This window comes from Miscanthus floridulus, chromosome 1 (genome assembly GCF_019320115.1).
Source record: "Miscanthus floridulus cultivar M001 chromosome 1, ASM1932011v1, whole genome shotgun sequence".
NCBI classification, from domain to species: Eukaryota; Viridiplantae; Streptophyta; class Magnoliopsida; order Poales; family Poaceae; genus Miscanthus; species Miscanthus floridulus.
The window spans coordinates 173,403,565-173,531,706 of NC_089580.1; the positions used below are offsets into that span (position 1 = coordinate 173,403,565).

Below are 128,142 nucleotides of genomic sequence, written 5' to 3' on the forward strand. Positions count from 1 at the left end.
CCAGATTGAGCCCCTAGACCACGAATGACCACATGATGGGGATCATTTAGAGCGCTTGGGCCGGTAGGTGGGTCTACCGAGCATAGTATTGACACCCTTCATAGGTGCACACAATCTATTCAGCGTCAGCTACTACGGTCGGCCAGTAGAAGCCTTGTCAGAACACGTTTCTGACTAGGGTCCTAGGCGTGGCATGGTGCCCGTAGACCCCACCATGGATATCACTCAGCAACTGCTTCCCTTGTTCGATGGGGATGCAATGCTATAGGTTCCTGGTATGGCTTTGCCTGTAGAGCTTGCCCTCAATAAGGACAAAGAACTTGGCGTGATGCGCGAGCCGCCGAGCCTCCATTTTGTCTGTTGGCTATGCCTCATGGAGGTGGTAGTCGAGGTAGGGCATCCTCTAGTCGGCCAGAGGGTTAGGCTCTATCGCTGGATTCTCATCAAGCTCCATGACTTTGGGGTTGGATGGAGGCACCGGCTGGTTAGCCCCCGAGCCCAGGGCAGGCGGTGAAAGTGCATCTAGCCCTTTAGTGGGTTTTGGATGATTGAATGACAACATGATTAAAGGTCTAACCCGTTTGCTAAGTGTGGACAGGCAATAGGTTATCTCACAGGTACTTAATGAAAGCCAAAATGATGTGTTGTTGTATAAACAATCTAGTTTAAGCACAAGATAACAATGCAAATGGAATTCATGCAAAGGCTTATTTATTGTGGGATTTCCATGTACTGTGTGAAAGCAAGTTCATAAGAATTAATTAATGAGACATGAGGGATTGCATATGGAATGATCTCATATTTGAAGCTTGCTTAATTGAAATGAAAAAGATAACAATACAAATGAATGGATGATTCAACACAAGATGTGACTTGATGGCTTGAGATGGTGAAGATAGCAAGGAAAGGCTTTGATGTACTAAGCAAGGGTGAAGGGCAAGCGATGGCTTGGTGGCTGAAGAACCTAGCTAGGGTGAAGAAGGAAGTACTTGCATTTAGTTGAGGTACTAATCAAGCTATGATGGTCATGTTAATGTGAAGGATCAAATCACTATTGGAGTGTTTGATGGAAGTGACTTGATACATTTGGGATTATTCAAGAATTTGATGAATGGAATCAAGTCACGTGCTCAAGATGGCTATGCTCAAGTGAAAAAGATCAAAGTTGACATGTTGGCACCCTCACTTGATGAAGATTGGAATACATGGCTTCGGTTGAAAGAGATCAATTCAAAAGGTTTAAATTTGTTATACTTTTAAATTTGAGTTAATAGGAATGCCGTACTGTTAAGAGGGATGCATCATGTTGATAGATAATGTTTCATAAGTGCTCAAGCCAACCCATGTGAGTTTTGAGTGTTTGAGAGACAAATGAGCTAACCCGTGTTTTGCTGATCTGGCAATACCCTCCGGTATTGATACCGGACGTGTCCAGTATGTGCCTAGCAATGATAAAATTCTTGTTGTTCTCGAGTTGGTTTGTCGGGAGTTCTGACGTGTCACGCTTAACTGATTTAGATGGTTCACTGTCCTGATCATACCAGACGTGTTTGGTATGAACGACCAGAGGCCAACGGGTAGTTTTCAAATTCTTTGAGGGTCAGGAGTCCCGACGTGAGTCAGGAGTTCCGACAGTTGGAAGTTCCGGCATGCGTCGGGAGTTCCGACACATCACAAACTTCAACTCAGTTACTTAGTTTTCAAATATGCTGAGGGTTGGGAGTTCCAACGTGAGTTAGGAGTTTCGACGGTCGGGAGTTTCGACATTCATCGGGAGTTCCAACGCCTCACATTGACAATATAACTTAGTTATCGTTGGCGCAGTGTAAGTCATACCGAACGTGTTCGGTATGGCAACGACTATAAAATGGCTAGTTTTTCAAGGGGGCTATAAATACCTCCAAGCCTCCACCTTTGTAGGCTGCTGATTCTACTGATCCTATAGCACGTTTTTGAGCTTTGCCAACTCTCCCAACCCTCTCTTAGTGAGTGATTGATCAAATTTGCCAAATCAAATTATGGGTTAAGTGAAATTCAAAAGGAGAGCAATCCAACCACTTGAGCACTTGTGCATATTATCAATCTTGTGATTTGCATTTGTTATTCTTGGACTCTTCGGTCCTAGACGGCTAGGCATCGTCGGAGAGCACCCGAGAGATTGTGGTGTGCCTCGGAAAGTTTGTAACGGTCGATTCTGCCGCCTCGAAATCAACTAGTGGAAGGAGGAAAAAGAGTTGGAAAAGACTCCGGCTAGAGTGACCTTCGTGGTACCCTCTAGGGCTAACCTTCGCTAGGTCGCCCGTAGCCCCCCTCAATGGAGAGTAGGACTTCAACGAGTCTAAACTTCGGTAAAACAAATATCATGTCTCAATTCGCATTTCATTTGATATTTGTGTTGCTCCAGCTCTTGTGTAGGTTCTCTGTGTATATTGTCATCTCTAGTAGGTGCCTACAGTTTGGTTTAAAGATAGAAATCGAAAGGAGCAAGTTTGGGGCTGATCTGCAGAAATCATATATACCGGACACGTCCCGTATTCATACCAGACACGTCCGATATTAGAGCTTAAGGCTGAATATTATTTGATTTCTGTTCTAACTTTTTGTTGCAGGGTTGTAGCTTCTAGATATATTCTTTATACCTTGTTTACTCTGTGGCTAACTTGTGAGGGGTGTTATTACTCTTAATTTGGAGTTTTCATTTTGGAAACTCCTTTTCTAATTGTTTCTGCATTTAAAGGTGTTAATTTTTAGAAATGCCTATTCACCCCCCCTGTAGGTGGCATCCTAGGTCCTTTCAATTGGTATCAGAGCGAGGTTCTCACCTAAAGCTTCACCGCCGTGAGAAATGGATGTCGACGCCTATCGAGTTGGAGCCGGTGCTTCTTCAAAATGATGGTTCAAACGTTCTACCTTAGTCAATTCATGTACTCAATACTTTTAGAGATATTAGCCCTCTTATTGAGCATATTGTGGATGGAAGCATACCTCTTCCTATAGTTGATTGGAGCAACTATAAAAATTTGTCAAAAGAGGAAGAGATATGCGTGTAATTCAATGCTCAAGCTATTAATGTCATTTTGAGTACATTAAGTGTAGAGGTTCAAGATGAGGTAATCTTCAATGGACAACCACCTCTGGAGAGTGCACATCTCATTTGGACTAGACTTTTTGATTTATATGGAAAATCCAAATGTGACGATGCACTTGAGATCGAGTTAATAGAAAGTATGTCCATTGTGTCTTCACACAACGAAGAAGCCTCACAAGACCTCAAGAGCGCCGAGCCGAAGCAAGAAGTGCAAGCAGCGCATGACCTGCTATCTGCCTACACATACCAGACGTGTCCAGTATGCCTATCGGACGTGTCCGGTATGGCCAAGGCCGCTAAACAGCAAGTAGCTGTTTGCAACGATGCTCAAGCCCGGTGGTGACCAAGTGATGAGTCAACCTCAGTATCTCATGATACTCATCACTTGTGTCTCATGGCCAAGAAAAGCAAGAAGAAGAGTAACAAGAAAGATCAAGAAAAGGAGAAAGCACAAGTAGATGATCAAGATGAGAGTGATGTTGAAGTTGAAGACAACTACAACCTTGACCATCTCAACTGCAAAGACAAGTTCATCATCATGAAGATAGTTAAAAAGAATGATGAGCTTAAAGAAGAGATTGACAAGCAAGAGCAATCACTTCAAAAGCAAGAATTGTTTCTCGTCTCCAAGATGGAAGAACTAAAGGCTCTAAGTGAAAGGTATGAAAAATTGTCAATTGAGCATGCTTTAGTTACTAACTCCTCTTCTAGTGTTTCACAACTAGAGAAGGAAAACTTTGAGCTCAAGGCAAGACTAGATGAACTATCAAGCAAGTATAATGTGCTACAAGCAAACTATGTTCATCTAAAGTGCTCTCATGATGAAGTAGTAGAATCAAGCTTCATGCTTGAGGTACCTCATGAGGTTGTGATCACATCGGTAAAATTTTCTCAACCTCTTACACATTCACTCACTAGTACACCATCTCAATTAAATATTTCTTGTATTAATGAGTGTGCTCCTCAAGCAAGCCAATCTTCGATTGATCTAAATCTTGTAGAAAACATAAAGCTGAAAGAAGAGGTGAAAAGTTTAAAGAAGGATGTGATTCAGTTGAAGGGTAAGGAGAAAACACAACCTTCTCAAGATAACCGTGATAACTTGGTGAAGAAGCTTGAGAAGGGTTCAAACCTTGCTTCCTCCAAAACCCAACAAAAGAATCACATTTCAAGTAAGGCCAACACAACCAAGAGCAAGAAACATGGAAAAAGGTTATGCTATAGTTGTGGATTATATGGACATGAGTGGGCCATGTGTCCACATAAGAGTTGGGTCAACAAGTGTGAAGTGGCCAAACAAAAGGCCTCAAACAAGTTGGCTAACCAAAAGAAAAGTGATGAACAAAGCGCTTGTCTCATGAGCAAGAAATTGGGGCATCCTACCAAGAAATGCCCAATGTACAAAGAGGCAAGAAAGGAAGCCCAAGTTACAACAAGAAGATGCTATGGATGCAATGAGATGGGCCACAAGGTTGATAGATGTCCATACAAGAAAAACAAGCATAGAGCAAACAAAGGTCGCATATGCTATGCTTGTAGAAGAAAGGGGCATTTAAGCTATGAATGCCCAAACGGTAACACACCTAAGCCGAACACATTTGTTTATAATGATATGCTTAGGAAGACCACAAATGGAGTTAGCACTAGCAAGGTGATGTGTTCACCACAAACTAGTGCTAAAGCCATTTGGGTGCCTAAGCACTTGTTGACTAACCCAAAAGGACCCAACAAGAGTTGGGTACCAAAGTGTGCTTAGGTTAATGATGTAGGTACTTGATGATGAGATGAAGGCTTCGAGGTGGTTGAGCAAGCAAATTGATAATATCCACTCAATCTATCAACCAATTCTTATCATAATCTCTTATATGGTTGACCCGAAGATAATTTAATGAATATATCATTTACTTCATCTTCACCATTGGTAACAAGTACCTAAATCTTATAGGATAGCCACTTTATTTGTTTTGTGCTCAATGACTCACAAATAGGTATATTTGTGAAAAATTAAAAGTGGCTAATTAGTTTTACTTGATAATTATCATGTTTGCCATATGGTGCTTTTAATAATTCTCTAGTAGAGCAATTCATTTGTTGAGATGTAGGTATACAATAAATAATAAAGCTAAATGAAGAATCACAAGCAGCGAATTATTTGTTTCCGTCCTATACCTATCGGACATGTCCAGTATTACTATCGGACGTGTCCGGTATGGCCAGGGACAGAGAGAAAATGTTTCTATTATGCGTATTCTGGACGTGTTCGGTATACCTACCGGGCGTGTTCGGTATTGCAGCAACCAGAACACTAATAGAATTGCAACGGAGTCTTTGATCCATATATTTTCATATATCCTCAATTTACTCAGAAGCTTGTGGTTTACCAAATCTAAGTGAATTGTGAGCATCTCTTGAACTCAAATTTAAATATGACAAATTATTTGGTTGTGGTTCAAAATAGAAAATTGACTCCCAAATTTTTAATAGAATAAAGTGCTAGATAAAAGTCATTCAAATTACTTAAAGCACTTATTTAGGGGGAGCTCAATTTCTATTTTGTACCTTTGTGGACTAACAAATTTGTCTAGCATTCTTTATAGTCCTTTAGATGAAAATGTATCTAGCATGATTATTTGGCAATTAAGGTCAACATAAAGATTATCATGCTATGTATCTTCTTAGTGGTATTCTTGTGGGCTCAAGGCAAAGGTATGTATTTACATACATGCATTGTAAGTGTATCTAAGGCCCTTTATATGTTAGAATGTGCATTTGTGTGACATAGGAGAGATGTTTTTTAAAACCCATAACTAGCATGTGTAGGTGGTGTGAATTTGAAAAACTATTTGAATCTTGGTCTTTGTGACCTAACCTTGTCATGTGATAATTATAGCTCCCCTTGATTGTTTGACTGGCTAATTACACATGACATGGCTTTCTTAAGTCCACAATCTACTATGTCTCACAATCTCTCTCTTAAGTAATCAAAATCTATATATGCCAAATATTTGGAAAAGAGAAGTGATACTCATGGCATTTGGATAAGAAAAGTAATTACACCTTATTTGGATCAAGGACATACATGTTTTTGGATCAAGAAATGATAGAGAAGGGGATTGGAATTAAGTGAATAAAATTTGGAACAAGAACAGCTAGCCCACAAATACCGGACATGTCCGGTATGCGTCCGGTATGAGCGGGGTTATAAAACGGCCGGTACCCCTTCGGCCAAGTTAGGTTTTTCTTCTTCCTGCCAACCCAGCCGCCTCTCCTCGACCTTCCTTGGTGATTTCAAGTTTCCACCATGAAAAGGAAGAGAGGGAGATTGGATCGAAGGAGATTTGCATCAAGATCGAAGGCTTTGGGACTTGGATTTCCAATCGTATCTTCATTCACTCTCTCAAGGTACCCTAATCCTGGACCTCATCCAATCTAAGTGGTTAGGGCATGATTTTGAAATCCCTTCAGTAGAGATGCTACATTATCTGTCTAGAAGTAATGCCTAGAGTTTGGATTGGATTGGTTGAAGATTGGGCGAAGGACCCTAGTTAGGGTTGCTGTCCGCTCATACCGGACGTGTCTGATATGGGACAGCAGAGCAGGTTTTGCCCCCTCGTTTCAATCTTCTTAGTGGTTGATTTATAGGACTAAGTTTGATTGTCTATTGTGTTTTGTGAACCTTGTGACCTAGTTTGGTTGAGGTGATTGCAAAGCATAGGATAATTATTCTTATTTCTATATTTCAACCAAAATAAGCTATCGTTTGGGCTTGTATCTAAAATTCCTTGCATATCTTTGGATACAGGACAACAATCATGAGCGGAAGATAGGAGCCTAGGTCCAAGCATAGGCATGATCCGCTTTGGAGAAACACAAGAAGGTAAGGCAGGACATGCATCCCAGATTCAGTCAGCAGGAGTAGGGCAGTAGCAGGAGACCCTCTAGAGCCACTAGGGGCGCTCCATAGTACAGAGAGGGTGGTGATGGTGATAGCAGCCCCTCTTCTGGTGATGAAACTAAGGATTACAGACTTGAGCACAGGAAAAGGAAGAGCGCTGATAGAGACTCAGACAGAGAGTCAGATGATGGTGATAGCTCTAAGGAGATAGAGGAGGAGCAGCAGGCACCTCCAGTGCACCACCTAGGTCAGGCATGGACTATGGCCTTCTTGAAGTACATGCTCCCGTTTTACCCAACTATGTTGTTAGAGTCAACTACAAAAGAAATGGTATGACTATGAGAGCAAGAGACCAGAGGAGGATTGATCCCAGAGGTTTGCCTAGGATTCAATATGATCATCGCTTTTACACTATGTTCCATCTAGATTATTATACTAGTGTGATACTTGCTAGGAATCCTATGGTAGCCAAGTCTCAGTGGATAGATTGGAAACATGTCAGAGAGCTACGGAAGTCCTCCATTGACTATGCTATTGCCACTTGTCAGTGCGCATGTGTATACACGCTCATGGAGTTTGTGCATGATTGGAACTCTGAAGTTATTGCATAGTTTTATGCCACTCTATTTGTGGAAGATGAGCCGAGGCGTATGCATTGGATGCTTGAAGGCTAGTGGTACAGTGTTGACTATGATGCCTTTGCAGCTTTTCTTGGCTTCTTAGAGGAGGACCTTCAGAGAGACAGGATCCACACAGAGCAGGTGTTACCTCCTGAGCAGCTCGCCTACATGTACCCACCAGGAGGTGAGAGAGGAGCAGTGGGGAAGGTTCTAGGTATTCACCCTACCTATAGATACCTGGATAGGATGTTCAAAAAGACCATTGACTGCAAGGGAGGAGACAAGGGTAATATTGCATATTATTCTAGGAACCTGCTCCACAGGATGGCACTTGATGCACAACCATTCAGTGTGTTTGACTTTATTTGGTCAGAGATCAGGAGTGTGGGAGAGAGGCCCCTCAAGGGCTGTGGATTTGCACCTTACATCATGTTTATGATTGAGAAGGTCATAGGACACACATTTGAGTATGACAAGAAACATAAAGTCCTGAAGACTGTAGATGACTTGATAGAGATTGGGGTACCTCCAGTAGGACCAGGAGGAGGAGGAGCAGCACCAGAGGCAGATTCACCTGTAGGTGGTGCAGTAGCTAGACGAGCTTCTCCTCTACCACATGCTCCTTCACATTCTTCTTCACATCGCCGTAGTCCTCCTTCTCCTATTGCAAGATGTTCAGTGCTATCTTTGGGATGTGCAAGGACATACGGACCTATCAGCAGAAGGAGAGGGAGGCTAGGAGGAAGGATACTCGAACTTTGAAGCAGATTGCTTCTAGTCTTGAGCTTGATCCTCCTAGGTCTCCATTATCAGATGAGGTAGTTAGTGAGCCTGAGGCCGAGGAGCAACAACAGGGCAGGTATGACATAGAGTTTGCTGAGTTCCTTCAGCAACAGTAGCAGTAGCAGCAGACACCAGAGCACCCTGACACTTTACCACTATAAGCTCGTGTGCCTACTCACTCTCAGCCACGTCCCAATGCAGCAGATGAGTATGCCTTAGACTGGTGGAGTGACCTCACAGGTAGTTTCAGCTACTATGGGTCTGGTGGCTATGACCCATCGGGTGCGGGTGGTTCTCGTCCAGCTGGTGCTACATGCTCAGATAATGAGGATGTTGATAGAGATGAAGATGATGATGAGTGATCTTAGCTTTTAGAGACAGCTTACAACCCCTTTGTTCTTAGTATGTCATTGTTGGACCTTTATGGTGATAGATGACAAAGGGGGAGAGAGACTGATTAAAGCTTCAGGATAGTTTTATTTGCTTATCTTTGTACCTAAAGATATGTACTGCAGGCTGTAGTTTCTTGAGCTTCATTAATGTAATCTTTTGAGCTAGATTGTATCATGTGAGAGATAAGACTCACTTATGCTTTATCTATGTATCTCTTAGGACATGATCTTTATTTATATTATAGGCTTGTGGACTTTAGAAAATGTGTAATGAGTCCTATGTGTGACATACATGTGTTATATTTATTTTCATAAGGACTATGCATGCTAGAATGAAAATACTTGATGTGATGCCTTTATATTTATTCTTGTGTGATATATCTTGTCATATGCATCACGGTTTTACTTTGTCACACACACATGCACCCCACGGATGCAATGATTTAGGGGGAGTCTCCTATATATTTTAGTATGTGCAATTGACATTTGAGGTCATTTTGTGAATTCTAATCATAAGCACATATTAAGGGGGAGCCTCTCATAAATCATTGAACCCAAAAGTTTAAATATTTATATTCTTTTGTAAGCTTTAATCAAGTTGTCATAAATCACCAAAAAAGGAGAGATTGAAAGTGCATCTAGCCCTTTAGTGAGTTTTGGATGATTGAATGACAATGTGATTAAAGGTCTAACCCGTTTGCTAAGTGTGGATAGGTAATAGGTTATCTCACAGGTACTTAATGAAAGCCAAAATGATGTGTTGTTGTATAAACAATCTAGTTCAAGCACAAGACAACAATGCAAATAGAATTCATGCAAAGGCTTATTTATTGTGGGATTTCCATGTACTGTGTGAAAGCAAGCTCATAAGAATTAATTAATGAGACATGAGGGATTGCATATGGAATGGTCTCATATTTGAAGCTTGCTTAATTGAAATGAAAAAGATAACAATACAAATGAATGGATGATTCAACACAAGATGTGACTTGATGGCTTGAGATGGTAAAGATAGCAAGGAAAATGCTTCGAGGTACTAAGCAAGGGTGAAGGGCAAGCGACGGCTTGGCGGCTAAAGAACCTAGCTAGGGTGAAAAAGAAAGTACTTGCATTTAGTTGAGGTACTAATCAAGCTATGATGGTCATGTTAATGTGAAGGATCAAATCACTATTGGAGTGTTTGATGGAAGTGACTTGATACATTTGGGATTATTCAAGAATTTGATGAATGGAATCAAGTCACGTGCTCAAAATGGTTATGCTCAAGTGAAAAAGATCAAAGTTGACATGTTGGCACCCTCACTTGATGAAGATTGGAATACACGGCTTCGGTTGAAAGAGATCAACTCAAAAGGTTTAAATCTGTTATACTTTTAAATTTGAGTTAATAAGAATGTCGTACTATTAAGAGGGATGCATCAAGTTGATAGATAATGTTTCATAAGTGCTCAAGCCAACCCATGTGAGTTTTGAGTGTTTGAGAGATAAATGAGCTAACCTGTGTTTTGCTGATCTGGCGTATTGATACTGGACGTGTCCGGTATGTGCCCAACAACGATAAAATTCTTGTTGTTCTCGGGTTGGTTCGTCGAAAGTTTCGACGCGAGTCAGAAGTTCCGACGGTTGGGAGTTCCGACATGTCGCGCTTAACTGATTTAGATGGTTCACTGTCCTGGTCATACCGGACAACCAGAGGCCAACGACTAGTTTTCAAATGCCTTGAGGGTCAGGATTTCCGGCATGCGTCGGGAGTTCCGACACATCACAAACTTCAACTCAGTTACTTAGTTTTCAAATATGCTGAGGGTCAGGAGTTTTGGCATTCATCGAGAGTTCCGACGCCTCACATTAACACTGTAACTTAGTTACCGTTGACGCAGTGTAAGTCATACCGGACGTGTCCGGTCTGGCAACGGCTATAAAACGACTAGTTTTTCCAAGGGGGCTATAAATACCCCCAAGCCTCCACCTTTGGAGGCTGCTGATTCTGCTGATCCTATAGCATGTTTTTGAGCTTTGCCAACTCTCCCAACCCTCTCTTAGTGAGTGATTGATCAAATTTGCCAAATCAAATTGTGGGTTGAGTGGAATTCAAAAGGAGAGCAATCCAACCACTTGAGCACTTGTGTATATTGTCAATCTCATGATTTGCATTTGCTACTCTGGGACTCTTTGGTCCTAGACGGCTAGACATCACCGGAGAGCATCCGAGAGATTGTGGTGTGCCTTGGAAAGTTTATGACGGTCGATTCCGCCACCTCGGAATCAACTAGTGGAAGGAGGAAAAGGAGTTAGAAAAGACTCTAGCTAGAGTGACCTTCGTGGTACCCTCTAGGGCTGACCTTCGCTGGGTCGCCCACAGCCCCCTCAACAGAGAGTAGGACTAGAATGGGTCCAAACTTTGGTAAAACAAATATCGTGTCTCAATTCGCATTTCATTTGATATTTGTGTTGTTCTAGCTCTTGTGCAGGTTCTCTATATATATTGTCATCTCTAGTAGGAGCCTGCAGTTTGGTTTGAAGATAGAAATCGAAAGGAGCAAGTTTGGGACTGATCTGCAAAAATTGTGTATACCGGACATGTCCGGTATTAGAGCTCAGGGCTGATTATTATTTGATTTCTGTTCTAACTTTATGTTGCAGGGTTGTAGCTTCTAGATATGTTCTTTATACCTTGTTAACTCTGTGGCTAACTTGTGAGGGGTGGTATTACTCTTAATTTGGAGTTTCCATTTTGGAAACTCCCTTTTCTAATTGTTTCCGCATTTAAAGGTGTTAATTTTCAGAAACGCCTATTCACCCCCCTCTAGGTAGCATCCTAGGTCCTTTTAGGTGGCCTGTCACCGGTTTGTTCTAGCTCCTCGTAGTGGACTGAGGGCTTATACTAATCGCTGGGGAAGACGTCCATCGGCACCGGCTCTCGGCCGGACGCCATTTTTGCCATAGCATCGGCCGCCTCAGGATGTGACTGAGCTCGAGACCATCAAACTTGTCTTCCAGCTGGCGGACTTCTCGGTAATATACAACTATCTTTGCGTTGTGGCAGCTTGACTCCTTCATGACTTGGTCGATGACCAGTTAGGAGTCGCCTCGGACGTCGAGCCATCGGATACCCAACTCAATGGCAATGCATAGGCCGTTGATGAGTGCCTCATACTTGGCCATATTGTTGGAGGAAGGGAAATGGATGTGAACCATGTACCTCATGTGTACCCCGAGGGGCGAAACGAAGACCAGCCCCACACCGGCGCCTTTCTTCATCAATGATCCATCGAAGTACATTGTCTAGTACTCTTGGTCGATGACTGCTGGCGGCATTTGGACCTCGGTCCACTCTACAACAAAATCGACCAACACTTAGGACTTGATGGCCGTCCGAGGGGCATATGAAATGCCTTGACCCATCAGCTCGAGTGCCCACTTCGTGATTCACCCTGTGGCATCCCGGTTTTGGATGACCTCGCCGAGAGGGTAGGACATCATGACTGTCACCGGATGCGACTCGAAGTAGTGACACAATTTCCTCTTGGCGACAAGGACGGCGTACAGGGGCTTCTAGATTTGGGGGTAGCGAGTCTTAGAATCGAACAAGACATCACTGATGAAGTACATGGGACGCTACACTCTGAGGGCGTGTCCCTCTTCTTCTCGCTCTACCACCAGGGTGGCGCTAACCACTTGCGTGGTGGCCGCAATGTAGAGCAGAAGCGGTTCCCCGTCGGTCGGAGGGACTAGGATTGGGGCCTTTGTCAGAAGCTGCTTGACCATGTCAAGTGCCTCCTGGTCCTCGGGCGTCCATTTGAAACGGTCAGCCTTCTTTAGAAGCCTATAGAGGGAGATACCTCATTTGCCGAGGCGCGAGATAAAGCGGCTGAGCATGGCGAGGCACCCTGTAACTCATTGTACCCCCTTTATGTTCTGAATCAGGCCCATCCTCGTGATGGCCGAGATCTTCTCCGGGGGGTTGGCCTCGATGCCACGCTCGGAGATGATAAAACCTAGCAGCATACCCCTTGGGACTCTGAAAACGCACTTCTCGGGGTTGAGCTTAATGCCATCTGCTCGGAGTTTCACGAAGGCCAGCTCTAGGTCGGCTATGACCTGGTCAGCCCGTTTGGATTTGACCATCATGTCATCCACGTAGGCCTCAACGGTCCACCCGATGAGATCCTTGAAACACTTGAGCATGCAGCGTTGGTACGTAGCTCCCGCATTCTTCAGGCCAAATGGCATTGTGACGTAGCAGAATGATCCGAACGGGGGTGATGAAAGACGTCGCGAGCAGGTCAGACTCTTTCATCGTGATTTGATGGTACCTGGAGTACACATCAAGGAAGCAAAGGGTTTCACACCCTGAGGTCGAGTCGACTACTTGGTCTATGCATGGCAAAGGAAACGGATCCTTTGGACACGCTTTGTTGAGACCCGTATAGTCAACACACATTCTCCATTTCCCACTCTTTTTTTATATAAGAACGGGATTGGCTAACCACTTGGGGTGGTATACTTCCTTGATGAACCCGGCCGCCAAAAGCTTCGCAATCTCCTCGTCGATGGCCCTGTATTTCTCCTCGTTGAAGCGACGCAGGCGCTGCTTCATTGGCTTGGAGCCTGGCCTGATCTTCAAGGCGTGCTCAGCGACTTCTCTCGGAATGCCTAGCATGTCCGAGGGTCTCTACGCAAAGATGTCTTTGTTGGCGCGGAAGAAGTCGACGAGCGCGCTTTCCTATTCAGAGGAAAGCGTGGTGCCAATGCGCACCACTTTGCCTTTGGAGCCGCTGGGGTCTATGAGGACCTCCTTGGCACCCTCTATAGGCTCGAAAGACCCGGTAGACCGCTTGGGGTCGGGTGCTTCTTTGACGACCTCCTCCCTGATGGCCGCAAGCCCTCTGGAGGCAACAATTATCATGGTGTGTTCGCAGTACTCGACCTCGCACTCGTAGGCACGCTAGAAGGAGGTGCCGACGGTGATGACCCCGCACGGACCCGGCATCTTCAACTTCAGATAGGTGTAGTTGGGGATGGCCATGAACTTCGCGTAGCATGGACGTCCTAGGATGGAGTGGTAGGTTCCGTGGAACCCGTCCACCTCGAAGATAAGGGTCTTTGTCCAGTAATTGGTCAGATCTCTGAAGGTGACGGGCAGATCGATCTGCCCAAGTGGCACGACCTGCTTTCCTAGCACGATGTCGTGGAAAGGCGCCCCGGTCGGTCGGATACGTGATCGGTCGATGGCCATGGCGTCGAGCGTTTCAGCGTACATGATATTGAGGTTGTTGCCTCCATCCATCAGCACCTTGGTGAGCCGCTTCGTGCCGATGATCGGGTCGACCATGAGCGGATATCTTCCTGGCTATGGGGTGCTTTTCGGCTGGTCGGTCAATCAAAGGTTATGGCGGACTCCGACCATCGGAGAAAAGTAGGCACGGCTAGCTCGGCCGTATAGAGCTCGCGGCATGCAAGCTTCTGGCGGCGCTTGGAGTCATAGGCCGCTGACCCTTCGAAGATCATGAGGCAGCCATCCAGCGTCGAAAAGTCGCCGTCCTTCCCCTCGGCATCGTCCGCGGTCGGCTTGGGCTCCTTCCTATGCTCCCCCTTGTTGGAGCCTCTGAACAAGAACCACTTCATGAGGACGTAGTCCTTATATAGGTGCTTGATGGGGAAGACATGGTTCAGGCATGGCCCTTCGAGCAGCTTCTCGAAGTGGTCCGGGGTACCCTCGGCAGGCTTCCGACCCCCTTTGCGGTCGGTGATGGCCACGAGCGAGCCCTCGCGCCGCTGCTTGTTCTTCTTTTTGTTGGGAAGGTTGGAGGCGCCTTCACCGGCGTCCTTGTCCCGCTTTGCCTTGCCTTTGAGGCGGTCGAAAATCGCCTCGACCGCCTCCTCGCCTAAGGCGTAGCTGGTGGCGATGTCGAGGAGCTCCTTGGTGGTTTGCGGGCCCTTACATCCCAGCTTGTGAATCAGGGACTCATGGGTGGTCCCAGAAAGGAAAGCCCCTATGACGTCGGCGTCGGCGACGTTTGGCAGCTCATTGCACTACCGGGAGAAGTGCCAAATGTACCCACGAAGAGTTTCCCTGGACTTTTGTCGGTAGTTTTTGAGATCCCATAGGTTCCCAGGACGCGTGTATGTGCCCTAAAAGTTTCCCACGAAGATCTCTTTTAGGTCCGCCCAACTTTGAATTTGGTTAGGCGGAAGGTGTTCCAACCACGTTCGTGCCAAATCGACCAGGAACAATGGAAGGTTGTGGATAATGAAATCGTCATTATCCGCTCCACCGGCTTGGCAAGTAATCCGATAATCCTCGAGCCACAGTCCGGGGTTCGTTTCGCCAGAGTATTTCGGGATGTTGGTCGACGGTCGGTACGCGGTGGGAAGACGGCGTTGAGGATGTGTCGACCAAAGGCCTGAGGTCCCGACAAGTCGGGGCTCGGGCTTCGGTCTTCGCCGCTGTCGTAGCGTTCGCCATGATGAGGGTGGTAGCCGCGGTTAGCCTCCTCCCTTACATCACCACGGGTACGCCTGCGGGCATCGAGGGTGTCGCGCGCGTCACGGTGGAGGCCGAGACATTCATGCACCGGGACCGCGGCGCGTGGCCTGCCGCCTTGCTGCGCCTGATGGACTGACACGTCCCTGTTGGGTCGCTCTGAGGGCGCGCGCTGGCCGGCGTCGAGCTCGCGTCATCGGGACAGCGAGCTCTTGACCTGTTGCGCCGCCGCACACTCGAGTAGAAGCCCGATGTGGGACAGCTACTAGCAGTCCAGTGGCAGAGCGTGGATAGAAAACAAGGAGGGGCTAAAAAAATTTCAATGACAATGTCTCGTTCGCTTGACTAATAAGCCATGACTGAAAATACTGTTGGCTGATTTGTTATGAGAGAAAAATACTATCCGTTGACTGAAAAAATACGGCTTATAAGTCCAGCGAACATGGCACAGGTAGCAGCAATATGATGTACTAGGCTCTTCTATCATTTTTTATTTATTTCCTACAGCATAGCTTCACAGCTTGATAGAGCAGCTTTTACATTGCAATTGGAAGAAAGCAGTACTACATGCAGTGACAAAACATGAAAAAACCAAGGGGGGGCAAGAGCCCAGGTTCGCCTCCATGAGGCTCCGCCAGTGACTAGCACTCAGCCACCTCGATCGTGCTCTCCACCGTGTATGGCCAGACTATCATCCCTAACCTCCTGTAAAATGAAGCTTCATACTCTTCAAATGCAGGCTTACCAATGCTGCACCGTCTCTATCTCCATGTAGGCAGAGCAGCTCATAGAGGAGGACAACATGCTGGAGGCATTCAACATAATAGAGCTATACTGCAATCGCCTCATCAAGCACGCAAATCAGTTAGACAAGCCCCAGTATGCATCTTCTCTACACCCTAACAACTGACCTTATCTTGTTCTCATATTTGGCACTATTGTTTCACACCACTTTTATGTTTACATGACTATTTTGTTCAAAATTAATCTGGTGTGTAGTGCATGTGGCGAGGATATTCGGGAGGCAGCCGCCGGGATCATGTTTGCAGCCGGGAGGTGCAGCGATCTGCCGGAGCTGCTGTTTGCACGCACTATACTGGCAAATAAATTTGGAGGTGACTTCACACTGATGACAAAGGAGGGCACTGGCGTTGTCGACCCCATGGTAACTAGAACAACATCACAACATCCTGGCCCTGTTCGGCTTATTCCATATTCGGCTTGTTTGGCTTTTTTTTTCCAGCCGAAACAGTGTTTTTCTATCACAACAATTCAGCCGGAACAGTGTTTTTCAGCCAGTTTCATTCATGGTCCCACACATTCATTCGGAACTGGAAACAACGATAACTGGAATTTACACGGTTGGTTTGTGCTACCCTTTCAGTTGGTCTGGAAGCTATCTGGCAACAAAAGAAACATGGAGATCAAGAAAAAGGTGGTGAAAGAGATTGCTGCTAAGAACAATGTGCTACTGGACTTTTCTGAGTTCCAAGAAGTGGTTGAGCAGGATGGCAGCAGCAACGTTCCGCACCATCATGAACTCAACCACGAAGCTATATACCAAACTGACATGGATGAAAGTTCAGAGTCACACTTTTATCATTCTCCCTCGCGCAACAAGGATCCATGCGATATGTCCAACTCTGATGGAACAAACAATGGGCAGCCGAAACAAAAGAACATGAAAACTTCGGTGCGCACAAGAAGATGAACTTTCAGAGCATCCAGCTCAGATGCAACAATCCAGAATGAGGAAATGCGATGTTTAGCTTCCAAACTTACCAAGTTATGGGTGTGCACATGTTAAATCTGTAACTGTAAAGCAACTAACAATGTCCAATTAATTGAGTCAGCAAAACCTTCCATTTCTTCATAAACAGCCACAGCAGTAGCCAACAGTTATATAATCTACATAATACTGCCGTTTCTTCTCCAATCCATCAGGCCATAGAACCTGTTAAAATATGTGAAAGATCTCCACTTGATGTGGTGTTTGTATTTTGAAAATTCTTTGTGGATATATATTTGTGAAATCTACTTTTTTATGTTGTACATGTACTTGATGGGTTAATATGAGATCGCTACAAATGATATTGAGAGGTCTCTTATGCACTGAGAAAATCACATGCTACTAAAACATGTGGTTTTAAACTTACTGTGTTTTAAAATGAATGGCCTAAATATCTAAGGTGTTTTAAAATCAAAGTTAGCAAGAGGAAAAGAAAAATATGAAAGCACCAGCTAGCAGAGAGGGGCGGAGGACAGGCCACCACACCATGCTTGTGTGCTATGCAAGTCAGAATAAGGCACAACAGCCTGACACCAGATCTTCTCAGACTGAGAGACACGAATGATGGAATAACATAGGGCCTCTACCACAATAGCTTTCCTCTATCCCCCCTATCTAAGACTCCTAATTGTTGCACTCTCAAGAAACTAAGGAATCATGATTCGCCAACAACCAAGAGGAATCTACTGGGTAACTTGACACGAAACATGTATGTCAGCAGGTATCGCTTCATTCATTAAGTCACCACATTGCCTAATGCCAGTAGTTGTTGCCTAGCTGCCTAGGGCTCCAAAATAAGGTACTACATAGATAATCAGTAAACTAGTCTGAAGAAAGCCATAAGCTACCTAGTCTGGTTTTGGTTTTGTACCCTCCGTCAAAAAAAAGGATGCAATTCTGGTTTTGGACTAAGTAAAACTATCTTAAGTTTAACTAAGTTTATATAAAATATTAGTAACATTTGGGACTTCAAATAGGTATACTATGAAAATATATTTGATGGTGAATCTAACAATAATTATTTGGTATCATAAACAATATTATTATTTTTATATATTTGGTCAAAGTTGGGATAGATTGACTTGGTAGAAAGCTAGAATTGCATCCTTTTTGGGACAGAGGGAGTAACTGAGATCAGTGTGTCAGTGGGGAAATTTCATCAAATAGCTGATGAGCACTACAATTGGCCCCAACGCCCCACTGCAACCGTGCCAATTCGGTACTGTGCTAACATACTCGCATCCAAAGTGCAAGCAAACAACCACAGCCAAAAACCAGCGACGCGGAAGAGTACTAGCACAAGGCAATAACCGCAATCACGCAAGCAGATTGCTTTGCAGACAATAGCAAGAGATAATCACAGTAGAACTTAGTGATTTATTGCACAGAAAGAAGCTATAAAATGACAATCATTAACACATCAGTTTATAGTTTCATCACCACACAAAAGGAACGAATCCGGAAAGGGAAACGATGAGGAAGAAAAGGGCGCAGCACCTCGCCCATCACTGCACCTTCAATTCCATCACGCTCTTGGCCTTGGGGGCGTAGAGCGAGTAAACCAACGCTTGCCGCTTCGCAACCTCTAGCTGCTTCTTCCCCTCCGCGAACGCCACCGCGGCGGCCGGCGCGTCGGCGAGGGCGCGGTTTTCGCGGAAGGCGTCCGCGGCGCGTCGGCGCGTGTACTCGCGGATGTTGTAGTCGGAGAACTCCTTCGCCGTGCGGAGTAAGGACCGGAAGAGCGCCAGCACCTCTGCCCTCGTCGGGGCCGCCGCCGCCATCCTACCGTGCCGCGGTGCGCCGGTGCCGAAAGCGCTCGAGGAGGGGAGAGTCGGAGGCGGAGAGGCCTGTTGCGACTGCGAGTTGGTCTCTGCTCGCGAAGTTTTTTCTGGGTAGTGCGCCGTCCGATCCGAGGGCCTAATGGGCCAGATAGGGGTGTGTTTGTAACGGTGGCCCAAAATATGTAGAAAGGCTGAAAGGGTCTTCCAAATTGTCCCTTCTACACACTGTCGAGGAGGGCAGCGGCCAGCGGGAAGGGACGAGCTGACGCCGGTGGGCGGTGCCGGCGGTCGCGCAGCAGCGTTTCCCTTCAGCTTCGATCACGTTGGTGGCGGCGCCGGCCACAAAAGGCTCGCCCACCGAGGATTTGAGGGCTGTCGAGCCCTGGGACGAGGTGAGTGCATTTTTCTCCCTCCCCACGTCGTACCCATTTCTCGGGCTTTGGTTAACAACAGCTGAAGCGGTGGTGCGTAGTTGGTTCATCGATTTGGTAAATATCCTATCCATGTGGTGTTTTGAGCTTGTTTATTATATATCTATCATAGGGCATGCCAAGGTGACAGGAAACTTGTTTATAGTGGTTTTCGCTGCCGTAGGGGGAGCAATGGGTTGGGTCTCGGACTGCCAGGCGAATGGCAACCACCAGCCGCCGCCTCCACCGCCGCCGGCAGGGGCGGAGCAGGTCGTCGAGGAGGGCGATGCCGGCGGCACGATCAATGGCAACCACCAGCCGCCGGAGCTGGTGGCTGAGGCGGGGCAGGTCGTCGAGGAGGGCGATGCCGGCGTGACGATGGAAGGCGTCAGTCGTCACTTCCATCGCCTTGCTGCCTACTGGTGCCATCTCCGGCCATTTCATTCGGCTCCCGGGTTCCATCTGCTATTGGAGAGAAAGAAGGCTAACTGGGTGGATCATCTACTACTGGTGCTTGCAGGCAGGAAGAAGGAAGAGCTACAGGTTGCTGGCTTGCTGCTAAGGTCTTGGTGGAGAGAAGAACACAGGAGGAGGTGTGCTGGCTGCTCGATTTGACTTGCTGCTTGCCAATTTGGAGGAAGAAAAAGAAAGAAGATAGCCATTGGGGATTGCTTGCTCGGTGGAGAGAAATCGATGCGCGAAGCTCTGGTTCTTTTATTATTATTATTGTTGATTGATGCTTAGTCAGTATGGAATTTTGGGGATTTGAATGGGGATTTTATCTGGTAGAATTTGGGGGAAGTCTTAGCTCTGGGTTAAGAGTTTGGCATAAATTCAGCTTTGTCAGTATCGACTTCATTTACAAGGAAAAAGCGTAGCAAGAACTTCGATTTTGTAATCAGTTCAGTGTATCTTTCCTCAACAAGCATCTGAACTGAGCGTGTTGATGATTCCAATGGCTCTGTGGAAGATGGATCCGGTTATTGACATCACACAAATCTTTAATTCATGATGCTTACAAGAATATCTTGCGCATCACATGTAAACCGTGGTAGAGTTGATAGTCATTGTGAACACGTACAATTATTATGGTCCAAACTTATTTGATTTGATTTCAAAGAAAAATTAGAATTATGTGCTGTAAAAGTGATGATTGGCTACAAACGGCACGGTAGGAAGATCAAATTCAAAATATTGTATTTTGTCATTGTCATGGTGTAACAAACGTGCAAAATTAAATGACATGTTCTTGATTTTGGCTTGGCTTTTTTGTTGCTCCCATTGCAATGCACGGGCAATCATCTAGTGACTCAAAATGGCCGTTCTCTAATTTAGAGTGATGGCGATCCAGATAAGAAAATCTACCTTCTTGGGAGAAAATATTGAGTGGAAATATCTTTCTTGGTTGAATTCTGAAATCAACCCCTCCCTTCCCTTTTCAAAAGATTATTTTAAGTTTTATTAAAGTCCTATAAAATGAAGACAAGGTGGTGATATAGATGGGCACTACAAATTAAAGTTTTTAAATATCCCTAAAAAAATTCTGTCAATGTAGATGAAATGATCATATTGATGCAGACCATAAAATTTCAAGAAACTCAATTTCATTTATTAGATATGAGATTGACAAATCATAGATACAAAGTGAAGAAAATGGAAGAAATAATACATGTGTTCTCTTCCGTCGGTTGCATTTAGTCTTGAAATTTTACATGCTTCTATATATCACATTTCCTCTACATGTATGTTTTTTTTTACGATTTTTCATACTTATAAGTATTTTTTTTAAGATTGCAACCGATAAGGGCGTTTGCGCTCAATAAAATTCCTTCGTGTAGATCTCCATATATGCACCATCAGTCCTAGGTACAACTTACAAGTTACTGTACCAATCTACTCAGGAGGTCCATATAACCATACTAGCAGGGACCCCCGCGCAACTGCACGGGCTAGGAAGCATAATAATGTAGCATGAGAAGGCACAAACAATGCATAGCACACAATGAAGAACAAGCACCGAGTAGCAAATGGGGCAGATAAATGTCGGGTTTAGTAAGATAATATGAACTTATTTACAAAGCATACATATTTAGACTGCATTTTGTACTGTGAACAAATCTGAACTTGACTATGCAACTGTTTTTTCATGTCAGGATATACAACAAAGTTCTGAGTAGATATTAGATGGTATGAACCATGTCAAAGGGGAAACTAATGGAACAGGAAAGATGTCCGTGCCTTCAAATATTCACATTGACAAAGCATGATAAGGTTGTAGAACAATCTTCTCGTATTCTTAAGGTGGTGAAAGAACCTTATCACCTGGAATGACATATTAAAAAAATTAAGGATGCAATCCGCATACTAAAAGTATGCAGCAGGGCCATCTGGATGCAGACAGAACAAAACTATGAATTAACAAATCCAAAAATACATGATTTGAGGATAACAGTACTTACTTCCGCAGCATATTCTATGGATATGTATGTTTTCCAGATTGCTCTTGAATTTCTCGTAAGTAATATTAATCACCTGGGATAGCTGCTGCTTTCCTGTCGTAAACTGTAGATGTGTCCACCTCGATTCTTTTTGGTGCAGAAAGATGAGCATGGTTATTTGGTTAGTAACAAAAATCATTTTAGAGGGAAATCGTGCAGCACGTGGTGTGCATCATCCATGAGTAAGCCATTCGTGGGTAGAAGATGGAATTGGACTAACACATATGGCGAGCTTCAAAAACTGAACTAACGTTTGAGCAAGGGTACCTTGTGATGCAGCACACTATTTTGGAGGATCAACTCCAAGGTGCTGATATATAGAAACAGCACAAAGTGTTAAAGGAACAGCTTCAATGTGCTAGTAGATAACACCCTAAGGGCAGTCCGAATCCACGGACAACAATCCGAATCCACGGATAATACGAGCTCAATCCAAAGCTCAAGAACAAGATCTAGTCCAAGATCTTAAGATAGAAACCTGGAGTTCTATTCACATGGTGGAAAATACAAGACAAAAGTTATAAAACTTGAGGACATTGCCTCTATTTATAGACTATGAGCCCTTACACAACTCATACACCTAATATGACAACTAATAGCCTACTGATGACAACTAACATGACAACTAATATATTACTCAATAACACCTAAGAAACAACTCATAGGACACCTTAGTATCTTCAAGTATCATGTATATGACATATGCTATGACATCACATTACTTCTAGACTAAGCAACTCTCCATGAAACATAGAGGTAAAACTCAGTTTGAATTCATGATCCTAGTAGTAAAATCAGATTTCTCCTCTAACTCTTAGTATCAAAATCTAGTTTGAATTCATATGCTTGAATACACTTGAATGTTCATGATCCATCTATATGATGTCCCTCATCATTCTCCTCTACTTGATTGAAACTCGACCTCGAGTTATCTTCATAAAGATGTTATTGTGGATGATAAAGCGATAGATCAACCACAATAAAAGTGTTGGAAATGTTCATCTTTCTTGGTAGATCAACAACATAAGCATTGTCATTTATCTTCTTCAAAATAGAGAACGGGCCATATTTCTTTTGCCTTAGCTTTCCATGAACTCCTGCTGGCAATCTCTCTTTTCTAAGATATACCATCACTTGGTCACCAACTGCAAATGACATTGGTCTTCTTCTTTTGTCGGCCAGTTGTTTGTATTTCTGATTTGACGCTTCTAGGGCATCATGGACTTCTTTGAACAAATTAGAATAGTTGTTAGCAAAGCTTGTTGCTGACCTTGAATTCTCCCTTGAAGGTAGTTTTATTAAATCAACCACATGCTTTAGAACTTTTGTGTAGACAATGGAGGATGGGCTCCTGCCTATAGATCTATACTCTGAATTGTTATAAGCAAATTCAACAAGTGATAAGACTAAATCCCATTGTCCTTTCTTGTTTCCACATATACATTGAATTAAGTTACCCAAGAACTTGTTCACTACTTCTGTTTGGCCATTTGTTTGGGGATGTGCTGTGCTTGAAAATTCCAGTTCAGTGTTGAATTGCTTCCATAATGTAAGCCAAATGAAGCAAGGAATTTGCTATCACGGTCTGAAACAATTGATCTCGAACACCATACAACCTAACTATTTCTCTAAAGAAAAGATTAGCCACATGATGAGCATCTGTTGTCTTCCGACATGGAATGAAATGAGCCATCTTAGAGAATATGCCTTTATAGGTTTGGTATACAGGACACCTTTGCACAAACTTTCCAGCATTTTGTTTTGAGTTGTGGCCAATAATAACGTTCTTGCAAGTTGGCTATGGTCTTGTCATGCCCAACGTGGCCACTAAGATCACTTGAATGCAGTTCTCTAATTAGTTTGTCACGTAGAGAACTTCTTGGAATGCATAGTTGATCATTCTTAAAGAGAACCATCTTGCACCACATAATCTTTATCTAATGGCTTCCCTTGTAGATGCTTCAACCAGACTTGACCAAAGTCATCATCATGCTCATATAATTCCTTCATTTGGTCCATACCTGGAAGTTCAGCCTCAAAACATGTTAGAAGACAAGCACGCCGACTCAAAGCATCGACCACTTTGTTTGTTGCTCCTGACTTATGAACAATGAGATAGTTAAATTTTTCTAAGTATGCTGCCATCTTGCTAACATGCGATCCACATGCTTTTGATTTCTGAAATGCTACAAAGATTGATGGTCAGTGTAGACAATGAACTCCTTAGGTAACAAATAAACTTCCCAAGTTTTTAAAGCTCTGAAAACTGCATATAGCTCTTGTTGATAGGCACTCCATTTCTACCTTGCTTCACTTAGTTTCTCACTAAAGAAAGCAATGGGTTTTCTATCTTAAGATAGAATAGCTCTAATGCCTACTCCACTTGCATCACATTCTAGCTCAAAAGCCTTGTTGAAATCAGAAAAGACCAAGACTGGAGCTTGTGACAGCTTCTTTTTAATTTCTTGGAAACTTGCTTTGGCAAATTCATTCCATTGAAATTTCCCTTTCTTTAAACATTCAGTAATTGGTGCCATAATAGTGCTGAAGTTCTTGACAAATCTTCTATAGAAAGTTGCAAGACCATGGAAACTCCTCCCTTCTGTAATAGTCTTTGGAGTTGGCCAATCTCTTATTGCAGCAACTTTGGAATCATCAACATGAATACCTTCGCTTGTTATGACAAAGCCCAAGAAAAGTAGTCGCTTCTGTAGGAAAACATATTTCTTCAAATTGACATAAAGCTCATTTTCCTTTAGAACTTTTAATACTTGCCGAACGTAATCAAAATGCTCATATTCATTCTTGCTATAGATTAAGATGTCATAAAAAATAAACCACAACAAATCGAGATAAGAAGGGTCGAAGGACTTGGTTCATCAAATGCATAAAAGTACTTGGTGCATTTGAAAATCCAAATGGCATAGCAAGCCATTCATATAGCCCTTCCTTGGTTTTGAATGCTGTTTTCCATTCATCACTAGGTCTAATGCGAATTTGATGATATCCACTTCTTAAATTAAGCTTAGTGAATACATTTGCCCCACTTAATTAATCCAACATATCGTCCAAATGAGGAATAGGAAACTTGTATCTTATTGTGATCTTGTTGATTGCTCTACTGTCCACACATACGCCAAGAACCATCCTTCTTTGTTGTGAGCAAGGCTGGTACAACACATGGACTAATGCTCTCTTGGATATGTCCTTTTTGTAGTAACTCTTCCACCTTATCCTTCAATATAGCATGCTCTTTTAGGCTCATTCGGTAGTGTGGCAGATTAGGAAGAGTTGCACCAGGAACAAAGTCAATTCGGTGTTGAATTTCTCTCATTGGTGGCAAGTGTTGTGGCTCCCCAAGTATACTCTCAAATTCAGATAATAGACCTTGTATCTCTGTTGGAATTTCAACAGGTTGCTCTTCTCCCTTAACGATCAAGGCAACACATAAATTTGCTTCTTTCACGTCTTCTACAAAGTCTCTTGATGTTTGGGAAATAGCTAATTGTTGACGCAAAAATGTGACGATGCGCTTGACACATAGCAAGTCGGAACGATCTAAGTGAGGTCAACCTGTATATCTTGCTTGGCTTCACAACAAGACTAGTCGATCCTAAAAATCCTGAAAGGCGTGCCGGTCAATTTGACCTGCAATTGACAAGGAGATGAAGTTTTATTAGTAGTTTAGGGAGAAATATGCCAGTTTTGTCCAGACAGTTCCAAGTGTGCTGCTTCGAGAGCAGCCAAACAGAAGAATCGACTAAATAGCCAATACGAGGAGAAATCGACTGTTAAGGACTGTGATGTTCGTGGGTCATGATTGATTTATGATAACAAGTACAATGTATCTAGATATAAGTAACATCATCGGCTAGATAGATATAATCAGTGTAAAGCATTGAGCCGATAAGTTTAACGAGGAAAGATATAACATGAAAACAAATCGACTGTCTAGTAAAAACAAATCTACAAACGCTCCGAATCTAATCTGTTACCATCAACAGTGAGGTCCAACCAGATCAATACAACTATGATAATGATAACAAACTAAAGCTAAAGAATTCATAAAACCATCTATATATTGATAGGTTCATGAAAAAACATGCTATATGTGTGAAGGCACAGGCGAATCGGCTAAAATAGTCGATGCATGCATAGCAAACAAACATAGTACATATCTCGATCACGAATAAAACCACTAATCGATAATCTCTAATCTAAAGTCTTACCAGTGAGGTTCGACCGAATCGATGCAACTATGGTGGTGTCATTAGATTAGATCTCATTAACTAGTGAGTCCATCTAAGATCGAAAACATATCTTTGAATGCATACTATGCTTGATTGGAATAGAGATAAAACAGCCGATCTAGCAGAATTAAGCCATCAATTATAAGATTCAAAGTGTGACCAGACTAGAATACGACCAATTATAATGATATGATGCCGATCTATCTCTATCTCAATCAGATGATTTGTTATGATTAATGGAACATTAATTATAACAAGATCGATAACTAGTGAATCAACCAAAAACAACTAGGAAAATCTTACTAATCTTAGAAGATTCGATAACTGGTGATATTGTATTAAACAAGTTATTTAACATAAGATCGATAACTTTGATCAATATTATGATTCGTAAGAGATCAATCAGCTGATGCAGCCTTACGAATAATGATATAGATCGATAACTAACTTATACTATACTCGTAAAAGATTAATCAGCTGATGCAGCTTTACAAGCATAATATAAGTCGTGACGGTACTCACAGACTAGCCGAAGGTTGATCAGTCGATGCAGCCCTGCTTGTTGAAGAACTCGTCAAGATCTACAGTACTCCTACTCCTAAGGGTTAGCGTGAAGCCAAAAAAATAATTGTATTGATTGGTTGTTCGTGTCTTTACAATAACTGGGGTCCAATATTTATACCGGAACCTAAACATGAATTCTACTCAAATACGACTCATTACAATTCTTGGAATAAAAGAAAACATTCCTAACTTAAAAATAACTAGGACTCTAATCTTTTTCTTTTTGTAGAGTCCGACATATTTTTCCCCGACGTCATCCATACGTAGTCTATTGATGTCGTCTGTTGACGTCATCTATAAAATAGCCGATTCGACACTGCATCAAAACAAACCAATATCAAATCACATCTGATCGATTCCTTGATGATACAATCTTAGAAGCTTCGAGTTTTCGCTTTCTTCTTTTCAGATTTTGGTGTAAACACATGCCCCCCAATTTAGGGATAAAAATGGTTTTATTCCAAAATTTCTATTTACCTGCTGACCGTGTCACAACCGTTTATTCCGAAATATACGCGCAACTCCTGATTTCTCAGTCCGAATTTTATATAATACCCCAATAGTATCATTTTCAACTCATTCAGCATATTCGTTTTCCCCTTCTTTCTCGAGCAAGCCTCAACAACCAAAGCCGCTATCGCCAAGGCCTTAACCCTAGCAAATCCTCTGCTTTATCAAGCTGTTATTCAAGTAATCTTCCTCAGATTCAGATCCATTTTGGCTGCCATGGCAACCAGCGACCACGTCCCTGAGGTATGCTTTCAAGGTCCTGTCTACCAAATATTAGCCATTACCCTGTATTTCCTTTCTTCTCAAATTTATTCTATCTGGTTCCTAGGAAATAAGGAGCGAAATATTGATTCCATTGGCTGTTGTTCCTAATGTCTATTATCTTGGGCCTATGGGTGACCCTGATCCATATGACTTTATCAGACAAGAAGCCAACTGAATCCCCTTCAAACAATCTATAGTAGATTTGTCCTCCTAGAATACCAAAACTCCCTTTAGAAACTAGTCCAAAATGCCTAAGAGATGGAGAGATTGGTTTCATAGAGTATCGGAGGAAAAAGCTAGAGATTGGGAGATTTATGACTTGAATCAATGCTTGACACTCTCACTATCTAGAATAGAGAGGAATGATTCACTTCTGATTTCTGCATCTTACTTCTGGTCCAACACCTTAAATGCTTTTGTTTTTTGTCACGGCCCAATGACCATCACTTTGGCCGATGTTCATATGTTGACCGGCCATAGAATAATAGGATCAATGCAACCTTATGACTTCTTAAATGCTGGATCCAAGAAATTAGCCAAAATATCAGACTGCACAGGATGAACAAGCTACATTCTGAATCATATTAGAGATGGATCAACTATGGCCGAAAAGGAACATGTAGCTTTCTTGAACCTATGGCTGGAAAGATTCATCTTTTGTGGATCATCTTGTGGCCCAACTTTTAATCACAAATACCTGGCAGAGCGTCTAGCAGCTAGCAATCAAATCCATCTTGAAAAATACCTGCTAGGATCTACTTATCATCTAATGCACCAGGTAACTGTCTAATTACTGAAGAATAAACCAGTGCATACCATTAGTGGCCCTTAGTGGTTGATACAACTACGGCTGAACCTATATATGCACAAGATTGTAAGACCCGATCTCAGAAAATTAGGCTTTCCTTCTTCAAACTTTACTGAAGATTACAAAGGAAAAGAAGGTAGAGCTCGACAGTGCATGAATTATGGTGAGTCTGCATTAGCCATAATAATTGCTATAGATGTAGGCCATCTTTTTAAGAAATTCTACAGAGGATTTGATGCAAACATCTTGACTTGGTTGCCTTATGATGAAGATGAAGACAATAAATTAGTTTTGCTAGTCAAATTTTGGTTTGAATCAGGCTGCTCAGATAAAACAGCTGCAACAATTTTTAGTTGCATCATCAAACCCTGTGTATTGCTAGCTGAATTTCACCATGGCCATGGTATAATGGCTACCGGTTCTTTTCTTCCAAAAAATCTTCAAACTTACAAATTCTACAATCCTTGTTTCGTGGCCCGTCAATTCGGCCTTGGTCAGCTGCCTCCTCAATTGTTTTTCAAGAACACACTGAAGCCAAGATAAGGTATCAGTGAAGTAATGGAAGCCTCCAGAGTCTTTCAACTAGGATTAGATCTTCCTTCCTTTTGCTTGCATGACTGGACAAGAGTCACCTTCTCTTCTAACCTTTTTGACTCCTGATGACAAGAATGTCACTCCCATCTCTTCTGTGGGTTAGTCCATCCTAGCTGTAACAGAACCGACCAATTTATAAGAGCACAAGTATAAAAGCAATCACCGGAGTGATCAAACCGTCATACTTGAACCCATATAAACCCGGTAGTCAACTGAAACCACGAAGGATTTCAAACCAACTTGCATACAACCAAGATCACAGTAATTCAACATAACAAGCCACATGTTACATCCATTTCACAAGTAGTTCATAAGTACCACATATATCAGAGTACACATAGTTATTACAAAACGAGTTCACAAATAGCGGAAGCAAAGTAGTTTAACACCATCACACACACTTAGTTCAAATACAAGCCAGTACCATAGTCATATCCAGCAAAAGCAGTAAGATGAGATAACATAGATGATCATGCCCATGATCTAGTCTTCATCCCCCGCAGGGTGGAGACAATACTTGCAGTAACCGTTATATAGCACGTCATCTGCAACAAGGGGGAAATAAACCCTGAGTACGAGAAGGTACTCAGCTAGACTTACCCGTCGTAAACCAGAAATAAATGACACCAAGGATTATGCAAGGCTTTATCGGTGGATCTAGCTTGACAATCATTTTGCAAAAACGCTTAAGTGATACGAGAGCATAATTAGGTTTATGAGTAAGCAGCAATTTAACAATATTAACCTATCAACTAGATTAGCACCTGTACTAGAGCAAGCAATTGATTAACTCCAAACATTAGTAACCATATCCGGTATAATGTTGTATCATCATCATTGATTTAACCATCAAGTTCAATTAAGTGCATCTACGTTGCCGCTGCTCAGTCAAGTTCTCACTATCCGGGAGAGACGGCGATTCGAATCGATTCCTATCCAGCTGGAGGGGTATTCCTAACACAAACCCAGACATACCTCGCGAAGGCAGCCTTAGGTCACCTTTGGTACATCTCAGGAATCGTGACTCCGAGTAGCGCCGCACCCTCAGGGAGTCCACTCTGCCAGGTGGTCAATCTCACCTCGGACTTACGCCAATAGCTCCCCACACATCCTTACTACCGCCAGGGTGCGCACTTTCACTTCTCGGTCTTCCGGCCTGAGTTGAGCTACTTGGCTTCGCGGTCGGAACGAGTTATCCGGCCAACTAAGTGATAGGCATGCGTTCAACATGACATGAGGACGTACAGCGAATCGGTCCTTAACCGACACAGACGGGGATAGATCCACAACCAAGACCTCCTTGCCTTGCTGCTTCTCTATCGACCTCCCGCCCGGTCACAATTCATTATTAACACATGGTTATTCTCCACGATAGCAATTATAGCCAACCGTGACCAGACATTTTTCTAATATGCAGGTGACAGGAAATCACCTGACTTTTACCGGTCTAAGCATGGCTAAGCTTTGATTCGCTCCTGGACCTAAATAGGATTCAGGGTACGTATACTGGCCAAGGAATAGGTATATATGCAACAAGTGTTCGCATCCAATTCCTATCACTTAATGCATCAATAAATAAAGATACTCAAAGTAACCATTTTGAAAACATAGGAGTCTTAGAATGCTCTGGGGCTTGCCTTTCAGAAAAGATGAAGGTTGGTGATCGGGGCACTCAAGAACTTCTTTGCTGACTCCTTCTTCGGGGGCTTGCACCTCCTGCTCCTGAGCTTGCTGCTGCTCCTCCGGAAGTACTGGCTCGAATTCCAGAAGCGTAACTCCCTCCGGAACACCTATTGCATGCATATGCATAGTAAGAATCGTGCATGCACAAGAGATGGAAGATAATGATGAAATGTATAGCCATGTATGAATGGATCGTAGTAAGTGTTTACGAACGCATTACTGGACACTCGTTTACCGAGTAAGACTAGCCCTATTCAAATCACTTTAAGCATATTTCTAACTTAACTGAAAGAACAAGATTAACTTACCTAACTTGCATAACCTAAGATAAAGATGCTCATCTTCAGTTAAGGGCCTAACACCTAGGAACAGTACCATGAACTTAGAATAGTAAAGACATACTTAAAATAACAGTTAAAGTTTCATATGCAACAAGTAGTCACTTAATTCAATCATAACCAGAGTTCTATAAATCCAAATGACTCGCAAGAGGACATTCTAGAAAGCTCATGAAATTCTCTACAATTCATTTGTAAACATCACAGCATGATTCTTACGTTAACCAAACTGAATTCCAGTAAATCTAGAATCTGTCCAGAATTGACAGGGTTACTAACTTAATTATTTAATGATGATGCAAAAGCCTAATTTGACCAAACAAAGTTTACCAACTTGTTTCACACACCAAAGGAACACTAGAAAGTATAGTGCCATCTTCTAAATAAATTATTTATTACCCTTTTCTAATTTATTTAATTAATTAGGTGATTAAAGCAATATATAGTAAAACTATTCATAAAAATCTACAAAAATTACAGTAGCTATCTCATGCTGCACATAGACCATCATAAAAATTTCAAAGCCATAGGACCAACATAACTTGCTGTATCCAAAATAACAGATGACATGTCTAATTTGAGCGTAATTAGGAAACCCTAATGAAAAGTGTCAAGCCACAGATTTCACATTTTTCCTAACATCATTCTAGCATAAGAACCTTACTCACCAAATTTTACCTTCACTAGATCTATATAAAAATTATGAAAATTCACACAAGATCCACCCATTAATAAAAGAAAATTCTATAACTTAAAAACTACACATGCACTAGCTCTGAAATTTTAACCAGAGACTCTACTACACCAAAATAGAGGACCCACAAAATTTCATAATTTTTGGACCACAGAAACTCAAGATAAAATTCAAACAAGTTTGCATGTACCCAAAAACACATTTCAAAGTCCTATTTAAATCATCAAAAATTTCTAAAACAAGTGCTCATATAATATTTTTGTTAAATACTAGACATGACCAGGAACTTAACAAAATTAGAACCATAGCATTTGGATCTATATACTAGGAGATACACATTTTTGAATCTATATGCCAAACTGTGAAATAAAACAAACAATACAAATAAGAAGACAGTCTACTGCTGTTGGGCCGGCCCGAAGAACGGCGGCCCGCGAGCGACGCTGGCGCGGCCCAGACATTGGAGCGGCCCACGCTGGGCTCCCACCTCAGCCATGGCGGCTGACAAGGCGGACCCACGCGACAGAGAGAGAGGAGCAGGGGAAGGAAGAAGACGACGGCGGGACTCGCCGTCGGCGGCTTCTCCGGTGAAACCAACGGCGTTACGGTGCTCACTACAGCAATGCGCAACTGGCCGTGCCCTTGATTGAAGCTTTTGGTGCGGCTACAGGGCCGGCGACGAGCAATGGCGGCGCACGGTCGCGGCATGGCCGGCTCCGACGACGCTACGGCGTCAAGGTTCCTAACGGTGACTCTACGGGCTCCGGTGGTACTCCTATGACCTAAAGCGAACCAGAGGAGGGAATGGGAGGACGCGAGGAGCACTGGCTGCGAGAAGCGCTACTCTGGCGAGGTCCGACAAGGCGGTGGTGGGGAAAAGATCGGCGATTGACCCATACCGATGCACGATCAACTCGCGAACACGGTGGAAAAGGAAGAGGGGATCACGGCGGGGCTTTAGGTAAGCTGGGCAACGCGTTTTTGCCAAAACGCGGGAGCTAGGCGAGGGCGAAGCTCCGGCGGCAATGGCGGGCGGCTTTGGGCTGCGCTGTGGGAGGCGAGAAATGACGAGGCCAGACGCGCACGGCGAAGCAAATAGGCGAGCGGAGGGGCGCGTGGCGTCTTTGTGGCAGCAACGGCCTGACAAGCTGGGGCAGCGCCGGCGTACGGCCTCCACTTGGCGTGCGCGGCCAGATGGCGGTCGGCCACGACGGCCTGAACCCAAAACCCTGTAGCTCCGATTCAGTCGAAACTCAACTCCTGACAGCGTGATTTGGAGTCGATGGATCTCCGAATCCTTTGGTAATTAGCGCAAACCTCCAAAACGAAAGTTGAAGTACTATGTACCAGCTACAAAACTCCTTTAGAGATCAAAGTCTAATTCACAATGGATAGAGAGTAAAATCAAGCCAAAGTCGAGCCTGAAAAACTGGAAATGCATTAAACACTTAGAAAATTTTTAAGTGTAGAATCAGCCCTTGTTTCAGGCTTGTGGGACATGTTTGAGACTGTTCCACACATTTTCATGACTTGACCTCTAAACAAAGTTTGTTCCATATAAAATTTGCTACAACTTTGCTTTAGGTTGCTCAGACATGCAAACACTCTAAGTTGTACTTTTTAAACAGTCAAAGATAAGAGCTCTAGGGTCAACATAAGTCAAACTATTACTTAGAAGTGTAATTAGGTAAGATGGTCAACATGAACATTGTTGCTAAAGACATTCTAAGTGTAGCTAAGTTGTTTAAGAGGACATTTGGCACACGTTTGCATAGCCCACACAAGAGCACACACAATTGCTAGCATAAACCAAGCAGTTCAAATAAAAACACACATGAAATGATAATATTCATAATGATATGATGCTTATGAATGAGATGATGATGCTCATGCTCATGTGATGCAAGTGTTTTAGTGCAACCATAACACTGGGTGTTACAGCCCTCCCCCCTTATAAAAATCTCGCCCCGAGATTTGAAAAGCATACCATTTTGAATAAAAGGTAGGGTATACATCCTTCAAATAATCTTCCCGCTCCCACGTTGCATCGCTCTCACTACCCTGGTTACTCCACATAACCTTGTAGAACTTAACCACACGATTCCGAGTTACTCTTTCTCTCGTGTCGATAACCCGCACTGGTCTTTCTTCATAGGATAAATCTGATCTCAACTTGACATCTCGAAGTGAAACTCTTTCCTCGGGAACACGGAGACATTTCTTCAATTGAGATACATGAAAAACATTGAAGATAGCTCTCATCTCGTAAGGTAACTCTATCTTGTAAGCTACATTCCCACTCTTCTCTATGATCGGATATGGACCTACATACCTAGGTGCAAGCTTTCTCTTTACTCCGAATCGCTGCACACCTTTCATCGGTGATACCTTCAGATAAATGTGATCACCCACTTCAAACTCAATGGGCTTCCTTCTTTTATCCGCATAGCTTTTCTGCCTAGCTTGAGCGGCTTTCATATGCTTTTGGATAGTACGGACTTGTTGTTCAGCCTCTTCGACAAAATCAATATCGTAGTATCTTCTTTCTCCAGATTCAACCCAGTTCAAAGGAGTTCTACACTTGCGACCATACAACGCTTCGAACGGGGCCATCTTGATGCTTTCTTGATAACTATTATTATAGGAAAATTCAGCCAAGGGTAACCACTTATCCCATGAACCTTTGGATGATATGACACAAGCTCTTAACATGTCTTCCAATATTTGATTTACCTGCTCCGTCTGTCTGGAGGTTTGGGGATGATAAGCAGAACTTCTAACTAAGTTGGTCCCTATCATCTTATGCAGTTGTTCCCAAAAACGAGCAGTGAACTGAGGTCCTCTGTCAGATACAATGGTTCTAGGAACACCATGGAGACGTACTATCTGGTTAAAATATAGCTCAGCATAGTCACTTGGCCGATAGTCAACCCTAACTGGTATGAAATGAGCAGACTTTGTTAAACGATCCACAATCACCCATATGGAATTAAAATTCTTTTGGGTAGGGGGAAGTCCAACAATAAAATCCATACTAACCTCTTCCCACTTCCATCCTGGTATAGACAATGGTTGGAGAAGTCCAGCAGGCTTCATATGAATTGCTTTGACTCTACAACAATTGTCGCACCTTGCAACATAAGCTGCGATTTCTTTCTTCATCTTTGTCCACCAAAAGCGAGATTTCAAATCTTGATACATTTTACTACTTCCTGGGTGGATAGATAACTTGGATGAGTGAGCTTCTTCTAAGATTTGGTTTCTAAGCTCTTTGTCCTTCGGTACTACCAGTCTGTCCTTAAACCATAGAACACCCTTCTCATCAATGCGAAATTTTTTTGTCTCTTGTTCCTTCATCTTTCTTTTGATGTGGAACACACCCACATCGGTTTTCTGAAGCTCGATGATCTTACTTTCTAGAGAGCAACTAAGGGTAATACTATGCAACACAGCAGGATGTAATAGATGCGCCAAATGATAATCTGCCTCCAAGAGAGAATTACAGTGAGATTTCCTACTCAAAGCATCGGCAACAACATTTGCTTTACCCGGATGATAGTGAACTTCTAAGTTATAATCTTTAATCAACTCTAGCCATCTTCTTTGTCTCATGTTCAATTCTGGTTGAGTGAATATATACTTGAGACTTTTATGATCGGTATAAATATGGCACACGTTACCGAGCAAGTAATGCCTCCAAATCTTCAAAGCATGCACAACCGCAGCTAACTCAAGATCATGAGTTGGATAATTAGCTTCATGCTTCCTTAGCTGACGTGAGGCATAGGCGATAACTCGACCTTCCTGCATAAGGACACATCCTAAACCGGTACCTGATGCGTCACAAAACACATCAAAAGGTTTCTCGATGTCAGGTTGTGCCAACACAGGAGCTGATGTCAACAAGGTCCTCAAAGTGCAGAAAGCAGTCTCACACTCTGGAGTCCAAACAAACTTTACATCTTTTTGCAGCAACCTGGTCATGGGCTTGGCTACCTTAGAGAAATCTGGGATGAATCGACAATAATACCCAGCCAAACCAAGGAAACTTCTTATCTCATGTACTGAAGTTGGTGCTTTCCAATTCATGACTTCTTGCACCTTGGATGGATCAACCGAAATCCCTTCATCGGACAACACATGACCTAAGAAAGGTACTTTCTTAAGCCAAAACTCACATTTACTGAACTTGGCATAAAGCTTATGCTCTCGTAGCCTAGATAAAACAACTCTCAGATGCTCGGCATGTTCTTCAGCATTTACAGAAAAGATTAAGATGTCATCAATGAAGACAACTACAAATTTGTCCAATTCTTCCATGAACACAGAATTCATCAGATATACGAAGTATGCAGGAGCATTGGTCAGGCCGAAAGACATAACCAGATACTCATACAACCCGTATCTGGTGGAGAAAGCGGTCTTAGGCACATCCTCCGGTCTAATCTTTATCTGATGATAACCAGATCTTAAATCAATTTTTGAGAATACCTTTGCCTTAGACAACTGATCAAACAAAATATCAATGCAGGGCAATGGGTACTTGTTCTTGATTGTCACCGCATTGAGTGGACGATAATCCACACACATGCGCAATGACTTGTCCTTCTTCTTCACAAATATAGCAGGACAACTCCAGGGAGAAGCACTAGGTCGGATAAGACCTTTCTCTAACAGATCTTGTAACTGTACTTTAAGTTCTGCTAACTCATTAGGTGGCATCCTATACGACCTTCTAGAAATAGGTGCAGTGCCCGGCACTAACTCGATCTTGAATTCAATATCTCGATCCGGCGGTAAACCAGGTAGATCATCAGGAAAAACATCTGGAAATTCACACACTACTGGGACGTCCTCAATTCTCGGGGTCTGGATAGCATTAGCAGTGTTGTGGAGTTCTAGCTCTCTGGGAAGTGGCACAAGGAAGGCTTCATTGCTGATAGGATCCCTCAACATAACGACCCTAGTGGAAGTATCAATGAGAACTCCATGACCGCTCATCCACTTCATTCCCAAGATTACATCTATCCCTAATCCCGGTAGGACTACCACATCGGCCATAAACACTCGTCCCTCTATTTCAATCCTTACCCCTAGCACTATTTGATTGGTCGAAATATTACTTCCAGCTGCACTAATGCAATAACTACCTATGGATACTGTAATTACCTTCTGATTGTATTTTGATGCAAAAGCTGGACTCATCAATGAATGCGAAGCACCAGAATCAAATAGTACAACTGCCGGATGGTGATTCACAAGAAACTTACCCGCGGTGACTACCTCTCCTGAGGGTATCTCGGTCACGTTGGTGTAGTTAACATGTCCTTGACGAGCACCAGAATTCCCTTGCTTCTGATTGTTCTTCTGAGGATACGGGCAATTCTTGGACCAATGACCTGTCCTACCACAATTCCAGCAGGGCCTATTAGCTGGCGGAACAAAAGAATTTCCAGGTCCTGTGGTACCCTTTGGAAGAGGTACAGTGAATGCCTTCTTGAACCCAGTCTTTGCCTGATTTTTCTTTTGTGGCGGCCGGTACCAAACGGCTGTAGTCGGTGGGCGAAACTGAGTCTTCGCTACTGGAGCTCTAGCCTGAGAGACACCTGCCTCAAAGACCCTCTTGCGACTTTTGGAAGCAGCATAGACATTATCGTTATTCTCTTGAGTAAGAGCATCACTTACGAACTCATTGAAAGTGACACTTTTGTTGTTCCCCATGGACTTCATCAGTTTGGGACTAAGCCCTCTTTTAAAGCTGGCGATTTTCTTCGCTTCTGAATCAACGAATTCTGGAGCATACCTTGCCAGATGGTTGAAGGAATGAAGATATTCAGTGAGTGTCTTGGTGCCCTGCACCAACTTCATAAACTCATTATGCTTTATGGCCATCAACCCGGGAGGAATATAATGACTCTTGAAAGCCTCCTGGAATCGATTCCAAGTGATCTGGGCATTCTCTGGTAGGGTGGACCGGTAATGTCGCCACCATATACCTGCTGGTCCTTGTAGTTGATGCGAAGCATACTCCGCCTTCATCTGCTCTGTCACCCTGAGTAAACGGAACTTGTGCTCAAGCGTGTTTAGCCACTCTTCTGCTTGGAGCGGCTCTTCAGCTTCCTTGAAGACGGGTGGCTTGGTATCTTGGAATTCCTTGAAATCACTAAACTGGTTGGGCTCTGGTCCCTGTTGTTGATTACGGCCTTGGGCTTGATGCTGGGCCATGGTACGCATAGCATCACCCAACGCACGCTGACCTTCCACGAGCATAGCCAACAGATCAGACGGCGTGGGCGATGGTGGCGGTGGAAGATCGTCATCACCACTACCCCCACCATGGCCTGAACGCAGATTGCGCGACATCTGCAGAAGCGCATTTGTGAGTAACGATGGACGATGTCTGATATAATGCAGACGGATTGTAGAATTATGCCAAACTGAACTTATTGGAGAGATTAATTTCATACAATAAACAGAGGCACAATAATTCATCCTCATAACATCGCCATACTTTACTCCGCACATTCATGCGATGCAGCCACTCATATGCCAAATTTTTGATCAACTTCAAGTTTCAGAAATTTCATCTAAGTATAACGAGACTGCTCTAGGGCGGTAGTGCTAGTGCGGCCATCAGTAGTAGCATGGCAACTTGGGTGTGAGAGGATTACCTTACAGGATGAGAAACTATAACGGAATAATTAGATAAGGGAGGGAGTGATGCAAAAATGGAATGGCATGAGTAAACATGATGCATGCACGTTCCGTACGTCCTCACGAATCTTAAGAAAATTTAACATTCTAGCGACCTAGACGGTGGCATACATACGTTCTCTCATATACGTATCTAGTCGAGCTACACGTTGCGTTGTTAGTGTACCTGCAGAAAATTTCATTGCAGCCCATCCCAACAAAAGAAATAAGTATGCAATGAAAGCAGTAAACTAAGATACTTTCCATATATACATCCCCGGATATATATACTTCGGTATCCAAAGCTACCCGATTGATACACCCACAATTAAGTACCTTCATATGTACATGTGTGCAACATGTAAACATTCCGGTAACCAAAACTAACTCTCCCCTAGACCGACAATTGGACGATCATGCTCTCACAACTCACTTTACCTGGGCGTAGAGGCAATTGATCCATACATTACCACCCAAATGGATGGCATCCATACAATAGCACGCCGTATGGACGACGAAATAAAATGAAAGCAATTACCCCCCCAAAAGTCATTACTTAAATAAGCCACCTGAAAGTCCTTATTTGGGCATAGAGGATATGACAACTGGCACACCTAGATAAAATTTCAGATTTGAACACCTATATATGTAGCTATAAGTTGTCAAAACTGATTTTTACCAACAAAAGCTTTTGTTTTAAATACACATATGACATGTTTAATGTTGAATCTAGCTCTGATGCCAGCTGTAACAGAACCGACCAATTTATAAGAGCACAAGTACAAAAGCAATCACCGGAGTGATCAAACCGTCATACTTGAACCCATATAAACCCGGTAGTCAACTGAAACCACGAAGGATTTCAAACCAACTTGCATACAACCAAGATCACAGTAATTCAACATAACAAGCCACATGTTACATCCATTTCACAAGTAGTTCATAAGTACCACATATATCAGAGTACACATAGTTATTACAAAATGAGTTCACAAATAGCGGAAGCAAAGTAGTTTAACACCATCACACACACTTAGTTCAAATACAAGCCAGTACCATAGTCATATCCAGCAAAAGCAGTAAGATGAGATAACATAGATGATCATGCCCATGATCTAGTCTTCATCCCCCGCAGGGTGGAGACAATACTTGCAGTAACCGTTATATAGCACGTCATCTGCAACAAGGGGGAAATAAACCCTGAGTACGAGAAGGTACTCAGCTAGACTTACCCGTCGTAAACCAGAAATAAATGACACCAAGGATTATGCAAGGCTTTATCGGTGGATCTAGCTTGACAATCGTTTTGCAAAAATGCTTAAGTGATATGAGAGCATAATTAGGTTTATGAGTAAGCAGCAATTTAACAATATTAACCTATCAACTAGATTAGCACCTGTACTAGAGCAAGCAATTGATTAACTCCAAACATTAGTAACCATATCCGGTATAATGTTGTATCATCATCATTGATTTAACCATCAAGTTCAATTAAGTGCATCTACGTTGCCGCTGCTCAGTCAAGTTCTCACTATCCGGGAGAGACGGCGATTCGAATCGATTCCTATCCAGCTGGAGGGGTATTCCTAACACAAACCCAGACATACCTCGCGAAGGCAACCTTAGGTCACCTTTGGTACATCTCAGGAATCGCGACTCCGAGCAGCGCCGCACCCTCAGGGAGTCCACTCTACCAGGTGGTCAATCTCACCTCGGACTTACGCCAATAGCTCCCCACACATCCTTACTACCGCCAGGGTGTGCACTTTCACTTCTCAGTCTTCCAGCCTGAGTTGAGCTACTCGGCTTCGCGGTCGAAACGAGTTATCCGGCCAACTAAGTGATAGGCATGCGTTCAACATGACATGAGGACGTACAGCGAATCGGTCCTTAACCGACACAGACGGGGATAGATCCACAACCAAGACCTCCTTGCCTTGCTGCTTCTCTATCGACCTCCCGCCCGGTCACAATTCATTATTAACACATGGTTATTCTCCACGATAGCAATTATAGCCAACTGTGACCAGACATTTTTCTAATATGCAGGTGACAGGAAATCACCTGACTTTTACCAGTCTAAGCATGGCTAAGCTTTGATTCGCTCCTAGACCTAAATAGGATTCAGGGTACGTATACTGGCCAAGGAATAGGTATATATGCAACAAGTGTTCGCATCCAATTCCTATCACTTAATGCATCAATAAATAAAGATACTCAAAGTAACCATTTTGAAAACATAGGAGTCTTAGAATGCTCCGGGGCTTGCCTTTCAGAAAAGATGAAGGTTGGTGATCGGGGCACTCAAGAACTTCTTCGCTGACTCCTTCTTCGAGGGCTTGCACCTCCTGCTCCTGAGCTTGCTGCTGCTCCTCCGGAAGTACTGGCTTGAATTCCAGAAGCGTAACTCCCTCCAGAACACCTATTGCATGCATATGCATAGTAAGAATCGTGCATGCACAAGAGATGGAAGATAATGATGAAATATATAGCCATGTATGAATGGATCGTAGTAAGTGTTTACGAACGCATTACTGGACACTCGTTTACCGAGTAAGACTAGCCCTATTCAAATCACTTTAAGCATATTTCTAACTTAACTGAAAGAACAAGATTAACTTACCTAACTTTCATAACCTAAGATAAAGATGCTCATCTTCAGTTAAGGGCCTAACACCTAGGAACAGTACCATGAACTTAGAATAGTAAAGACATACTTAAAATAACAGTTAAAGTTTCATATGCAACAAGTAGTCACTTAATTCAATCATAACCAGAGTTCTATAAATCCAAATGACTCACAAGAGGACATTCTGGAAAGCTCATGAAATTCTCTACAATTCATTTGTAAACATCACAGCATGATTCTTACGTTAACCAAACTGAATTCCAGTAAATCTAGAATCTGTCCAGAATTGACAGGGTTACTAACTTAATTATTTAATGATGATGCAAAAGCCTAATTTGACCAAACAAAGTTTACCAACTTGTTTCACACACCAGAGGAACACTAGAAAGTATAGTGCCATCTTCTAAATAAATTATTTATTACCCTTTTCTAATTTATTTAATTAATTAGGTGATTAAAGCAATATATAGTAAAACTATTCATAAAAATCTACAAAAATTACAGTAGCTATCTCATGCTGCACATAGACCATCATAAAAATTTCAAAGCCATAGGACCAACATAACTTGCTGTATCCAAAATAACAGATGACATGTCTAATTTGAGCGTAATTAGGAAACCCTAATGAAAAGTGTCAAGCCACAGATTTCACATTTTTCCTAACATCATTCTAGCATAATAACCTTACTCACCAAATTTTACCTTCACTAGATCTATATAAAAATTATGAAAATTCACACAAGATCCACCCATTAATAAAAGGAAATTCTATAACTTAAAAACTACACATGCACTAGCTCTGAAATTTTAACCAGAGACTCTACTACACCAAAATAGAGGACCCACAAAATTTCATAATTTTTGGACCACAGAAACTCAAGATAAAATTCAAACAAGTTTGCATGTACCCAAAAACACATTTCAAAGTCCTATTTAAATCATCAAAAATTTCTAAAACAAGTGCTCATATAATATTTTTGTTAAATACTAGACATGACCAGGAACTTAACAAAATTAGAACCATAGCATTTGGATCTATATACTAGGAGATACACATTTTTGAATCTATATGCCAAACTGTGAAATAAAACAAACAATACAAATAAGAAGACAGTCTACTGCTGTTGGGCCGGCCCGAAGAACGGTGGCCCGCGAGCGACGCTGGCGCGGCCCAGACATTGGAGCGGCCCACGCTGGGCTCCCGCCTCAGCCACGGCGGCTGACAAGGCGGACCCACGCGACTGAGAGAGAGGAGCAGGGGAAGGAAGAAGACGACGGCGGGACTCGCCGTCGGCGGCTTCTCCGGTGAAACCAATGGCGTTACGGTGCTCACTACAGCAATGCGCAACTGGCCGTGCCCTTGATTGAAGCTTTTAGCACGGCTACAGGGCCGGCGATGAGCAATGGCGGCGCACGGTCGCGGCATGGCCGGCTCCGACGACGCTACGGCGTCAAGGTTCCTAACGGTGACTCTACGGGCTCCGGTGGTACTCCTATGACCTAAAGCGAACCAGAGGAGGGAATGGGAGGACGCGAGGAGCACTGGCTGCGAGAAGCGCTACTCCGGCGAGGTCCGACAAGGCGGTGGTGGGGAAAAGATCGGCGATTGACCCATACCGATGCACGATCAACTCGCGAACACGGTGGAAAAGGAAGAGGGGATCACGGCGGGGCTTTGGGTAAGCTGGGCAACGCGTTTTTGCCAAAACGCGGGAGCTAGGCGAGGGCAAAGCTCCGGCGGCAATGGCGGGCGGCTTCGGGCTGCGCTGTGGGAGGCGAGAAATGACGAGGCCAGACGCGCACGGCGAAGCAAATAGGCGAGCGGAGGGGCGCGTGGCGTCTTCGTGGCAGCAACGGCCTGACGAGCTGGGGCAGCGCCGGCGTACGGCCTCCACTTGGCGCGCGCGGCCAGACGGTGGTCGGCCACGATGGCCTGAACCCAAAACCCTGTAGCTCCGATTCAGTCGAAACTCAACGCCTGACAGCATGATTTGGAGTCGATGGATCTCCGAATCCTTTGGTAATTAGCGCAAACCTCCAAAACGAAAGTTGAAGTACTATGTACCAGCTACAAAACTCCTTTAGAGATCAAAGTCTAATTCACAACGGATAGAGAGTAAAATCAAGCCAAAGTCGAGCCTGAAAAACTGGAAATGCATTAAACACTTAGAAAATTTTTAAGTGTAGAATCAGCCCTTGTTTCAGGCTTGTAGGACATGTTTGAGACTGTTCCACACATTTTCATGACTTGACCTCTAAACAAAGTTTGTTCCATATAAAATTTGCTACAACTTTGCTTTAGGTTGCTCAGACATGCAAACACTCTAAGTTGTACTTTTTAAACAGTCAAAGATAAGAGCTCTAGGGTCAACATAAGTCAAACTATTACTTAGAAGTGTAATTAGGTAAGATGGTCAACATGAACATTGTTGCTAAAGACATTCTAAGTGTAGCTAAGTTGTTTAAGAGGACATTTGGCACACGTTTGCATAGCCCACACAAGAGCACACACAATTGCTAGCATAAACCAAGCAGTTCAAATAAAAACACACATGAAATGATAATATTCATAATGATATGATGCTTATGAATGAGATGATGATGCTCATGCTCATGTGATGCAAGTGTTTTAGTGCAACCATAACACTGGGTGTTACACTAATTGCATAGCTTTGGATAAAGATTTTGCTTCTGACAGTGAGGTAACTTACCATTCCTTTTTAGAAAAATTATTCAATAAATTTTCCTACCAACTGTTCTAACAAACTTTTCCAGGACACCGAATTCGATCCCCTAAGCATGGACAGGAAGGGGCATCCCATAGAATACTATCCACCATGTCCAGCCTCAAGAATGGGATGCACAACACCCATCCTAAAGAAGTTGATGAAGACCCTAGCTGCTCCAGCAATAATTACATACCAGTCTTCCAAACGCAAGGCAGCTAGAAATGTAACTCAGAAAACCACCACTGGGAAAAGACTCTTTTCTCACATTAATATTTAATGTCTGATCCAATCCTCTTTTGCAGCCATCAAGTATTGTATCCCAGACTGTTTTGGGTGCTAAACTACTATCCCAGGCACTTGAATCAGTATCCACCAACCTCTCATCGGTTGTTCCCCTTAAAGAGCCGATTATAGTTGAAACAACTGATGTTTCTAACAAACTTTAGGTGACAGAAGATGAGCATCTCTCTAATTCACCTCCTGATGCTACCAAGGTAATATCCCCACAAGAACAGAAAACCGACCATCCATTAGTCGAAGACAACCCTATTAATGTTGACACCTAGGTTGTCAATTCCCTAGTTCAACAAACAATCGATGGTAAGAAAATTTTATTTTATCCTTCCGCAACAGACATGAATTGAAAATTTTTTCTTGATGTTTGTAGATACTAATGTTGAAATTTTAGAACCAAATCAACCAGATACCATTGGTGCATCATCAGTTGTTCCTTCTCTTCAACTAGAGCCTCCTCCAGAAAAGGTACTATGTTTACTTCACCATTTATCTTGTTATCAACTGATTTGATCCTTCTAATAAGATTTCCTTTGCTCATATATAGACACTTAATTCTCTAGCTCTGAGCTATTCCTTCAACTTTGAAGAATACATAGACAAAGGTGAGATTAGCTCATCAGCCACCTCCCTCCAAGAGACTTTATCAAAAGAGGCTAGAAATCGGCTAAGGGATATATTGCTAATGCTTGAGAAGGATATAACCGATTTGGTCCAGGATGCAGATTCAGTCAGAAGAACTTTCCTAGCCATTAAGGGTAACTTGCCTTTGAATCTTGCTGAAGTTCTGACACCTTTGTCCAACATTGAGGATCAAGCTCCAAGAGTGAAAAGGGCTCAGGGAAACCTAGCTGATCGTGAAGCTTTATTGGCCAAGAAGAACTCCAACAAACAAGAGGTCAAAGAGCTAGAATAGCTAATCGATTACTTGAACTCCTCTCTCAGGATCGAACCAAAGCTAAACCAACTAAAAGCCAACCATGCAGAACTCAAGAAAGAACTAGAGAATGTGTAGGCTGCCATTGATCATCATGAATCCAACCTGGCTCAAATACATGATGTCATCAAGCAAAAGAAACAAGAGATGCTGACCAAGGTCAAAGAAGGCAAGGTCATTCGCAGCAGCCTTGAGAACATTCCTGGATTAATCGAAGAAGATAAACAACAAATCATAGAAGTCGATGCTATTCGGCTAAAAGCATTGAAAGTAATCTAGGATGTCCTAAACTTGTAATCTGCATACCAACATTTGTAATATATATCTTGTGTGGAACCAATGACAACCATATTTTCTGTTGATCTATTGTATCTCATATCTCGGCTAGAGAGCTGATTTGAAGATAGCCGGTTCTAGACCTCTGACCTTAATCCAATTAAGTCTAAAAACACAGCCTCTACTAAGAAAACTCCTCAATCTTCCATCCTTAGTTATCAACACCGCATTTTCTTTAGCATTATTGGGGCGACGCTTCGCCTTCTATTAATTGCGGTTGCCTTTTGCACGTCCCAAAATATCTACTACCTCGCTTTGTGACTATAAATACTAGCCAAGGGCTCTAGCCTCAAACACATCTACACTTGCACCTATTTCTATTTTCTCCGCCTTCATAAACCCTGTAGCAGTTCCCTTCTCCTTCCACGATCTAAACCAGCACCCAATGCCAAGAGAGGATCATCGTGGCAAGCGTGCAGCGAAAGATCTCCCAGAGGAGGAGGTCCCGGTCGGCCAGCGACTCCGCCACATGAGGTAAGACCAAAGACTCCCATCCATAGCAAGAATCATCCACTAATGCATCTACAGGTTTGTCCTCAATGATAGACTTCCTACTCCTCCTAGGGTTGGTGAGCCTTCTGCTGTCGCATCTGCTGCTGCCGCACCGGATTCATCATCGGACTCCTCTGACTCCTATAACGGTGACAATGCCTGGTGTTTCCTCTAGGAGTGGAGGATGGCCTAGGACTGTTACTCTAAGGCAACTCGAGAGAACGATCAGCTTGAGATCCACCTCAGGGCCTCTCAAGCCGCCCTCCTCGTTGCTGAGGAAGAGGCCAGAGCTGCTCTGGCGTGGTTGGCCGAGTTCGATTCCATGGTAGCATGTAAGATGAACTCCAAGAAAACCCTTATTTTAATTTTCACTGTCCTTGTCTTGATAACCCTTCTGTTTCTGTGATTACCAGCCCTGATGGTGTAGTTGGAAAACTCCAACTGGCAGTGAATGTAGCTACGATGGCCATCAACGCTCGGAGCCCTACCCTCAACAACTGCATGCACGACGTCCCAGTGCGTGTCTAGGAGATCGCCCTCCATGGCTTTCACTGTGACGCAGCAGTGGCCCTAGCCACGGCGCAAGTCCAGATCGGGCATGATCTCTACACCATGGAGTCGGGCTTCCTGATCGCCGACAACCCTGACATGCACGAGGATTGTAACACTTCTAGTGTTACGAGCTCGCTTAGCACAGAGATTATGGCCTGAGGAATAGATCTGTAAGTATAGTGAGTTAGTTTAATCAAATGTGATAATGAAACACCTAATCCCTAATTATATGGATAAGTTAATAGTTTGACTTAAAAAGTGATTTTTATAAAGCAATAATAATATAGAACGTGTGTTTGAGGTTTAAATAAAAAATGAAATACAAGTCGAGTAGATGAAAACACAACTTGGGTTTTGGAAAACAAATGTTATTGACTAGGTTTTTTGCTAGCTCAAAAATCAAATCGGAAATTAAAATTAGTCATTTTCGTTGAATTGACAAAAATTTGAAGTTGTGTTGAAAGTACACTTTTTGGCGATTTTTAAAATGAAAAATAGTTAAATAATGCCCTATTGTTTTGGTTCTATTGTTTGGTATAAAGTGTGTGCTATGTCGCGAAATGGTTATGGGTGAAGTTTGATAAAGTTTTGACAGTTTAAACTTCAACCAAAAGTGCTTAGGAACATTAGTTCTAACTAAAACCTTGAATTCTTTTAAGTATGAAACAATAGTAGGCAATGCCATTTTGGCATTTGATTTCCAACAAAAATGGTTAAGCACAAGATCTATGTTTTCGCACGATCGGTTGCAGTTAGGTGTATACTAGGACGTGGTGCAGGTCGTGGTTACATTAGAGTTACGATGCTCACGCAAAAATTGATCGAACTTCGCTAGAATGCATTGGAAGCATGCCTTTGGCTCTCGGATCGTGAACCGGCATTTCAATGAGGAGCTCACCTTGGCACTTGTTTATTTTTTCTCTAGTTACTCTTTGAGCATAACGAGTGTCTGGTTAGAAACCGCGTAGCAAGAACTATCGATGAATTCAAGTGGTCGCACTTTAGGCAAAGTAATTAGCTATTTTTGCTGAGCTTTAAAATCCATGCTCATCATTTTTGTGCTGGCTTAGCCCGTGGGCGCGATCACCATGCACCCACGTGCATCGCTGTCACCGCGTGAGGCCATAGGTCGGCGCGCGTAAGCCACGCCGTAGGCTGTCGTGCTGCTGCTACCGCCTTACGATGTTGTGGCATGCCCGTGCCTATGCCATGCATGCCAGGTCGTGCTGATGTGCCGCTGCATGCGCGCTACCGCGCCCAAGGCCACCGTCAGGGCGACGTGGCATTTTCTCACCGCACGAACCCCCTACCTGTCGAGTAGCCGCCCGTCGTTGTTGTCCCATAGCGTAGCCACCTTGTCACTCTCATGCCACAACAAGTCAAATCATGCCCTATGTCACGCACTACTGCCCGCTATGCCCTACCACGCCCTCGTGCTGTTGTCTGCGTGCGTCGTTCAAATTCACGACATATGGGCCGTCTCAGATCAATTCTTCATGTCAGTAGCTAGGTCATAGGGCTAGCCAACCGCTCGACCTGCATTTAGCCATAGCCATGCTTTAGCAATGGCCAATTTCTGAGTTCCATCACCGTCGGTCAGCTCACCACTGGAGCAGAGCGCGATTGGGTGTAAGGCCCTAACCGTCGATAATGGTTCAATTGATGGCACCAGTAGTCGTGATTTGATCCCCTCTATCGGGTGCTCACCCTCCTTCGGACTAGGTTCTCGCCAGCGACACGGTGATGTGGCCATGTCCTCCTTGGAGCGCCACTGACCTAGCCGCTCGCACGTGGCCAGGCCAACTCGACCGTCCTTCTCTCCAACTGTTTCTGTAGCGCGGACCACGGTGAGCACCTGCTGCTTCCCCGCCACCTCTACCTCTCTGTTAGTATCCTAGGACACAGGCACGCTCACGCTAGCATGGCAGGTGGCTTGACAACATGGATAAAGCGTTGGGACCATTGTTTATCTCCCAATCACCGTCAAGAGCTTGTCTTGGCCCTACGGCGCTCGCCGGCTTGCTCGGGTAGCCGGTGCCCCACTCGGCTGATCGGCGTAGGTGTGCAGTGCCGGCCGAAGCCACACCACCATGCATAGGGCGTCGAGGGCCGACTCAGTGAGAAGGTAAGGTTCTTGAGGGTGCTTAATGAAAAACGGGTCTCTAGTGTAATAGTGCGTGGAGCCATCACGTAATAACTGCGTAGTACGGGGACTCTTCTGCAAAATCACTGGTGCTCACGTGGGCTCCATGCCACGGGCTGCTCGCTGGTCCGGCCTGCTACGCGCGTGGCCACTCCACGTGGGCCGCGTTGGGGCTGCTGGGCCGCTTAGCGGCCGTCGGCCCTTTGCGTTCTAGAAAATATTTTTCTAATTTAGTTTCAAGGCAAAAGTGTAAATTCAAGATAAATTTATGTAGATAACCAAAAATTGTGAAACCAATTTTGTTAGGCTCCTAAAATCATGATATATCTATTAGCGTATTTGGTTCATCTAGTTTTAAAATGTTTCCAGGGTTGCTCTAATTATTTTAAAATGTTTAATATTGTTAAAATGTGAACTTGTGGAAATTTTTGTGAGAGAAATGGTGATAGTTTTGACTCTAAAAATTTTATAGTAATTTTCTAATATTATTAGCTGCTCACTGTAATTTTTGTAGCTTCAGAATAATTAGTTTGGTAGACAGATAATGATGCCCTATTTCGAATAAAGATTAAATTGATATAATGAAATAAAGAAATACCTTGGAATTATATAACTAAAACACTTGTTGGGAAATGACACCTTTCTCGACGATGTTGATACGTAGATTAGTACGTTAGTCATTAGAGCAAGCTTGTTAGTTTGTAGTATGTACTCTGTTTTTAAGAGTTGTTGTTCCCTTATTAATTAACTGTTGCATCATCTCTACATCACATTGCATACTATAATAGGGACGATGATGGATCGCGGAGTCATCGGGAGTTGCCGGTGAGATGGTACTTTTGGAGATCGTGTCACCAAGATGGAATACTAACTTCTGATTAAATCTTACCCAGGCAAGCTCCGGTGTATAACCCTTATTTTTCTACACTTTATATTATGTTTGTGCATTAAGTTTTAAGGAGTTGAATGAAACCCACTTGCATATATATATCTTTATCCTATGAGTCTTACTAGTATGACAGGATCGTGTAGATTGCTATGCTACAGGACTCCGGTAGAAGTCGAGTGATTACCTATCACTCGCGAGAGATAGGAAATATATTATTGTTGTTACTATATTATTATCACCTGGAATATATATATATATATATATATATATGAACGATAATTGGAGACCGGGCAGAATGGTACTTTGGGTCTAGACTTGGTTTGGCATTCGAGCGAGGCTCAGATTACATTTGTTCCGCCTATGTCGGTTAAGGACCGGTCGTTGCATTGGGTTCTAGGTATGTCATAGACTTATTATCTTGAACACATACTTGTGTATGGGCGCGGGAAGACTCATTGCTCTCTTGTCATGGGTTCCGGCTCTTTTCGGACCGACTGATTGGATGCGGGGATGGTGGAGGTCTAAGCACCACACTGAGTCCAGGACTCAAGAGCGGGGGCTTGGAGTCTAAGTTTGGACGGGAACCTAGACCCCATGACAGGAGGGTAGTGAGTTGGTCCTGCTTGTGCCTGGGGTACAAGTAGGGCGTGTGTTTTAGGGTACCCAGCTGGGCACATTGATTCATGAATCGCTGGCGATCTGGTACTACTTGTCTATAGTCTAGCAACGTAGTAAGAACTGCAAGATGAAAGATAGTAAAATGATTCGAATTGCTTACCACCTGCTTGAAAGTAGCACATGTGCTTACATAGAATGGTTAGTTAATGAACTAATGCTGACTGCTAATAAAATTGAATATAAGGACGCACGCTTAGTAATGCTTTCTACAAATGCAATAAACCCACAAGCCAGATAGCCTTGCATATCCTTGGAGTCTTTTTTTCCTCCTGTCGGGTAAGTCTTGCTGAGTACAATTGAGTACTTAGGGTTTTATTTCCCCCTGTTGCAGGTGACAGGTGGAAGCTAGAGCTGACTCTTGTATGTGGATTCCTCCTGGTGGGCTCAAAGAGGGTTCCTTTACGCTGCGATCATAGTTTTTATTTATAACTCTCACTAAAAGGTTTTATAAATAGAAGTTTTATAATCTGTTGTCATAGTTTATATAACAATGCTTCATCATATCATGAATAGGTGTTTATTTCTGTTGTAACTCTGATTACATGTTTATATTCTATTGTTAAATTAAATTATTCATAACTCTGATGTTGTATTAAAAATGATGTAAGCTTTATTCTCTTATTTGTGATCCTGATGAAAAAAATTGTGTATTTTTGGGTTCTCCCTTAGGGTGTGCTCGACGGAACTACGTAATTTAGTGTCTCCCCTTAGTACTTAGGTCTAATGGAAGATAAGTACTCCTAAGAGGCATTAGATTAGGCGGTTCTACCACAAGGATTTGATCGAGGACTTCGACGATGCGGCGGAGGCCATCGTGGACATCATATCTGCCCAGGATGTGATAAATAATGTATTTGATTAGTTTGTACTCAGGGGCAAACTGACCAATAAACAAAACTTCTATTTTTATGAATGTGTCTCCGTGAATGCACCGTGATATGAATGTATTTGTGTCTTTTTTGCTCTATAGGTGATACATATTTTATTGGCTTTCACCCCTTTGAGTTAATTTTTTTAACTAAAGGTGATACCCTTCTGGTATCGGCTATTAGAGACGATGACTGAATAAATCGGCTATCAAGCATCAACCTAGATGCTAGGATAATACTTCTTTAGATATTTTCTATTGATCGCTCTAGCAAATTCTTCTCTTCCTTCTAGCATTTCCAGAATATAAGCATTGCCAGACGCACAATGACTAATCTTATAAGGACCTTCACAATTAGGTGATCATTTACCAAATTTGTTGTCCTTCGACCCAATTGACAATTTTACTTTCTAGACAAATTCTCCTTCACCAAACTTCTTGTTCTTGACCTTTTTGTTATAATATCTTGCAACCCTTAACTTATTGGCTTCAATATTCTTAAGAGCACGTAGCCGGAGACTTCGGTTGTCAAATTATTCTATAATGTAACACGTCTCGATCCAGTCTGGATTTCCCAAGGAAGAACCGCATTATGTTCATATACTAACTCATAAGGTGATGATTTAATTGATCCATGTCACGCCATCCTATATGCCCACAATGCATCATTGAGTGTTAAGTACACTTCCTTGGTTGCTCCTCAATTTTCTTCTTAATCAATTTAATCATAATTTAATTGGACGCCTCTGCCTGGCCATTAACCTAAGCATAGTAAGGAGAAGAATTTAATAACTTAATTCCTATACTGGCAGCAACATCTCTGAACCCTTCGGATGTGAACATTGTTCCCTGATCAGTAGTAATAGTTTGAGGAATTCCAAAATGATACACAATATGTTCCTTGACAAAATCAACCATATTCTTTGAGGTTACCATCTTCAAAGGAATTGCCTCAACCCATTTGGTAAAGTAATTTGTTGCTACCAATATAAACTTATGTCCTTTACTTGAAGGTTGAAAAATCTGGCATATTAAATCAATTCCCCAACCTCGAAATGGCCATGGTTTAATTATTGGATTTATAGCCGATGCAGGCGATTTTATAATATTACCAAAACGTTGACAATCCTGATACCCCTTGTAATATGCAAAACAATATTCTAGTATTGTTGGCCAGAAATATCCAAACCTGCGAATAATCCATTTCATCTTATAAGCCGATTAATGAGCTCCACATATCCCTTCATATATTTCACCCATCAACACTTTAGCTCCCTCTTGATTTAAGCATTTAAGCAACACTCCATCGATTGTCTTCTAATATAGCAGATCATCCAACAAAACATAATTAGTCGATTTATACCTTAGTTTCCTGGTAACCTTCTGTGATGGATTCTTAAGGTATTTGGCTATTTCAACTCTTCAATCATTAGTCAAGGTTTCACTGCTGAAAATCTCTTGAAACACTTGATAACCTGACGCACTCTGGGCTAACCGATTAGCCTCTTTATTCTGTGCTCTTGGAATATGCTGAAGAGAAATATCGAGAAACTCTTTGAATAACCTCTGGCATTCATCATAGTATCCCCTCAGAATATCATCTTTACATTCATATAGGCCGATCAACTGATTAATAACTAACTGTGAATATCCAAATACTTCAATTGACTCGGCCTTCACTTCATGAAGAAGTTGAAGTCCCTTAAGAATAGCTTCATATTCTGCTTGATTGTTGGTAGTCATTGGTTTAATTCGAAAAGCAAACGCAAAACTTGCCCCCCCCCCCCCGAGGTGAAACAATAACAATACCAATGCCACCACCTTGCTTACACGATGATCAATCAAAGAACAATGTCCAAGGTATCGGTTCTACATAGCCAATGCTTGGTTTATGATGCTGAGTAATAAAATCGGCTATTACTTGCTCCTTGACTGCTTTAGCCGATTCGTACCTCAAGTTAAATTCCGATAATGTAAGAATCCACTTTCCCATTCTCCCATTTAATATTGGCATTGATAACATGTGCTTGATCACATCAGTCTTAGACACAACTGTACACTTAGCCGATAATAAGTAATGTCGTAATTTAGTGCAAGAGAAATACAAGCATAAGCATAACTTTTCAATAGGAATATATCTTATTTCTGGATCCAAAAGCCTTCTACTTAAATAGAAAACAACTCGTTCTTTTTCTTTAAACTCTTGCATTAAGGCCGATCCAATTGTTTGGCTATCGGCCGATATATACAACTTAAAAGGTTTACATTGCTGAGGAGGGACCAGCACAGGTGAACACTTCATATATTCTTTTATCTCCTCAAACGTTTTTTTTGTTGTACGTCACTCCATTTAAATTCTTGATCATTTTTCAACTTCAACAAAGAAGAAAATGGCAAAACCCTTTCTGACAAATTTGAAATAAACCTTCTGATAAAATTAATCTTATCAAGCAAAGATTGTAATTCTGTTTTAGTAGTCGGAGATACTGTCTCATCAATTGCTTTCATACTTTTTTTGACCAATTTCAATTCCTCTCTCGTGGACCATAAAACTCAAAAATTGTCCAGCTAATACTCCAAAGGCACACTTATTAGGATTCATCTTAAAACCATATTTTCTCGTGCACTCCAAAGTCTCCCACAAATCAGCTAGATGTTCTTTGTACCATTTGGATTTCACCACCACATCATCAATGTAGATTTCAACAATCCTGTCGATCAACTTATAAAAAATATAATTCATTGCCCTCTGATAAGTTGCAGCAGCATTCTTCAAACCAAAAGTCATCACAACCCATTCAAATAAGATGATTGCGCCAGGGCACCTAAAAGTTGTTTTTGTTGTCTTCCTCAACAACAACAACAACAACAACAACAACAACAAAGTCTTTAAGTCCCAAACAAGTTGGGGTAGGCTAGAGTTGAAACCTAGCAAAAGCAATCAAGGTTCAGGCACGTGAATAGCTATTTTCAAGCACTCCTATCTAAGGCTAAGTCTTTGGGTATATTCCATCCTTTCAAGTCTCCTTTTATTGCCTCTACCCAAGTCAACTTCGGTCTTCCTCTGCCTCTCTTCACGTTACTATCCTGGCTTAGGATTCCACTACACACCGGTGCCTCTAGAGGTCTCCGTTGGACATGTCCAAACCATCTCAACCGGTGTTGGATAAGCTTTTCTTCAATTGGTGCTACCCCTAATCTATCACGTATATCATCGTTCTGAACTCGATCCCTTCTTGTATGACCGCAAATCCAACGCAACATACGCATTTCCATGACACTTATTTGTTGAACATGTCGTCTTTTCATAGGCCAACATTCCGCACCATATAACATAGCAGGTCTAATCGTCGTCCTATAAAACTTGCCTTTTAGCTTCTATGGTACCCTTTTATCACATAGGACACTAGATGCTTGGCGCCACTTCATCCACCCTGCTTTGATTTTATGGCTAACATCTTCATCAATATCCCCGTCTCTCTGTAGCATTGATCCTAAATATCAAAAGGTATCCTTCCTAGGCACTACTTGACCTTCCAAACTAATATCTTCCTCCTCCCGAGTAGTAGTGCCAAAGTCACATCTCATATACTCAGTTTTAGTTCTACTGAGTCTAAAACCTTTGGACTCCAAAGTCTCCCGCTATAACTCTAATTTCTGATTCACTCATGTCCGACTTTCATCAACTAGCACTACATCATCTGCAAAAAGCATACACCAAGGGATATCCCCTTGTATGTCCCTTGTGACCTCATCCATCACTAAGGCAAACAGATAAAGGCTCAAAGCTGACCCTTGATGTAGTCATATCCTAACTGGGAAGTCATCTATGTCTCCATCACTTATTCAAACACTAGTCACAACATTGTTGTACATGTCCTTAAGGAGCCTAATGTACTTTGTTGGGACTTTATGTTTGTCCAAAGCCCACCACATAACATTATTTGGTATTTTATCATAAGCCTTCTCCAAGTCAATAAAAACCATGTGCAGGTCCTTCTTCTTCTTCTCCCTATACCGCTCCATAACTTGTCTTATTAAGAAAATGGCTTCCATGGTTGACCTTCTGGGTATAAAACCAAATTGGTTCATAGAGACCCGCGTTATTGCTCTCAAGCGATGCTCGATAACTCTCTCCCATACTTCATAGTATGGCTCAACAACTTAATTCCTTGGTAATTAGTACAACTTTGAATACCCCCTTTATTCTTGTAGATCGGTACCAATATACTTCTCCACTCGTCAGCCATCTTGTTTGATCGAAAAATATGGTTAAACAGCTTGGTTAGCCATACTATAGCTATGTCCCCAAGGCATCTCCACACCTCTATTGGGATACCATCCGGTCCCATCGCCTTACCTCCTTTCACCATTTTCAACGCCTCTCTGACCTCAGATTCTTGGATTCTCCATACAAAGTGCCTATTGGTGTCATCAAAAGAGTCATCCAACTAAAAGGTTATGTATATATACTCACCATTGAACAATTTGTCAAAATACTCTTACCATCAATGTCAGATCTCATCCTCCTTCACCAAGAGATGCTCCCTTTCATCCTTAATGCACTTAACTTGGTTGAAGTCCCTTGTCTTTCTCTCATGAACCCTAGCCATCCTATAATATCCTTCTCTCCTTCCTTCGTACTCAAATGTTGGTAAAGATCCCCGTACGCTCTACCCTTTGCCACACTTACAGCTCGCTTTGCAGTCTTCTTTGCCACCTTGTACTTCTCTATGTTGTCCACACTCCTGTCATGGTACAACCGTCTATAGCATTCTTTCTTCTCCTTAATAGCCCTTTGGACTTCCTCGTTCCACCACCAAGTATCTTTAGCCTCGCCTCTACTTCCTTTGGTTACTCCACACACCTCTAAGGCCACCTTCTGAATGTTGGTTGCCATCTTCTCCCACATACTGTTTATGTCTCTTCTTCCTTCTAAGAGCCCTCTTTGATAACTCTTTCCCTGAATACCTCTGACGTCTCCCCTTTCAGTTTCCACCACTTTGTTCTTTCAATCTTAGCTTGTTTATCCTTATGGGCACGCACCTGAAAATGAAAGTCTACCACCAAAAGCTTATGTTGAAAAACAACACACTCCCCTAGTACCATCTTGCAACCCAAGCATGCTCGTTTGTCATTTCTTCTTGCGAGGACAAAGTTAATCTGGCTAGAGTGTTGTCCACTGTTGAAGGTCACTAGATGAGATTCTCTCTTTCTAAAGAAAGTGTTGGCTATCATCAGGTCAAAAGCTACCGCGAAGTCTAGAACTTCCTCCCCCTCCTAATTCCTACTACCAAACCCAAAATCTCCATGAACTATCTCAAAACCTGCGCTTGTAGTACCTACATGCCCATTAAGATCTCCTCCTATAAAAAGCTTCTCACTATTAGGTACAGCTCTAATCAGGCCATCTAAGTCTTCCTAGAACTGTCTCTTAGCACTCTCATCGAGGCCTACTTGGGGGGGGGCATACGCACTAATTATGTTCAAGACTATATCACCAATGACAAGCTTGACTAAGATAATCCTATCTCCTTGCCTTCTCACTCTCACCACATTATTCTTGAGGCTCTTATCAATCAAAACTCCTACTCCATTTCTATTCGCAACTGTCCCTATGTACCAAAGCTTGAAACCTGTATTGTCCACCTCCTTCGTCTTCTGACCCTTCCATTTAGTCTCTTGAACGCATAATATATTTACACGTCTCCTAGTCGCGGTATCAACTAATTCTCTTAACTTACCTGTAAGCGACCCTACATTTCAACTACCTAAATGGATCCTAGTTGGTTCGACTAACTTCCTTACCCTTCGCACCCGTCGACCCAGATCATGACACGACGTGTTACGGGGGTGACGACACGGTTCTTGCTCATTTAACACCATACCCGAGTTCTGATATGGCGCGTCGCTAAGAGGGTTATGCCCCAACGGTTTTCTTTTGGGTTTCATCTCCATATAATGGCTAGATTTAATGTTGGCTCGCCACGCCTATCACAACTATCCTCCTTTACCAGGGTTTGGGACCTGCTATGTTGAGACAACATAGGCAGAGTTTTTGCTGTCTTTCTTAGCCATAAAAAAATTGATTATATCCTGCATTGTCGACCATAAAACTAATAACCATGTGCCTGGCTGCTGCATCTACCAACATGTCGGCTATTGGCATCGGATAACCATCCATGGGTGTAGCCTTGTTCAGATCTCTAAAATCAATGCAAACTCTTAACTTCCTATTTTTCTTATACATAGGAACAACACTCGATATCCACTCTGCATAATAGCACCGTCGAATAAATTTTGCTTCTAATAATCTTTCAGTCTCCTTTTTATATTAAGAACATTTGGGTTAAATCTCCTCAGAACTTATTTAAATGGCCGATATCCAGGTTTGATTTGCAACCGATGTTCAATAATTGATCGATCTAGACCAGACATCTCATAATATTTCCAAGCAAAATAATCTTTAAAATCCTTTAATAAATCTATCAACTCTCGCTTATACTCAGGATTCAACTTAGCACTTATATACGTCGGCCTAGGACTATCTCCAGGACCAATATCTATCTTCTCTAATTCATCGGCCGACGTAGAGCCATGTCCTAGTTTACCATCCATACCATCTATTGAATTATGCATTAAAATAAACTCTCAGAGCTGACTGCATGGATCGGTTGTTGGCTTTCATCATTGATCTTAATAAAGCCTCCTTCCCATCGCTTGCTAGAAAAACACTTGAAATCTTCTAGTTCCCAATACATTGGGTCAGCTGTTGCTATACCCATAGAATCATCAGCATGAACCAGCTCAACATCATCTCCATGCCACTGAATCAAGCATTGATGCATAATCGATGGTACACAATAATTTGTATGAATCCAATCACGACCAAGAAGTAAACTGTATGAACCCTTTCCATCAATGACAAAGAATATAGTGAGCAAATTCTTACTTCCAATTGTCAATTCAATGTTTATTGCCCCCTGGTCTTGGATGTATTACCCCCAAAATCCATAAGCATCATGTTAGTCTCAATCAAATCTCCTGGTTCCTTACCAAGCTTGTGAAAAGTAGTATAAGACATAAGATTAACAGAAGCACCTCCATCCACCAACATTTTGTCCATCAGCTTCCCATCAACTAAACCTTTTACATATAAATCCTTCAAGTGTCGATGCTTGACTGGCTTATCAAATATAGCTTGTTGTATCACTGTCTATTTGGCAATCATCTCCTCATATTCCGATTCATTAAAATCTGAATAGACTTCTTGATCTGCTGGAGCTCTAAATTTTGATGATAAAAGAAAAGCCATTTGAATATTAGCTGATGGTTGACCCTTATCAATTGTTTGTTTAACACGCCATACTTGAGGTTTACCAGATTTCTAAGCCTGTTCTAGCTCTCTATTCCTTAGGTGTTGTACCCTTCTTTTTTGACTTCTTGTTAAACCTTTGGACACCATTGCCCTTTCTACCAAACATACTCTTCCTCATCATCTTCTTCTTCATAATTAGCCCAATTTTGATCAATAACTCGCTACCCAAGCTGATCATGAACACTTCTAATTTTTAAGCGTCAATCCATATTATCATGATGATACCTGATTCGAGCATGGATAGACCGACGGTTGGCTTGAGATTGTCTAAATTCCCAATATTGTTCACTACACTATGGGCAATTATTTTTAGTAGGCAATTTCAAACCTTCAGTCCAACAATGTTTGAAAAAAGGATAATTCCAATGTAATTCAACTTGTTCTCTTTCATACCTCTCCTCTTCTTATTGATGCTGATATTCTTTCTCTTCTAACCAACGCTGATAATCCTTCTCTTTCTGTTGTTGCCATTTATTCAACAAAATTTGAGATGTAACACGCGGCCTCATCGCCTCGTTTCTTGATATCTCTCCCTACTCATATCGGCTTTTCTGTTGGTCATGATGTCTTTTAATTTCTCTATATTCATCAACCGATATTTGCATTTTTTGATCAACTGTTCTAGTTTCTTTTGCCCTAGTTGATGTTAGAACTTTAGTCTTCTCTTTGAGCAACTTAACATCAACCATATTCTATACTTTTGGGAAAGGATTATCATCAACTTTCATCTTTCGAGGTGTATCAAATTTAAGCGTCCCTTACTGAATACCCCTCTGTATATGTTGTCGGAAAATTCTGCACTCATTAGTAGAATGAGAAGTAGTGTTATGAAATTTGCAGAACTTCTTATTCTTCAACTGATCAGGGGGTAATATGACATGATTGGTGGGCAATTTAATTTGTCCCTTCTCAAGCAAGAGATCAAAGAGTTTGTCTGATTTTGTAACATCGAAATCATAACTTTCTTCAACTCCTTTTCTCCAAGGATTTGGAACCATCACCATCTTCTTACCCTAATTCCATTCAGTCGCAGCAATCTCTTCTTCATCATCCTCACCATCATCATCAGCTAAACATGGATTATAAGCTTCAGCAATTGCGGCATTCTTCTGAAATCGGGTATCTCTGCGCATATTCAAGAATTAGCTATTAAGTGTGGCCACTCATTGAGCCAACTGACCTAAATTGTCAAACTCTTGCCCAAGTAGTTTTCTCTCCATGTTGGCAACATTCCTTGAACAGCTAAAATAGCTAGCTGATCATCAGTAAGATTCAATGAAAAGCACAAATTTCTTGTTTCCCAGAACCTCTAAAGAAACTCGGCACCCGATTCATTATTTCTTTGTCTTATGGTCATCAAATCTATGATTTTCTTTTCTCCTATCCCAGTATAGAAATATGTATGAAATTTTTTCTCCAGGTTAGTCCAATTGGCAATAGAATTAACTGGTAATGATAAAAACCAGGTGAAAGCTGGTCCTGACAGGGATAAAGAAAAGAAACGAACTTGATGAGCTTCTTCAATGGATGCTTCACCCAACTGAAAGGTCCTAATGGTTAGAGGGGGTGAATAGCCTAATAAAATTTCTACAACAACACTTAACAAAATGGTTAGACAATTATGAGGCGAAGCAAGTGTTGCGCTAGCCTACTCAAAATGCAAGCCATCTACCACAATTCTAGTTTAGATAGTATCTATTCACACAATGGCTATGACACTACTCTATGTTAGTGTGCTCTCAAAGACTAACTAAAGAGCCACACCAACCAAGCAAGCAAGCTCTCACAACTAGCTACACTAAAGAGCTTGGCAACTAGTTTGCGGTAATGTAAAGAGAGTGATCAAGATGGTTATACTGCCGTGTAGATGAAGTAAACAATCAATCACAATAATGAATAACAATGAAGACCAATCACCTCGGTATCAATGATGAACACAATGATTTTTAACGAGGTTCACTTGCTTGCCGACAAGCTAGCCCTCGTTGTGGCGATTCACTCACTTGAAGGTTCACGCGCTAATTGGCTTCACACGCCAAACCCTCAATAGGGTGCCGCACAACCAACACAAGATGAGGATCACACAAGCCACGAGCAATCCACTAGAGTACCTTTTGGCTCTTCGCCGGGGAAAGGTCAAGAACCCCTCACAGTCACCACGACCGGAGTCGGAGACAATCACCAACCTCCGCTCGACGATCCTCGCTGCCCCAAGCCGTCTAGGTGGCGGCAACCACCAAGAGTAACAAGCGAAATCCGTAACGAAACATGAACACCAAGTGCCTCTAGATGCAATCACTCAAGCAATGCACTTGGATTCACTCCCAATCTCACAAAGATGATGAATCAATGATGGAGATGAGTGGGAGGGCTTTGGCTAAGCTCACAAGGTTGCTATGTCAATGAAAATTGCTAAAGGTATCAGCTTCAACCGGCCATGGGGCTTAAATAGAAGCCCCCATGAAATAGAGCCGTTGTACCCCTTCACTGTGCACAACGTGGGCTGACCGGAAGCTCTGGTCATGTTGACCGAACGCTGGACCTCAGCGTCCGGTCGCCCGACGACAGCCACGTGTCTTGATTTCAACGGTCACTAGAGTTCATCGGACGCTGCGCTATCACTGACCGTACGCTGAGCCACCAGCGTCCGGTCATTTCTAGTAAGGTTCTAGAAACGCTTTTTGCCCACCGGATGCGTCTGATCAAGTACGACCGGACCCTGCCATCGTCCGATCAGAGACCCTAGCCTCTGTGTGCTGCCCGACAATAGGATCGGACACTCCCCGCCAGCGTCCGGTCGCTGAGCGACCTAGCGTTCGGTCATTTGACCGACGCCAGCACCTCTGCTGTTACAACTGACCGAACACGTCGGTTCCTCTGGGACCAGCGTTCGATCACCTTGTGACCAGTGAGACTAACTCTTTTTCACCTCTAACTTCTTCACCCTTTCTCAAATGTACCAACCACCAAGTGTATCACCTTGTGCACATGTGTTAGCATGATTTCACAAACATTTTCAAGGGTGTTAGCGTTCCACTAGATCCTAAATGCATATGCAATGAGTTAGAGCATCTAGTGGCACATTGATAACCGCATTCCGATACGAGTTTCACCCCTCTTAATAGTACGGCTATCAAACCTAAATGTGATCACACTCTCTAAGTGTCTTGATCACTAAAACAAAATAGCTCCTATGGTTTATACCTTTGTCTTGAGCTTTTTGTTTTTCTCTTTCTTCTTTCCAAGTCCAAGCACTTGATCATCACCATGGTATCATCATCATCATGCTATGATCTTCATTTGCTTCACCACTTGGAGTGTGCTACCTAACTTATGATCACTTGATAAACTAGGTTAGCACTTAGGGTTTCATCAATTCACCAAAACCAAACTAGAGCTTTCACCAACTGAGTAAGATACCAACTGACATGTTCTATTGTACTTGTACTATCTTGACCAGTGAACTTAGTAAATTCTGGAAGCCTGTAATTTATAGGAAGAGCAACCAAATCATACCACTCTGGATATGGACGTTTGTACAAAAAGGTCTACCCTTTTGGTTTTAAACTGAACTAATTCTTTATCATTTCGGTTACTCTGAGCAACAACCCATCAGCATTCGAATTTGGATTTCTTTGCAATTGCTGACCCATCTGCGGATTAAAATTTTAGATATCTTGATACCCTGGATTTGGAATCATATGAAGGGTATTATAATCTGTGCCATAATGATATCCTTGTGGGATCTCTGTCTGTTGAGTCCTTTGCTGACTTGCTGCTTAAAGTCTCTGATTGTAAATGTTAGGATCTATATCTCTACGAATCCTTTGAACTGATGGTGCTATTTTTTAAACCGACGGCGATATTTGGCCTGATGTGCCAAAATTAACTATTTGATTCTGAATTTGCCTTGTCAACTGTTGCACATGCTGCACTGATGATCCAGTATTATATCGTATTTGATTAGTAGTTGTACCCTAAACTTGCTCAGATGAGCTCTGAACTGCCTGGATATCATCATTGCCAGCTAGTTCTACTTCTTGATGACTAGTACCGGCTTGATTAGTCCCCTGAGTCAACGGATGTGGAATATTATAAGCCGATCCAATCTGATCAATTGGATATCCATGAAACACCTCATTCATGATGTTGTGGAATGTGTTCAAGAAAGTTGTATTATGATTCAACATGGCATCATGAACAATTTGTTGACAACATCTATAAAGAAACGTCTATCATCGGCTTCATCTATATCTGACTGCCCATGTATCAAAACTCTTGGTAGTGTATATTTCTGAACAACTTTATTGTCACGTATCTTGGTATAGGACAACAAACACTTATTCTGAAACTCTTCTATAGCTTTACCAATGACATCTTTATCCTTATCAGGTAAGTCTTCATAAGGTACTATAAGAATGTCCCTGTTGTTGTGAGCTGCCATGACGATTGTGGTCCCATCGGACGTGCCAAAACATGTGTTGACGCAAAAATATGGCGATGCGCCTAACACACAGCAAGCTTGAATGATCTGAGCGAGGTCAACCCGTAGATCTTGCTTGGCTTCACAATAGGACCAGTCAATACTGAAAATTCCAAAAGGCATGCCAATCAATTTGACCTGCAATTGACAAGAAGAGGAAGTTTTATCAGTAGTTTAGGGTGGAACATGTCAATTTTGTCCAGACAGTTCCAAGTGTGCTGCTTCGAGAGCAGCCAAACAGGAGAATCGACTAAATAGCCGATACGAGGAGAAATCGACTGTTAAGGACTGTGGTGTTTGTGGATCATGATTGATTTATGATAACAAGTACAATGCACCTAGATATAAGTAACATCATCGGCTAGATAGATATAACCAGTGTAAAGCATTGAGCCGATAAGTATAACGAGAAAAGATATAACATGCGAATAAATCGACTGTGTAGTACAAATGAATCTACAAACACTTCGAATCTAATCTGTTATCATCAACAGTGAGGTTCGACCAGATCGATACAGCTATGATAATGATAACAAACTAAAGCCAAAGAATTCATAAAAGCATCTATATATTGACAGGTTCATGAAAAAACATGCTATATTTGTGAAGGCACAGGTGAATCGGCTAAAATAACTGATGCATGCATAGCAAACAAACAGAGTACATATTTTGATTACGAACAAAACCACTAATCGATAATCTCTAATCTAAAGTCTTATTAGTGAGGTTCGACCGGATCGATGCAGCTATGGTGGTGTCATTAGATTAGATCTCATTAACTAGTAAGTCCATCCAAGATCGAAAACATGTCTTTGAATACATACTATGCTTGATTGGAATAGAGGTAAAACAGCTGATCTAGCAGAATTAAGCCATCAATTATCAGATTCAAAGTATGACCAGACTAGAAGACGACCAATTATGATGATATGATGCCGATATATCTCTATCTCAATCAGATGATTTGTTATGATTAATGAAACATTAATTATAATAAGATCGATAACTAGTGAATCAACCAAGAACAGCCAGGAAAATCTTACTAATCTTAGAAGATTTGATAACTGGTGATATTGTATTAAACAAGTTATTTAACACAAGATTGATAACTTTGATCTATATTATAATTCGTAAGAGATCAATCAGCTGATGCAGCCTTACGAATAATGATACAGATCGATAACTAACTTATACTATACTCGTAAAAGATCAATCGGCTGATGTAGCTTTACAAGCATAATATAAGTCATGACGGTACTCACAGACAAGCCAGAGGTCAATCGGTCGATGCAGCCCTGCTTGTTGAAGAACTCATCGAGATCTACAGTACTCCTACTCCTAAGGGTTGGCGTGAAGCCGAAAAAAGTAATTGTATTGACTGGTTGTTCGTGTCTTTACAATAATCGGGGTCCAATATTTATACCCAAAACCTAAACATGAATCCTACTCAAATACGACTCATTACAATTCTTGGAACAAAAGAAAACATTCATAACTTAAAAATAACTAGGACTCTAATCTTTTCCTTTTTGTAGAGTCCGACATATTTTTCCCCGACGTTATCCGTACGTAGTCCATTGACGTCGTCTGCTGACGTCGTCTATAAAGTAGTCGATTCTAACACTACATCAAAACCAGCCGATATCGATTCACATCTGATCGATTCCTTGATGATACAATCTTAGAAGCTTCGAGTTCCCGCTTTCTTCTTTTCAGATTTTGGTGTAAACACTAACATATTCTTTTCCTCTACTTCATTCGCTTGTTCCAATTTCTTAGGTAGGATTATAATCATTCGCTTGTTCCAAATGAAAGAGTAAGAATTGTCCCTTCCTTTATGTGTAGCATCCACATCAAATTGCCAAGGTCTTCTAAGAAGAATATGGCTTGCATCCATGTCAACTACATCACACAGAACATTTGAGCGACAATATTTGCCCAAAGAAAGTGGCAAATTGCATTGCTTTGTAATCTTCATATTCACTCCTTTCTTAATCCATCCAATAGTGTATGGATTTGGATGATCTTGAGTTCCAAGCTTCAAATGGTTCACTAAACTTTGAGAAATCAGATTCTCACAACTGCAATTATCAATCACAAATTTGCACACCTTGCCATTCATAGTACACTTACTCTTAAATATCTTCTTTCGTTGTGTGTTGTCGGGTTGGGGTGTAGATCACAAAAGACGTTGGACTACACATACTACTTCATCACCCTCCTCTTCACATAGGTCTTGTTCTTCCTCGCCTTCTTCAACTTCATATTCACCATCACCATTATCATCTCATCATCACTTTCATGGTGTGTAGTGTTGACTACCTTCCTCCTAGGACAGTTGCTGGATACATATCCTTCTTCACCACACTTATAACACTTGACAACATTTTGGTTTCTCTTTGCTCTACTCTTCTTTGTAGCTTGCTTTTGTGCAGGTTGCATTGTTTTTTATTGAGTAGCTTTCTCCATCTTGCTACTATAGCCTTTTGAAGATTCTTCTATGGGAGAATATGAATGAGATTTAGTTATCTTCTTTGTCTTGGCATGCCTTTCAGCCTTTAATGCTAGAGTTTGTGCTTGATCAATCGACCAAATCTGTTGCATGACTAACTGATCTCTAATAACTTCAGTGAGATCATTGATGTGCCTTGCAACTTGTTGATCTTCAGTTTCAGCAAGGTTGCACCAGACTTGCAGCCTTAAAACTCCTCTGTATATTCCGAAACAGACCTATTTTCTTATGAACAATTCTAAAATTCAGTGAAAAGAATTTGTTCATAATCAGCGGGAAAAATCTAGCCTTTAAAAGTGCCTTCATTTGATGCCAATATCTTATGCGAGGTTCACCCCTCAACCTGCACTCTTCTTGATGACGGTGCCACCATGCACCAGCACCTCCCTTCAGCTTATATGCAACCAAAGAAACTTTGCGATCTTGGCTAATATTCATAATATCAAAGAATGTCTCAACTTCATATAGTCAATCAAGGAATTCTTCGATATCAACATTGCCATTAAAGTAGGGATTTCAGCTTTCACCTTGTATGTATCTCCTGCATAGCGAGCATTCCTCCTTGAATTTTCATAAAGATCATCTTTTTCCTGTAGTTCGTCTTCTAGATCATCAATATGAGGTGATTTTCTATGCTCACCAAGCCTTAGTTGTAGCTTGACTTCAAGAGTAGCTTTTTTATGTCGTTCTTGATCAACCTTATCTTTTGATGAGTTACCTTTGGTGCTAGCAGCAGGGATATGATTTCTAATCATTTCTGCTAGCTGATCAAACCTCCTATTGAGTGCTTCATGTAAATCTTGAATTTGCTTTTCCGCAGCATCCATCCTCTTGCCCAATTCCTCCATCTTTTATATACCCTCTTGCAAGGAAAATGGTAGCCTGAGATGATCAACGAGGCTCCGATACCAATCTGATTCAGCACACTATTTTGGAGGATCAACTCTAAGGTGCTGATATATAGAAATAGCACAAAGTGTTAAAGGAATAGCTTCAGCGTGCTAGTAGATAACGCTCTAAGGGCAGTCCGAATCCACGGACAACAATCCGAATCGACGGATAATACGAGCTCAATCCAAAGCTCAAGAACAAGATCTAGTCCAAGATCTTAAGATAGAAACCTGAAGTTCTATTCATATGATGGGAAATACAAGACAAAAGTTACAAAACTTAAGGACATTGCCTCCATTTATAGGCTATGAGCCCTTACACAACTCATATACACCTAATATGACAACTAATAGCCTACTAGATGACAACTAACATGACAACTAATATATTACTCAATGACATCTAAGAAACAACTCATAGGACACCTTAGTATCTTCTAGTATCATGTATATGACATATGCTATGACATCACATTACTTCTAGACTAAGCAACTCTCCATGAAACATAGAGGTAAAACTCTGTTTGAATTCATGATCCTAGTAGTAAAATCAGATTTCTCCTTTGACTCTTAGTATCAAAATCTAGTTTGAATTCATATGCTTGAATACACTTGAATGTTCATGATCCATCTATATGATGTCCCTCATCACCTTGTCCACCTGTTTCTTTGCTTCTTTTAACACATAGAACTTGCTAAACAGTACATATGTCCACCTCCATTATTGTGCATGCAGAAACCTGAGCATGGTTATTTGGTTAGTAACAAAATTGGTGCGGAGCCAAATCGTTGAGCACGTGCTGTGCATCATCCATGAGTGAGCCATTCGTGAGTCGAAGATGGAATTAACACCTTAACACAAAACAGCAGCACAGGACACTGCGCTCCTAAACAAAGCTTTTCAAGAACATTGGGCTCAAATTTCTGATAGCGATGGAATTACCATGAAGATTTTTTTTCAGAATTTGGCAACAAATGAATCTATCGATTTGTAATCTCTTGCGAGCAATTAAGAATCAATATTACTGCATGCAGGTAATCCAAATAGAGCATGGAACGTATAAACTGCGTGCATGTAATCCAAATAGAGCATGGAACGTATAAACCATCTTTAAGCTGGAATGCAAACTTATTAATTCGATATCACATTGGCAATGCCTCATAACCATGATGTCTGAAACTGTAGCCACTAAACACCCTAGCACAAAACAGTAGCACAAGACACGGTACTCGTAAACAAAGCTTTTCAAGAACATTGGGCTCAAGTTTCTGGTAGTGATGGAATTAAGATGAAGATGTTTTTTCACAATTTAGCAACAAATGAATCTATCACTTAGTATTCTTGTTTTGTATTACAAATTTAAACTCAAACAAATGTTAGTAATCTAAAGTATCATAAAACTCGACAGAATATATGACTGGCTTACAATATGCATAACATGGGGGTAGTAGATTTTTTCTGGTTCAATGATACTCTGGAGTGTGTTGCTGTGGTATGGACTAAACCATATGTCAATTTCATTAATAAGACCAAATAAGGGGCCTTGTGACGCCCTTAAAAATGATAAGTTGATTTGACATGTGTAGAACTGCTATCTGTAGGACTGCACAGTATAGTACTCATATACAGAAAACTAACTACATTTTAGAATGCAGAAAAATAGCCAAATAGGCATCGTTAATTTACAGGGAAAAAGGGTAGAATGAAGATCTTTCCAAGGCGAGCAAGAAAATAGGTAGAAGAGCTACACCCAGGAAAAATGTCATGTGGAGTAGCTTTTCAACGCAGTAGCTGTTGTCTGGTTCTAATGGGCATAATAATGTCACTGGCATGTGAAACCAATAGAAGAGCGAACCGCATCAGATGCTGATACCTGCACAGTCATCATGTTCAATGTTCACAATACCAAATTTGATGTACATTTTAATTCACTTATTATAGGAAAAATAGCACCAGGAGCAAGAGAACAAAGGAGAAGAAGTGTATGCATCATACCTTGGTTGTGCCAGGAAACAATGGTTTCTTAAGTAAAAATTCCGCAAATATGAAACCAACAGACCAAATATCCACAGGTTCAGCATAACCTGTGGCACCAAAATGCAACTCAGGGGGTCTATGTACTGCAATCCTTTTAGCCGCTGCCCCATATGAACATGAAGGAATTAAAATCTGCATCAATAATTGGTCATTTTAAGAAACACGATAATGAGTAATGATATATCTCGCTGCTAATTCATAATTTTTTCAGTAAGTACAGTCCGTAACTCTTGGGTCTGTTTCTCTTGAGCACCCAAAGGAAGGATCCACTAAAAATGACCTCTTTCCCCAAGTGAAGTCCTTAAGTAAAATGCATTGTTTCATGGCATGGCACGGCCTAATCAATTTATGGACACTTGCATGCATGTTTATTGCACAGGCACATAACAATACGTCAAGGCATCTGCAAGGGATCTGGCAACTGAAGCTACGCTATGCCGTGCCCTAACATTTTTTCTTCTGAAAATTGGAGCCCAACTGGCACATAATGAAAAATTGAATCGGGACGTGGTGATCGATGCCTGAGACATAGACGGTGCGGCGGATGACCTCGTCACGCTGCGCCATGCTGTTGCTGCTGTTGGTCAGCCTCGTGCCCAAGTGGCCGCGGCCACCGAACCCTCTGGCTCCGCCCTTCTTCTGCAGCAGTGAGAAACCGGATGATGACGATTCATCTGCAGGAACATCGGAAATAGAACACGCAGCTAGCAGGGGCAGGGCAGGGCAGGCCAAAGTGAAGGACGTCCTTACCCTGCTGCGTCCGGCATGGGCATGGGCATGGGCGACGGCCGTCAAGCTAACGATGGCGCCGTGGCTGGGTGAGGCAACAGCAAAGCCGGCGTTGGCCAGGCAGAAGCCGAAGGCAGAAGGGGAGAGCGATGCGGGCGTGACGGCGGCGGGCTGCACCGGTAGGGTTTGGCCACGCCGGGGCTCGCGGCGACCAGCGGGTGCTTCGCGACATCGGGGAGGGGGAAGGAGGCGCGGACGCCGGTGGCGGCGTCGGGGGCCGGGCTGTGCTGCTAGGGTTGGCCGCGCCGGGGCTCGCGTCGACCAGCGGCGGCTTCGCGACCTCGGGGAGGGGAGCGCGGACGTCGGCCGGCAGCGCGGCCTCGCCGGGGACGGCGCCAGGGGCAGCAGCTGGGAACGACGGGGGAGGGAGGGGCGCCGGCGTGACGCTGCGGGAGAGGAAGCATGAGGACCGGGAGAGCGGACGGGTGGGGAGAGGAGCCGGTAGAATATTTTGGAGACTTTTCCCTGTGTGCCCTTATAAAAGATCGTAATCCCCTGTGTGCCCCTGAAAAAATTCAGCGGTCTTCAGCGCCACTACTCCAACTTTTTCGTGTCATCCATGCCACTTCCGTCAGTTTGGGCTCTAACGCCGTTAAACTGCAGGTGTGAAAAGACGAAAATGCCCTTAAGTTCAAATATGTTATTAATTTTTTTTGAGCATCTTAACGACTTCAAATGAAAAAACTCAAAACTAGAAAGTTGTAGATCTCGTCGAGATCTATAATTTTCATATAAATTTTTTTTCATTTAATTTCGCAAAAAAAATATGATTTGATATGATTAATATATCTTAGAAAAATCATATTATTTTTTTTGCGAAATTAAATGAAAAAAATATTTATATGAAAATTATAGATCTCGACGAGATCTACAACTTTCTAGTTTTGAGTTTTTTCATTTGAAGTCGTTAAGATGCTCAAAAAAAATTAATAACATATTTGAACTTAAGGGCATTTTCGTCTTTTCACACCTGCAGTTTAACGGCGTTAGAGCCCAAACTGACGGAAGTGGCATGGATGACACGAAAAAGTTGGAGTAGTGGCGCTGAAGACCGCTGAATTTTTTCAGGGGCACACAGGGAATTACGATCTTTTATAAGGGCACACAGGGAAAAGTCTCAATATTTTGGTGTGCTGATGTGGAGCAGAAGCAGGAGAAGGAAAGAGAAGCCATGCGAAGCAGCTCTGCACGGAATTGGCTCCAAGTCGCTCCAAGGAATCGTAGCCTTTGGATCTGAGATCAGAAGGCTGGTATGAGGCGATGACGTGGCAGCGTAACGAAACAGAAGCAGTATATAGGAATAAGGATTATATTATGGTAGACTACAGTAAACAATGATGCTTCGTAAGTTCGTACGGAGTATATACTCTGGCACAAGGCAGTACTATGGAACCAATTATCCATACTGAATATCTCAGGCTAGATGAATCCTATCATACTGTAAATATAGCCTGATCCAAACAGCTATATACAGGAAAAGTGTTCGATCATACCACCTCTGACATCCTAGCTACAGCACCATAAAAATAGTGGGGTTACCGCACCCTGAAAGTTCACACATAATGAGTATTACTTCAACATTACGAGCTGATTTGCACTGTTAATACTTGATAACAGTTGTTCAAAACCTAGTTCTGAGTTCTGACTTTCGGAAGTTGTAACAATTGAATTGTTGTCAAGAACCTACACAGCAACTAGTTGCAGAACCAATGACTATAAACCTATATCGCAACGTCATGCGGTGGAGAATAAGAATTTTAAGCCTTAAATTCCAAAGTATAACAGCCATAAAAAAATAGTATAATTGATGGTCAAAACCTTGTGAGCATTAAGTTCTTCCTAAATTTAACAGCCAGATTTAAAACAACAAGAACAGCTTAAACAACTTATTGAAGTGAAGGACAATAGAAAAGTGTTACTGTTATGGTGGGCAAGGTATACCATAGGCGGGATAAGCCAGGCGACAAGGCAAGTGGCTAAGGCCACGCCAAGGAGCCGGCTGGGATAAGTTGTTAGCATATCTAGAGTTAGTTAGTCAGTTGATTTATTCCCTAAAGATTAGGAAGTTGGTTATTGAGTCTTGTATAAGTTAAACAGTTTACTTCTAATACGATTCAGCCTGGGATTGAGACTTACGTCTCCCTTGGGCGCCTGGCCTCACTTCCTATTCACCGTCATCTTGTTGTCGTAGCCGCAACCCTAGGCGCCGAGCACGGCGCCGCCCGTTCGTCGTCGCGTGTTCAAGCCACGGCCCCCAGTCCATCACCGGTACCACCTCAGGAGCACTATCTCCAACAATCTGGTATCAGCGTCCATGTCGATCTCGGGTGCTTCCGGTTCCATCACGGTGCCGCCCACGGCTGCGCCGCCACCACCGGTTCCGTCCACATGCACGTTGACCCCGGCGACCACGACGGCATCACTGTCCTTGTCTGAGGTTCCTGCTACCTCGCAGCCGACCATGGAGGAGTCCCTGGCGATCCTCATGCACGGGCAGCACCAACTCACCACGCTGATCAATAGCATGCAGCGCCGGATGGGGGAGATGTCGCTCCGGCTCTCGTCCGTCGAAGGCGGCGCGGCACCGTTCGTGGGTCTTCCCTACTCTGCGCCACAGGCCCTGCCCTACGGCATGCCGGGGTATGGGGGCATCCCGGTACTGCCGGCTTCCGGGCCGGTCATCTCGGAGATCATGGCCACGCCCGCCCTTCCGGCATCGGCGGCGACAGCAGCGGGTTCTTCGTCATCGCAGCCGGCCACAGATTCAGCCGCACATTCATCCCTCGCCTCCACCCCGCAACCTCCGTCCACCGGGCTACCGATCCAGAGCATCCCCTTCCCGCACTCGCCCTCCCCGCTGCCTACATTTTCATCTTTCATGGGGACCGCGGTCACGACGTCTTCAACGGTGCTGCACCAGGAACGCGCCCACTGATCCCAGTCGCTGCCTCACCTGGACGATCACAATGACGGCTATGGCGTTCCCAAGTTCCACAAGCTCTCGTTCCCGCTCTATGATGGCAAAGAGGACCCCCCTGGGCTGGCTCAACCGGTGCGAATCCTTTTCCGTGGCCAGCTCACCAGGGAGGTCGACAAAGTTTGGTTGGCCTCGTTCCACATGACCAGGGACGCTCAGCAGTGGTACTACATCCTCGAGCGTGACACGGGACGACCATCGTGGGCCAACTTCAGACTTCTGTGCCACCAGCGCTTCAGTCCAGCTTTGTCGACCAACCATCTGGCCGACCTCGCCCGACTACCGTTTACGTCCACGGTGGACGCCTACATGTTGGCGTTCCAGGCCCGCCTGGCACACGCAGGTCGATTAGATCCGCTCCAGCAGGCCCAGCTCTTCACCGGTGGACTGCCGGAACATATCCGGGTGGACGTGGAACTCCACGAGCCTGCAGATCTTCACCGTGCGATGCGGTTGGCACGGGCCTTTGAGCGCCGAAACGCAGCCAAGGCACCTGCGCTACCAGCAGCGCCTCAGCGTCCTTCGCGCCGCACCTCACCAGGACAGCTTGGGAGCTCATCATCACCGTCCACGTCTACCGGCCAGTCTTCAAGCCGGCCCTTCCGTTACTTGTCGCCCACGGAGATGGCAGAACGCCGGAAGCAGGGCCTGTGTTATAATTGTGACAAACCATACGTCCAAGGGCACAAGTGTGCTCGCCTATTCTTCCTGGAGGCCGCTGACTACATTGTGGAGGAGCCTGATTCCAATTCTGAGGACGAGGAGCCTAACGCCGCCGCTGCACCAGCACAGCCCACCATCTCCTTGGCGGCTATCGCGGGCATTCCAACTGCCACCACGATGCAGGTCTACGTGCAAGTCGATGGTCAGTAGTGCATTGCGTTGGTGGACTCAGGATCCACCCATAATTTCATCAGTAGCGCGGTGGCGCGCCGGTATCCGCTTCCAGCCATGCCCGGGCGCGGGCGTCACAGTCGCAAAAGGCGAGCTGCTCGATGAACTCAAGGGTGCTCGCTACTTCACGAAGCTCGATCTCCGCTCGGGGTATCACCAAGTGCGTATGCACGTCGATGACATTGAGAAGACTGCGTTCCGCACTCATGAGGGCCATTTCGAGTTTCTGGTAATGCCTTTCGGCTTGACAAACGCACTGGCCACCTTTCAGAGCTTGATGAACTCAGTCCTTCGGTCGTTCCTCCGGAAGTTTGTACTAGTGTTCTTTGATGATATACTTATATACAGCCCCAATTGGTCTTCGCACCTGTAGCATCTCAATACAGTCCTCTCGGCGCTTCGGGCTAATCAACTCCGGCTTAAGCTTTCTAAGTGCTCCTTCGCTCAACCGACGGTGGCCTATCTCGGCCATGTCATCTCAGCAGCCGGAGTCGCCATGGATCAAGACAAGGTGGCGACCGTCACATCCTGGCCGCAGCCTCGCGCACCTCGCGGCTTGCACGGGTTCCTGGGGTTAGCAGGGTACTACCGCCGCTTCATCCAAGGGTACGCCGTCGTGGCTGCTCCTCTCACCAAGCTGCTGAAGAACGATGGGTTCACATGGACGGAGGAGGCTATAGCTGCTTTCGTCGCCCTCAAGCAGGCACTATCGACGGCGCCCGTTCTGCAGTTACCGGCATTTGATCAGCCGTTCTTGGTGGATTGCGATGCCTCGGGCTCCGAGTTTGGCGCGGTCCAACATCAGGGAGATGGCGCGCTCACGTTTTTCAGCCGGCCCTTCGCCACGCGGCACATGAAGATTGCAGCTTATGAGCGGGAACTCATCGGCTTGGTCCAAGCCGTGCGTCACTGGCGCCCATATCTGTGGGGGCGCCACTTCACCGTCCGCACCGACCACTTCGCCCTTAAGTTTCTGCTCGATCAACGGCTGTCCACGGTGCCGCAACATCAGTGGGTAAGCAAGCTTTTCGGTTTTGATTTCAGCGTTGAGTACATGCCGGGGCGCCTGAACACTGTCGCTGACGCGCTATCCCGTCGCGATGACGAAGTGGACGGCCGTGACGCGCCCGACGCAGTTTTGGGCGCGCTCAGTGGTTCGTCGTTTCAGCTCTACGACGTGCTCCGGCAAGAACTCTAGGACGACCCCAACCTCCGGGCGTTCCGCGACACGGTGGTCACAGACCGCGGCGATCCGTGGCGACTGGTGGACGGCTTGGTGCTCCGGGGCACCCAAGTCTTTGTGCCCGCGACGTCCCCATTGGTTCCTACGGTGATCGAGCTCTCCCACTCGGTTGGGCACGAAGGCATACAAAAGACCCTGCAACGCCTCCGTCAACACTTCCTCGTCGACCATGATCGCCGGCTGGTGGAGGACTTTGTGCGTGCCTGTGCTGTGTGCCAGCGCAACAAAACTGAGTCCCTCCACCCCGCCGGACTGCTGCATGTTAGTCGCTGAATTCTCACTCTTGGTAGTAGGAGAATTCTTACTCTCATCGAGAGAGAATAACACTAGAAGTTGGGGCAATTTTCTTGTCTATTTCTCACACAAGCTCACACAAATGCCATACCAACCTGAGGGGTTGAGGTTACATATTTATAGGCTGCTAGCCAGCTAAGCATATGCCAAGATGCTAGTCTAAGATGCTACTCTAAGATGCTAATATGCTGTCCTAGCTAAGATGCTGTCCTCTAGTCTAAGATGCTGTCCTAAAAACAGAAAAACAGCCACAAGGACCATGTGAGCATCACAGCCCCACAAAGACCAGCCACACATGAGACTTATCCATCATTCTCCCCCTAAGTCTTGTGCGTCGTCTTGTGGGAGAGTTGAACCATCCCGGTCCTGGAGCAGAGCTCAAGGAACTTGATCCTCCCAAAGGGCTTGGTGAGCAGGTCCGCAAGCTGGTCCTTGGTGTTGATGTAGCTCGCCTTGATGCTCCCTTCCTCCAAACAGCCTCGGATGAAGTGGTACCTCACCCGGATGTGCTTGCTGCGTTCGTGGAACACGAGGTTCTTTGCCAGGGCCAGAGCGGACTTGCTGTCCACCCTGAGCTCCACCACTCTTAGTGTCTCTGCCGAGGAGATCACCAAGCAGTCAAGCGAGCCAGAGCGCCTGAGTCGAAGCGGTGGAGGCCGCTATGTACTCGGCCTCGCAGCTGGACAGGGCCACCACCTGCTGCTTGACCGACTGCCAGCTAACGAGGCACTTGCCGAGGAAGAAGAGGATCCCGCTCGTGCTCTTGCTGGTGTCGATGTCACCGGCGTGGTCGCTGCCGCTATACCCGACGAAGTGTGCCACCTCAGGGCACCTCGGGTAGTAGAGGCCGTGGTCGAGAGTCCCCGCAACGTAGCGGATGATCCTCTTCACAGCCTGCTGGTGCTCCGTCGTCGGTCGCAGCATGAACCGACTAACGTAGCCGACGGAGAATGCCAAGTCCGGCCGTGTGTGGGCGAGGTAGCGAAGGCTCCCCACAAGACGCAGTTACTACGTAGCGTCCACCTCCTCCGTCCTGCTGTCGCGGCTCAGCTTCAGCCTCTCCATCGGAGTGAGAGCTGGGTTGCAGTCGGTGAGCCCAGCTAGCTCAACGACGCGCTTGGCGTAGGCGGTCTGTCGAAGCGTGATCCCAGAGTCATCCTGGTGCACCTCGATTCCCAGGTAGAAGGAGAGAGGCCCCAGGTCACTCATCTGGAAGGTGGCCTTCATCTCTTCCTTGAATGCCGCCACCTCCGCATCCTTGGTGCCGGTGATCACCAAGTCGTCGACATAGACACCCACCAGGAGGGCATTTCCTCCATTACCCCGTCGGTAGATGGCCGCCTCGTGCGAGCTTTGCTCGAAGCCCATCCCCTTTAGCGTGGAATCCAACTTGGCATTCCACGCCCTCGGTGCTTGCCGCAAGCCATAGAGGGCCTTGCGCAGGCGGAGCACCTTGCCCTCCTTGCCGGGGATCACAAATCCCGGCGGCTGGTGCACGTAGACCTCCTCCTTCAAGTCGACTTTAAGGAACGCCGACTTGACGTCCATGTGATGAACACGCCAGCCCTCCTGGGTAGCTAGCGCAAGGAGGAGTCGCACGGACTCCATCCGTGCCACGAGAGCAAAGGCGTCGTCGAAGTCGACCCCCTCCTGCTGCACGAAACCTCGTGCCACCAAGCGAGCCTTGTGCTTGACGATGGCGCCGGCTTCATCCCTCTTCAGCTTGTACACCCACTTAAGGGTGATCGCGCGGTGGCCACGAGGAAGGTCAGCAAGCTCCCAGGTGCGGTTCTTCTCAACCGCATCCATCTCCAACTGCATCGCGGCGCGCCATGCCGCGTGTCTCTCGGCCTCTGCGAATGACCGAGGCTCGCCGTCGTCACATGCGAGGTGCAACTGCGCCTCCAGGTCCTCCAGGTCGTGAGGCACCAGTCCCGGCACCAACTGGTCGCCGAGAAGGTTCTCCATCGTACGGTACCGCAACGGCTCGCCGTCGTGGTACGCGTCGATGCGCTCCTCGTCGTGAGAGAGCGGAGTAGCGAGCTCAACCGGGCTGTGCTCGACACGAGCTGGTGTTGGAGTAGACGTGCCCGGAGAGGTGCCTATCGGTGCTGGAGTGCATGGCGTTGCCGGCTGTGGTGAAGCCGACGAAGAACTCATAGCAGCCGAGGTCCTGGCTGGAGAGTGTGGAGCTGTCGGAGTAGCAGGCGCCGGGGTCGGTGGAGGCTCGGGGACTGGGGTAGACGCGCTCGCCGAAGAAGAGCTGCCTACTCCCCTAGCTCCCTCGAAGTGGACGTACTCGACAGTGAAGTCGTCGTACGTCGGAGCCAAGCCATCGTCCACCGCCTTGTCCCACGCCCATCCTCGCCCTTCGTCGAACACAACGTCGCGCGCCGTGCGCACACGCTGTGTCTTCGGGTCGAGGATGCGGTAGGCCTTCGAGCCCTCCGCGTAGCCGATGAACACTCCCAGAGTGCTCCTGTCGTCGAGCTTGCTAATGTGGCCAAGCTCCTTGGCGAACGCGAGACAGCCGAAGACCCGCAAGTGGGAGACCGCCGGCTTGCGCCCATGCCAAGCCTCGTACGGCGTCCTACCGTCGAGCGCCTTGGTAGGCGAGCGGTTGAGGATGTAGACGGCCGTCACCACCGCCTCTCCCTAGAAGACAGCCGGCATACCCCTCTGCTTGAGGAGGGCCCGAGCCATCCCCACAACCGTCTGGTTGCGCCGCTCGACGACGCCGTTCTGCTGCGGGCTGTACGGCGCGGAGTAGTGGCGCTGAATGCCCTCGTCAGCGCAGTACGACGCGAATTCAGCCGCCGTGAATTCGTCGTCGTTGTCGGTGCGCAGCACGCGCAGCTTGCGGCCGCACTCCGCCTCCGCAGCAGCCTGCGCGCGTCTGATGGCGTCCGCAGCCTCTCCCTTGCTGCCGAGGACCATCACCCACATGTAGCGGGAGAGGTCGTCGACGAGCAGCAGGAAGTAGCGTCGTCCTCCCGGTGTGGCCGGTGTCACCGGGCCACACAAGTCCCCGTGCACGAGCTCGAGCCTCTCCTTGGCTCGAAAGCTCGCCCGCTGGGGAAAGGGGAGTCGCCTCTGCTTCGTCAACACGCAGACGTCGCAGAGCTGCTCCACATGGTCGAGGCACGGCAGGCCTTGCACCATCTCCGTGGCACTGAGCCGCTTCAGGGCCTCAAAGTGAAGGTGCCCGAAACGCTCGTTCCACTGCCACGCCTCGTCGTCCCGACGAGCAGCGAGACAGAGGGGTTGTGCCACCTGCACGTTAAGGACGTAGAGTCGATTTGCGCTTCTGGATACCTTGGCAAGAAGGCAACGACGACGATCCCAAATCCTCATGACTCCGTCCTCAACCACCACGCGCGAACCGTTCTCATCCAGCTGTCCCAAGCTGATGATGGAGTTCCTCAACGCGGGGATGTAGTAGACTCCGGTGAGCAGCCTGTGCTCACCAGACACGGCGGTGAAGATGATGGAGCCGACACCCTTGATCTCCACGCCGGAGGCATCCCCAAACTTGACGGAGCCTCGAACGCTAGAGTCAAGCTCGGTGAAGAACTCCCGTCGACCGGTCATGTGATGGGTGGCGCCGGTGTCGAGGCACCACCTGTCAGTCTTGTCGTTGCCAGAGCTGTCGCTGAGGAGGGCGTGTGCTTTTGGCTCGTCAAGGTGGAGGAGAGCCGCTGCGGCCGATGCCGCTGGAGGTAGCTCGATGCTGGCATGTGCCATGAACAGAGCCGGCTCCTCCTCCGCCTGTGCGACGTGGGCCTGGCCGCATCATGGCTGTCGACAGTCCTTGGCCCAATGGCCAAGCTAGCCGCAGTTGCGGCAGGCGTCGTCTCGTGCCGGCTTGTGCCTGCCGGCGGCGCCGCCCTGGGCGCCTCCGCGGGCATCACCCTCGACATGTCCTCGCGCCCCGGCCTGGGCGTCTCTGCGCGCCTTGCGTGGCTTGCCACGCTTGTGGTCGCCTGTCGCGGAAGAAGGCTCCCCCTTCCTCCGGTCACCTTGGCTGGCAAGCCACTGCTCCCGAGTGAGAAGGAGCTTCCCGCCAGTGGTGATGGGCCTCGAGAGGGACTGTGGCTCATCACTGTCGACGACCTTGAGGCGACCTATCGCCTCCTCGATCGACATCGTGGAGAGATCCAGCAGAGACTCGATCGAGCGAGCCATCTGCTTGTACTTCTCGGGGACGCAGCGGAAGAGCTTTTCGACAACTCTCTCCTCGCCGTAAGTGTCGTCGCCAAACTGCACCATCTTCTACAACAGAGTGTTGAGACGGAGAGCAAAGTCATCAACGTCCTCACCTGGCTTGAAGGCCAGGTTCTCCCACTCCTTGCGAAGTGCCTGCAGTGTGAACTTGCGGGCGCGGTCGCTGCCGATGCGTGCCGCAGCGATGGCGTCCTAAGCCTCCTTGGCAGTCCGCTTGCTGGTAAGCGAGAACTGCATCTCGGGCAGGACTGCAGCGATGAGAGCATCCAGCGCCCGTCGATCTAGGTCGTAGTCGACGTCGCCGTACCGGACTGCCTCCCACATGTGCCGCACCTGGAGCTTTACCCTCATCACCGCAGCCCACTCGACGTAGTTGGTCTTGGTGAGGGTAGGCCACCCACCGCCGGGACCAACGTCCCTAACAACAGCCTGGAGCCCGTGGTAACCACGGTACCGATCCGGGGAGAGAGAGCCACGCTGCCTGTGAAGGCCGCGCTCACCAGTTGTTAGTCGCTGAATTCTCACTCTTGATAGTAGGAGAATTCTTACTCTCATCGAGAGAGAATGACACTAGGAGTTGGGGCAATTTTCTTGTCTATTTCTCACACAAACTCACACAAATGCCATACCAACCTGAGGGGTTGGGGTTACATATTTATAGGCTGCTAGCCAGCCAAGCATATGCCAAGATGCTAGTCTAAGATGCTAATATGCTGTCCTAGCTAAGATGCTGTCCTCTAGTCTAAGATGCTGTCCTCTAAGATGTTGTCCTCTAGTCTAAGATGCTGTCCTAAAAACAGAAAAACAGCCACAAGGACCATGTGAGCATCACAGCCCCACAAAGACCAGCCACACATGAGACTTATCCATCACTACAACCATTAGAGGTACCCTCTTCGGTTTGGTCGGACATTGCTATGGATTTCGTGGAGGGGCTGCCTCGCGTCCATGGTAAGAGCGTGATTCTCACAGTGGTGGACCGTTTCTCGAAGCATGCGCACTTCATTGCGCTGAGCCACCCGTACACTGCAACATCGGTTGCCAAGGCGTTCTTCAAGGCCATCGTTCGGCTACATGGGTTCCCTCGCTCGATCGTGAGTGATCGGGGCCCGGTCTTCACGGGCAATGTGTGGAAAGACCTCTTCAGGCGCGCCGGGGTGCAGCTTCGCATGAGCACGGCATTTCATCCACAAACCGACGACCAATCGGAGATTGTCAACAAGACCATAGCTATGTATTTGCGCTGCATTACAGGAGATCGCCCTCTTGCCTGGTTGGAATGGCTTCCTTGGGCGGAGTATTGTTACAATACGTCCTATCACGCGGCGCTCAAGACGACGCCTTTTGAAGTGGTTTTCGGCCGGCCTCCACCTGCCATACACTGAACGCTCGGCCTCGACAGAGACAGTGGACACTCTTCTTCGGGACCGGGACTCGTTTTTGCAGGATGTGCGTGAACGCCTTCTACAGGCTCAGGCGTATGCTAAGCGTCACTATGATGGTCATCATCGCGCCATGGAGTTTGCTGTGGGCGACTGGGTGCTACTCCGGCTGCTCCACCGCCCTGCACAGTCCCTGGTGCCGGGCAAGCGTTCCAAGCTGAGCCCACATTTCGCTGGACCGTACCAAGTCCTGGAGCGGATTGGTGCCGTGGCCTATCGTCTTCAGCTGCCTGATGGTGCCAGGATCCATGATGTTTTTCACGTCGGCGTCCTCAAGCCGTGGCGTGGAACGCCACCAACGATCCTGCCTACACTGCCGCCACTTCATCACGGTCGTCTACTGCTGCAACCTGAGCGCGCTCTCAAGGCACAGCTGCGTCGCGGCACTTGGCTGGTTCTCATCAAATGGACCGGTCTGGATGAGTCTGAAGCCACCTGGGAACCGGTTGATGATTTCAAGACTCGCTTTCCTGACTTCCAGCTCGAGGACGAGCTGTTTGTCGGGGAGGGGAGAGATGTTATGGTGGGCAAGGTATACCATAGGCAGGATAAGCCAGGCGACAAGGCAAGTGGCTAAGGCCACGCCAAGGAGCCGGCTGGGATAAGTTGTTAGCATATCTAGAGTTAGTTAGTCAGTTGATTTATTCTCTAAAGATTAGGAAGTTGGTTATTGAGTCTTGTATAAGTTAAACAGTTTACTTCTAATACGATTCAGCCTGGGATTGAGACTTACGTCTCCCTTGGGCGCCTGGCCTCACTTCCTATTCACCGTCATCTTGTTGTCGTAGCCGCAACCCTAGGCGCCGAGCACGGCGCCGCCCGTTCGTCGTCGCGTGTTCAAGCCACGGCCCCCAGTCCATCACCGGTACCACCTCAGGAGCACTATCTCCAACAGTTACCAAGCACGTACCAAAGGCATCTATTTAGCACCAACTTGTTTTCATCTGATGCCAGCAGTTGATTTTGAAGAGCCATTGATAACCCGTACAATGGAAAATCTTTGAAACCTCTGCCATTACAGGTCCATCACACCTATTTAATCAAAGATAACGAGCTATAAAAATCAGCCGAGCAATATACTTGACTACTGATGACTGAAGGGCAATACGTTGTTGAGGTAGTCACAAACACACTGTCCTGCATACAGGCTCTTCTAATCATTCAATACAATGAAGAGGCATCCCGAAACCATTCAATTGACACCAAAACTTATTTACATCCTGATGTTAGTTTAGAGTTTTGACGGGAGTGGGGAACATACCAAAATCTACAATGTTATACAGTATAAATGTGACACTGAGAAAACTAAAGTCCAATGGTATTTAACACATAAAAAATTCTACCGGAAAGAAAAGCACAATGCAAAATTAATGACGGATTAAAATTCAACAACTGTATTGTCTATAAGGGAAGAAAATCTTAAGCCAAAGAGCATACCTTTAGGCTCATCACAATAATCTTGTTTGGACTGCTTGAATCCTTGTGCCACGTAAAGTGGTTCATGGTAGCCATAGCTTAGTTCCTCCCCTGAAAAGTTAAAAGGAACTGACGTCATATATACGAGCCAAGAAAGCATATGAACAGGACAATTTGTTGTCATCAGTGCCAACTGACCTGGTGAAGGTTGAGTAGGTCAATGTATTATTGGACAGCTAGTTGAATAGCTCAAGGATGATCAGACAACAATCTGGACTTTTGCATGATTATACAGCTACATCACTGGCTGACATGTGCTGTTTGCTGGAGACATTCCAGCATACAGTCAAGTATAAGAGAAACTTCATAGAAAGTCTCACGCTTACAGTACCCCTCCCAACAAAACATCCTAACCAACGAATTAAATAAGCAAACATCTAGCACAAGACCTTTAGAACGCATTACATGGAGCAGGGTCAGTACATATTTCCATCTTTTTGCTTTTACCAACCAATTATTCAGGCGAAAAAAATGATCAGGAACCAAACATCCTTCTGAATATTCAAGAAAAAACGAATTTATCACCCATCCTTTCTCAACAGTGAAATCACTTGAAATCTGAAGTATGCAGCAGTAAGATTTACATATTTCCATTCATTACCACGGTTAGCTACATACATTTTCTGTTCTAAGTTGAGAGTACACCAGATTAAGAAAAAGCACAGCGTAGTTCACATGGGAATGGTCATACTCCGCGGTAGCCATATATTAATCCCAGTCAGCATCAAAGAACCCAGCATCCTTCATTTCAGAATAGTAGACGTTCTCTAGGAGCATGTCTTCCTCCTACACATACAAAATAAATCAGCAAAGACAAATAATACTATTACAAGCCACAGACAAATATACCAGTACACAAGCTAAGGGACTAAAGGAAGAAGCACTACACAAAAGCAAAGTAACAGATCATAGGCAAGAAGGTACCTGGAAGAAGTCCGCTAAGAAAGTCACATATAGGAGGGGAAGGTAAAGAGAATGATAGCATACGGTTGTGAGATTATATAACCTACAGCAAAAGGGGTCATCATCAAGTATTGCTCTTGAAGGTGAATAAGTTACCATAAACTTTGAAAATAGTGTTCTATATGTACCATAAACCAAATCCAGCTCCACTTGCAACAAGGAAACATCCAAACAGTAATATGCCATTCAATAGCAACATCGCACATACATAGTTGTAGTATGCAGGTTTTGCTGCAGTAAAGCAACCACGAGATTATGGCCATGAAACACCAGACAAAAGAATTTTGAAACATACAAAAACAGTAACCAATTACCAGGCAGCCTGTCTCTCCATCTTGAATGATGCATGAAAACAATCAACCCATAGACTCCAGTAAGCACAAGTTTGTGAATAATCCATAGGCCCCATTTCCCACCAGTTCCTTGATCAGCATCAATGAACAAAGGAACACCAAAGCCAAAAACATATATAGCCTGAATAAGGACAAAGTCAGTTTCATAGGTAAGATAGCATAGAAGGCTACAGCAAGGGAACTAGAGTATTAATCCGCTTTCCACTTGCAACGTGATTTAACACATTGAAGCAAGGAAAGGTGTGTCAGGTTAGGTTAAGTCATGGGGGCTTGTCTTTCACTGAGCAGCCAAAAAATTCTTTTGCAGTGACATGAGATGGGCAGGCAAGATCTATTATGGATAGAAAATCAGTACCAACTTGCAATAGCCAATCCACTGTTATGGAACAATGGAAATAAGAAACATATTATGTTCTTCTAATAAAGTAACATTACGGACCAGATACACTTGTCAATTAACCTATAGATCTAAGAAAGAAAATATGACACAGCATCTCAAAAAATTCTAGTTGAATCCCAAAACCTTCAAGAACTAAAGAACCCTAATACCCATCACTTCTAAGAAAAGCTAATCACTGTTCACTATGCCTGAATTTTGGAGTAGAATCATACCTTGAGCAATACGTCAGCAGCAACTACAGCTCCAGAGATAACAAAGGTTCGTGCCAAAGATTCAAAACCACTGGCATCATTTCCTTGAAGTAGAAAGGCTATGAGACTGACTTCCAAGAATAACATTCCTGATTTTGTAAACAGTGACAGTACATTCCAAGAAAATGCCCTGTCAGGCATACATTGCCATGCCTGCCATTTGGGGGAAAATATGTTCCATACTTAGATAAGAGATACAGGCAATACACAATATAAAAAAAATGAAAATGAAAATTTGGATTCATAAGGCAGGATCGTTCATTTGATTTTCCTTCTGTAGTTCTGTACAGCAGGACCATATCAAATCTAAATATGGATTAATCCACTTATATTAGTAACAATACCAAGATGTGCACATGAAAATCTAAGCCTAATAACCAGACCAATGTGAAGTACTATTTGACATCAACACCCAGCTACCACGGACTTTATTTTTCCTTAACCCAGCAGATCTTGCCACCTGTTCATCATTACCAGCTATCACATGACCACCAGGAACTTGCTCTTTCCTTTTTGAAACCCACCAAAGCTTGCTACTGGCTCAACATTGAGATTCCCTGACCAGTGACCAGCTCCTAGCCTACCCATCCTACCCATAGGATTCAATCACGATGCGGTCTTCAGCTATTCCATTATCAAGTTGAAACATCAGAAGACTACTCAGGAAAACAGGTACAACTCATGTTCACCAAAAGTTCACTTAATTTCCAGTTTTTTACCTACTTATTCTACTCAGCAATCGAACACTAGCAAAACATACAAACATTACTGATTATCAGTCAAACCTGAAAATACAATTCAAAAGTTTCATGATCTGGTATAGATTTCTCATAGCTCATTGTCACCACCAAGTTCATCTCTCGTTAGCTCCACTTGCCCCTACTTTTCAAGATGGAATTCCCCCTGACTTTCACTAGTCATAGTACTTTTTTTTCTCATGGAAAGCATTCCCCTAATAAACATCAAATGACCAAATCAACAACCCAATCAAAGCACGGAGAGTTTCATCACCAGGCAATACGGGACTTAGCGATAAGCAACAATGGCAGCCAATCCGAACCTGCAGGAAGCACCAGAGGAGGTTGAGTACGGCGACGGCCCAGAGGAGCACGTAGTACGCGAGTACGACGACGTGAGAGCGGCCGTAGCTGAGCCTACGGAAGCTCCGCCGCGCCTGCCACGCCAGGAACCCCACGAAGGCCAGCGACAGCAGCATCACCGCCAGGCTGTACAGCACCCCGTGGCACTCCGACGCCCACCATAACGGCCCCAGCGACACCGCAGCGCCGCCCGACGACTCGTTGGCCTCCGGCGCCATCCCACCGTCCGCGAGCACCGCCCGCATCACCGACACCGGCCCGAACGCCGGGGAAAGGGGACGGGACGTGGGTCCGCGCTAGGGTTTGGGTCGGTGGAGGGATTCGGTTTGGGAGGTGGGATTGCACGGAGATCGATTTGCTCGATTGCTGAATCGGTAAGATTCGGCTGGCTTGGGGGTGGGGACTGGCCGACTGGGAAAGCCGGAGGAGGCCGGGTGGGTCAAAAAAGGAGAGGCAAGGAGGAAGAAGACGGAACGGAACACCGAGGTTTTTCAGGTGACGTGGCTAGGCTCTCCTGCGGAGCACCTGCGGATTGTAGAGGAGAAATTGGAGTCAAATAAACTAAAGGAATGGCTGAGATGGTAGTGTTATATATCATAAGAGGGTTTCTCATCTGTTGGAATTATGTTAGTACCTCTTTTTGGTGCCATCATCCCGAGCAATACCAGTCACCAGACCAACATTTATGCTCTTACACCCAGCACTTTTTGGCAATAAAAAATATGTATAAAATTCTATAACGTCTTGAACTAGGATCTTTCCTCTTATGTTACTGATTTTTTTACATTCAGTAAAAAGGGGCTAGATTAGTCACTTTGATCTTCTTGGTAGCTTTGGTGAGATAACATGTTCTTAATTATTTTAGTGGATTTGAGATGGTTGGTTGGGAATACTTTGTTCTTTGCACTAGTTCACCATCTGATAAGCTTGAGATTATATTGTCACAGGTAGATATTAGCTTATTTTGTTATTTTTCCTTTTTCTAGTATGTAAGCAATATCTTGTGAGATGGAATGTAGCCGAGGAGAGGACTACCGCCTTATAAAGCTCACCATCATTGATTTTAAGGTGAGGCATGTCTTATGTATTTGCTTTGCTTCATCAACCATATCTTGTACTAATCAATAATCCTGTTTTTAACTAAAAAACTATCTTGGTTATTTTTGGTCCATCGTAGTTGATGTAAAAAGATCATACACCTACACTTAGTTATTATATTTATCATGAAAGGATAAAATGGCATGTTCTTTTTTTAAGAGGGGAATGGGGAACTTGAACCCATACCTCACCTACAACCATTTTGTGCTCTAGGCTCAAGCAGTAGGCTTAATGTGTGCCCTCATGAAACTGTGAAGTCTGTGCAACAGAGCCAAAAGAGATAATCTTTTGTCATGGAACTATGTAGCTTCTGTGATAGAGGCTAATTTTTCTCATTAAACTGTGCAATTTGTGCAACAGAGAATAACTTTCTCCAGAATGTATGATGTTTCTAGGTTGAGGTTAGCTTTTTCTCATCAATCTGTGATGCTGATGTGACAGAGCAAGAGAGAGAGAAGGTGCTTGTGGTGGAATGCAGGGGCCATGATGCTGCTCGATTACAAAACGTTGACTATTTGCATGGGTAAATTTTTATTATTAGATTTCAGAGCTCAGTTTGGTGCTACTGAATTCACCTTTTGTCAAACAATATCAAGTGATGTTTTTGTTGCTCAGACATGAGGATTTGCATAGATTTATGTCGGTGTGCATGAACGGAGAATCTATATGGCTTCTTGTGTCCCATTTCCAGTTAACATGTTATGCTAGGAATTCTTGTCTTATTATTTTTGGCACTTCTGGAACATAACAATTTTATGTAAAGTACCATATTGCATCACATTATATTTTCAGCAAAGTTCTTTTGTAGTGTCTTTGAGCTAGACTTATCAAAGGGCATGTTTTGCCAGACATTTAGAGTAATCTAATCTAGAAATGATAGTGGCTTGGAGTACCGCTAAGTTTTCTGACACACGCTTGACCTCCAGTGTCCAAATCGTGTAACAGATTCACTGCACACACTACACATTTTGGTGGTGCATCTAGTCTGTTAGCATTGATATATATTTACCAAGTTGCTATCATCTCTTAATCTTGGATGCCAACACCGCAATGATAAGTTCATTATTCTGCAACTTTAGATATGGGAGGTCAGGCATGGTGTGTCACAAAGCATACCAACTTACAGTCTTTTCTGATTAGATGATTCAAGATGTCTGTGGAGCTATGTGCTTGATAATCTCAACATGCTCTATATGTAAAATGTATCTGTTTTTAGGGATTTTTATTTAACTATTTCATTTTGGCGTGTTTTTCAAGCAGTCAAAGAGCTATGACTGATCAGCTCTTAATCTTACTTGTAACGAAGATGTGCTACTACTTTAACACTTCTTCATAATTTATAACTGCTTATTAATGTAGATGGTCTGGCATCTACATACCATGAGTCATGTCCAGTGCTTTAAAGCTAGCAAGGTCCCTTCTCTTTTTGTTTCAAAGAAACTTAGGAAAGGGCACAGAGCTCCTACAATTCACTTAAGAAGAAATAATTGACCTGGTTTATGAGGGAATCTGGGCCTAAAAACCATACAACCGCATGGTTAATTAAAGGAAAACCGGTGAAAAAACCTAACCATAACAGCCCAGGTGACTCACCCACCCAACAAGGTCCTTTCGACACAGTGCCACATCAGTCAAACATTAGAGCAAGCCTTAGCTGCATAATGGACTGATGCTTAAGTTCTTTTCTTAGTTGATACACTTGAATATTGATGAACTCAAACCCCTATTCCCTTTTTTTAGTTTTCTTTTTGGTTTCTGAAGTCCAACTTGGCAATCTATGAGTTTTTTAGTACAAAAAACTCTTCAAACATGTCATCCTTTTACAAGATAATAGTGATTCTTTGGACAACAGTAAACAGTTGCATGGTGGTGCCTTGAATAAAATTAATGTGCCAACATTGATGCTTCTGTTCTGTAAGTAATCCCATGCTAAATTCTCTAGGACTGATGCTCCCCATGCTGTGGATGAACCCTCACTGCAATGTAGATATTTATTTATATCTGTTATTGAGTTCCTAGAATGATTTCGGTTTCCCTAAGACAAATAAACTACTATGCAGGTGGGAAGATGACATTGTGGGCTTGGTTGAGAAGGAACATGGAAATGAGAAAGTCTTGCTTTCTTTTGAATGTGAGACGCTGAAGGCTGATAAAGACGCCGAAGATCATATTGCCAAATAACATGCCAAATCTATGTGGACTGGATGCAGTTGGTAAGCACTAAGACTCTGCATAAATTACGAGAAATGTTCAACATGAATACCAGTAATTTAGCGTAAATATGCCATGCATGCACGAAATCTGCTCGGATGAACAGCATTGGATAGCATGGATAACCATTAAGTCTATACAAAGACACCAAAGTGCTACACAGTGTGCAACCCCTTATCAGTAGCACAGGATTTTCATTCAACAGCTAGATTTTCCAGCAGCTGTGGCCACAACCGTGTTGTAGTATTTCATTCATTCTTCCTTGATTTGCAGTAAATATAGGGAAAATGAGCATCTCAGGCATCAATCTCGACGAGGACGACGAACCAAGAGGGGACAACTGAGAGCAGATGCGCTTTGCTAGAGCGTGTGAAACAGTGGTCATTGTTCACCAGCACTGGTAAACTCTGCACGAGTCACTATCAAACGCTTACACTGCACTGAATATAGCAATCTGATAAATGTCTCACTACCAATGCATGTACTTAAAATTCTGTGGCTGTGAATCGGATTTCAAAACTCTTTATACGTTTCAACTTTCAAGTTACCACGCCGCTTCTGGCACGAATCCCAAGGGTTGGTTGCTCCTGCTGGGTGCATTTCTTGTCCCTGGCGGCACTGTTTGTCACGCTTTGTACGTATGCCTAGCATTGCTTGTTTATTTTAGAGTGGTGCTGCGGTTCGTCTGTTCTGTTGCGGCCATGAAGAGGGCCCGGGGTCATCCGTGACGCACATGGCTTTGCATGCTGCATGGCACAGCAGGTACCGTCCTTTTGCGGCTTTGGCATTGCACTGCAGTCCTGATGTGCACTGCCATGGGTCGATCTCGGTCCTCCGGTTGAAGTTCTATTGGTTTTCAGATCAGTCAGGGCCTCAGGGGGATCGTTCGGACTTCGGACGGACCGGCGGCATGGACGATGCAAGCATGCAGCCGAACAGGTTGGTTGCTGGCTGCTCCAACGGAACGGGTTTTTTTGGTCGTGCACTCATCATGCCCATGACAGGGATTGTTGCACGCACATTTGTGATGAAATCATCATGCGAGATTCCTAGATTCAGCATTTTCGCTGGTTGGTTTCTGCCCGATAAACCCAGCTGATGTTGTTTATTGTGAGAGAAAAATATTATATCATAGCTAATAAGGTCTGGCTAAAACCCACGAGCGAGCGAACATGCTATCGATAAAAGAGACCACACATGAATACAAGATACTTCCACAGTGTATACGTACACGGCCTGTTCGTTGGTTGGTTTCTGAGCTGGTTTGGACTGACCGGTGCTGGTTTATTACGAAAGAAAAATACTGCTGGCTAGCTACTTTGGGCTGGCCGAAACCAACGAGCACGGACAACGTCAAGTGAGCAGGTGGGAAAAGCATGGCATCGGGGCCCACGCCCAGAGCTGGTAGTGCATGGTTGCAAGCCCATCCCCACGGCTCTGCTCTTTCGTCAGGACGTGCTTCCCACTCCGCCCGCACAAAATTGTCACCCTGGGTGAACGCCTGATCTGCCGCCACGTGCCTACCATCGAGATCCTACGGACCCAGTCGCTTGACCCGGTCCGCACGCCCGCTCTAGCTCGTGGCGGAACGAACGTGGAGAACGCGAGGGGAATCGTACCGTTGCTCTGACACGTCGGGCCCGGAGGCTGCGGTCCTAGGATGCAGTGAGGCTGAGGGTCGTTAGGCTGTGTATTTCCCTGGGCTCGCCCGTGCCACGGAATTTCCCGGAGAAAGTGCGGGCGTGAGGGACGAGCCTGAGCGGCGAGAGAAAATAGAGCGGGGAGACCGGAGCGGAGGAGGAGGCCAGGAGGGAGGGGATCGAGAGGAACGCGCGCGAACAGAAGAGAGGAAGAGGAAGGTGGCAGGGTCAGTTCCGCGCGCGCCGACGTGAGATTCCGGGCCGCCCGTGCCCGCAGGTGAGCTGCATTGCCGCCTCCGCTCTTCGATCGGTGCGCGTCGCGCATTTCAGGGGGTGGTGTGCGGAATCCTTCGTAGGTTGGGATCGAGGCGCGTATGAGACAATAGGGTTGCCGGGTGCTCATCTGGCTTCCGGATGCTGTGCAGGCTGCATTCGTTTTGGGGGACAGCGCTTGCGCATCAGAAGAGCCTTTCCCCGCCGTGTTGCTGTTGCATGCGGGAGAGGGGTGGCCCATTGCGTGCTTCATTCATTGACGAATTAGATCAATTGTTGTAGGGTGCAGTGCATCAGATCGTTGCGGGTGTGGCTTTTGACCCGGGAGATTTTTGTTAGCGGGCAGAAATGACAAGATTTTCAAAACAATTCTGGGTCCGTGTCATGTGCAGTGTAAACTTGTTCTCTCTTCTATATTTTAGTGCAAAATTTCTTGGTGATATCGTGTTCCCGACCCATTGAAGAAAGGTGCTCTGATGCTGTGCAGCTTTAATTCTCTCCTCAGAAGCAAAATGTTTTGGCTGAATTGCAGTCAGCATGTTGAGTGAGGCGAGACATAGTAAAGCTTATGAGTGGAATGCTGCTTCAAAGCACTGCGGTTTTAATTCTATAAGAAAGAGTTATGCAGTTACTTCTGTGTTAAGAATCATTTAGAGGTTTTCCAAAAAAAAGAATCATTTAGAAAGTTAATGCTTTGGCAGTTTGGCACCCGAAATTCTACCATGAACCCAAGTTCAATTATTTGCATGCTTCATGATGTTGGAACTGTAACTCTTATCTGCCTATCACTTCTACTATAGTTTTGGTTCTCTAAAATGTATATTATATATACTATTACATTGAACAAGACCACGAGAGTTTCCATAGTTTTATTAAATTTTTCCTCTCTTTGTGACTATGTGGTGTTGTGCTATATGATACCCCAGGTTCAAATAATGGATTAAAAACTTAAGCTGACACTTATGGTGGATGCTGAATTCAACCCAGTGAATCTGAAGCTGACCCATGAAGAACTAAAATAAGCTTTATGCTTCAGTGCCTTCTGGTAACCTCCATATTCCTGTGAAAATCTTGATATTCAGAAGATCACATCACAGCCGCTCTTGCTTAGCTATAATTTGTATGATACTACAAATCGATAGGATTGGTAGGTCAGCGATTGGGCTAACTGGTAGTTCGTGCACATATTTTCAGTAACTGTGCATGATCATGGCTTAGCTAATGTTGTTGTTAAAAAAAAATTCTCATAACATGGGGAATTGGAGTTTATGCATGAGGATTATTACTCGAAGAATTTATAAAGCTAGTTCAAATTTTAAAAAATTCATCCATATTACCAGGTTCCAACAGAAAACCACTGAAACATGATTTCCTGTTGTAACCTGGTAGTTTCTTTCTTTTCTATTATTCCTGCATAGAATAACTCTAATGAAATCATCATTAGTAACACTGTACTTATCGGTGGGACAGAAATCATCCTGAGGTCTTCATAAGTCAGCAACCTAGAGCACAAAATGTCAGCTCCGGAATTCAGGACTTCTTACCAGCAAGTAAGGGGGGGCATATGTTTGATGTTTCACTTACATTCTTAATTCGCCTATCTTTTCCATGTCCTGATCCTGTTAGTGAATTTATTATTAGTTTTTATTGGACTTTACCATGTCACTTTAGTGAAGTTCAGTTGAATCTTAGTTTCACTTAAAAGATACTGGATTAATGTAATGTTGCAACACAAAGCGAGTTGATAGAGCTCAGTTTGGTTGATCAACGGGTAAAATGGCTGTTATGTTATTCATATAGTTCATTGTTCTACTGGAATGGTACCATTGTTCTCTCTGATTTGCTCTCGAGATTGTTTTTGCTAACAGTATATACACATAATTGCTCATGCAAAAAGGTTGCACTTTTCCTCTTTTTAATTAAACTGAAGTTCCAAAAGTTCTTGCATCCTTGGATTGTTGCATTTTTCTGAGTATTAATTTAACCTGCTTTGTTTCATATTCTTGACAGGTATCATCTTCACAGTCCCCTGAGAATGTCGGTCAACTCAAGGTCTGCCGATGTGGGTCGGGAGACTCTAACTTTCAGATCACTAATAAATCTGACGCTGGTGAAAATTCACCGACAACTTGTCCAAACTGTCAGGTCCGTTGGATTTTCTTGCAGTTAAAAAAATGTGTTTTCACAAAGCTGTGCTTGGTTGTACATAAAAACAAAGACGCAAAGGACATTCTCCCAATGGCCTTTCAATGTTCTATAACTAGAAGATACCCCGCCCATTCCTGATGTGGATATCTTGCAATTAAGAGGTTGGAAGTTAATGGGATGACATGGCTATTAGTGGGAGATGATGTGGATAGTTAGTGGAGGATGATGTGGATGGCTTGCATGTTGAGATAGACTTGCAGTGGAGATTAGCTTTATAAGAAATATATATATAGATATAGATTTCCTAGGGCAAGTGATACACTGTAGAGCTATGCATCACTTACTTCAGATTTACCGTTCCTAAGATTCAGTTGCACTTCAACGAGCATTTAGTCATATCGGACAACTGCATAAACACTATTAATTCAGAATCCACATATTCTTTTACTGCAGGTTCTTAAGAGTGGAAATTTACTGCTCTCATCTAAAGGTATTATTTCCTGCTGATACTACGCATAAATTCTGTTTTCACATGGCTACGTTAACTTGTGGTAACATTTTCATATGTATATGACATAGGATGATTATCCTTCTGATGGTCTAAAATTAGACCAACATAACCTTCTAACTTCTAAATTTACCAATGGTCGAGCTTTCAAGTACGGAAGACAGAAAAACGTACATCTTGAGAAGTCATAGCAGTAATCTCAATATCGTATGTGTATCAGAATATTCATTGTGCAGATTTTGGAACCATGGCAAACTGTATTGTGTATTGTGATGTGTATTGTTATATGCCATGATTTTTAGATGATAGGATATCAGCCAGCAGAGTGGATTACATATAAAAGGTAGATAACACGAGTAAAATTCGCGGCTGGTCCTTGAACTTGGCAAGGGGTTTCATCCGGGTCCCTGTACTCCCAAAATATTATTTTTGGCTCCCTAGACTTGGTTTCGGATCTCATCTGGGTCCAAAAGTGGCTCAACCCACTCCATGTGTTTATTCTTTTTCTCCCATTTTCTCTCTCCATCTGTATCTTCAAGCGTGGCTACCGCGAGTGCCGCTGGCAAGGCCACTGCAGGCGCGGGGACGCTGCGGGCGCTACAATTGGGGCCCGCCATAGACGAAGCGCCACTAGTGGGGGCGAGGCGAGGACGGCCGCGGGCGCCGCTGGTGGATCCATTGCGGACGCTGCGGATGGGGCGAGGCTGACTGCGGGCGAAGCATGGCAGGCGAGCTTGGCCTCAGACCGTGGGCGCCACGTCGAGGCAAGCTGGGCCTCCGGCTAGCTGGCGCTGCATGGACCGAGAATGGATCCATGCTGCCACCGAGCGAGGCCCCCACGCGGGCGAGGGCCCACATGTCAGGTCGGGGCTGGACGTGGAGTCAGCTGCGCCGGCGGTGCACAGCAGAGTGAGGGAGAGATGGATGAGTCGATGGGTGGGAGAGAAGAGGGCGAGAGAAAAGGAGAGAAGAGAAAAATTAAAATAGAAATATATTCTACTGATGTATGGGTCCCACATGAGAGGAATGGTGGACATGACATGTGGACACATGTCGGGTCCACCACATCAGCATACAGAGTGGGTTAGGCCCTTTTTGGACGTGTATGAGACCCGGAAGCAAGTTTAAGGACTTGAAAATAGCATTTTGAGAGTACAGGGACCAGGTGACCCCCCCCCCCCCCCCCCCCCCCCACCCACACACACACACACCAAGTTTGAGGACCGCCCATGAATTGTACTCATCATTTTGAGTGGCATCTGAGTTAGAGTAGACCATGGTACAATCTACTTGCTCTAAGCGGCATGGCCAAAAAACATATGATATCTGTTTATAATTCTTATAAAATTATATGCTTAAAAATTTTGGCGCAGGGTCAAACAAGCTTTGGTCAAGTCTCAGCTGTTGGTATTGGGGTGAATGTGTGTGTGTGTTGTCTTTGTATTTTTGTACTATACTTTTCCAGGGGTGAAGCTAGCAGCAAATTCACCCCGGTGCACCACTAAAAGTGTATATATGTTTTTATAGAGATATGTGGTAAATCTTAGGATCTTTAGTAGCAAAAATTATATTTACCCTGATGCATCAACATCAGGAAAGCTGAAACCCCTGTACTCTTCTTCTTAATGAAATGATGCACAACCCTCTTGCGTATTCAAGAAAAATGGTGGAACGTCTATAGGATAGTTGTCCATGTTGCTTACACCTATACTTAGCCCAACAGGCCAACATAGAACAATAAGAAATTTTCCATATTTTCACTACATTTAGCAGGGGATGTTATCTTTGCAGTTTAATTAGGTGGGTCAGGATATTTCTGCTTTCACCTGATCCTTTTTAATGTGGAACCTTTTATAGAAGCTTGGTTGCTTCATTCTGTCATCTTTACATCTGACCACTTCTGTTTCAACATGAAGTTTTACATATTTCTGTCTACTCTATGCTTCCCATTTCATTAAATTGGATAGCTTACAGGGATTGGCTGGACAGTATGGAAAAAGCGTTGGTTTATTCTTACAAGGACATCGTTAGTGTTCTTCAGGAGCGATCCTGTAAGATGAATTGCTATCATTCCTTCTATACTGTTTCCCTTTTCTTTAACTAATTAATCTAATACCATTTTGTAGAAAATGTACTTTGTTGTGTCTCTTTGCTTCAGTTACAAACTTACAATGCTCTGAATAATTTAAATTGTTGTTTGGACTAGAATAAATTTTGTTGTAATAAAGCACACTCCAAGATGAAGTGTATTCTGAAAGAAGACATTAGGTGATGAGATACCTTTATCCAGTGGGGTTAGACCCCTTGATACCTATACTATATGGCACACAGTTCAACTAGGGGTAGGATGCCAGCTGGGGAAGCTACAAACTGTACCTCGTCGTATACCCAATGGGCCCTCACACCCTGATCAGATCTCATTTGATCTTTTCTGTTCTGATGTTTTGTGAGCCTTATGAAACTTGGTATATAAATTCCACAAATTTGTTTTGAGGAAGAGTAAGTATATGAATCCAACTCTTAGCATCTACACCTAAACTCTACAGAATATTTTTAACAAGAAGTTTGTGTTGCTCACTATCCCCATCTGCTTGCTTAGATTTACCTGAGCTGTAATCAAGTAAAGCAAGGTATACCCACTGTTAGCACCGTAGCAGATGAACTACAAACTAGCATCCTGATTTGATCTAGGTCATTGTATCATTATTCACTATACCTACATAGTGTACAGGAAAGCTGAATGAACCTATAACTACAAGTGGTACTATAGTTTGATTCTGTGCAAAAAACAAAATAATAATTCTACTAATGGCTGTGCATGTAACCATTTTCAAGAGCTAAACATGCTTGCAGCTACATGTAAAACTGGTGAAATTTCCTATGGATTTGGCTCAGTAATTTATTCAAACTGAAATGTTAGGTTATGCACTAACATTGCAATTATCCTCAATTTTCTGATTTACTTGCAGAGTGTTCCCCCTCCCAAAGGAAGTGAACCAATTGTTACACTTGGTGGAATTGACTTGAATAACACTGCAAGGTATGAATTTAATGCTGATATTTGTTGAAGTATAAATCTCCTTCAATAATGTCTTATAAGCTTATATCTTGTGCATGTTTCAGTATGATAGTCAAAGAAGAAAGGAAAGTTATAACAGTCGTCTTTCCTGATGGCCGTGATGGGCGCACTTTCACCCTTAAGGTTGGTTGTGTACCGCGGTTCAGTTTCTTAGTTACTATAGGAGGGTTGGCATTTGGGAGTGTGTAACAATGTTACTGCTGCAGTGACTAGTGGGGCAACAGGTGCGTCAGTGGGATTGGGGTTGCAATGTGGGTGTCCAACAATAATTAATAAGGCTCATGGTATCATCTAGGGATTTAATGGTGTGATTTTTCATCAAGCAGGCAGAAACTACAGAAGAACTAAATGAGTGGAGAAGTGCATTGGAGAATGCTCTGGCTCAGGCACCCAGTGTTGCAAATACAGCGGGACAACATCCGATAGTCAGCACTGACATAACAGAACCTGTTGAAGCTGCTGTTGAACAAGGTAAGCTATGTTTACTTTATCATAAGTTGCATGTATGACTCTCTTTTACTTACTAATAAGTCATAATTTCTAGACCAAAAGAAATTAGACTTTTTTGGGGAAACAATAGGCTACTCAAAATTTCAATGGATATATGAATTCCTAACAGAAATTGATAGCTCTTGGCTCCTCCCTTTGTACTTTATCTCCTTTCTTAATGAAATGACACACAGCTCTCCTGATTGTTCGAGAAAATAGCTATTGACTCCTGTCTTTTTCATTTCTGATAGCTGTGCCTGTAAAAGTGTGGTTGATACTGTTCCAATTTGTGTTCAGCTACCTTCGTTTTACATGTCTTTAATGTGTTGTTGATTTAGAAGTTCTGTAAGGCCTGGATGAAAATGACTTATGCTGCGAAAAATGACTCTGTGCCAGATAAACATTCCAATTCTTTGTTCGATTCTGTTTGTTTGTGCTTGTACTTAGAAACCAGAGTTTTCTAGGACACTAACTTAATCAAGTTGCATGCTCCCTACAGGGGCTTGGCCAATCATTTGTTAGTCAATATACATGAAGTACCTTACATATTTCATCAAAATCACTGCATCCAGTCATCTCAAGAGTTAAAAAGAGAATGGAGGATATCTACAATTGCACCATTCATCCATTATCCATGAGATATATAAATAGATTTTGGGCCTCATGGACCAAGATGGGATAAACACACCAAGCTACCATGTATACATATAATACAGGTGGCATAAAAAAAAATGAAAATTTGCATCAGATGTCAGATAATGCAGTATATATTTGCTGACATATTAAAACCAGAGACTTCTCACAATGGAACTTGAGACTACAATATTTGGAATAGTTGTTTTTGTCTATTTCTTTCTTACTGTGATTTGGTGGGGAGGGACTGAATCTTATCATGGAGTTGGAATACAAGTAAGCAAATTCGATCCATTGCAGCGGAGGATAAGTCTGTAATCGGCAGACCAGCAGAATTTGCACTTGTCGATGCTGATGGCAATACAGCATTCCTGGAGAAGGCCTTAAAGTTCATCGAAGATTATGGTAAATCATTTTTCCATGTTTTAATAATTCAATACACATGTTTGCCTGTAATTTCCGGTAGTTATGAATTTGTGAAATAAATATCCTGGTGAAATAAATATTCAGTACAGGCCTACATATATTTACCAAGTTGATGTTCAATGACAAGTGGACCCCCCCTCCCCCTTTGTAGGTGTGAAGGTTGAAGGAATTCTCCGTCAGTCTGCTGATGTTGAAGAAGTCAAACGCAGGGTTCAGGATTACGAAAAGGGTGAGTTATTGTACTTTGACCATTTTACCTTTTAAGTAAAGATAACTAGGTTTGGCACTTCGCAGTGTCTTACCAAGAGCTTATTGTATGTAGTTCTAGTAAGTTATTTTTCTTTTTATTATATCCATGCATATTTTCATGAAGCTAGTTTGGGAGGATGTAAGTTTGGATAACCCGAGAGTTGTATTTCCTCTGGCTTACTAGCTATGTGTTTAAAATCACATCTTTCAATATGAATTTGTAGGAAAGAACGAGTTCTCCCCAGAAGAGGATGCGCATGTTATTGGTGACTGTATTAAGGTATTTATTTGACAAGCATTTACTATGATCTACAATAGGAATAAACTGTGGTTCTATTCTTTTAGCAATGTTTGTTGATTCTCAATCACTGCAGTGCATTCTTCGAGAGATGCCATCTTCTCCAATTCCAGCACCATGTTGCACTGCCCTGGTTAGAGCTTACCGTAAGACTGACTTGAAACTTACTTATTTTTTCAGCAATGTGCCCCATCTTGATTTTCAGTGCCTAACTACCTTTCATGGAGTACATACCAAAATACCAGCTTAACCCCTTATCTACTAACATTGTGTTATGCTAAAAATTATAAACTGATCAAAACAAATGGTTGTACAGGAACTGACAAGACAAAAAGACTTGATGCTATGAATAGAGTGATATATGAAGTATTCCCAGAACCAAATCGTCAATTGTTGCAGAGGTATCTACCTATAATGGTTTGTTTCCAATGTGTTATAAACCAAATTGTAGACTGCACAAGTAATGTTCGTGGTGTCATGACCCCTACTGTCTATGTTCATTCTTGAAGAATATGTACATGGTTTTTTTTCATATTTAATAGTTTCCTTTAGACTGTATGGTAAACTGATAATCGCAGAAATCCATGAGACTCATTGCCTTTTCTTTTAGGATTCTCAAAATGATGCAGATTGTTGGATCACACAAAGCTGTAAATAGGATGTCTCCATCTGCTTTGGCAGCTTGCATGGCACCGCTTCTTCTGCGTCCTCTTCTTCTTGGTGAATGTGAAATTGATAGTGAATTCAGTATGGCTGGGGATGGTTCATTCCAGTTGCTTCAAGCTGCTGCTGCTGCCAACCATGCTCAAGCTATTGTTATTATTATGCTTGAGGAATATGATCAGATATTTGATGTACTTGCTTTTCCCTGGACATGCTTTTCTTTGCAAACTCGCTCCATTTGAATCCGTACTGTATTGTTATGGATTTTAATCCAACAATTACCTGTTTAGGATATTGAAGACGGTTCGTACTCTTCAGATGCTTATACCGAGTCTGACATTGACAAGGAATATTCGACAGACAATGACATCCCTGAAGACGATGGTTCCTATGGTTCTGGCGAAGATGTTGAAGAAGATTTAAATGATGATACTGAACACTCTTCTGGCATGAGGGTTGAATGTGATAGTAACATTAGGATTGATAATGCTGATGATAAGGTACTTCATCTAATCACTGGGTTCTTTTCTAATATTATCGAAAGGAGGATATCTCTTTTCCTGTAAACATTTATGATCGATATCTTGTTTTTATCATGCTATTCATTGTCTTGCTTTTAGCATTCAGAGCTTATCTTCCTAAACGTAACCATTCAGTGTTCACAGACCTGGTAAAACATTTTCCGTTTTCACCAACTTTTTTTTCTTGAACACGCAGGAGATCTGCATATCATTATATTAAGAAGAAACATTTTCACCAACAATATTTTTGTTAAAAAGAAATTCTAAATTATCTACTTGAAATGATGATTATGGATTCTGGTTTTCTGTCAAAAGTTCCTCCACTGGTCATTAACTTATTATGTGACAAAATTCACTTTTCAAAATTGTACCTTGGAGACCCTTAAAAAATCAACAAGATTTTGTACTAACTTTCCCTAGAATGAATATCTTATCATACTGTACTATTAGAGACAGTCTGTTCCATAGCGTTTTTAATCCACCTCAGACAGTATCTGAAGGAGAATAAAAGGAGAAGATGCTTTATGAACTAACTCTGTGGTGGTCTCTGGCCCTCCCTCCATAAACTAACAGAAAATTGCTAAAAGAAACCAGGAAAAAAATGCTTCACCTAACAAACACTTCAAGACAGAACTTTAAAAAATCCCACTTGTACCAATAGTTCATATTGCAACAGCTTTGTGACCTCTATCTAGTTAATATGTTGCTATCAGATTGTGCTTGTTAAATTTTCAATAGAAGCAGTAATTTCATTACGGAACAGAAATTGCTGTTCTGGACATAAGTCCTTATCCTAGTCCTTATCTAAAGTAAATTTAATGTGAAGTCAGCAGTCAAATGGGCCTCATTCATTGAATTCTTACTTGACCTTGTGTTTTTGTAGGATCATTTTTAGCAGAATATGTCAATAACAAGTAATCCTAGTACGAACAAAGTTATGCTAATTGATTGGTTAAACAAAAGCCTTTGCAAATATCCTCACTATTGGCTATAAAAACTTCCCCATTGTACATAACTTAAAACTTGAACCGGTAAATTATATGTTGAGCATGTTCATTCATCAGGTAGTACCTTCTTGATGTGCATAAACCAACACTAAAGCTTATTCTCAATTGCACATGATGATATGCTGTAAGAAGAAAAACTCGCCTTGGGGGAGAGATGTCTGGCCTAGCATCATCATATATATAGGAGGTGCAAATTGAACCTGGTTGGCTGAGTAGCAACTACCTCCACCGGCGAGTATATCTCAGGGAGACTCAATAAACAGTCTCTTAAGAAGAACTCAACTAGTTATTTGTTGTATCTGAACTGACTTGAAGATTTTATGCTTTCATATTCAACCGATAGTCCAAAATCCCATTAATTGTGTTCTGGTAACACGTGTCAGCAATTTATTTAGTATTTGAAGGTAGCATATAATTGCAATGCTAATAAGATACATCTTTATAGACTGCTATTATGTATTTCATTCAGACAGCAACTCTATAGGATGCATGCAGCCATGAGAAAATCACTCGTGACAACTGAAATGACGCGGGTGATTTTTTTTTGTGAAATACTTTTTCTAAATCACACTCTTGAAAAATTAGTGGTTAAAATAGCATTCTTTTACTCTGAAAAGACAAAAAAAGGCCTTTCTTTTCTTGACTGAAGGGATTACTCTAGGTATCTTCTTAAACCATCTAATTTCATTCTAAGATGAGAAAAATCATGGTCGCAGTAACTCAATATTCTTGGAAATTATATTGATAAGACTAAGATTCTATGCATAACACTGCACGAAGTCTGAAATTACTATGTTACATTTTAAAATTTTAAAACATATAAACGTTCCTTTCTCATTAAATGCCCTTGCAACCTGTTTGTTGCCCTTACAATTTCTCATTACCCATAGGTTAATAACAATATCTCGAGCACTACATGTGATGACAATGATAAAGTTGTTCAACCTCCTGCAAGGGTCATGAAAGACAGTAATCAAATTTCTTCTCTTCCAAAAGTGGATGATACATCTAAAATGCAGAGCAACAGTTCATCCACAGATCATATACAAAAACAAAATGCTCATTCGTCAGTAAGCAAAAGGAACTCATGGGGGCGTACTTCAGTAAGTTTAATTGTTATTCACATAATTCTGTGTATTAGAATTAGTGTTATCCTACAGTTTGGATGAAACACTTTATTTACAGGCAAGAAAAGGCTTGTCAACAGAGGAGGCTGGCTGTTGCAGTGATAACGACGAGTAAGTAGCCTTATATGCAATGCAACTGGGCATGTGCTATGTATCGGAAGAGTTATAGACATCTCCTAAAAGTAGCAAATTCTTTTTTGTTTGTTGTTTGGCTAGTTCTCCTCAGCAACCAAGAACTCATCACATGACGTCCCAAAGAGAATAACTGGAATAGCCCACTGTTAGGATTTAGTAATGGGAATAAACTATTTCTGCTCTTACATGGTTGCCCAGTTCTATTAGTTGGGGTGTGATTAAAAAGAATGTGATGGTTGACTGCTATGGACCAAATCACCTTTAGCTAAAAAAGGGTTATATTCCTTTTTCCATTCTTCTCAACTCCCACTTGTAGGATGAGTAGTGCATATAAAATACAAACTTGCTTTTCAATTCATACATAGAAAGTTTTTTTTTCTTTCACTGCATATAGGTTCATTTGCCCTTTGATTCTCCAAAATTTGTAGGTTTTATGAACTTTGCTAACTATTAACAGTTTCTTGTTACCTTGCACTCTAACTAAAAATATATTAAAAAGGACAGATGGAAACTTATAAAGATAAAAATACAAGTCAGCTTTAGAATTTACATCTGTTGTTATTTTGAGCTGCCTTTTCTTTTCTAATTCAGCTTCTGAACTAGGGCTCATATTGCGAAGCTTGAAAACAAGAAGACCCATCTCCAATCTAAACTTACAGAGGAGGTACAACCTTTTCCCTAGGATCACACGAAAATCATGTAACATAACATTCTTCCATGTAAGATGATTCTATTTTTCAGGTAAAAGAAAACACAGTCCTCCAGGCAAATTTAGAAAGGCGAAAAGAAGCACTACATGAGCGTCGTGTAGCACTTGAAAAAGAAGTAAGAGTTCAAACTTAAGGCCTGGCTTATTATTATTATTGTTGTTGTTGTTGGTGGTGGTGGTGGTGGTGCTGCTGCTGTTCTGGAAAGAGAATACTCCTACCAGGCAGGGTTTGAACTTAAATAATTAAGAAAGACATAAGATATCATGCATTATGTTGAAGGTGAGATTGTTCTAATAGCAGTTATGCTGCAAGTACTATCCAAACATCCAAACCCAAGCTATAGCCTAATAAGTTTGAAATAAATTGATCCTTACTCATGTTTTAAGAGTCAGCAAATGGACTCCCTGCAGTTTGCTCGAGGCATGGTCATGGTACTCGGTCAGATTGCTGTTTGTTCTTGTCATTTTGGATGCCCAGGACAAACGATATGCAATATCTTAACATGATTCTTCTTTTTTTCCCCTTTTTAAAGTATGAGTACATTCCAAACAAACATCTTCTTGCGGCCCAAACTTATCCAATGCAATCATGTTTTATTGTTGTAGGAATGTCTCCCTGATAACAACAAACTGAATGAAGTTCTGATTCTATTGGATGTTCTAATGTCATTACGCAGCCAACTTTTTTTTGAACGTAAGTGGCAGGAGCTCTGCCTTTCAATTAAGAAGAAGAGAGTTATATGTACAGGGAGGGGCAAAAGCCCAAAAGACACTGGATGCATGCCTCAGCACGTGAGAGCATACAAACAAACAAACTCCACACTACGAGAAACAACCACTAAGGAGGTTGCCGGTGGTGCGCCCTTTTATGTAGGTCTAGGTTTTCCTTTGCAGCCAACTTTTTTTACCTCACATTTATCAAAAGCGTATGGTTATTTACTTGACCTGGGTTATCGCCATGGTCAGCAAAGGATTTGAACATGGTGCCACAGTGAAGCATCAGTTTATTTCTTCCTTCAGATAAAAAAAGTTTCTAGCATGGTAATGTTTGGGTGCAGAGGCAGGGGTGAGGGCAATGCCATTTAATAAACCATTAATAAAATATTAAAATGTCACTTTGTCATAGCCATGTATCCATCTGGCACTGGACCATATAGTCTGCTTCTATACACTGGAGATAGAAGTTTTTTTTTTCTCTAACACGCAGGAGAGCTGTGTATCATTATATTAAGAAGAATGAAAAAAGGTGGTCTTACAGCACCACACACAAACCCAGACCCACACACTCACATCACACTCAACCTTAGTACAGAAACTCTCACTAGCACATTAAGAAACCTGACCCTTGACCAAAAGAAAAACCAAGAGTTCACTCATTGGTAGGCACTGGAGATAGAAGCATAGAACACGAACTTAACAGGCGGATTTTTCCATCCTTCTTCCTGTATTTCAGCTGCCTTCTGATTTCTCAGTCGCTCCTGTTTCATATTTGTTCTATACAGGGAGTTCTGACTCAGAACTATGCTGCATTTACATGCTTCTGGAAATTGTTTGTTGTGCTTGCAATGTTCTGCTTTTTTCTCTGTTCAACAAGAATACTTTGCACATTCAACAGGTGGAAAATTTACGAGACCAGCTGCAGAAGGAGAGAAATTTGAGGGCTTCATTGGAGTCTGGGCTAATGAATATGCGAAGAGGACAAGTGTCCTTCCCGTCAACGATAGACACCAAGGTACCCTTTCTGAATCTGGCTATTGAGATAGATAATGGTTTTCGCCATTTGAAGCTTTTTTCTTTTCTTTTTGTTGATAATAGACTAAGGCAGATCTTGAGGAAGTTGCTGCTGCTGAAGCTGATATTATGAACTTGAAGCAAAAGGTTTCTGATCTTCGGGGACAACTCAACAACCAAGTCCAGTTGAGTTCCACCTCGTTATGTGAATCATGCAACAGCAAGCAATACATAAATGCAGACAAGTTTGTCGAGTAAGGTTTTACTGCCAAGCATTCAATATTACTTTCTCACTGTTCATAATATTTGCCTCCTTTTAGAATCCTTGGTTGAGACATAATTGGCCTCCCTTTCTGCAGAGGTGAACAAAATGCCGGCCTTTCTCCACAGATTGGCTCCTCAGTCGAAGCACAACCAATTGTAGGGTCTAATTCTGTACCTGACATGTTCTGGGCTACAAACCAAATGGTTCAGAAGATGTTGTATTCAAAGGGTGAGATTGGGAAGGACGGCCAAGACGGATCACTTACATCAAGATGGAACTTTGCACAGAGACCGCACTCAAATAGTCCAGTTACGAGCAGGGTTCAAGGTTCAAATGCCTATTCAAGTACTAAAACCGAGGTGATCACATTCTGCACCATAATAAACACTGATTTTACTACCCTGGGTCACCATAATCACCCTTTTCTGTCTCTTGATAAGATTATGTTAACGATGCCACTTTGACTTGAAGTTACTAATGCCACTCTATTATCAGGAATCTGGGGCCGCACCATCCTCTGCATTAGCCAAGCTGACTACTCGACTCAACTTTCTGAAAGAAAGAAGGGCCTTGCTTGCCAGTGAGATGCAAAACTTAGATCTGGGTCGCTCCCAGGCCCAGAGGCAGACAGCTCCTCCGAAAACTGAGACTCCATCTGAGAAGTAGAATTTGCGTCTTTGTTAGGCCACAAGCTCACAAAAGCATTGTGCCATCGAAGTGGGACAAGTCCAGCTGCCACGATCGATGCTCATGTAGGATTGCAGGCAGTGACAGAAAACTTCGATTGGACAATGGACAGACTACCTAGCTATAGAGTAACTTGATTTGTAAATTGCACAGGTAAATCGTGCCTTCATCATGATGATTCATATGTCAAGTTTTGTAGCGACACCGACGACCAACCTGGTTTGTACTATTATCTCCAAATACACAATACTCTGGGACAAAGCCAAAGTGCGCTTGCAAATAATTTGTCGGTCTGTCTGGGTACTCTGGTATGTACATCAACTTCATTTATGATCAAGCTTAGTAAAAATACCGTACCATGTGTATCTATGCCTTTAGTGTGCCGTACGTATGACCTAATAGTAATTCCACTGAAGTTTCTGTCCCAGACTCCCAGTGCTAAAAAGAGCGACTACTATACCTGCGTGAACATTGTGCTCCGTTTTGTTTCGTCCATTTGCACTATTTTTGAAAATCGTGATAGATTATGTTGTTTCATGCTTACCATTTTCTCAAGAATATTCATCAATACTCTATTATTTCATGCTTACCATTTTCTCAATAATAGTTTCTGTTTTTTTTAGGGGAAAGTAATAATTTCTGTTGAAAATCATTGTTCTGGCTAGGCCATTGAGGCCCAACGTCTATTTATTCCGTTATTTAAAAGTGGCCTACCGGGCCAGCGGGGCGTCAGCAGAGGCCCGCAAAAGAAAGGCCCGCTAGGGCGCCGAGACATTGAGGCTCTTGAGTGACCGCGTGAACGTGTCTCTGAGCACGACCTCCCCGGCGCCGCCGTACGTCCCCTTCCGGCGTCGCCAGTCACCTCCTGCCTCCTCCTCCTTCGTCGCCACCTCCATCGTACCTGCGTGGCATTAGCGTCGATTGATTGGAGAGAAAGGGGACGAATGCAGCCGCCGCTGCAGGCGCAGGGAGCAATGGCTATCGTCGCCGCCATCCTCACCGTCCCCTGCTCCGCGGGCCGCCGCCCGAAGCGGAGCAGCCAGCCTCGCGGATGCGGCTCCGGCTCCCTCTCCGTCCGTGCGTCCTCCGGTGCAAACAGTAAGCGCTGCGAATCACGCCTCCTTCCCTTTCCCTCCTAGGGCTCGAGCCATGGCTTGACTGCTGCGTTTCGCTTAAATTGCCTCCCCGCAGCGGTGACGCTGCTGGACTACGGCGCGGGGAACGTGCGCAGCGTGCGCAACGCCATCCGCCACCTCGGCTTCGGCATCCGCGACGTGGAGAGCCCGGAGGACATCCTTGCCGCGGAACGGCTCGTCTTTCCCGGTGTCGGCGCCTTCGGCTCCGCCATGGACGTCCTCAACAGCACGGGCATGGCCGACGCACTCCGTGAGTACATCCAAAGGGATCGCCCCTTCCTAGGCATCTGCCTCGGTCTCCAGCTGCTCTTCGACTCCAGCGAGGAGAACGGCCCGGGTAAGCTCTCCTCACTCTCCGACCCCACCTCGTCTGCGACTTGCTCACTAAGCTTTGGACTATGGATGAACGGTACTGTGGTTGATTTTGCATTTACCGTCACAGTGTGGTTGATTTTGCATTTACTGCCACAGTGAGCGGCCTTGGTGTGATACCGGGCGTGGTCAGGCGATTCGACTCCTCAAATGGCCTCATAGTTCCACATATTGGCTGGAACGCTCTCCAGATCACCAAGGACACACCACTGCTGCATGGAGCTGATGGCCAACATGTGTACTTTGTTCACTCGTACCACGTACTGCCTGTAAGTAACAAGTAACGATGCCATTTAGATTAACGTGCTTTGGTTGATTCATGAGGTGTGACTTCTTCTTTTCTTTCTACATGCTTAGTCAGATGCTAATAGAGACTGGATTTCCTCGATATGCAACTATGGTGACAGCTTTATATCCTCCATCTCAATGGGCAACGTTCAGGCAGTTCAATTTCACCCAGAAAAGAGCGGAGGTAAATATTTACTCCATCTGACCTTAAATATAAGGGCCTGCTTGGTTCTTTTGCCAAGGATGGCCAGCAGAGCAAGGGTTACCTAGCCTTGCTGAGCAAAGGTTAGGCAAGCTTGTTCGGTGCTTTTACAGGAGCTGAAGAGCAGTAGGAAGGATATGCTTTTGAGACATCAAGTGCATTCGTATAAAATAGTGGAATAAACAGTTATCATGTCCCATTGGCTAGTGATGCAAGAAGGTGGTTAGCTCATGAAACCTGTTTAGTGTTAGAATGTGACATCCGACCCAGTTTGGATTTGGCCCATAGTGGCCCATGTGTATACTGATGTGAGGTTGGGTGGGGGGTTAGGGCCCGTTTGGTGCGGCTTCTCCGTGCGCGCTCCATGGCCTGGAGCCGGAGCCCTTTGGGCGAAGCCAGTTCTCGCGGCTCCGCCTCTATACGCAAAGCCGGTGGAGGAGCTGTTGTAGGAGCTGCACCAAATGGAATCCAACTTTTGTTGTTGAGGGTGGGTTAGATCAACATATAGGGCTTCTAGAGTCCATACCACCATCTCTGGATTATCCCTTTACGTGAAGCAAGGACGAAAGAGTAAGTGGCTTGGTGGTAGTGTGTGTTTCACTCAACGTGCAGAGTGGATCTGACTCTGGGGCGTTTCTTTCCCAGGCCAGAGAATCAATTTGGCTCGCCTGGATGGCTGGATCAGCAAGCCTTTTCTTGCTCAGACAAGCAAGCTCGCCCAGCAAATCTACTTTCTAAAGCTGCTACCAAACACATATTCTTACCCAGCAAGGTTGGGCAAAGGATCCAAGCAGGCCCTAAGTCAATTAGGGCAGCAACATGGTCTCCAATACGTCACCTTGATTCGCAATATATATGGACATAATATTTCAAATAGAAAGAGTTTTATATTATGGTCTATGGAAGGATTTTTTTTCTTGTTCGATATGTTAACATTAATATCGTGTTGTCCATCTTTATGACTTTTTAGATATTGATATTGAAATAGTCAAAGCTAAAAAGAGTTTACCTGCAACAATCATGATTAATGAATGGACTTGTATTTGTGATCAGATGTAGCAGTTGACACTTGGATTCCTAAGTTTAAACTTAGTAATCATATAAACATTCTTTTCCGTTGTGCAGCTACCGGGCTTTCTATTCTAAAAAATTTTCTCAGTCCTATCTCTTCTGGGACCAAGGTAATAGTAAAATTGTTTCTAGTAGGCACTCTCTTTTTGTTTGATGTATACTAAATATTAAGTCCATACTTATCTGCAATGTAGGTCCCAACACGTAGGAAAACATCAAAACTTGCGAAGAGAGTAAGCTTTGTATTGTCAATGTTTCAGTGTGTACCACAGTTTAGATTGCCATCCTTCTTATTCTCTTAAACCGTACAGGTGATAGCATGCCTTGATGTTCGTTCAAATGATAAAGGAGATCTTGTGGTAACAAAGGGCGATCAGTATAATGTAAGAGATCATACTAGCAGCAAAGAGGTACACATCTTTATTCATTAGTGCTAAGTGTGGTTAAAACTTCTTAGACATCAGGATTAGCTCCAGGTGGCACCTTTGGCCTAGTTCTAGGTGATACTTTAGGCTTAGTTCATTTCTCAAGGATATATTAAAATGAGAATAATCTAAGTCAATTTTATTATATTTTGGCTGATACACAGCTTTCTCATCAATCGTTCATATTTACATCACATGCTCATAGGTAAGAAACCTTGGCAAGCCAGTCGATTTAGCAAGTCAGTACTACATAGATGGTGCTGATGAGGTACTTTTCTGCATAAGCTTTTTTTTCATGTTGTAATTTTCTTTATGTAAACTTAATTATCTGATATCATGAATATCATTTCCCCTTAGGTCAGCTTCTTGAATATAACTGGTTTCCGTGACTTTCCATTGGGTGATTTGCCAATGCTAGAGGTTTGTTTAAGACCTGTAGCCTCCAATTGTTGTCTTTACTCTTTATACACCCCTTTGTCTGGTGTGCTGACATGGGATCTCCAATAGGTACTGCGTTGTGCTTCTGAAAAGGTTTTTGTGCCACTTACAGTTGGTGGGGGCATACGAGACTTCACAGATGCAAATGGAAGGTTATTTGTCCTATTATGTTCTTGAGCAATGGGGATTCCAGAAACTATCTGCTTAGCAACCTAGTTTTCCTGTTGACTTGCTAAGATAGTTTTATTAAAGCCCCCTTTGGCACGGCTCATCCAAAACGGCTTCACCGGTGAAGCCAAAGCCGGTGAAGCCAGAAAAACTGGCTTTTCCTGGCTTTTAGTTCATTTTAACCCCGGCTTACAAAACGGCTTCACGCTACAGTGCCTTGATTTGCGCAAAATAGATGAAGCCGAAGCCGGCATAAGCCGTGCCAAAGAGGCCCTAAATATTGTGTTAACTTCATTAGAGAGATTTATTGAAGTTGATCCCAATTTCCTTATTTTGTTATCTGAATAGGCTTGTTTTATATATTCTTGGTTTTTCGCCAAAGTTCTAGGTGTGAGACAGTTTCTCATCTCGTCATCTTGTTTCTTGATTCCATAGCAACTCTGCATGTTTCCTGTCTTCTGATTCGAACTTTTTTTGACGGAAACTTTTGGCTCCAACTAAATTACCAATGGGTAGCAGTTGTTTTAGTTAATACTGAGATGGGAAAAATATATCCATGTAATCGTGTACATTTCTTCTCAGATCCTACTCAAGCTTGGAAGTAGCATCAGAATATTTCAGGTCTGGTGCTGACAAAATTTCAATTGGAAGTGATGCTGTTTATGCTGCTGAAGCCTTTTTACAAACTGGTGTATGTATTATATTTTTCCCTACAATGTTCAGCTATTTCCCCACTATACAGTTCTTTCTGTGTATCAGGTAAAGACGGGGAAAAGCAGCTTGGAGCAAATCTCTAGAGTATATGGCAATCAGGTTTTTCTTTATTCATTTCTACATCATTACAATTTTGTTTTCTATTGGTTTGCTGCCAAACATAAGTTAAAAGGTCGTATCTGGTTTTTATGTTACTAGCTAGTTTTCATGATATATGAGAGATGTTTCCTTTTGTTACATTTTTTTTCCCTGAAAGAAGTAACATCACAAAATATCATATTCAAGTCTTTGTTCTGCCATCCATATGCCACCAAATTTCAGAGGTCCTTTCTATGTTTATCTTTTTCTTTTTGCTGAAACTCTGATTTGTGGTCACATAACCTATGAAACTATTAAAGCTCTTCTAGATGTCACCATCTATTGACACGATGACTCATGGCAACCTATCAAGGTTCAATAAGCAGAAGTTCCTTATCACTCGAAATCATTAAAAAATGAATCGACTTAGTTGGAAACTGAAGTTAAAACGAGATATCATATTTGCCATTCAGCCATTGATGACCAATTTGAGCAAAAGCCAATGGCAGCCATTTGGTTCCTGCCAGTATTTTCGGCTGTGCTGCTCATACACTGATCAACCATTCCAGTAAAATTGTAATTCTATATGTGCCTCATTTTGCTAGAAATATTTAACGGTATCCACAATCTGCCTTTCTGTTTAGCATTCAACTTAACCATCTACATACAAATAGCTATTTCTATTTTATCAGTATTGTTATATAACCTATAAATCATGTTAAAAAAAATCCTATAAATCGCTCATTGTAATTATTTCCATTATTTAGGCCGTAGTTGTCAGTATTGATCCTCGGCGGGTATATGTCAAAAGTCAAGAAGATGTGCCATTTAAAACTGTAAAGGTGTCCACTAAAGGTATATTCTTATTCCTTCTCTATGTTGTAAACTAGCAGTTGTGTTTTATGTTGTCACGTCTCATGTATTTCCAGGTCCATCAGGAGAAGAATATGCATGGTACCAGTGCACAGTAAGTTATTCTTGTCTGGCTTAACCACATAAACTTTTTAAACTTTGTGCTGCCTTCATATTCTTGTTGGGCTGAAAAGGTTAGCGGCAACTATGACTTACAGTGGCATGATTGATTTATTTCTTTTTCAGGTGAATGGTGGACGTGATAACCGACCTATAGGAGCATATGAACTAGCGAAAGCTGTGGAAGAATTGGGCGCAGGAGAAATACTTCTTAACTGCATTGATTGTGATGGTATATTTACAGTTGCTGAATGATTTATGTTTTGCATACATGCTATGGCATAGTTACAATGTTTCAGCTTTGTTGCGCTATGGTTTTGTAATCCATTTCATAAAGTTTTGTGGCATGCACTTTTCCAGTCTAGAATTATATTTCACCCTATTCATTCATCTACACAAGAATGGCCGGGTTTAAGTTGGCTCTCCAAGCCTACCACAACCCTTTCCATTTATCTTGGCTAGGGATGGGCTATATTGAAACAACCGGTTAAACGCCCTATTCACATATGATCTTTTTCGCGACTGTGCCTTAGCACGTTTTTTATTTTTTTTCCTCGAATACACAGGAGAGCTGTGTATCAATATATTAGTAATAAAAGGGTTTTGAACCCATAGAACACCACACAGTCAGACCACACAACACCTTAGCACGTTTTTCAGAACGAGGGACCCCCCCTATTCACACATAATCTTATTTATTGCAGAAGTGCATAATGTTTGACTAAGTTAAGCAAGTGCTCTATGACCTTGGCATCTGGGTTTTCCTATGTTAATATAGGTTGAACTAAATAGACCTTGAGCATTTAGTTCTCTTAAATATTTAATAAGGTACATCTAGTGTTTGAAAATTTGTGGTTAGGGTTGAGGTTGCATGTTCACTTGGATTTTCATGTAAATTTGTTACTCTTTTTATAGGGGGATATATAGTCATGATTGCAATAAACTTATCCTGCAGGGCAAGGCTGTGGATTTGACATAGATTTGGTTAAAATGGTTTCTGATGCTGTGACAATCCCTGTCATTGCGAGCAGTGGTGCTGGTGCTGTTCAACATTTTTCTGAAGTCTTTGAGAAAACAAATGCTTCTGCTGCCCTTGCTGCTGGCATTTTCCACCGGAAAGAGGTTTTGATGTTTATCCTACATCCTCTTCTATCGCAATGCTATGCCATAAACTATTTCCTGAGACTTTTTTTTTGTCTAGCAACTTACATGTATCTTATCTCTTATCAGACTGGACTTAAAATCTCTTGCATAGCTTTTGGAATTTTCTTCCGCTAAAATTATATGATTACTCAATAATTCAGCCGTGTTAGGTAGCATGGATGCCAAGTTAGCAACTCTTGTTTACAGCATATTAAAATTATATGATTACTCAATAATCACTGCTGCTATGCTAGACTTTAAGGGAACCATTGATCTAGAAGTCGAATTTCTTTTAGTAGTAGTATTATTACTCGAACTTGGTTATTATTATTGTTTTGTTTTCGTTCATATAACCTGCACAACTTTGTTGCTACAGTGTTAGATTCTCCTATAGTAATGTTTTGCTTAGTCTGTTGTTATTCTCAATAGATCAACTCAATGCATGCATTCCGTATGCAGTATGATAGAGATAGGATGTCCTTGGGCCTGATATATTGAATTGACGTCCGAGCTTTTACTCGTCACAGGTTCCCATACTAGCAGTGAAAGAGCATCTGGTCAATGCTGGTGTGGAGGTCAGGCTGTAGCAGGGAGATCCAGGTCAGGCTGTAGCAGGGAGATCCTTCGGTTTGTTGAAAGATTCTTGTCTGATGTCGCAACTGCTATCAGTTCTGTTTCTGGAGCATGTTGGTGGCAGTGCATAGGCCCATGACCGCAACTGCAATTTGGTAATAAGTTAATAATGTGATGCTTAATAACAGATTAAGCATCAGTTTCTTTTGCTTGTGTTTCTGTTTTCCCGGTGTGGACCGCCTCCGACCTGTTTCGCGTCATAATCGTCACCTTTGTTGCATTGTAATGTTTGAGGCCACGTTGCTCATCACAGATAGAGGGATTTCTCGATCAGAGCCAAAATTCAGGGCTCCCCACACACGCTTACAGCTGGGCCACGGATGCTATTACGATTACAGGTGGGCCACGGGCTTGGCCGTGCTCGCGCAGTCTTATCGTGCAGCCGCGGCATCGACTGTCACCGGCTCACCGCCGCAACGCAATGCCATCGACAGCGTACATGGACAGCGATAGGCTACAGCCCACGGGCCAGCGGTGGATGATTCGGTGACGACGCGCAAGTACAAGGCGCAACGCAAGGCAGCTGAATGCAAAAATTGCCGAGAGACCGAGGCAATTGGAATCTGGAGAGATACATTTTGATTTGGGGACTGTTACTATTTGTATAACTTGTACATGCCAATTACCAGCAGAACTAGACTAGACACAACCCTGATTCTAATTCTTGTAGTTCTGGGTGAGTTCTTGTAGTCAACCATGAGGCACTTGTCTTTGACGAATGCCGGTACAAGCAGCAAACATTCTTAGGCCAGAACTAACTAGTTGACTAATTTTTAGTCGCTAAGTATCAAACAGGCGAAATAATTGTTAGTTCACTAGTCATGAATTAATTGTTAGTTCACTAGTCCAATTATAGGAGCTAATAGCACTAGTTGTTAGTACATGTGATCCAAACATGCCCTTACATTCAGGATGTGATGCTAATTCTCAGTCAAGATGTCAACATAGGATAGGAGTCACGGCCATGGACAATGGAAGGTGCCGGGGGCGCTGAGATCGAGCGGTGCTAGCTCCATTCTGAAGCAGATGGCGTTTTGCGCAATCCGATTCAAGAACCCTGTTATGTACCCGCAAGATTCACTCAGTAACCACACCGATTGTATTGGTAGAATCAAGAATCAGAGGTACAGGAATGGGGAATAAGCAAGAACTAGACAGGGTAGATAGAGCAAGAAGAAGATGGATCCAGGTTTGGGTTTAGGGGAATGCCAAGTTCGTTACAGGTTCAGTTACACGGGGTGGGTTACATCCCCCAGTTGGCACATAGGCCCCATACGCGTACCGGCCCATCCTGCGTTTGAGCCCATGTCAAGCCTTACTTCTTAGCTTCTTGAGCCCATACGCGTTTCCTGACAAACCCTTGCCGCTGGGGAGGTCAGGGAGCATCGTCTGGATCCTCCTGAGCTCAGCCAGCACCTCTTGGGCATTAGGCCGGTCATCCTTGTCCGGCGCCACGCACCTGAACGCCAGCTCTGCCACGGCCTCGATGCTGGCCATCACACCGGGACCCTCTCGCTGAGCACTGGCGGGTCGACGACCTCCGTGAGCTCGCCGGCCTGGATCTTGGCCACCACCAAGTCCGCCAGCGTCACGTCCCGCCGCTCCCTGCCCACGTCCACGAGCCTCAGCCCAGTGACGAGCCCTAGCACTGTTGGAAATCCTTCCTTCACTTAATCTTGCTGGGAATCTCTCTCTCACTCTACATGTGTTTATCACAAACACTCTCCTACTTCTCATAGATGAACACACACAGGAATGATAAAAATAGACAACTTTGTTGACGCAAGCCACACAACTCCCGTCGTTTTTTCATTCATTTATAGACTTAACACCTACATACATGCAAAGGATAACAACCGGCCAATTCCCCTTAGCCGTAACTCACGTCATACAAGCATCTAGGATTGACCTCTTCATCGGCCACTAATGGTCTAGCAGCACATCTTGTGCATGCATCCATCCACGCCTGACCGATTCAGGCCACTCCTTCCAAGCATCATGCCTGACCGATTCACTCGGCTTTCTCGACCTTTCTTTGCCTGCAATCCAGTAGCAAAACACATGTAGTACCGCTTCACACGGCAACACCCGCATCACACGGCACATCAACATCTTGGCCACGAGCCATAGACACTTATTTTCTATATGCAACTAACAACGTAAACATGCAATGCTCTAATGACAAGATTAAACACTAACAATCACACCCCTAATCTTGGCATCTCCATTCCTAAGAGAGCTGGCTCATCATCACTTGAAGCCTTGCATGCCTTCTTAGGACCAACAGCACCCCACACGCCATTGGTGCACAAGAGGTACTTCATCCTCATTGCCCACACCATGTAGTTTGTCCTTGTCAGCATCGGCAATGGGAGCCTCCCCGTCGCCGCAGTCGTCATCGAGTCACCGAAGCCACCTCTCACCATGGCTTTGCTCGGTGAAGATTCGTCATGCGACATCGTCTTTGTGGAACAACCTGGCTCTGATACCAATTGTTAGAAATCCTTCCTCACTTAATCTTGCTGGGAATCTCTCACACACTCTACATGTGTTTATCACAAACACTCTCCTACTTTCTCATGGATGAACACACGCAGGAATGATAAAAATAGACAACTTTGTTGACGCAAGCCACACAACTCCCGTCGTTTTTCCATTCATTTATAGACTTAACACCTACATACATGCAAAGGATAACAACCGGCAAATTCCCCTTAGCCGTAACTCACGCCATGCAAGCCTCTAGGACTGACCTCTTCACCGGCCACTAATGGCCTAGCAGCACATCTCGTGCATGCATCCATCCACGTCTGACCGATTCAGGCAACTCCTTTCAAGCATCACGCCTGACCGATTCACTCGGCTTTCTTGACCTTTCTTTGCCTGCAATCCAGTAGCAAAACACATGCAGTACCGGTTCACACGACAACACCCGCATCACACGGCACATCAACATCTTGGCCACGAGCCACAGACACTTATTTTCTACATGCAACTAACAACTTAAAACATGCAATGCTCTAATGACAAGATTAAACACTAACAAGCACCACCACGCATAAGCTGTACACGTCGCTCTTCTCGGCGAGCTGGAAGCCTGGAAGGACCGGTGGTAGTTTGGGTCCAGGTACCCCCGGCGTCCCCTACGGCGCCGTGCAGCACACGAGCTCGCGGGCGGCGCCCGTGGAGCACACGTCTGATAGCGAGAGTAGGCGCGAGAGGCCCAAGTCACCGAGGCGGGCGCACATGTCGGCATCCACGAAGATGCTGCAGCCGCAGGCGAATAAGCCCTGCCGAATAGAGCCTCGATCAGTGACCACGTCGGTTTGATACTGATAGCATATGGTACCTGCATTTTTTGTGTCACACGTACGTGCCCAGAGATGGGCCTGCTATCACTATATTTGACGTGAGCAATGCAAAGATGGTGTGTCATGGAAGCCCGCGTGATGCACGCTAGAGAGCGCGGCGTGGGCATGGCCATGCATGACCTCCAAACATGCATAATATATTTATATAGTAATGTTTTATTTATTTTTATCTACTCTGAAGATCACAAGCTCATGTGTCATGGGAGCAAGCCCGCGTGATGCACGAGGAAGCGACGTGGCCCCTCAAACAATACATTATGAAAAAATTGATTAATTACCGCCGACGATCTACTACTACTGCTTTACTCCTATACCAATACTACTTCTACTCCTAATTACTACTACTCCTACTACTCTACTCTACTATACTCTACACTACTTCTATACCTACTCTTACTACTACTCCTATACTATACTGTCCCCTACTACTGCTCTCTATATATGCTCTAATGATTGTGTATTATATATCGTACAGTGCGTCAAACAACCCTATAGCTCAGATCTATGTGGATTCTACATTTGCGAGTACCTGAGGACATGCACCAAATTCAACAGCAGTTGGCGACAGCTCAAGAAAGCACAAGGATGGTGGCGAAGGGAGAAGGTCGACCAATGCTTTAGACAAACAATAGCAGACATATGTAAGTTTGTCACAGAGTGTGCGCATGAAGGGCAACCGTTCTTCAACAAGGAAAGAGAGTTAGCTCTTGATCCAAAGTTCGAGAAGATCAGAAACTGGAGCACCAAGTTAGAAATCAAGGATTGCGTGTTGCCGGAGATATAGCGGGGTGATCTTAGTTTCACATGTAAACATTTGACATCATGCATGTGTGTAATAACTTTGAATGATGTTGGTTGACGACGAAGGACACCAATGAATGTGCTATATATTTGTGCTCGATATGCCTAATATGTGTTTATATATGTCTTGATTCTGCTTTTATGTGTTTGATTTGTGAAAATAGAATTCAAATTCAAATCAAATTGCCGAGGCCATTTTTTTAAAAAAAATGGGAAATATTAACGGAGTCGGGCAAGTAACAACAGACCACCACCATTAAACATTTATGTATGGCGGTCTCGTTATAGCGACCGCCTCAGTTAAAACTATAACGGAGGCGGGCACGATAGAGAAACCGCCTCCGTTAATCATCATTAACGGAGGTGGTTGCCTTAAGGCGTCCGCCTCCATTAAACGATTAACTATGACGGGCAGGGCAACCGCCTCCGTAAAGCCACGATTAACCGTGACCTTTGATTGGAGGCGGTTGCAATGCCGGCCTCCATTAAGCATTTTGGCCCGCCTCCATTAAGATTTCTGTACTAGTGAGCGATGTGGCCATGGCCTCAAACCATACATTATAAAAAATTGATTAATTACCGCCGATGACTGATCAACATAAGCTAAAGAACAACGGCTCAAATATGACTATATGAGCGGAGTGTTTGTTCCGTTCCTTGAGTGCCATTGGTAGCACACTCATTCATTATCCTCCGTGTCGAGAAGGTTATCCGTTAGGACTGTTGCTGGGTATCCATAATTCATACCCAAATTCACACCCACCCTAAGGCCTTGTTTGGATGCGCATGTATTTATCTCAATCCATATGTGTTTGAGTGGATTGGAGTGGAATTAATTACAATCTACTCCAACACATGTGGGTTGATGCATGTGTATCCACTTCAACCCACATGTGTTGGAGTGGAATGGAATGAAATTTAGTTTAATTCTACTTCAACACATGTGGATTGAGACGAATACATGTATATTCAAACAAGGCCTAAATGGGGAGAGTATGGGCAAAAAATTAATAATTATCCATTAGAAATGGGAGGGTAGAGTACGGGGAGAAAACTATTTATCCATTATATATATATATATATATATATATATATATATATATATATATATATATATATATATATATATATATATATATGACTCTGGTATTTGGAGCGTAGGGCTCTAAATAGTATTTAGAGCATCGGCTAGAACTTCGACGACCCCCTCACTCTGTCCCCACAACCGTAAGAAAGTCCCATCCTGATATCCCGTAACCGTAAAAGTTGCCATCCCGCAACCATAAATTCATTAAAAGCTACCGTTATCAGAGCAGGCATCGCGTGGCCACTAGCTTGGGAAACTTCATGTGACCTGCATGCAGAACCAATTGGCTGATAAGCCATGGCTAAAAGTACTATTGGCTGATTTGTCGGGGTCCTAGGAAGGCACCGAGCTGGCACTTTAACCTCCCGTAGTCGAAGCCGAGGAGCTGGTCGCCCCTGGGGGCACGGGCCTCCGGTGTGTGCAGCTGCAACTCCTCACGTGCCTCGGCGATCGCGTCGAGGCCGACGGAGCGGAGAGGTTGGACGATGGTGGGAGCCTACACCAACCCTCCCTCCGTCATGACGATGAAGTCCAAGTTCACGAAGCGCACGTGCGCGTCTAGGACCCAGCTAACGTTGTGACTAGCCATCCGAGGCCTGGTGTGGATGTCGAGATGCGCAAAAGCCCACTACCTGGCGCGCCAACTGTCGGTGTTTTGAGTCACCACCGATGAGTAAATTTCTAATATTGCGCGTCTAGCTCGGATGGTGTGCTTAGAGGACACAAGGTTTATATTAGTTCGGGCAGAATATTTCTAAATCTAGACCGAGCGGACTCGGTGTGTGTGAGCCACAAGACCTGGTAATGTCTTGTGAGCGGGTTCTTTCCGCCTGTGTCGATTAAGGCCTGTACCGTTGTTGAATTGCATGAGGTGAGAATTTGTAGTACTAACCACATACTCCGGTAAGCCTGAACTTGGCGATTCTATTACGAGAATGGCTACTCGCGCACTGGGAGTGGAGAGATGGCGGGAATAGCGTGTACCCACGTGGCCATGGGCTGGAATGGTGGAGTACTGTGTTCTCGGGTGGCGCGGACCCGTTCTTATTTTAGAGGATCTGAGGGTAGGTTGGTATATGTAGGTCGGGGACCTACATATGTCGTGTGGTCTGGAATCCCCAGCTGGGTTTAATCGGTTCGAATCGTCGTTGCTCCTCGGTTATGGAGACTCAACTCACTGTTCATCATCGTAGTAATAAATAACTGGAACTTGAGGATGGTCTGTGAAGGTGTTGGTTATGAAGTTTCATGATCTCATTACGGATCGTGTCAGCTTTGTATATGATCTTATGAAGTTTTAAATGTTGACATAAAGAATTTCGTTAAAGAGCTTTTACGCAAAAGAACTTTGATTATTGCTAAAGCCATACCTTGAATCCCTGAGCCTGCATTCCTGAGTTTTATTAATTTTTATTTCGGTTAAGTCTTGTTGAGTACTTTTGTACTCAGGGTTCGTTGACCCTTGTTGCAGGTGAGCCTCATGAGCAGGTCTGTTTTGGGCCATGTTGCATGACGGTTGTTTGATCTGATGATGATAAGTAAATTTGTGGCCCTTAGGCAGGGCAGTTTAATTGCGTGTTTTGTATTATGTTATAATGCCACTCCACTACTACGGTTTGGAATATTAATCGAACTTAGTTTATAAGGTTTGAAACTACGGTTTTGTAAATTAAGTTATTGTAAGACTTCCGCTATATTACTCTGATGTATCTATTTGAATAAACTGTTGTAATACTGCAATGACTCTGTAATGGGATCCTGCTCGAAAATCGTGGATGATTCGGGGTTCCCCGAGGACACCCGACAGTCTTCTTAAGTTATCGGGAACATATGCATAGTCGTCAGAGGTCATTGGACAGTGACAAGTGCATGTGGGCCCTATAATTTAGGAGGTTCTGCCATAGAATGGTATCAGAGCGATCATTACAAAGTTTTTGTGGTATTGTTTTACAAAAACTTCAAAATGTTTTGGACAAATAAATTTAAATGGTTATTTTGGTCCAAATTGCTTCTGACTTATCTTATTTCTTTCTCGCCATTCCTTATTTGATAAAAAAATGCTTTGTGTGGTGGAGTAGTAATCTTATTATGCCCTATATAATAACAACTATTGTTTATGTACCATAGGAGCTTTGATGTTTTGTAACGTAAGAATCGTTCATGCATCATGTCATTAATGAAACACTGCACATATTCCAGTTATAATCATTCATATGAAGTTGAAATATAATGATGTTTAAAACTTCCTCCTTCCATTTAGAGAATGGCTATTGTTTGTTATAGCTATTTTTGTCCCAATGAATTTGGTCATGTACCAAGCTTTGCTAGTAAACCACTCTTTGATTGTCCTTGCTCATAAGTTCCACATCTTTGGGAATTTCTTGATGCACTTTAATTTTTCCCCATCTACGCAATGTTGAAACTTGGGACTAATCCTTGACTTCTCAAACCTATGCATGTGTCATGTCTTGGTCTCTCCTAATGCATCACATGCTAGTTCCTTGATCTTGCTAGCTTGACATGTATTACTTGTGAGTTACTTTAGTTGTGCCCTATGGTGGTGCCATGATCCATGATTTACGGTGCCACGTCAAAACCTGGGGTCTCCTGTGGACTGCAGCCATAAGGAAATACTGCTGGGCGCTCGCTGGTATCGAGGTCTGTGGTCATGATCCATTATAGCTCCACAATTAATGTGATTCACTCATCTTGGAACTCTCATTTGGAATTCATGTTCCATCATCCCATTGAAGTTACTAAATCCTTTGTCCCTTCCAACTGTCTTTTGATCTCATTTGTAATCTCACAACCAACCTTTGTTGTTTTGTGAACAATTTGCAAGTTAATGTGTTTGACACATTTCCTTTTCCACTAGTCAACCCAACGCTTTTCGCACTTTGTAAATCTCGGGGCGAGATTTCTTTAAGGGGGAAGGATTGTAACATCCCTGATGTTATAAAGTACTTAAAAGGGGATCATGTCATCATTATGCATAATCATCATGTATCAACTCATGAATGCATTTCATGTTTAATTTATAGCATGTAAATGTTGTTATGAAGTGTGTTATATGTTACATGAAATAATAGTGATTAAGAAACTTTGTGAATTTTAATGTGGGAATCTATTAAACAATTCAAATTCTTCCTTAGTAAAAGTTTAATAATTTTTGTTGCAATGCTTGGTGTGAATATTGTTTTTTTATATGTGTTGACCTGTATGGATGAATCAATTTCAAAACATTTGTGTTTAATTGGATTTCCGAAAACCCGAATTTCCAGCATTTAAAGTTTACCCTGGAAAACCCATTTCAAAATCTAAGCACATTTTGGGGTTGAGCTTAAAAGCAAAAGTGTAGAGCTTGTCGAGTTGTACAAAGTTAGTTTTTGGAGTTTTCAAAGTTGTTTTATGAAATTTGAAGTAATTTGAAAAGGCGAGATTCTTTAAATGTTTCCTTTTTTAATTCAAATTTGCATTTCAAAATGTAGACCGAATTAGGGGGTGGTTATAAAAGCAAAGTTGTAGAACTTTAAATTTTGAGCAACTTTTGTTTTTGGAGATTTTTGAGTTGTTATGAAAATTTGGGAGTAATTTGGGATTCAAAGCGAGTGGCAATTTTGTAAATTCGGTGAACAGTACCACGGAAGCCAACTCACCGACGGCGAGCTTCGATTGTCTTCCCGTCGTCGTCGTGGCTGCCTTCGGCTCCGTGCTGGCTTGGAGAAGCTTCTGCGCGTCGTCTTCATGTCCTTGGCCGCGTTATAAAGCCAGTCATCGTCGCCGTTCTCCTCCTTTCAACTCCTCTGTTTTTTTTCCCGTCGCCGGCCGAGCTTTCTTTGCCGGTGAAATTCATCGCCGATGATCAACCATCACCCAATAGCTCGCTCACCCAGCTTCGCTTGCTCCTTGCGATGCTCCCTCACCCTTATATGCTACTGCTTCCGGCTAAATTGCCCGAGCGTTTGATTTTCGTCGCGGCCGAGCTGCCATGGTCGCCGAGCTCCACCTCTCCGTGGCCAGAGCGCTCTGGTGCCTATCCCCTGCTTCCGAGTATGGTTCTGAGCTCTCCGTGATGCCGTGTTGCTCGTTAACTTATTCGTTTTACCTCTACCGCACCGAGCACGCGGGAACGACATCGCCGCCGTTCACGCCGTGGCCATCCGTCATGGTCGCCGAGCTCGCCTCCGCTGTGGCCGGCCTACTCCGGCTGCTCTCACTCATTTCTCTCTCTTGTTTTGCGCTTATCTCTGTGCCGTGATGCTCACAAGCAAACCGGTTGCTCGTCTTGTCCACAGGACACGTTGGAACGCAGCTTGCCGCCATGTCCGCCGCTGTAGATCACCGGTGCACGTGGGCAGCCCTTCACCGGCCATCTCCGGCAACAATTCGTCCACACACGAGTGTGCACAGGTCCTTGCTTGCTCCAGCACCTCTCCTTCGCCGCCTGCGAGCATCATCCGTCCGGAAATCGAGCTTCTCCGGCGTCCTCTGTTCTTTAAAATCGCGACCAGGGACTTCGTCTTCAAATTCGAGATTTGTGAGGGGCTTTTCTGTGAACCGTAGACTCATGTGAATAGTGCCGTTTGGACCTGTTTGCTTTGAAATCGGCTGGAACTTTGAAAATTCATAGTAATTCATAGGAAATTCGTATCATAGCAAATGAGGACTTTTTGGAATCCTTGTAAAATTGTCTATGCAGTAGATCTATAATATGGCATGTTTTAGTTTAAAGTTTTAGCTGCAAAAATAGATTTGTGCAGTAAGGTTGAAATGCTAGTTGAATTTGTTATTTTTCATAACTGTAGATCTATGGCTCCAAATGAAGTGAAATTTTTGTGGCATGCTACTCATGTGATAGTTGATGTGTGGTAAAAATTTCATGAGTATTGGATGAAGTATGAGTGAGTTTTTGGTTTATCTCGCTCTCACATGATTTCTTGCAATAGAAAATTGTCTTTTTCATAGAGGCAGCTATACTTATGAAAATGGTATGAAATTTGTATAGTAGACTATTGAGAGGATATGTGAGCTACTGTAATTTTTGTAGAAGTTATTGTGCATTTTTGGTATATGTTCATAAATACACCTTAATGTCTAAATAAATTAAGAAATGCTTTAAGAAAATTTATTTAGAGGTGAGCACCATGCTTTCTGGTGTTCTTTAGTCATGTGTGAAATGTTGGTAAAGTTGGTTTTGCCCAATTATGTGTTTGCAACATAAGTTAATAATTATTTTCTTGCCGATGTGGTTTATGGACAGATCTAGGAACTTAGCAAAGTTCTTCATGATAATGTGCTTTGTTGTGAAACTTGTTTATACAAAAGTTGTAGATAATTCATGTATCTATCTGCTGTTAAAATTTGGTGTCATTTGGCTAAGTAGTTTGTGAGTTATGCCTATTTAAAGTTGGGTTTCAGAAATGGCTGCTCTCTGTCATTTGGGGACCAGTTTCTGTAAATGGGTATATTTGACTTAGTTAACTTGAGAATCATGCTAAGATGATTAAAGATGAGTTGTAGAAAATTTCATAAGCTTTCCAAAATGTCTTGTTGCATGGCTATTGGATTTGTATAACTCTAGTTATGATCCAAACATGAACCTGTTGTTTTCCAGTCCAGAAATAGACATATGCTAGTTATGGTTGTTTACTCCATGTGTTGCTAAGTGTGGCTTATGCCCTTATTGATGGTCAAGTTATGATACTTGTGACCTTGTTAAACTTGTGTCATGCTTGATGTGCTTGCTCTCTATAGTTAGTTGTGTGATGTTAGTTAAATAGTAAACCTTGATGACTTAGGTTTTGTTTGAAATTTTGATTGAGTGATGACCTTGGGTCATTAGCATAAGATGATTCTTGGTACTTAAAGTAAGTAGTTGGGTTCATAAAAAAAAGGTTTAGTTAGTTTTGACTTGTAACTGTACCGTGAAGGAAAGTTGTATTCAAGTTAGTTAATCTTTTATGCTTTCACCAATGCACCTCCATGCATCATGTCATACAATCCATCATGCTAAAGCATGCATTATTTATTTACGTGTAGTGCATACGTGAGTGAGAAGGTTCGCGTTGACTAATCTTCGGATGAGTGTCATCATTCTATGGTGCTCGCGTTGATCAAGTGTTGGAGAAGGTTCATCCATCAATGGTGATGCTGTCAAGTCTAACTCCGTAATCTCTCTGTGGAACTAACCTTTTCTGCCGACCAAGGCAAGCCCCGGATGCATTTAAACCCTACCTTGTGTTTTACAAATTGATTTCGCTTTTGCTTTTATATACTGCATTAAGTGATTAGGAGTTAAGTGAAAACCTAATTGATGCATGACCAACCTTGTTTTCCTTATCTACCTTGTTAATCGTTTTAATTCGTATATGGCTAGTTATGCTTAGTCATGCTTAGATAAATAAAGGTCGGGTGATTACCTGTCACCTGCGAGTTTTAAATGGAACTTTGGTTACTTATGTTATCATGTGATATGGGAATTTGGAGTAATAAATCTAGACCGAGCGGACTCGGTGTATGTGAGCCACAAGACCTGGTAATGTCTTGTGAGCGGGTTCTTTCCGCCTGTGTCGATTAAGGCCTGTACCGTTGTTGAATTGCATGAGGTGAGAATTTGTAGTACTAACCACATACTCCGGTAAGCCTGAACTTGGCGATTCTATTACGAGAATGGCTACTCGCGCACTGGGAGTGGAGAGATGGCAGGAATAGCGTGTACCCACGTGGCCATGGGCTGGAATGGTGGAGTACTGTGTTCTCGGGTGGCGCGGACCCGTTCTTATTTTAGAGGATCTGAGGGTAGGTTGGTATATGTAGGTCGGGGACCTACATATGTCGTGTGGTCTGGAATCCCCAGCTGGGTTTAATCGGTTCGAATCGTCGTTGCTCCTCGGTTATGGAGACTCAACTCACTGTTCATCATCGTAGTAATAAATAACTGGAACTTGAGGATGGTCTGTGAAGGTGTTGGTTATGAAGTTTCATGATCTCATTACGGATCGTGTCAGCTTTGTATATGATCTTATGAAGTTTTAAATGTTGACATAAAGAATTTCGTTAAAGAGCTTTTACGCAAAAGAACTTTGATTATTGCTAAAGCCATACCTTGAATCCCTGAGCCTGCATTCCTGAGTTTTATTAATTTTTATTTCGGTTAAGTCTTGTTGAGTACTTTTGTACTCAGGGTTCGTTGACCCTTGTTGCAGGTGAGCCTCATGAGCAGGTCTGTTTTGGGCCATGTTGCATGACGGTTGTTTGATCCGATGATGATAAGTAAATTTGTGGCCCTTAGGCAGGGCAGTTTAATTGCGTGTTTTGTATTATGTTATAATGCCACTCCACTACTACGGTTTGGAATATTAATCGAACTTAGTTTATAAGGTTTGAAACTACGGTTTTGTAAATTAAGTTATTGTAAGACTTCCGCTATATTACTCTGATGTATCTATTTGAATAAACTGTTGTAATACTGCAATGACTCTGTAATGGGATCCTGCTCGAAAATCGTGGATGATTCGGGGTTCCCCGAGGACACCCGACAGTCTTCTTAAGTTATCGGGAACATATGCATAGTCGTCAGAGGTCATTGGACAGTGACAAGTGCATGTGGGCCCTATAATTTAGGAGGTTCTGCCATAGAATGGTATCAGAGCGATCATTACAAAGTTTTTGTGGTATTGTTTTACAAAAACTTCAAAATGTTTTGGACAAATAAATTTAAATGGTTATTTTGGTCCAAATTGCTTCTGACTTATCTTATTTCTTTCTCGCCATTCCTTATTTGATAAAAAAATGCTTTGTGTGGTGGAGTAGTAATCTTATTATGCCCTATATAATAACAACTATTGTTTATGTACCATAGGAGCTTTGATGTTTTGTAACGTAAGAATCGTTCATGCATCATGTCATTAATGAAACACTGCACATATTCCAGTTATAATCATTCATATGAAGTTGAAATATAATGATGTTTAAAACTTCCTCCTTCCATTTAGAGAATGGCTATTGTTTGTTATAGCTATTTTTGTCCCAATGAATTTGGTCATGTACCAAGCTTTGCTAGTAAACCACTCTTTGATTGTCCTTGCTCATAAGTTCCACATCTTTGGGAATTTCTTGATGCACTTTAATTTTTCCCCATCTACGCAATGTTGAAACTTGGGACTAATCCTTGACTTCTCAAACCTATGCATGTGTCATGTCTTGGTCTCTCCTAATGCATCACATGCTAGTTCCTTGATCTTGCTAGCTTGACATGTATTACTTGTGAGTTACTTTAGTTGTGCCCTATGGTGGTGCCATGATCCATGATTTACGGTGCCACGTCAAAACCTGGGGTCTCCTGTGGACTGCAGCCATAAGGAAATACTGCTGGGCGCTCGCTGGTATCGAGGTCTGTGGTCATGATCCATTATAGCTCCACAATTAATGTGATTCACTCATCTTGGAACTCTCATTTGGAATTCATGTTCCATCATCCCATTGAAGTTACTAAATCCTTTGTCCCTTCCAACTGTCTTTTGATCTCATTTGTAATCTCACAACCAACCTTTGTTGTTTTGTGAACAATTTGCAAGTTAATGTGTTTGACACATTTCCTTTTCCACTAGTCAACCCAACGCTTTTCGCACTTTGTAAATCTCGGGGCGAGATTTCTTTAAGGGGGAAGGATTGTAACATCCCTGATGTTATAAAGTACTTAAAAGGGGATCATGTCATCATTATGCATAATCATCATGTATCAACTCATGAATGCATTTCATGTTTAATTTATAGCATGTAAATGTTGTTATGAAGTGTGTTATATGTTACATGAAATAATAGTGATTAAGAAACTTTGTGAATTTTAATGTGGGAATCTATTAAACAATTCAAATTCTTCCTTAGTAAAAGTTTAATAATTTTTGTTGCAATGCTTGGTGTGAATATTGTTTTTTTATATGTGTTGACCTGTATGGATGAATCAATTTCAAAACATTTGTGTTTAATTGGATTTCCGAAAACCCGAATTTCCAGCATTTAAAGTTTACCCTGGAAAACCCATTTCAAAATCTAAGCACATTTTGGGGTTGAGCTTAAAAGCAAAAGTGTAGAGCTTGTCGAGTTGTACAAAGTTAGTTTTTGGAGTTTTCAAAGTTGTTTTATGAAATTTGAAGTAATTTGAAAAGGCGAGATTCTTTAAATGTTTCCTTTTTTAATTCAAATTTGCATTTCAAAATGTAGACCGAATTAGGGGGTGGTTATAAAAGCAAAGTTGTAGAACTTTAAATTTTGAGCAACTTTTGTTTTTGGAGATTTTTGAGTTGTTATGAAAATTTGGGAGTAATTTGGGATTCAAAGCGAGTGGCAATTTTGTAAATTCGGTGAACAGTACCACGGAAGCCAACTCACCGACGGCGAGCTTCGATTGTCTTCCCGTCGTCGTCGTGGCTGCCTTCGGCTCCGTGCTGGCTTGGAGAAGCTTCTGCGCGTCGTCTTCATGTCCTTGGCCGCGTTATAAAGCCAGTCATCGTCGCCGTTCTCCTCCTTTCAACTCCTCTGTTTTTTTTCCCGTCGCCGGCCGAGCTTTCTTTGCCGGTGAAATTCATCGCCGATGATCAACCATCACCCAATAGCTCGCTCACCCAGCTTCGCTTGCTCCTTGCGATGCTCCCTCACCCTTATATGCTACTACTTCCGGCTAAATTGCCCGAGCGTTTGATTTTCATCGCGGCCGAGCTGCCATGGTCGCCGAGCTCCACCTCTCCGTGACCAGAGCGCTCTGGTGCCTATCCCCTGCTTCCAAGTATGGTTCTGAGCTCTCCGTGATGCCGTGTTGCTCGTTAACTTATTCGTTTTACCTCTACCGCACCGAGCACGCGGGAACGACATCGCCGCCGTTCACGCCGCGGCCATCCGTCATGGTCGCCGAGCTCGCCTCCGCCGTGGCCGGCCTACTCCGGCTGCTCTCACTCATTTCTCTCTCTTGTTTTGCGCTTACCTCTGTGCCGTGATGCTCACAAGCAAACCGGTTGCTCGTCTTGTCCACAGGACACGTTGGAACGCAGCTTGCCGCCATGTCCGCCGCTGTAGATCACCGGTGCACGTGGGCAGCCCTTCACCGGCCATCTCCGGCAACAATTCGTCCACACACGAGTGTGCACAGGTCCTTGCTTGCTCCAGCACCTCTCCTTCGCCGCCTGCGAGCATCATCCGTCCAGAAATCGAGCTTCTCCGGCGTCCTCTGTTCTTTAAAATCGCGACCAGGGACTTCGTCTTCAAATTCGAGATTTGTGAGGGGCTTTTCTGTGAACCGTAGACTCATGTGAATAGTGCCGTTTGGACCTGTTTGCTTTGAAATCGGCTGGAACTTTGAAAATTCATAGTAATTCATAGGAAATTCGTATCATAGCAAATGAGGACTTTTTGGAATCCTTGTAAAATTGTCTATGCAGTAGATCTATAATATGGCATGTTTTAGTTTAAAGTTTTAGCTGCAAAAATAGATTTGTGCAGTAAGGTTGAAATGCTAGTTGAATTTGTTATTTTTCATAACTGTAGATCTATGGCTCCAAATGAAGTGAAATTTTTGTGGCATGCTACTCATGTGATAGTTGATGTGTGGTAAAAATTTCATGAGTATTGGATGAAGTATGAGTGAGTTTTTGGTTTATCTCGCTCTCACATGATTTCTTGCAATAGAAAATTGTCTTTTTCATAGAGGCAGCTATACTTATGAAAATGGTATGAAATTTGTATAGTAGACTATTGAGAGGATATGTGAGCTACTGTAATTTTTGTAGAAGTTATTGTGCATTTTTGGTATATGTTCATAAATACACCTTAATGTCTAAATAAATTAAGAAATGCTTTAAGAAAATTTATTTAGAGGTGAGCACCATGCTTTCTGGTGTTCTTTAGTCATGTGTGAAATGTTGGTAAAGTTGGTTTTGCCCAATTATGTGTTTGCAAC

At 43.4% G+C, this 128,142-nt stretch overlaps 4 protein-coding genes, 1 long non-coding RNA gene and 1 pseudogene across 9 annotated transcripts; 3 read left to right on the top strand and 3 right to left on the bottom strand.

The window, feature by feature from the left end:
• Positions 1 to 18,413: 18,413 nt before the first annotated feature.
• LOC136548461 (uncharacterized) lies at positions 18,414 to 18,969 on the bottom strand. The gene has a single exon (XM_066539984.1). It carries the CDS (start codon positions 18,833 to 18,835, stop codon positions 18,560 to 18,562), a length of 276 nt encoding a protein of 91 aa, XP_066396081.1. The 5' UTR covers positions 18,836 to 18,969; the 3' UTR covers positions 18,414 to 18,559.
• A 143-nt stretch (positions 18,970 to 19,112) lies between these two features.
• LOC136548454 (uncharacterized) lies at positions 19,113 to 88,048 on the top strand (annotated as a pseudogene).
• On the bottom strand, positions 66,176 to 69,227 carry LOC136548472 (uncharacterized). Of its 2 annotated transcripts, XR_010781800.1 has the most exons (4): positions 68,740 to 69,226; positions 68,511 to 68,628; positions 67,948 to 68,121; positions 66,176 to 67,825 (listed from the first exon to the last, which is right to left on the bottom strand). It is a non-coding gene; the product is annotated as an uncharacterized lncRNA (long non-coding RNA). The 2 variants fall into 2 exon arrangements; XR_010781799.1 differs by having other exon boundaries at positions 67,948 to 68,628; positions 68,740 to 69,227.
• LOC136548446 (protein CANDIDATE G-PROTEIN COUPLED RECEPTOR 2-like) lies at positions 81,860 to 84,908 on the bottom strand. Its single transcript, XM_066539975.1, has 6 exons — positions 84,356 to 84,908; positions 83,257 to 83,448; positions 82,606 to 82,765; positions 82,420 to 82,522; positions 82,253 to 82,334; positions 81,860 to 82,114 (listed from the first exon to the last, which is right to left on the bottom strand). The coding sequence occupies exons 1-6, from the start codon at positions 84,638 to 84,640 to the stop codon at positions 82,037 to 82,039; spliced, it is 900 nt and encodes a 299-aa protein (XP_066396072.1). The 5' UTR covers positions 84,641 to 84,908; the 3' UTR covers positions 81,860 to 82,036.
• Positions 88,049 to 89,453: 1,405 nt separating the features above from the next.
• Positions 89,454 to 104,585, top strand: LOC136548426 (rho GTPase-activating protein REN1-like). 3 transcript variants are annotated; one of them, XM_066539964.1, is made up of 25 exons: positions 89,454 to 89,621; positions 89,900 to 89,992; positions 90,544 to 90,662; positions 91,088 to 91,167; positions 91,628 to 91,762; positions 92,219 to 92,255; positions 94,248 to 94,324; positions 95,243 to 95,313; positions 95,397 to 95,475; positions 95,679 to 95,823; positions 96,775 to 96,879; positions 97,052 to 97,129; positions 97,374 to 97,429; positions 97,524 to 97,593; positions 97,764 to 97,848; positions 98,058 to 98,301; positions 98,401 to 98,610; positions 100,529 to 100,741; positions 100,824 to 100,876; positions 101,504 to 101,564; positions 101,642 to 101,725; positions 103,225 to 103,341; positions 103,425 to 103,594; positions 103,700 to 103,964; positions 104,101 to 104,585. In XM_066539964.1, exons 4-25 carry the CDS (start codon positions 91,132 to 91,134, stop codon positions 104,269 to 104,271), a joined length of 2,562 nt encoding a protein of 853 aa, XP_066396061.1. In that variant the 5' UTR covers positions 89,454 to 89,621; positions 89,900 to 89,992; positions 90,544 to 90,662; positions 91,088 to 91,131; the 3' UTR covers positions 104,272 to 104,585. The 3 variants fall into 3 exon arrangements, with proteins under 3 accessions (XP_066396061.1, XP_066396056.1, XP_066396067.1); XM_066539959.1 differs by lacking the exon at positions 89,900 to 89,992; XM_066539970.1 differs by lacking the exons at positions 89,900 to 89,992; positions 90,544 to 90,662.
• A 434-nt stretch (positions 104,586 to 105,019) lies between these two features.
• Positions 105,020 to 112,552, top strand: LOC136502671 (imidazole glycerol phosphate synthase hisHF, chloroplastic-like). Of its 2 annotated transcripts, XM_066497914.1 has the most exons (17): positions 105,020 to 105,390; positions 105,484 to 105,765; positions 105,900 to 106,069; positions 106,158 to 106,272; positions 107,416 to 107,471; positions 107,556 to 107,594; positions 107,673 to 107,771; positions 107,992 to 108,054; positions 108,144 to 108,206; positions 108,294 to 108,376; positions 108,975 to 109,083; positions 109,152 to 109,205; positions 109,952 to 110,039; positions 110,114 to 110,151; positions 110,283 to 110,388; positions 111,112 to 111,278; positions 111,827 to 112,551. In XM_066497914.1, exons 1-17 carry the CDS (start codon positions 105,237 to 105,239, stop codon positions 111,884 to 111,886), a joined length of 1,746 nt encoding a protein of 581 aa, XP_066354011.1. In that variant the 5' UTR covers positions 105,020 to 105,236; the 3' UTR covers positions 111,887 to 112,551. The 2 variants fall into 2 exon arrangements, with proteins under 2 accessions (XP_066354011.1, XP_066354018.1); XM_066497921.1 differs by lacking the exon at positions 107,992 to 108,054 and having other exon boundaries at positions 111,827 to 112,552.
• The last annotated feature ends 15,590 nt before the right edge of the window (positions 112,553 to 128,142 follow it).

Coding starts and splice junctions, on each gene's coding strand:
- LOC136502671 (XM_066497914.1), top strand. CDS start 105,237: ATGCAGCCGCCGCTGCAGGCGCAGGGAGCAATGGCTATCGTCGCCGCC. Junction 107,472..107,555: donor CTATCTCTTCTGGGACCAAG/GTAATAGTAAAA, acceptor TCTGCAATGTAG/GTCCCAACACGTAGGAAAAC. Junction 108,377..108,974: donor TTCACAGATGCAAATGGAAG/GTTATTTGTCCT, acceptor ATTTCTTCTCAG/ATCCTACTCAAGCTTGGAAG.
- LOC136548446 (XM_066539975.1), bottom strand. CDS start 84,640: ATGCGGGCGGTGCTCGCGGACGGTGGGATGGCGCCGGAGGCCAACGAG. Junction 82,766..83,256: donor CTGCTGACGTATTGCTCAAG/GTATGATTCTAC, acceptor GTCCTTATTCAG/GCTATATATGTTTTTGGCTT. Junction 82,115..82,252: donor TCTTAGCGGACTTCTTCCAG/GTACCTTCTTGC, acceptor TTGTATGTGTAG/GAGGAAGACATGCTCCTAGA.
- LOC136548426 (XM_066539964.1), top strand. CDS start 91,132: ATGTCAGCTCCGGAATTCAGGACTTCTTACCAGCAA. Junction 98,302..98,400: donor AATATGATCAGATATTTGAT/GTACTTGCTTTT, acceptor TTACCTGTTTAG/GATATTGAAGACGGTTCGTA. Junction 101,565..101,641: donor AATCTAAACTTACAGAGGAG/GTACAACCTTTT, acceptor TCTATTTTTCAG/GTAAAAGAAAACACAGTCCT.
- LOC136548461 (XM_066539984.1), bottom strand. CDS start 18,835: ATGGCGGCGGCGGCCCCGACGAGGGCAGAGGTGCTGGCGCTCTTCCGG.